The sequence below is a fragment of the Cimex lectularius genome, unplaced genomic scaffold, assembly GCF_000648675.2.
Source record: "Cimex lectularius strain Harlan isolate CLEC.00 unplaced genomic scaffold, Clec_2.1 scaffold160, whole genome shotgun sequence".
In the NCBI taxonomy this organism is placed as follows: Eukaryota; Metazoa; Arthropoda; class Insecta; order Hemiptera; family Cimicidae; genus Cimex; species Cimex lectularius.
This window is the reverse complement of record NW_019392776.1, coordinates 413220-557398: the sequence shown is the minus strand read 5'-3', so window position 1 is coordinate 557398 and position 144179 is coordinate 413220. Positions and strand designations below refer to the sequence as shown.

Genomic DNA, 144179 nt, shown 5'->3' with positions numbered 1-144179 from the left:
AGTGCGATAGCGACTTTTCGGTTCGTTCGTATAACAACATTTCAAGAACTGTTACAACATCGGTCTCGTTACGACTGGATCGTAACCGAAAATCCAACCTAGACCTTCTAAACGTTTTCTCTTGCTTTCACATTGTACAGGAAAAGATAAGGACTGTGCCCAACCAGTCTGACGAAATCGGTTTACAATTTATCAGTTGCGTATCCAATAGTTCCGTTCTTTCCTGAGCTACACCGGATGCGTACAATTTATCTTAAAATATAGCAAATTAGGTCAAACCTCAATTATCGGGAGAATTGAGCTGGCTTATCCCATGCAAATTAAATATTACTATTGAATAAATTTACTCTATTGTTTTAAGGATAATAAGCCAAACAGTATTATACGGTACATAATATTATGTATATATTTTTATTGATGGGAGAACACCATATAATTTTTAATTACTGTAATAGCAATTAATTTCTTTAATAGAGTATTAATAAAAGGCGAAAGATTTATTCGTTATGAAGGGAGATCAGATATAAATAAATAATTATCTAAATATAACCCAAGTTTTTAAGTACTTGTCCTACGCCTTCATATCTGTTACAACTCAATTCGAGGCTTCTTAGTCATAGTTCTTGGGTAATCATGCACCCAGTGAATAGTTTATCTCTGAAGTGATTAAAAGTTCTCATAGTCGAGTAAAATGTGTTTTATTTGTATCAGTCATTTTGTATGCGAGTAGTGACCTGTTAGGTTTGGCCAATAACGCTAACATAACCTAGAGTGTAAGATTCAAGTATGAATCCTTGAAGTTGAGGAGAAATCTAATGTACTACTAAATGGAAAAAACCCAGCGAGAATAGACGGACCCCCAAAAAAGTCGGTGTCAACATGAGTTAATACATTCGTAGACCAATCAATTTTAAATCTGATTCAACTAGAGTTGAATAGTCCAAAGTAAAAATTAAATAGTTAGTATGTTAATCGGGTCACTTTTGTTATTCTCGATCAATTTTCCCATAAGTAATGAACACTCAACATTTTAATTTTACTAAACTTGAGTACACCAGTTATATATTTTCCGTTATATTTAATTTGTCAGCATTGGCTTTAAAGTTGTATTTGACCTTTATGGATTAGCCTAGAAAGCCTAATTGTCAAGGAATGATTTTATTCGGCCATATATATTTTTTTTTAAACTGGAAATTCAACTATGGCATTGAGATATCCTCCACATGATGTATTGTTAAATATGTAAAACGAGATCGGAGCGTCATGCACCTGCTCACTTCGGCAGCTGGTTTATTCTTCGAGGGCACAAGCGCATCCTCAGCAGACGGAACGTTAAGTTTTTTGTTCTTCTCTGCCTCGAATTGGCGACTGGAACTTCCTAAGGTCAAATCTGTTTTGGAATTTGGTACAGGGAAAAAGTCTCATGTCCATCTTAAGAGATTTTCTTCCTCAAGAAATGTAACAAGTATATTTTCATTCGACCACAACCCACTTGTAGTTTGAAGAAAAACACTCCTCTACGAAAGGAAACACTATTTTATAGCTGATTGCTCTAATTTATTATTTAATATTCAGTTATATCACTGTTTAATAAATTTTCTTTCTTTTTATCTCCAAAGTATTACATGTGACGGAAAACACATCTGTACAGAATGCTGCTCCTAATTTCAAATTATCGTTAGTATTAGCATTAAAAGCACTTTAATTTCAAATTAACCCTTAATTTTCAGCATTAAAAACACGTAGGAGATGGTATGAAACATAAGTATGCAAAGGAAAATTTGTATCCTTCAAATTAACTTTTTTCGATTTGAAGTTAAACCTTTTTAACTTTGACTTAACCTTTTTTCATTTCAAATTAACTCGTTTTAACTTTAAATTAACCCTTTTTATGGTAACTTCGAATTAACTTTTTTTTTAAATTTCAAATTGACCCTTAATCTTAAGCATTAAAAACACCATGCCACACAGCTGGTATGAAATATAAGCATGCAAAGTAAAATTCCTGTATCCTTCAAATTAACTTTTTTCAATTTCAAATTAAACCTTTTTAACTTCAAATTAACCTTTTTTAATTTCAAATCGACCTTAAGATCGAGATTAAGGTTAATCTTAAGCATTAAAAACACGTAGGAGGTGGTATGAAATATAAGCATGCAAAGTAAAATTCCTGTATCCTTCAAATTAACTTTTTTCAATTTCAAGTTAAACCTTTTTAACTTCAAATTAACTCGTTTTAACTTTAAATTAACCCTTTTTCTGCTAACTTCTAATTAACCTTTTTTTTTAAATTTCAAATTAGCCCTTAATCTTAAGCATTAAAAGCACTTAGGAACAATCGGGTGAAATGAGGCAGGAGGTACGGGGCGCAGGCCATAGTCCGCCAACGGAGCATCACTTCTCTCTTCAGCCCGTAGCGGCATACTTTCAATTCAAATGTTGTACAAATAGTGGATGTCGGATTTAATCAAGTAAGAACTTACCTCAAACCATCATTTGAAATGGATATCCTGATGTCCAGCCTTGACAGTTAGGGCCTCGACGTAGGTTTCCCCACTTTTCAAAATTATACTTCCTGACAGAATATTTTATACGTCACGTATAAAATATTCTATATGTAATAAATAGTATGAAGTTTATTTCTCTTTTACCACCTATGCGGTTGGTTTGTCAGAAATAGGGGACACAGAGATGGGATAGGCAGACAAAAATGGATACGATAGGTTCTTGACACTGAAGATCTTAAGAAATGCCACTTCCTTAGTGATTTGGTACACTCACTCTCTCTCTCTCTCTCTCTCTCTCTCTCTCTCTCTCTCTCTCTCTCTCTCTCTCTCTCTNCTCTCTCTCTCTCTCTCTCCCTCACTTATTATCTTTCTCTCCCGTTCACTCTCTCTCTATCTTTCTATCTATCTCTAACTAACTCTATATCTCTCCCTCCCTGATATCACTTCATATTCCATCGTCCCTCAAAACAGGAGACCCCAAAACTTCTACAGTACAATTTTCATATCGGGTGGCATTCCTACTCGCTCTCTATGTGGAGCCAATGGCACCCTTCAATTTAGCCATCAAGCTTTCTCTACTTGACACTGACTTTTAAGCCAAAGCCCGCGAGTGTGCCCCTATCCTAACTGGGTCGGAGAAAGGGAAAACAGGCAGACAAAAATAAAAACCATCAGAGTATGAGTTCATTACTCAGATCTCAAGAAAAACTTTTTTAAATTGTAATTCGGTCGTTATCGATCATTTTCGCCTAGATTATCCTCGCTGGATTGGGTGTTACATATGGGTCAGACGCGTATCTCATCTTCAGTGTGCGATTTTTGTATCGTTTATAAGGTCGTGATAGATGAGTTTTTGTTATCTTTGTTATCGTCGCTCCTTTTCCTTTTTAATTGATATAGTGTTAGAATGGTATGTATGCGAACTGTTGTTAATTTGTGTTTTTGTGAGTTTTTTAATGGTTTGATGTGTTATTTATATTTGTATATTTCAAATGTTCGAGTATGTTCATTTTTCATCCCTTTTTCTATGTTGGTTTGTAGTTGCTTGTCTTTGATGAAGGTCCGTGACGGTTTTCTGCTTGGCGGTTTGATTTTTCACTTTTGTTCTTAACTTTTTATTTTTCATCCTGTCTGTCCTATGTATTTGTCTCCGCATTCGCATTTTTGTACCTTCCTTTCCCTATGTGAATGTGGTACATTTAGCCTATCGTCACGATTCAATTGAAAGATTTTTTTTTAGTTAAACACGTGGTCCCTTACATATGGGTAGTTTAGTTCTTTAGTGTGCTTTATAAATAGAAATATGGTTTTACCTCTGGATTAGTGGATCGTATTCCCCAGATTTCAAGTGGTGAAATACTGCTGACTAATTCATTCGCCGTTCAAAACATGTTTAAACCTTGGCGTGCGTTCGTGCTTTTTTTTTGTTGGGTTGTCCGATGTGGTGTGGCGAAGAATAACGTCCTTGAATGTCCAAATAACTAACTACTCGGCCTTCTGGAGGACAAAAAGTGTACTCATTCAGTCGGTTACAAAGTTCGAAATTAAGAGAAACAGCTGGTATTGATATCTAGTTCACCTTCTCATAGAAAACGGCACAGTTTGTTGGACATCTTCAAATTTGAACGAGTTTAATTTTATTTTCCTTCTTTCGACAGCATTCCACACTAATAAAATGCAGATATCTGAACGTTAAACGATCCCAGTTCAAATATAAAGTACACGGGGGAAGAATGGCCTCAGTCCACTCAAAACTAATTTCGTGTTTAAGGAAAATCGTGTAAAAATCATTATTTATTCAGAAAATTGTTTGTTAGAACTAAGAGAGGTGGCCACACGCCTTCTGCAGCTCGTCGACCTAAGTAGATCTATTGTGCTCAAGTTTTGTATAACAAAACTGGCCAGCGGGATGTTAATCAACCTCCATAGCGTTGCCAGCGGCTTCTTAGTGTAGGATCTTGCTTGCGGCTTCTCCTCTTCTACTTGCAAGAATCTTCTGTATAGACCTTCACAACATTAAATGTGTTCAGCGCTCACCTCTTCTTCCTGACATCTGAAGTGTTTCTTCTGCCTGTACTCTATTCGGTGCATGTGCCACCTTACGCGGCAGTGCCCTGCCCTGTCAGGAGTCCAGCCAGAATCCTAGTCTATTGCGGTTACCCTTCGTTACTTCCTTTGTAAGTCTTGCGGACGGCCATTTATGAATCTTTTCGCCTGCCTCATGCCTGGGGTGATTGTTCCACCAGGTTAGTTTTTATGCCAATTCTACTTTCCCATTTCCTCTGTCCCCAATGCCCAGGTCATTGGTGTCACTGACTTATGCCACCTCTTTCATACAATTCTATACGTTTTTGTCTTTATCTCGATGACGCTAAGACCATAAATGCCGCTTGTCTGTTTAAGAAATTGGCTGTCTTCCTGGATTCTTAGCCTATTTATTTTGAAATAGTTTTTATATCTTTAGCCTCTGGTCTTTTTGAGAAAGTTAGTGTTCGTCTTGGTTAGAATGTTTAAACATCAGTTGATGACTGGTGCAAAATTTGGACGACTGAATGCAGAAAAACGTACTCAGTGTACGTTCACATTGAAACAACAGTTTTGCCCTCCACTGTACATCAACAGCAAAGAAATACAGACTTCCTCCTGAGTCAAATACCTAGGGTAGTAGACTGACGTGCAATTGCACAAGACGTGAAAGACAACATTTAACAGAAGACTTGGACAACTACTAAGACTTCTAGGTCCGAAATTCGTCTTGACCGTCAACACTAAACTAACCTTATACAAGACTACCACTTTCAACATATGTTGTGAAACTGGGGTTCTGCCAGTCAATCCAACATACATTATCCACGCTTTCCGTTCAAAAGTAATCAGACAAATTGTCAAAGCTTCTTACCTCGTAACTAAGCTCACTATCCACGACCTCAACATTCCTTTTGTCAACGAACTGATTATCTGTTCCGGAATACAAAAGTTTCAAAACTTCTCGATTCATCCTAACTCTACTGATCGAGCCCTCTAAATATTCCCATCCCGAAAACAAGACCTCGTTGCCCCTCAATCCCCACACTGAGTGCCAGCATTGGCCGATTTCTCATAGCACGTGTCCTCCGGGTGTAGCGTTGTTATTAGTATCTAGTGCTGTACCGTGTGAGAAAAAACTTACTGTTATCACATTTGTAATATGTACAAATATGTATAGGACACAAATTTAAAAAAAAATCAGCGTTTTGCTTCTTCATTCATGAGCTGTTTGTAAACTTTCGGGTTATTTTCAAATTTTCATACCATCTTGAAAAGAACATCCTTCGTATAAAATCAATAAGCACTTTCTTATAAATACCTTTTAAGCCTTTAAATCTGCCCGTTATTATTAGAACAAGGCCAACATTAAGACAATGTGAGATCGGATACTTTTTTTATAATATTTATTACCATCATCTGTACAGTAGAATTACATTATGCAATGTTAAAAATGCATATTTGAAAAAAAAAATTAATATTGACCATGTCTTGAGGGGAGTTAACAACCTTTGTCTCTCCCAGCTTTAAGCCGGGAACACACCCTATGTAACGCCATGCGCTACCCGATGCCTTACCACGTTTTGGTAGGGTGTGCAACGCCTCTTTTTTTCTTTAACGCATTATTTTGAGCAAAACCATGTAATAAAATGTTAGTTAAATTTAATTGTTTGAAATAAAGTTATTCCGGTGTTTTGATAAATTTTCTGCCTAACCATCATAATTAAATAATTTGTAAAAAAACTCATGAATTTTTGATCTGGTTTAATTTGGTTTATATTAAAATAAGAATGTTGTAATTAATATAACTACAAAATTACATGTACATAGTTTAAAATAAACTACAAAAAATATGGATGTCCTGTTCTGACGCTACTCTACGAAAAGCAATTGTATGAGCAAAACCATAAAATAAATTGTTAGTTAAATTTTATGATCAAAACCGTGTAATAAATTGTTAGTTAAATTTATTCTATCAAAAAATGGTATTCCTGTGTTTTGATCAATTTTCTACCAAACCATTAAATTTTTTTTTTTTTTTTTTTTAAATAAAAACTAATGAATTTTTGATCTCGGTTAATTTGGTTTATATTAAAATAAGTATGTTGTAATTAATATAACGACAATAATACATGTAGTTTGAATAAAAATATGAGTGAGTGTCCGGTTCTTTTGGCTTCTGGACAGTGGGATCGCAGAGCGTAGAGTAGGTTAGCGTTGCACAGCATCGAGCAGATGTGCACGGGGGTGACTACCTTATGGAAAAAATGGACTTTGGATTTGCGTCGGGTAGCATCGCATGGCGTTGCATCGGGTAGGTGGGTTCCCGGCTTTACTCAAGGTCTAGTCCTTGGCGAGGAGGTCCCGGGGCGATATCCCACGACGGGATTGTATGGATGGGATTTTGGGCATGATTCTGGTCAATAGATGCAGAACCTGGAAAATTAGTTGGGGATTAATTTATTTTGAGGTCGTTGTGGAGGGTGGATTGACTATGGTTCTGAGATTTTTGTATTGGAAGGACTGAATTCGCTGGATAATGGTAGGTTATGAAGTGCCACACAGTTTCAGTTCATATGTCCAAATGGTGTTTGTAGTGTTAGTTTGTGTTGGTCGATTTTCGTCCAAGTGTCGTTAATAAGGTAGTCCGAAGCGCTGTTCAGTTCCTTCCTTGTCATTTGTGTTTGGTTCTAGTTTAAGCGTGAGTCAAGATAAAACGGTAGTGTACCCCAGTCGGTTTTAGAAATAGGAATGTCATTGAGGAATATTGTGCGAGGGGTTTTGCTTCGGAGGTACATGTAACGTGAGTATATCTGTTTTCATTGTTTAATCTATTACCACCAAGGCTATTGGTTGGAGCTTCATCGAAGCAATCGCAGGCTTGGGATCAGAGGAAACACGGCTGACTCGTCGGCAAAGGATGCGAGGAGGATAAAGGGTGTAGTTGGGATGTCTTCTGAGATGAAGAAGTACAGGATTGGTCCGAGCACACTACTCTGTGGTACTCCCTCTCCCACAGGGCAGCAGTCTGTAAGCCGACCCTTGGCGAACTTCTTAATATCGGCCCTGTGATGGATAATAAAAAAAAATGGAATTGCATAGACAACACGGAGTAAGCGGTTAGGCCACGAATATAAAATATTAGATTATTTAAAAAACAATGTTTATTAATTTCAAACAGACATTCAAATTGGTTGATCGTACATGCACTGATTTATAAAAAAAAATTCTTATTACTAAACAATCAATTATATTTTTGTCACAATATTTCAACTAATAAGTGAAATAAGAACACAAATACCTTAAATGCCATGCTGTTCACATGTACAGACAATTAAAAATTTTACTCGTTATTTACATTTGAAAAAAGTACCTTTTTATTTAAAAAAAAATTATGTTGAAATCTTGATTATAAAACTTGACTTAAGGCTTATTAAATCATTCCTTCATCCTTCTTATTTCTCAATGTCTGTTTAATCTTGTCCTTCCTCTTTTCTTCTGCCTGAAATAGCATTATAGTTGTTAATGCGAGATGTTAAACATTAAATGCCAAATTATTAAATGAGAACAATCCTCTCAGCTTAACTCAAACAAAGCAGAGATTGGAAAGCAGCTAAGTGACCAGTGACGCATCTTAGGGGCGTCTGGTTTAAAATAACCAATGACCTGACCAGTTTTTGTGCAAGCGTGTGGTTAACGAGTTTGGTGGAGTGAATCGTAATGAATATTTTTTTTAGTTCAAAATACAATGTAATAATAAATGTGTTTCAAAATACATTGACATGGTATTAGTCTTATGCTCAGGATTGCAAGCAGGAGTCCAAAGATGCCCATTGTTTAGCAAGATAGCAGAATATTTATAGGTTTGTGTGTATTTGTGTGTACACATTCCTAACCGTATCTTAAATCGGAATTTAAAAAAATGTAAAAACAGAAAACACAAATTTTCTTTCAATTGTTTACAAACTAAAAACGAACATTGTAGAACGAACGAATACTACGTAGAAATTGGTGTTTTATAAGTTTCTATAGAAAACATTTCAATATATGCACTGACAGGAAAGATTGAACAACCCAATTGATTCCCCCCCCCATTTTCTCGTTAAATGAAAATTCTTCCCTTTGCCTCATCGTTTTATCAACAAATATTTGTTTATGCTGTTTTAAATTGGGAATATCGATTAGAGGTGAAAACACTAAATCGTTAATCCAAAACAAGGATACAGCAATAAACTGTTTAATTTTCATCTTTGTTTTCTTAATTTAAATTTTTAAACTTAAAAATGCCACTTAATGCTGAGGATGTTGCGCGTGGTGTGGCACTTATTGATGATGGACGTTCCATCAGGTATGCGGCGGAGTTTCCTACGAAACTCTGCGAGACGCCGTTGGACGTTTTCGAGAAACTGGGTCGTACCTTAGAAGGCCATAGGGTGACAGCTACAGGATCGCCCTTTTTGGACTTCGAAAATTTTGCGAAACCACTCCTTACTGTTGCTCAAGCGATTCGTCAGCTCCAGGAAGTTCGAGGTGTCCAAATTTCTGAACTCACTGCTCGAAGAAGATTAAATCAGTATGGACTGATGGCTTTTCTCCCCGCAACAGGACCAGAATTGACCAGAACACACGGAGTTGCACGGCTCGCATTTGCTCGAGAACACAGCCATTGGTCTTTGGAAGATTGGTCTGCTGTACTTTCTACAGATGAGTGTAGATTTGCTCCAGACGGGCGTGAAAGAGTGTGGAGAAGGCGAAATGAAATGTATGCCTGTAACTTTTCTCAGAGCCAACCGTTTTCAGCGTAGCTCAGTGACGATGTGAGCGGAATTTCAATAGAGAGTCGTACAGAGTTGGATGTTGTTCGTGGAGGGTCTTTGACGGCCACTCGCTATGTGGATGAAATTTTGGAACATCATGCGTTGCCTATCCTCGAAGAAATCAGCGACAATCCTATTCTAATGCACGATAATAAACATATCGCTCTAAGAGTACAAACGTACCTTCAACAGCATAACATCAGTGTCTTTGTCTGGTAAGCATGTTCTCCACATTTGAACAACATCCATCGAGCATTTATGGGATAACCTCAAAAGACGAATAAGACCAAGTCCGTCACTTCCTGATACACTTCACGATCTTTGAAAGGTCTTCGTGAACAATGGGCTAACCTTAAGCAAAGGGACATTTCCAGACTAGTAAAAGTATGCCGATGCTTTTTCGAGATGTAATTAAGACAAGAAGAAAATGCACGATATTGAAATTTTAATTAAAAATCTAACACAACATTAAAACCAATTTTTTGTCTATTTTCCTTAGTAATATATATATATATATTTTTTTTTTTAACTTTTTAGACAAAGACTCAATTATTAAACGATAAAAAAAGTGAAACTTTGATTAATACATAAAAATATATATAATCAAGTTATATTACAATTGGGTGGAATTTTTTGCCTGTCAGTGTATATTCCTGCTTAATAGATTTTAAACCGGTCTGGCCGCCGAATAGTCATTAAAAAAATAATAATGTACTGGACGGTTCGTTCATTTGTTACTAGAATCTGTTGCACCAACTTGGTTTAAACTCAGTTCAGTACTGAACCGATTTCAACTCAAAAATTGCTTTTCAATTTATTTTAAACCAAGCGGCTACCACGGACTTAGTTGTAAGACTTCTCTCACATTGGAACAGACTTGTCGATGTGAATCACGAAATTTCAACAATTATTTCGTATCTGCAGGTTTTTTAAATATTTTAAAAAGAAATGTGTGGTGATTAGTGACCGTTAATCGATAATTATTCAGAAATCGTGAGATGCGGTCTAAGACAGACCGCATCCCACGATTTCTGAATAATTATTTTAAAAAGATGAATGGGCTAGTTGACAATAGTTTATCAATGAAGCTAAGACAAGTTCACGATGCGGGTTGATTTTTACTAAAGGAAATAAAACAGCGTATTCAATCAATACTAATTCATTCCCTTGTTCTTAGTTAGGTCACAAAACTAAATCGCTGGAAGTGTAATCATCACATACCTGGGTTTATTGATTCAAAGCTTAGATGCTCGGTGGATGCGAGGTCCTTAGGCGCGTTCTCAATATTCTACAAAATTCTACTAATTTATAGCACTACACTAAGGTTTACCTTGAAGTTCATTTTGTAACGAATTTAATTCAATTTTTAACGTAACTAATTTTTTTAAAGTTTTTTAAAAACTATTTTATCAGGAAACAGTCGAATGGAATTTTCACACGTTTAAGTCATGTTTCAACTTGAAAGGAACGACTTATAATTTCAACTACGAAAGTTCATCTTTAGTCGATCAACTCCGTTGAACCTAAAGGTGATTTCGTTCAACTTTAGACGATTCGTGAAAACGCGCCTTTAGGTTGTGTGCTAGGAACGCAAATATTCCAACTTGCTGGTGATCGTACATAGTCGCACGATTAAGTCCGTTCCAGTGTGAGAGGGCTGCACTCTCTTTTGGGAAAATTTATTCTTAGTTGTGGTTAAAATAGTGACGACCAAATTTTCTATCGTTATTTTTAAGAAACGAGAAAAGTGCTGTTGGCCGCCGAACTTTCATCATGTATGTTGGCATTGAACAACTTAAATTAACAAAAAAGCAAATAAGACTTACCTCTTTTTCTAGTTGAACAAATAGCACATATGCAGGGTCGTTCAGCAACTTTTCCTCTTCCATCCAAGTGTCATACTCGTCGGATAGATGTTTCCATCTCACCAACAGATTTCTTCCGCCAGTTTTCAATGTTTGGATAGCCACTATCTCTTGTACCTGAAAAAGGTTGATAACTTTTTAAAATGGCTGATATCAGACTCCTCCTAGACAATGCTTTTTAATTTGCGTTTTTCTACAAAAATTCATCGAAATAGTCTTACTTTTCATATGTGCCAGCTTAAAAAATGAATGTGTAATAACCTTTTTCCGTCAAATTAATCCAAACAGCAGAATTCACAGTGTATGTTTTTGAAGAAAAAAAAAGCCCATTTGTTAATACATAAATCGCGTTTGCGAACGCAGGGCCGCTGGATTCGAACCCCGGGAACTTTACCCTATATCGATGTCTTAACCATTGCGGCCATCGACGCCCCCAACCAATTTTAATTTCAAATTAATATTTTTTTACTTTGAATTACTACTTTTTAACTTCAAATTTTTTTAAAATCATAATGTATCTACAGAAGAATAAACTGCTGCTCCATTATCGCTTTTTTCCGTCAAATTAACCCTTCTATATATGATTAAAAACGTAGGAGTTGGTATGAAACATAAGCAATTAAAGTAAAATTCTTGTATGCTTAAAAAAAAAAAAAATACTTGCGTTCTTAGACCATTTGAACATTAATTAAAATTAAATTACATATCATTAAATTAATTATTAATTTTATGACTTAATTTTAATTTTGATTATTTTTCAAGCGGTATTTTAGAAAAAGACGCATTTTATTTTTTTTCTTGTTTCATTTGAAAATAACCCATTTCAAATTCAATTAACCTTTTTTGAATGTCAAATTAACCCAGTTTAACTTTCTATTAAACCATTTAACTTCAAATTAACCTTTTATTTGTCTAATTTTTTAAAATATAAAATAATTTAAATTACAATTACAATTGAAAGTTGTATAAAATTAACTATAAAACCAAATAAATGGGTCTTATATTAATTTATTTTTATTACTTTTAATTTTATATGAGATCAATTTTTAAGCAGTATTTTAGATGAAGACGGAATTTTATAATAGTTTTAAAATTATTTTTGTTTCATTTCTAATTATTTTTTTTAAACTTCAATTAACCTTTGTATTTCAAATTAACCTTTTATTTGAGTATTTTTTTAAAAAGAGAAAATCATTTAAATTACAATTAAAAGTTATATAAAATTAAATGTAAAACTAAATAAATAGGTTTTCTTTTAATTTATTATTCTTAATTTTATGTCTTTTAATTTTATTTGAGATTAATTTGCTAGACATGTTTTAGATAAAGAAGGGTGTTTATAATATAGTTTTATAACAATTTTTTTGTTTAATTCCAAATTAATCCTTTTTAACTTGAAGTTAACCTTTTTGTAATTTAAAATTTAACCTTTTTAACTTCGAATTAACCCTGTTTTAACACTTAATTTACCCTTTTTCATTCAAAATTAACCCCTTTTAATTTCAAATTAACCCTTTTTAATTTGAAAGTTACCCTTTCTTTAAAGCAATAAAAAGAAGTTAAAAACCCTATGAAAATATAACCATCCATAAAGCTGTTTGTACTTTATTCTGAAATTATTGTTAAGTAGTCCTAGAACTTTAGAACTTGTGTAATTTCGACGAGCCTTACCTCTGCGTTAGCGTGTATGTTCGATCGTCGTTTAACAGGCCCCGTAGTTTTGTCTTTCGAGTCGAGGATCGCCATATCATCTTGCGTACGCTTAACGCCGCGTCTATGAAGGATAATAATATCACCAGACTGATTCTGTTTAGACGCGGCAATTGAGCAACGGTTTAACGCCCTGTACTCGTCAATCTTGAGCTTCTTTGACGTCGGCTCCTTCTGTTTATGTTCTTTGAATGATTCGGCAACGGTTTGACACAACTCGTCGACACAGTCAGAGATGTTAACCTCGCCGGCCTTTCCCTTGTTAATCGGGGTTTCCTTACCCGCCTTTTCGAGGTTAGCTGCATCACCCGCCGCCTTTAAATAAACGATTTAAACGAAAAATTAAAAACCAATCGAAGAATTAAGTTACATTCATTACATTGTTTGTGATAATGTTAATATTATTACATCTTTGAGGATTAGATTCTTAAATTGAAATCTGACTCATAGAAAGAAGAAGGGTACATCCTCACCCGATTAAGGATAAGCCGTGACACTTTTGGACCAAAGCAATTGAAAGGTGCCGTATCCTTTGGCTGCATATAGAGTGCGCGTAGGAATAACACCCGATATGAGAATTGAGTTTAGCACGGCAGCAAGTATCTTCGTCCCCTGTTCTTGTTGTACTCAGGGTTGTTTTATTACATAGTATACAGTACTGATAGTTTTGTGTCCCTAGCATGTGTTGGCACAATATTGAGTACTCCAATCGTCCTTCAATTAGGTTAGTTATTAGGTAATCGAGGAATATCGAGAACTCCACCACTCTAATTGAATGGTATGTAGATAAGAAAGGATGTCTTTAAGAATGGGTAAGAGTGTGATGGATTTGGAATGAGGAACTAAATGCGTGGGGTGCTGAACCTGCTAAGGTGGTTGGACCGATAAGACCGAAGACTGGTCCCTGACAGCCAACACTCGAGGTCTGCCGGTAATTTACTTTAAATTACTTATTATTATTAATAAGTGCCGGTAGACTGAGAGAAGGGATAGGCTCAACCATGGACACGTGTGTGACTTCCAACACAGAAATCGGCCATTAAATGCCCAAGTCCGGAAATCTCATGCGAAGGTCGTAATCGATTGCTCCCATGAGACATATAAAAAATAGTCTTGTAAGGTACAGCGTTGGCTCAAATCAGAAATGCTGTGGGAAATTTGACAATAACATATTACTAGATAGCGGATCCCGGAGTCTATTATCACGTCTTACTAATTGTTTCGGTCTGAAATTTGAACGTAACCCACGTCGTTAGCATCTCTATTCATGGTGGCAGGCATCGGGTCGAATGTTGTTTGTTCCTATGCAAAAGAGCTCAGTATTCACACTTGGCAGTTTGAAATGGGTTTGATTCACAGAACAACTGCTACGAGTTTTGTGATATTACTAGTTTACAACGACCATCCATTACACTAGTTACACATTACGTAAAAAATGGTGATGAAGAAATACCAAGTACTCACCACGATCATTGAGTAAATGAGAGCGTCTAGCTTTAAAAAACAACTTGCGTTGGGGGTGTAGAGATAGAGAGAAGAAGGAGAGGGAAGGAGAGAGAGAGTGTGAAAGATGAGAAAGACAGAGGGAGGGGAGAGAAAAAGGAGGGAGGGGGAGAGAAAGAGAGAGGAGTACCTGAGAGAAATCAGGAGTAGTGCGGGAGGGAGTGAATCGAGGAGTATCTGAGATAAATTCACGAGTGTTTGGGGGGGGATGATGATAAACGCTTTATTTATCAATTACACAAGATTTAGTCTCAATGACCATTCTTACATCTAACATAGAGGATTGAGAGGGGGAGGGGGGAGTGAATGAGTGTATCGAGGAGTATGTGAGAGAAAATCAGGAGTATTTGGGGAGGGTCGGATGGAGGGAGAGAGTAAGATATTGAGGGAGTAGAGAGTGAAAGATGAGAAAGAGAGAGGGAGGTAGAGAGTGAAAGATGGGAGGGAGAGAGAGAGTGAAAGATGAGTGACAATTGGCGGAGGGGGAGGGAGGGAGAGTGAGAGAAAGATATTGAGGGAGTAGAGAGAGTGAAAGATGAGCAAGAGAGAGGGGAAGGGGGAGAGGGAGGTAGAAAGTGAAAGATGAGAGGGAGAGAGAGTGAAAGATGAGAAAGATAGATGGAGGGAGGGGGAGAGAAAGATGAGAAAGAGCGAGAGAAAGAGAAATGGAGGGAGGGGAGAGAGAGAGTAAAAGATGAGAAAGAGTGCAAGATGAGAGAGGGAGAGAGAGTGAGAGAAAAATATTGAGGGAGTAGAGAGCGTGAAAGATGAGAAAGAGAGAGGGGAAGGGGGAGAGGGAGGTAGAAAGTGAAAGATGAGAGGGAGAGAGAGAGTGAATGATGAGAAAGAGAGATGGAGGGAGCGGGAGGGAAAGTGAGATGGAGGGAGGGGGAGAGAAAGAGAAATGGAGGGAGGGAAGAGAGAGAATAAAAGATGAGAAAGAGTGCGAGAGAGAGGGAGAGAGAGAGTGAGAGAAAGATATTGAGGTAGTAGAGAGAGTGGAAGGGGGAGAGGGAGGTAGAAAGTGAAAGATGAGAGGGAGAGAGTGTGAAAGATGAGAGGGAGAGAGGGTGAAAGATGAGAGGGATAGAGAGTGAAAGATGAGAGGGAGAGAGAGTGAAAGATGAGAAAGAGAAAGATAGATGGAGGGAGAGGGGGAGAGAAAGAGAGCGAGAGAAAGAGAAATGGAGGGCGGGGAGGGAGAGTAAAAGATGAGAAAGAGTGCGAGAGAGAGAGTAAAGATGAGAGAGGGAGAGAGAGTGAGAGAAAGATATTGAGGGAGTAGAGAGAGTGGAAGGGGGAGAGGGAGTTAGAAAGTGAAAGATGAAAGGGAGAGAGAGTGAAAGATGAGAAAGAGAGAGGGTATGGGGAGAGGGAGGTAGAAAGTGAAAGATGAGAGGGAGAGAGTGAAAGATGAGAGGGAGAGAGAGTGAAAGATGAGAGGGAGAGAGTGAAAGATGAGAAAGAGAAAGATAGATGGAGGGAGAGGGGGAGAGAAAGAGAGGGAGAGAAAGAGAAATGAAGGGCGGGGAGGGAGAGTAAAAGATGAGAAAGAGTGCGAGAGAGAGTGAAAGATGAGAGAGGGAGATAGTGAAAGATGAGAAAGAGAAAATGAGAGAAAGAGAGATGGAGGGTGGGGCGAGAAAGTGAGATGGAGGGACGGGGATAGAAAGATGAGAAAGAGAGCGAGAGAAAGAGAAATGGAAGGAGGGGAGAGAGAGAATAAAAGATGAGAAAGAGTGCGATAGAGAGAAAAAGATGAGAGAGGGAGAGAAAGATATTGAGGGAGCAGAGAGAGTGAAAGATGAGTGACAATTGGCGGGAGAGAGAGCGAGTGAGTGAAGCGTCCGCAAGCCTTTCCCATGGCGCCAAAAACTCGTGGATTGTCCAATCTCGAACGGCCACTAATCACCCATTGCGTAATTTTCTTTTTTAATGAAGTCAGTTTTGTTTAAAGATCATCGCTAGGACAGTGTTCTATTAACATGACATATACATGTTGCAAAATGAATTTATTAGATCAGAATAAACGGGTACAAGTTCAACAAACCAAAACAGATCGTGGGAACGGGAGCTTGAGCCATAACGAGGTTTGTTATCCGTCTAGGCCCAAATCTTCTACGTCGGAATACTCGCCGATAACACACGGCAAAGGCCGAGCCACCTCGAGCAATAACGAGTCTAGGTTACCACGGCGTGAGGTATGACAAAATCCAACCCGCCCGCCATGGGAACAAGGCTTGAGAGAGAAAAACCAGAAAGTTTTTGGGAGAGAAGGAATCTAGTAGTTGAGAGAGAAAATACGAGAGTAATTGAGTGTGTGTGTGTGTGTGTGAGAGAGAGAGAGAGAGAGAGAGAGAGAGAGAGAGAGAGAGAGAGAGGGGGGAGTGTGTATGAGTGAGGGTGAGAAAACTTAAAATTGCACGGCAGGATTTTTCCTTTTAACCCGAACGTATTAATCTACAAAAGGTAGTTTAGTCATGGCCAAAACATAGAAATAATTTAATAAATGAAAACAATCATATAATGCTTATGGGCAAGGAGTACAGCTTGAAAAAAGGCGTTATCGCTATTTGATCCTTCGACGACCCTTCGTCCAATTTTGACTATTTTTTTCACTTATAAAAATATAGGATGTATTAAAAAGAAGGAAGTTAAAGTAATTATAATTAATTTGAAGTACAATTAGAGAAAAGGACAAAAAGTAGTGTGAAAAGTTAAAATATTGATTTGAAAAGTTTTTTTTTTATATGGACAAGTTCAAATTCAGTCAGTCCGCGGAAAAAAATGGCGAGGGCCACGTGGTCATAAACTCAAAAAACTAACCCATTAAACCCTTTTTTGAAAATAAAGGGTGGATGAAAATTAAAACAAAATAGAAAAAACTTTTTGTAAATTGATTTGAAAGGGGATTTTGTTTGAAAAAAAAATAGCATTCTTCAAAATGAAAACTTTACTGTCTTACAAGGTGGTGGCCCTTTGTTCCGCGCACGTGGCGGACCCTCAAAACGAATTGTTCCATCATAAATTTATAATAATTATATTATATACTAACTGTCGAAATATATAAAGTAAAGATTATTAGTTAAAAAGGAAGAACATTATTATAGAGAAGAAAAATAGTGTATAGAGGTAAAGAAGAATTAAATAAATTGATTCACCTTGATAACATCTCCACATTTCTGGTCCATTTCTTTGCTTTGAGTTGTTTTATTTTTAAAGTTCAATTGTGACACGAAGATTCGATACGTTAGGTGTGTACACGAGGAGGGCTGGAAGTCGTCTGACCGGCAAAGAAGTAGGAACAAAATCGTCCGTGGTCAGGGATGCCTTGATTGGACCAAAAACGACGAAATCTTGGTTTCTACTTAAACTTAAATTCTCAGTTGAAATTTCCAGACCGGCTAAGGTCAATTTATTAAATTCATAGAGCCGAAATTTGATCTTTAATTTTTTCTCAATTATCTTGTTAAAAATCGACAACGTTGGATCGGTTGTATATTTTTTGTTGTTTGTTTTTGAGTTTCAACCCTTTCCCAATACGTAAGAGGCGCTAAATTTAAAACGTCGGTTTGACATCCACTATTCTAAATTCCATTTAACACGACACAAATAATCAAATTTATTTTTTAACACGAACTATGTAATGGAGTATATGTAAAAAGAAGTCTTCCAGCACACACAGCAGCAGCACACAAAACTGGCAAACCTATGTGTCACAGCGGCAACAAAAACAACCCCGTCAATTGCACCAGTAACGCTGCAAAACTTACCATGGAAGTCCATAGAAACAACATGACAATTAAATTTGAATTTAATTAATTCAAATTTTAAATTAAAAATGGTTAATTTGTAGTAAAAAAAGGTTAATTTGAACTTACAAAGGGTTAATTTGAAATTTAAAAGGTTTAATTTGAAGTTACAAACGGTTGGTTGATTGAAAAAAATTATTTAAAATTAAAAAAGGTCGATTTGAATTTCTAAAGGGTTAATTTGTAATTTAAAAAATAAGAATGTGGAGAAAAAAGGGTTAGTTTTAAATTAAATAAGGTTAATTTGAAGTTAAAAAAGGTTAAGGCGGACAAGCTATACTCGACTTTAAAGTAAAACAGAAATCCATTATATTTAGTGGTTTATTCACCAAATAGCCGAAGGTCGTGGATTCGTCGCTAAATACGCCGCTGCTCTAACCACTTGAGTTCGTGAGTTCGAATTCCGCTTGTGACACTAGCTTTTTCATTTCAACCAAAACCTTACATAAAAAGATTAAGTAATTAACAGAAGTAATTTGGTGAATAAACCACTAAATATAATGGTTTTAATAACTAAAACAGCTTCACTAACAGCTCCCCGTGACCACTTCATATGTCGCCGAGAATCGAATCCTGATTACACGGCATTCGAAAAATGGCAAAAAGAGGGAAAATTCGAAAGGTTGAGATGGGAGTTGGTGTCCGAATGGATGGAAGTCACGATAGCTCAAGTGGTAGAGCAGCGGCGTATTTCGCCAAAGATAGTGGGTTCGAATCCCGCTCGTGGCACTAGCTTTTTCATTTCAACCAAAACCTTACAGAAAAGGAATAAGTTAAAATGAAAATTAAAAAAGGTTAATTTGCAGTTTAAAAGTGTAAAATTGACTGAAAAAGCTTTAACTCGAAGTCACGATAGCTCAAGTGGTAGAGCAGCGGCGTATTTCGCCAAAGATAGTGGGTTCGAATCCCGCTCGTGGCACTAGCTTTTTCATTTCAACCAAAACCTTACAGAAAAAGAATAAGTTAAAATGAAAATTAAAAAAGGTTAATTTGCAGTTTAAAAGTGTAAAATTGACTGAAAAAGCTTTAACTCGATTTCACGATTGGAAGGAAAATGAAAAAAGATTAATTTAAAATTAAAAATCTTAGTAACCTGTTGTTTCATAATTTGTTGAAGTCGTGAGGAGCGGTCAAGAAGGAGGTAGTTTAGAAGAACGCCTTTTTAATTTTTTGCCAACATTCCTACGTAATTATAAATATAAAATTTGAATGAAAAAACGTAAATATAAATTATGAACGAAATATTTCTTACTCATATAAAGTGTGGTGCTATTCTTGAGGTGTCATACTGGCAATCACTTTATATGTGTGTGAAATACTTGGTTCAAAATTTATATTTACATCTTAAATTGCATTTTTTTTTTCAATCAACATATGTGTTGTATTTTACCCAGGCCCTGAATATAACCCATATAAAGGTCCTAACGTCGGCAACAAAAAAAACGAAAGAGTTTAGAAAAACACCTAAACTACCTCATTTTTGATGCTACTCACGACTGCAACAAATTAAAGAAATTAATTTGACCGACAAAGCTATAACTCGACTTAACAGGCCACTTCACGGCCTTGCGATCCGCGACCAATATTGGTCTATTGTCAAGAAACAGCAATTGTTGCGTAGGCCTCTTCGTTAAGCTCAAGGCTTTTTTTACCAGATTCAAAGCTTTGTTATTCTTCATGCTTTGACTTTTCCCTTCTCCAGATGAATCTCTTGCAACTGGGGATATTTTTCACTGTTTCCTCTAATGTGCACCGGCTTGTTTCTGCTACGCCGAGACATGCCTCCCAAGTCAGCAGTGTCCCGTAAATAGTCTCTTTATCATTCAAATCCTAACACGTCCTTGGTTTAATCCTAAGTTCTGCGATTAATGAACTTTTAATTAACTTTAATGAACTTTTTAATGAACCGAGGACGTATTCTGAGCCCATTGTTTGATGTATGGATCTAAGTTTTTGGTAATTTGGTATGCCGCAAAAGGTCTCAGGGTTGAAAGCTGGCTTTATGGAACTTTCCTCGGCCAATTTATCAGCATACTCGTTGCCCCTCTGTCGTGTATGCCCTGGTACCCAACCAAGGTTAATTTTTGTTGTTCAAATAGCTTAGCGTATTATATATGAGATCGATCTATATAAAATAATTGCAATATATATCATCCAAAAATGTTCGATAAAAATTACTCGTCTGTGCTGCTTGATTCTGGTACAAAATGCCTCTCACGTTTAATCATTTCCAATGATCAAATAGCGCATTTGTTGATCCGAGAGGAGACAGCAAGCTTTCATTATCTGTTGTTTCGATGGATGACAATGATGGAATGGTTATTATTTAAATTGCAGACGTCCTTGGCGTTAAATAATGGCGACGGATGTTGATTTTTTCCATCTGGACGGACATTTCCATCTGTAAATTAGTTTTCAATAGCCTGCTGAAAATAAATCGAATCAATACTTATACGCGATGAAGGGTATCCTCCTGACTATGTACTCCTCTGTGTCACATACCTCAACCTTCCATATGCAGCCTTTATTTATTTATTTATTCCAATTGTTAATTAATGTATTGCATCACTTTCCTCGAGTCGGTAGCAAACGGAAGTTTAATTAAAGATGGATATAAAATATGCTGATTAAAAATTGCTTAATGAGAGGTACAGAATTATTTTTTAAAAATCAGTATGTACGATGTCAGTATTCAAGTTCAAATCAAGCATTTTTGTTTCCGATGTTGAAATCTCAGTAAAGGATGGATTTTCAATTTTAGGGATGACTTTTTCCAATCCCAGGTACCCGAGGGGTGAAAAATAGGTAAACTATGACCTCAGTTCCAGAATAGGTTGCAAGGGCCCGTAGTAATTGTCGTTAAAGGTATGTGGAACGCGGTTCGGACTTCGATTAAGTATTGGTCTATTTCATAAAATTATTATGTTTTTTAACATAATGGACTTTTAGACATTTAGTCGTCGAAAAAAGAAACTCCAAACGTATGTCGAGTTGATTCATCTATATAAAGTTAATCATCGTTTTATTAATATCAAACCTATAAAAAAATTACATCATGGCTTGCTTCAAAAATCTCAGCCTCAACCCCTTTAGAATTGGTTGGTGCCTTAAAATGCGGTACGTGTCCACTAGTGGTAGGACACTCAGAAGGGCAACGAACTGGGCGATAAACTAGCCAAGGAAAGTTCGATGAGGACACCTACGCCTCGAACCCTTAGCCACCCTTGCCAAAAACGTAGATCCATAAGACAATGGGTTAAGAATAAGTACTGATTTCAATCAGTCTGATGTGCAGGGCTGAAATATGCGCTTAACTAAAGGCAGAATTAAATCTAAGACGTGTTAGGACTAGTATGATAGTAGGAATAGAAGCAGCAGACCACCGAGGCATATGTCCAGTCTGGTTTATTTAAAGATTGCTATTACTGGGCTGAAAGGCCAAGGCCTGAAGGATACACACAAACCTTAACAAAGGTTTGGGATCAGCCAAAACAACCCTTTGTAGTTCATTAAAGGACCAAAGCAGAAAATAAAGGCAAAACTATTAAACCTAAGACGTGTTAGGACTAATTTGATAGTAGGACTGGACACAGCAGACTGCGAGGCATACGTATAGTCTCGGAGCAGCAGAAACAAGCCTGAGCAGTTTATTAAAGGACCAAAGCAGAAAATAAAGGCAAAACTATTAAACCTAAGACGTGTTAGGACTAATTTGATAGTAGGACTGGACACAGCAGACTGCGAGGAATACGTATAGTCTCGGAGGAGCAGAAACAAGCCTGAGCAGTTCATTAAAGGACCAAAGCAATAAAGGCAAAACTATTAACGCTAAGACGTGTTAGGACTAATATGATAGTAGGATTGGACTCAGCACACGCCAGAGGCATATGTCTTGTCTGTCCTATTCAGAGATTTCTACTTTTAAGCTGAAAAGCCAATGCCTGAAGGATACTAACACCCTAAACAAAACTTCGGGATTTGTTAAAAAGTCTTAAGCTTAATGAAAAGCTCTCGATAGTAATGGAGATTGCACAAACCAATATCGGTCGCGAGGATACCCTTACCTTTAACCTTACCCAGAGGTAAAATAGTCAGCAATTAAAATTCATTGTTGTATACTGTATGAAATTTGTTATTCATAACAAGAGTTTTTAGTAGTCAATTTTTTAAAAGGTTATTTACATTTTTTATTGCCTTGTGTTCCTTTCTTGATGAGTTCACTGCTCCCAGACAATTGTTCCATTCAGTTCAGGTCAGCACGTTACCGGAGACCAGTCTTCTTGAGTATCCAAGGTAGTAGTAAGTATTCTATTGATAGCGATAGAACGACCCTTCGGATAGTTGTGCTGGTAATGTTAAGTCACCCTGTTCTAATTAGTAAGTTAAAAAGAATGAAGATTCTTTATGTGTCTTATTTCTAATATTTTATAACTGTACTTGTTAACTTCTTTGTACAACGCTCATTGAGTTGAGGGTGGCCACCCACCTTTTTTGAGCCTTATATTGCCAGAACGTAGGGCACCAGGCAAAATTACAAAAACGCCTCCTCCTTTCTAGGGGTTACTTTCAATGTTAACTGTACTTTCAGGACGGGCTCAACTATTGTCCATTTGCTTCTACCCAGGCTTCGTAATAAGTCAAACAGCTGACTTTAAAAACATGTTTCCTATCAAGATCCTTCCGATGTGTCCGAGGCCAATTAAAATAAGCCGGTACCGTTTGGACACCGGGTGTGCACCTCTAGGCGTTTCACACATGTTGGAAAAGTTCGAGAAAGAAATTTAACATAAAAATTATATTGTTTTCAAAATGAATTTTTGTGAGTAATTTCCCTTGATTAGGATATACAGGGTGAATGGCGATAAGTGTCGAAAATTTCAGAAAGTGTTTCTATTCACCATATAGAATACAAAAAACTTCCTATAAACCCCTGTCCAAATCTCAATGGTAAAGAAGTAATTTCAGGGTTTTTTTTCGACTTAGGTCCACTAAATTGGGTATAATTATAATTTTCAGAAATTCTGACTGTAGAAAAATCTGGTTTGTGCCTCCTGAAAGAACGTTAAATGTGCTGTAAGGAAACCTATTTACATTGCAGCATTGAGGAAAAAATCTGCACGAAAAATTCAGAAAAAACAAAAATGTTGAAATTTGGATTTTTGGAAAATATTGGATTGGTAACTGTTAATAACTACAAACTCCTGGAGCTTTTTGCTAAATCCCTCAGAAGTTCTCCATTCAATTGGCTTCCAGCGGTATACCAAGCTTTATGGATTGCGCTAATGGAAGGCCCAAAAATTTTGTGTTTTTTTTAAGAAAACTGGTGCCGATGAAGGGTGGCACGCTCAATTTTTCTAGGAAATCCGTTGTCTGTTGATTTTCATGTCAGTTTGCTTCATGTTATCGGCTGACAACATCCTCAGGTTAGTGATTTAAATTATGTCTTTGTTTCCCAATGAACAACTTGCTGATATGCATTTCATACTGCAACGGTAATGCTACTGCTGCAGGGAGAGAATACCTAGCTGGTTTTCCACATCGAGACGATCTAGCAGATCGCATCTTCCAATACTTCATCAGAGGCTGAGGGAAAATGGTTTCACCCCAAAGAACGAGGGAAGACAATCAGTGAATTGATGTAGATAAGGAAATTTTGCATTCTGTTAATTGTCAAATCAGTATATTTGCGTTATGTATAGACCTTAGAGTTTCACAATGGAGAGTTTGGGATACCTTCCGTCGGGAAGGGTTGTTGCCCTTACCATTTTACCAGGGTTCAAAGTTTGGAACGAAATGACCACCTTTTCGTCATTTCGTTCCATAACCATAAATGAAATGCATATCAGCAAGATGTTCATTAGGAAACAAAGACATATTATAAATCACCAACCTGAGGATGTTGCCAGATGACAACATAAAGCAAACTGATTGAATCGAACAATAAAAAAAAGAAATCATATATATCCAATATATATAATTTTTTTTTGAAATTTTCGACACTTATCGCCAGTCACCATGTATAGGATTGAATTCTTTGGAGATTGACAGGACTTTGGACTTTACTTTTCTCACGGAATCGACTTTCTTTTACGTTCTCTTATATTGGATTAAATTTGTTTGTTGACACTGAATGTCGAGAATATTTTGATGTTTACTTTTAAAAAGTGGATGCAAGAGTGCGGCATGCAGTATACATTGAAGGCGGCTTCTTTTATGTTGCTTCTACGAAATCATTGTATTTCACTAAGGTTTTCATTCTCGTACCAGTCGTAATAAAACCGATACAAAGTACCTTGCGCTTGGTTGTAAGTTGAGATAAATTGTAATGTTATGTTAATGACTATGTTATTTTAATGACTGATGACTAAACAACACACTTGTGCTTTATTTGTTTCTTCTGATTGTTTTGGAACATAATCAGTATCCAATACAGAGGCTTCTTCCTTTACAAGATCAGATTCCATTCTCCAATGTTCAAGTTCCTTTCCAGCGATATCTTAATATGACGAGAATTTCATAAAAAACAATCTTCTCTTTTTCGACATGATTAATAAAACAAATAATAAATGGAATGAAGGTTACGTTGGGCCTGAGGGATGCTTAGCTTGATAAACTTCAAGAGCTCTTCAAGAGGGTATTAATAAACATTAAATAGAATTAATGTATTTACAGTCCTTAGAAATCGTGAATTTATAATACGTCTTCCGTCAGGCGTGTTTCGGTTTCTAGACATCTTCAGTGGTCGGTCTTGTGTAATTTAAGAGGATGAGAGCTGTAAAAACTTTTTAAGTTAAAACATCCCTTCAACTATTTCATGAATCGACTGCTGACACGGCAAAGTTGAAATTGGAAAAAAAATGAAATATAATTAATTTATTTTGCAGCCTTGGAATTCCTTGAATTTGATCTCACAGTTTCTTTTTTAAACTTAAAAAAAAATTTATGTTTGGTCTGTAAATAAAATTTTGGTAAAATTTATGTTCGGCATAGTGCATTGGCTATGAATCTTGGTCCGCCTATCCTCGCTCTTTTTTTTTCTGCCAGACGTGTTTCAGTTTCTCGACATCTTCGGTGGTAGGTCTTGTGTAATTTATGAGGATGAGACCTGTAAAAACTTTTTAAGTGAAAATATCTCTTCAACTATTTGATGATTAGACTGGTGACAAGACAAAGTTGAAATTCAAAAAATGAAATATAATTAATTTATTTCGCTGCCTTGGAATTCCTTGAATTTGATCACACGGTTTTTGTTTTAAACATCACAGAAAATTTATGTTTGGTCTGTAGGTAAAATTTATGTTCGTCATATGCATCGGCTATGAAAATTTAGTCTTTCAATTTCATCATTTTGGTCCGTCTATCCTCGCTCTTTTTTCTGTCAGAACTGTTTTGGTTTTTCGACATCCTCGGTGGTAGGTATTGTGTAATTTATGCGGATAACAGCTGTAAAAACATTTTAAGTTAAACCATCATTTATTCAACTACTTGATGAATCGTAGTTGATAATTGACCACTTTTTTCTTAACATTGGTGATGTAAATCATCCGCAGTTTGAATTATAAGACGCGAAGCGAACATACACACACACGCGCGCACACACACGCACACACACGCACACACACACACACACACACACACACACACACACACACACACACACACACACACACACACACGATATTTAAACCCCCCTTTTAAATGGTAGACTAATTTATTGGTTTTGCTTTATTTTCCAGGTAAGCAGCTGAAACCGGAGGGATTAGCGGAACTCTGTGTAATTGGAAAGTCTGTAGGGGTTGGAAGGCCGACTCAAGGGGAAGTGGGAGATAGGGTGCGCCAAAGAGAAAGAGACCCGTCAGAAAGTTTATAGGCTTAAAAAATGAAATACACTACAAAAAGAGGTCTGAAGGGTAGGGAGGAATTGTAGATAGGGTGTACCTACCTGGGGGCTTTGCCGTCCCCCCGACCTAACAACACCTGCCTCCAGTTCTTTAGTTATTTCCCTCCACGCGAGCAGTGAGCCAGCCAGTCGAATTCAGTCCCTCAATGCAAGATGAAGCAGGCCTGATGGCTTTTGACCGCTTTGTGGATAACACGTCTATTAACTGGGAGTTGCTTGCAGAAAAGTAAGTCATCACTATTATTTTTCATCGTAAGTCCAGGAGCTTCTATTAATACCAAAAAAGAAATTGAACATGTTTTGACGGTATCACCTCAGAATTGACACGGTATCAGTTGGCACGGTACCTTCCAAAATTTGACCTGCTAAAAAACCTCACAATGATGCTAGGTCTTTCATTCATTCGAGTGTCCTTAAAAATCGAGAGGAACTAAATTTGCTCTAGTTTACAAAAAGAGGATGATTAACTTCTTCGAAACGGCTTAGACTTCAAATACCGTGTGTTCAGCCTTCAAAACAAACCAGCCCCATGTTATCTATTAGATTGTCTAGCATTTTCACAATGGTTTTTCGCGCTGTGAGAGTTGTCGGGTGTTGCCGGCAGATGTTGTGCCACCACACCTGCCTCCCATATGGTGTCCTCTTCATTACAACGCCACTTTCTTGAGCCCTGGCAAAGGTCCCGATCGCAGGAAACAATCATTTCAAGCAATACGGGGGGGCCGTAATTAGAAACATTTTCTACTATTGAACTCGACAACAACAGTATACCTAAAACATTTCACTGTTGTTGAAATTGAAATTCTGATGAAATGTAATTTTATATTTGGGTACATATCAAACTTTTTTTGAACTATTATGAACCGATGTGTACGTTTTTCAAGCCATTGTAAACGTCTGTCATTAAACATGGTAATAATTAAACAAAACTTACTCATGTTGGTAGTATAAAATATAACCAATTATGTATACTCTACTACGAATCTTCTAAGCTTTATACATTTACTTCACCTGAACTTGCATTTAAAAGTAACCTCAATTTTCTCGCTTTTGTTGCAACAAATGTTTTAAACTGTGGTAAACTCCAGGATAAACACTTTAAATACTTTTTTTTCAATCACCACACACTTTAAATACTACCATAAACGCGTTACTCTTTTATTTACTATGCTCCTTTTGAAATGGAAGATTTTGTGGCATTTGCAATGTCTCCAGACTCGGGGACTTACATGTCACTAGTATCGTGTAAAATTAAAAATAATTCTCAATACTTAAAAAGTAAAATTCAAATAATAAAATAAAACTTTTTACATTATTTATTAGTTGCCTATACATATATAATTGGTACGTATTACAAATGTGATCACAGTGTTTTTCACACGGTCACAGCACTAGCACTAATGCCAGCGCTGCACCCGGAGGATACAAGCTATGGGAACCAGTCAGTGATGGCCCTCAGTGTGAGGGATTGAGGGGCAAGGAGGTCGAGGCCATCGTCGTTTAGGGCAATAGGTTAGGATGGATCGAGAGTTTGGTATGAAACTTTTGGAATCAGGAACGGATCAGGTCGTCGACAAAGGAATGCTGAGGTAGTTGTGCATAGTGAGGTTATTGAAGTACTTTGACGATTTGCTTGGGGACTTTTAATTGAAAGTATTGAATGCATTAGATGTCGGCAGTTCCACTATGTATGTCCAAAATGGTCGTAAGATCTTGTATAAAGTTAGTTTAGTGTTGACGGTCAAGACAGATCTCGGTCCTAGAAGTAAGTCGTCGTAGTTGTCCAAGTCTTGTGGGGTTCCAAGTCTGCTGTCTAGGTCAAGTCGTAAGTTTGTGACTTGAATTTAAGTCGGTTTCTCTTTGTTGTTGACGTAAAATTGAGCCAACTTGGTGATAGGAAATTGTTTTATGAGAATCTAGGATGGGGATTAATAGCTTTAAAAGGATTTTAGACATTGCGGGAAGAAGACTGATGGGCCTGTAGGAGGATTGTGAGCTCTGGCAATAAGAATAACGACGGATATCCATATATAACAGAGGATAGCAGTGGTTCTCGTAGGATGGCATTACATATTGTGGTTAGGAAAACTTTTAAGGTTTAGAAGTATGATTGACCTAATTATATCAGATATATGAATGTGGTACTTTACTTCAGAAGGATGGAAAAGTTTGAGGGGTGATGAAGAGGAAGTGGTAAAATAAAAATAATCACGTCAATATCAAATTTAAAAAAAACACATGTAACATGCAGATTGATTAAGTACTGCTTAGTATACATAAAAATGTGTACATACAAACTATATATTTAATGTACATAGAGAGGCAAAAAAATGCCACCCTTAATAAATATAGTTTTAATTATCTCTTAGACAATCCTAGGTAGAGTAAATACTATAGAATTTTGTAAATAAATCTTTGAGTATTCAATCTCTTTGTTGATTTTTTTGTAAAACTTTTCAGTTTAAAGTTTGTTTGAACGATGATTTTAAGTGATAAAGATTCGGCTGGATCGATAGCAATGTTGGAAGATGGAAGAAGCCAAGCTTATGTGGCCAGGGTGCTTAACATTCCCAGAACCACTGTCCGAAGGATTTTCCATCGCTACCAAGATACTGGAGATTATTAAGGAGGCATGGATCAGGTCACGACCATCGTTGTATTGTTTCGAATGTACTCCGTAATCGGCATCCTACCACTCTTGAGATCAAGCAATGACTTCAACAAGTTAGATATGTTTATTTAAATTTCGCTGTAAGAGGAAGATTTTCAGAAACTGGATGACATGCGAGAACTCCTTCCACTGAACTTCTGACAAGGCACATATATAAGTTTCATAAGTTTCGCAAGAAATCACATCAATTGGTCTGAGCAAAATTGGTCTAAAATCTTGTTTTCGGATCAGTCAAGTTTTCTTTGAGGTCTTCTCACTGCTGAGAGACGGTTTGTATAAGAACAGGGGAGCGATGTATCCCCGGAACGTTTTCACTCCTGAGAAGCTCTTAAGTCGTGCTCTTATGGTTTGGGCAGGCATTTCTATGGAAGGCCGCACAAATTTGATCTTCGTCGAGGGTTCCCTAAAAGCTGCACGATAAATTGAAGATGTATTATCGGAATAAGTTGTTCGTTATTTGATTGGTTTTAATTGTAAGAATGATAGATTCAGTGTTTGGAGTGGCGTGTAGTCCCGACTTAAACCACATCGAACCACCTTTGTATGAAAATAATCCACAGCACAACTTCAAACTTCATAAAATCGATGCCACGTTAATGCAAGCAGCGTTCAAAGCAAGAGGAGGAAATACTCCGTACTGAATTGAATATTTTCTTCGTTGTTTCCATAGCAACATTTTTGGTGAAATTGTTGTAGTCATTTTAATTTTTTTACTTAGATAAATCTTACATTTTTCTTTAAAAATATGCAGTAAACAACAAGAAACAAAAATTAGGACGATTGCACGTACATATTTACTAAAAAAAAGAATGGTGGCTACTTTTTGCCTCTCAGTGTATTTAGGTGGTCGATAGCGTTTTGTTTATGATCATTTTCCATTTTTTCCAGCAAAAATTCAATACCATACATTCTACGATTATTTCATTAAATAAAGATATTCCTTAAATTAATATTTAAAATAGTACTGCAAAAAAACTACTAAATTTTTATTTACCCTTTTTACCAGCTTTTAAGTAGATTGATTAAGAAACGTTTAACTAATTTGATTTTATTTTTTTAAATTTAACCTCGTATAATCCATTGTAAACAAACTTATGTGGCTGTGTGTAAAATGGCGTAAAAACTTTCTTAGGTGTCCCTATTGAAATTAATTTTTCTTCTATGTCGACATAAGTGTCATAAACAATTGTCAAAGAGCAACTCTTCTGATAAAACATTTGTGCAATGTCAGTGCAACGCTAGCCGATTGAATAATTTATGCGCTATCTCATGTGATGCTACTGTGAATGAGAAAAAGATCTGCCCAAAGGTCGATTCACTCGCAACTAGTACAAAACCATTGTGTTTACCATAAATACAATTATATGTCAAAATGAATTAACAAGTTTCAAAAGTCAGTTATTTTATCTTCTGTCCCTTATGCTTTACTTTCTGTCAAAACGATGGAATTTTTTTTTAACTTTGGGCCAAATTGAAAAAATTTCTGCCGCCCTTTATAATTGGAAATAGAAGGACGTGATCAAATACTCCGACTGTTTTAACCGGTGAAACGGCGATAAATCTAAAAACAAAAAGCTTGGAAATGGCAAAGCTGCTGTTATAATTTAGAGGTTCCCTATAAGAATCTAAAACGGGGCGGTGACGTCTTTTTCCGTAAACGACTATTTATCTCTAATAGTACAACATTTGATGCGATGTATTGAAGAGAGAATAAAATTGCTTGTAGCCCTCCTAATTCCTCGCGGCTGAGAGAAAGAGAAAGAAAGAAAGGGAGAGAGAGAGAGAGAGAGAGAGAGAGAGAGAGAGAGAGAGAGAGAGAAGGAGAGAGAGAGAGAGAAGGAGAGAGAGAGAGAAGGAGAGAGAGAGAAAATATAAAATTGCTTCTCTCAATCTCATAGAATGTTTGAGAAAGAATATAAAATGGCTTCTTTCAATCTCGAAGGTTTGAGAAAGAAAATCATTCATTCTCTCAGGCGCAGGAGAGAAGAAGAGAGAGAGAGAAGGAGAAGAAAATTGCTTATCAGCCACGAGCCTTTAGAGAGAATAAAACAGCTTATCTCAGTCGCGAGGATGAGGAAAAGAGAAATAAATAGAAAGAGGGCGAGAGAGAGAGAGAGAGAGGGAGAAGAAAATTGCTTATCAGCCACGAGCCTTTTGAGAGAATAAAACAGCTTCTCTCAGCCGCGAGGGTAAGAGAAGAGCCGCTGTGCTTTTAGAGAGAATAAAACAATGAAAGAAAGAAAGAGAAAGAGAGAATATAAAATCGTTTTTCTCAGCTACCAGGGTTTGTGAAAGAATCAATTGCAATTTTAAAATTGTCTCTTTCGACAACCGGCGACTTGTTTAGCGGTTCATCCCTAAATAAATTGCAAAACCCCGTTACCTCGTACCTTCTCATGCCTTATTCCCCGGCTTATTTTCAGTTTCTTAAATCCAGCTTTAATTTTTTAATTTGTCCTTTGTATACCTGTGCACGCTGACATTTTTATATATACAATTTTTTCTTCTAATCTTATTTTTATATCTCCCAGTTCAAGGTTGTAAAACTTGTGTTCTTTTTATTTATTGTTTCTTTCTTTCTGTATGCTTTAAATTATTGCATCGGTCTGATGACTTGTAAGTTTAATATGGCTAGGTAAAGTACAAGAGTTCCTATGGTCTGTCTAATTGTAGGAAACGCAACGGACCCGGACCACACTTCCGTCGGACGTAATTAATTCAGAAATTTTCTCCGCTTTTTCAAGAAAGATTATGGAAGTGTCGTTTATATTTTCTACTTTCCGTTTGAGATTGGGTGAATTATAATTTCTTTACGCTTGAAATGCAGTTCTACGTGCATTTCAGACAATAATAGGGAATTTATTCATGGCCATGTTCATTATTCCATCAAGAGGAGAATTTTGTGCAAATTTAATTGAAAAGATTCAGTAAAGAAAAGTTGTTATATGAGGAGTTCTAAGAGAAGCCAAAACAAATTCTAGAAGGGAGGAAAGGTCGTAGACGACACCTCGTTTGGAGGACGGCCCGTTGCACCAATCAAGCTTTAACCTGGGTTCACTCGAACCTCGTACATGATTTCAACCAACTTCATAGAAAGGAGCGTTGCACCAATCACGTTTAAGCTGGGTTCTGGGTTCAATAGTCTCGTTCATAATTTGAACCAAGTTTAAGGCTTAAGCTGGGATCACTGGAACCTCGTTCGTAATTTGAATCAACTTCATAGAAAGCGTTCACCAATTACGGTGTAAGCTGGGTTCAGTGGTCTCGTTCATAATATTAAACGAACCAGTTCGTCATCAGAAGTTCATGTACATTTATTTGGTGCAACGCTCCTTTCTATGAAGTTGACCAATCATGTTTAAGCTGGGTTCTGGGTTCAGAAGTCTCGTTCATAATTTGCACCAAGTTTAAGGCTTAAGCTGGAATCACTGGAACCTCGTTCATAATTTGAACCAAGATCAAGGCTTAAGCTGGGTTCACTGGAACCTCGTTCTTGATTTGAACTGAGTTCAGAGAGAAGCACATCGCACCAATCACGGTTTAAGCAGGGTTCTGGATTGTTCATAGAAAGGAACGTTGCACCAATCATGTTTAAGCTGGGTTCAGTGGTCTCGTTCATAATTTGAACCAAGTGCAAGGCTTAAGCTGGATTCACTGGAACCTCGTTCATGATTTGAACTGAGTTCAGAGAGAAGCACATCGCACCAGTCACGGTTTAAGCTGGGTTCAGTGGTCTCGTTCATAATTTGAACCAAGTGCAAGGCTTAAGCTGGTTTCACTGGAACCTCGTTCATGATTTGAACTGAGTTCAGAGAGAAGCACATCGCACCAATCACGGTTTAAGCAGGGTTCTGGATTGTTCATAGAAAGGAACGTTGCACCAGTCACGTTTAAGCTGGGTTCAGTAGTCTCGTTCATAATTTGAACCAAGTTTACGGATTAAGCTGGAATCACTGAAACCTCGTTCATAGTTTGAACCAACTTCATAGAAAGCGTTCACCAATTACGGTGTAAGCTGGGTTCAGTGGTCTCTCGTTCATAATATTAAACGAACCAGTTCGTCATCAGAAGTTCATGTACATTTATTTGGAAAAATTCAACCATTTGAGCACCTATTAAATCTATCTATAATAGAAAAGAAATATGTTTTACTATCAGGTTTGAGGCGAGTTCTCAAATTATAACTTTTTTGTTCAAATTTAGTACAAAAAGAAACAACAAAGCAGTACTCATTATTGAACTGAGTTAAACCAAGTTTGTGCAAAGGGCCCTTAGCGTGTGTTTTTTATATCTGTAGGCGAGATCGTTATGGACATGTTGTTAGTGCTTCCTCTTAAATGGCCAGGAGAAAGAAAAGACCGTGACGACGACAGACGGTTTCGTTTTAACTCACTTCCCTTTGAGGAAACGAGGGTGGAGCCCTGACCATTGGAGTCGAACCCCCAGCCGGAGCCCTTCCCATCCATTCCCATCCCCTTCCTTCTAATAAGCGAGGGCCCTTTTGTCTGCACATCCACCCCCCTCGCTCTTGCGATGACTGTAGTGTAGTCAAATCAGTGAAAAACATTCCTGAAAGTTCTCATTACGTAACACTTACCCCTTTTATTCTTCATAAATAAAGTCGTTTGACTTGTTCCTTCATGAGAAGTCGCTGTCTCGTATTCGATTTTCATGTGGATTTGTTATTCCTTTTTTTTATTTTTAGAATGTTCAGATGACAATGACTAACGAATTTGCTCCACACCAACATCATAAAACGGGGGAAAACAATACGTTCTAGGATAAGAGTTATCTTTATTTAATGTTTAGTCGTTTACGAACATTGGTTAGCGTGTCACTGCTGTTTGGTCTGTCAGACGCTTTGGTGTTTGGCCTATGTGTTATTTTGCCGGTCGTACGGGTTTCTTTTCGGCCTTAACAAATGGGCTGAAAATGACGAGAAACCGATATGGTTCCTATGAGCGAAACAGTAGTGATTATAGGCAACTAGGACCGAACAAGAGGTCACCCCCCCCCAGCCATCAAGACGAAATCTCACTATACGAAACCTCCTATTACAATTTTTAACGCAGAGTTAGCTATTGACCAGGTCCATCTATTAAGGTATATGCAGCCTGCTAGCCGATTGACTAGATTCATCTATTAAGATCTATACGGACAGGTAGCCTATTGACCAGGTTCATATATCAAGGTATTGCAGTGGGAACCTACGGTTACCGCGGTACTCGTTAGGTGCCACTACTATCAGTTATGGAATGGTCTCGCCCTCCACTCTGCAGCGAATCAGAGCAGAGCCAGTGCGTATATAAGCAGGGACACTGCCCCACTGGTTTCAGACTCGTCAACCCGACGACGAGTCACCATATTTTCATACTCGTCTACCCGACGAGCTCTCATTAATCGACAACGACATCAGACTCGTCAACCCGATGAGTTCTCACTTATCACTAATGAAGCACCTATGACGATGGCAAGGGTTAACCTTGAACTCGCCTTCTCAGTATAGCCGACTCGGCTACAGGCAAACCTCTGCACACGGTCAACTGCTGCACTACAGTCCCTTCAACCGATGAAGTCAGCCGACTCACGTCCCCGGACATCAGCCAACTGCTCTCTTTCTCTCTCTACCAACAGGCACACACACTCGATTCCGGCCTCGATACATCGTCTCAACACTACGCACCAAAAAACTCCTAGTCACTAAAGTATATACTGACAGGTAGCCTATTGTCCAGATCCATGTATTAAGGTATATACCGACAGGTAGCGTATTGACCAAATACACATATTAAGATCTATATGGGCAGGGTGCTTATTGACTAGGTTTATGTATTAAGTTATATACTGACAGGCTGCGTATCAACCAGATATTACAGAAGTTTTGATAGATCGTTAGTTGTTTGAAAGACTGTAGATAAAGAGTAAATCAGTCCCATTTCTTCTTTCAGGGAGAGGATCTAATTTTTTCCGAATTTGCGTAGTTACAATTGTGTGTGTGTTATTTTAAGAATTTTGTTTCTTATTTAACATTTGAATGTTATTATATAATTACGTCCCAAATTTTCCAACTACGCCCTCAAAAAGCTATGATAATCCTCTCATTCCTCTACAATTGTATATTCTGCACTACTTATTTTCCCTTACTCTGGAAATTTTATTGGAACGTCATCCTCTTCTTGGCTGAAACTTGGCAAACCAGTTCAAGAAGCGTCATCATATCGTACTACTAGTTTACTTATCCCATCATGTCAAAAGTATTTGAAAAACCCTCTGAATATGAACTGTACCTAAAATTAAACAGCTCTGACTTTCTCCCAGATCATCAGTTTGACTTTGCTCCCACCATTCCACAGTCCAGCAAGTGTTTCGCGTTGTTCGACCGTATATCCTCCTCCCATGAGCATAAAGAATATTGTATTGGAGCATTTCTTGATGTGGCACACGTGTTTGACCGCGAGTGGCACAAGGGTATGTCGTGCAAATTAAAGCGTACCTTCCAAAACCCTCTACTTAATTCTTGCTTCTTTCCCGACAAGGATCAGACTACTCCAAGTACTGGTACCAGCTCTGGCCGCGAGAGTACCGCAGAGCAGTGACCTTCTGAATATCATTTATACTGCAGATATTCCCCAAACTACCACCTTACTTGCATCCTTTGCTGCAACACAGCTGTACTATCCTCTGACCCCGATCCTACGGTTTCTTCGAAAGATCTCATTATTGACCAGATCCATCTAAAATATTTACTGCCTTTTAAAAAATTGCATACCTTTGTTCAGAATATCCGCGCTGTTTTGGTCTGTCGGCATCCCCAATAGTGGGTTTGTCCGTTACTATTCCTTACCGCTGAATATGAATCAACAGGTCGGCCAAAAATATAAAACAATGAAAGTGACGGACCAGGATGATAAGAAACTATTTGGCTCATCCTATAGACTTCTGGAAAAAATCGCACAATAAACATAGCCCTAAGCAAACTTTTATTATTCTAGATCTTAAAAGACATTGACCAAGAAAATATGACACTGCTTGGTGCGTAGTTTTCCACGTTCGCGGTGGCATCTTGGTCCTTTCTTTGCGAATAATTTTGAAAAAAGTATTGTAAAGTGGATCTGACCCTTAGCCCGAGACAACCAACCTTGGACGTTGCCCTTCTGTACGACAGGACTTATTTGCAGTGTTCGAACCAATCTTGAAACAGAAAAAAAAATCAAATAAGGGATTTCATTTTACTTCCGGGTACTTGTTTTATTGCCCGCTTTATTTCATCATTTCCGTGAAAGCCATTTTCTGGGATATCGGATAGACCGTTAAGTAAATTCAATAGTAGTTTGGTCTGCACATCCGAGCTGTTCAGTCTGAAGACGCGTTTCGGCATTTCGCCATCTTCAGTGTTGACTCTCGGGTTCTTTCATAACGCCGCATGACAGACAAAGAACAGTATCACTGCCAAACGAGAAGAAATCGAACTAGAAACAATAAAAACCATAGCGCACAAGGACACAGCACAAAAACTCTCAACAAAACAGCACACACACGAAAAAAGACACTAAATGAACTACACGGAAAAACGTAGTATATATTTAACAAATGAAGCATTAAAACAGCACTAAAAGCCACAAATACAATCGGATAATTCGTAAGACAATAAATTGGCAAAAATAGAAGGACTATACACCATAACATGCGAACGTGGAAACAGATACATCAGAAAGACAGGAAAAACATAAAACACAGGTACAAAGAACATCAAACTACTCCAAGAAACCCTCAACAATGCTCCACGCCTTACAGAAAGGGCAGTTAAGTACAGTACAGAAGAATAGTACTCGGACAGCCAGAGGTGGTAGTAAAGTCCAGATTCGTTTGGTATTGCTTTAGGACTCTGCCAATAGTTAAAAGTTGGACTTATAACTGAAACTATAACTGACACTGCAGAAACCGAACTAAATATATAGATCCGGAGTGGCAGAAACGAGCCTGTGCAGATATTGCCAGAAATAAAAAGAGAGAGCAGAACATGTCCTCTGTTGGTGCGAAGGTTGCAGGCTAACATCTTTTTTATTTGGTAATTTAGTGAATTAGTTAAATCTACTAGTGAAGATGGCGAGAAACCCAAACGCGTCTGACAAGACACAGCGAGGACAGGCAGACCAAAATGATCGATTACTACCAAATTTCATGTTCAATCACATCGCAGACAACATGGAAAAATCAAACAACTTACTTTTTTATTTGATACTTAAGTGGATTATTTTAACATTCCACTGAAGATGGCAGGAAGCCGAAAAGCGTCTGACAGGCACAGTGGGAACTAACACCAACCATGGCGACGGCCAAATTACAGTTACTGTACACCGCAGGGTTGAAATCTCACAATTCGATGGAAAAACGGTTTTTCATCCTAGCTTACAATCTTTCCTAGTAGAAAATCTTTCTGACATACTTTTGCATGCAAAAAATAGGCGGCTTTCGAAAGTACCAACAACTCCAGAGATGCAAAGATATAAAGCCAGATCTAAATATAAACCATTGCAAAAGTTCTAGTGAGAACTAAAATAAATTTTACTGTACCCGATAAAATAATAGGGAAATTGTGGCAAACCCTTCCCAGTCATGACATGTTCTTCCCTCATTTCAGGAAAAAGGCGGAAACGCCGCGATTTTCCCTCCACGCAGTCTTCAAAAAGAAATCTCGAAAACGGAACTTTCATTATGGGTGCGGTCTTAAAATAAATAATTAAGGTATTCTCACTGAAGCGATTTAGCAAATAAGAAAATATAAAATGAACTAAAACATTTTTGCCTGGCTAACGTTTAAAAAGCCTGGTTCAGCATTGCCTCAATATTAAGTTGATTTTTTCCTCCTTTTGAATAGGAAATTTAAAAAGTCAGTGTTTTTGAGAAAAAAAGTCTGTTTAAGTTGGGTGTAAATCTCAGCGGATTTGAATGCAGTGATGAATTAACGTTGATGCCGCCGACGCCCCAAGATCATCAAGTTTATGAAATGTTATGTTGCGTACTCTCTCTTTTTTCTTCTTCTTCATTGGATTCACTTGAAGAGAAACAGTGTGTAACACATAGAGAAGGGGGTCTTTTCTAAGATGACGCCATCCCCTCAAGTGCTATAGATCTGGACGACCTTAGGGAACACCTGGTGGTAAATGATTGTTCATTTCACTCCCGTACAGACATGATAACTGGGGGGTGACTGGGGAATAGCACAAGGGGGTTGGATTAGGAGAGAAGAACAGAGCCTGTAGAGAAGGCTTTCTGAACTTTTGAATAGTACCCTCTGTACATGCTGTCCCCCCTTCGGTCTTCCTCCGACTTCAGCCTTTTTGTTCATTCCTGCTAAATAACTTATGGCTTTATTTTAATAGAGGTATTTTTCCAAGGTAGAATAAAACTTAAAAACTATAAACGAAGTCTAAGCGAAACTGTCTCAATCGTGATTTCACGCCTAATATTAAAATAGCTTCCATTTCAACAAATCTGTATGGTTTTTGTATAATATTTGTATCTGGCTTTCAACATAATCCATTAGCTAGTTTTTTGCTTTATGCTAAGTTGAAATTTATTATAACCGAATAAAGCCCATCAGCACTCTTGTCAAGCATAGTATCCATGCTTATTTTGTAAACTTCCACAACTTATGGAATCAGCTCATCACAAACTCTGTTAAAAAAATTTTACTTAAAGGTTGTTAATTTAAAAAAATTTAAGGTCGAATTTAAAAGTGTAGTACTTAGTTAGGTAACTGCTAACCTCGCGCCCAAGATAAATCGATTAACTGGTCAAATATTTACTTGTATAAAACATTTGCTCGTTGTGTTCAAAATTTCTGAACTCACTGTTAAAAAATTAAAAAAAAAGGCCGTAAAATATCGACCATTCTTTGACTTTGTACTTCGATAGAATATTGAAAACCTAAACTAAAGGTCTGTCGTAGAGGAGGACTTAACGACCAAAGTCTGGTGTCTCGGGTTAGATGTCAGAATCACTTTACAATATTTTTTCCCCCAAAATACTCACAAATATATGAAGGTAACTTTGTGAAATAACAAATATACATAAGTTGACTAAGTCTATTCTTGTTTGCATGTGGGCAGTTGTATGTTGTAAAGTTAAGTCCTGTCATACAGATGGCTTTGGGATCCAACGTTGGGTGTCTCGGTCTAAAGGCCAGAAGAGTCACATAATACTTCTTCCAAATCAATCTCAAATAAGACATCAAAACTTTTTAAAATGACAAATAAAACTTACGTTGGCTAAGTTCATCCCTGCTGACGTTGGATGTCGCGGACTAGGGGTCGGAATCACTTTACAATAAGTCCAAATTATTGTCAAATAAGGCTTCAAAACTTTTTAAAATGACAAATATAAACTTAAGTTGATTAAGTCCATCCTTGTTGGATTTTGGTCAGTTGTATGCTGTAAAGTTAAGTCCTGTCATACAAGAGATCTTAACATCCCAAGTTGGGTGTCTCGGACTTGAGGTCAGAGGAATTACTTTACAATACTTCGATAAATAAATCGATCTCAAGGCAAAAAACTTTTTAAATTGACAAATAAACTTAAGTTGTCTAAGTATATCCCTGTAAATCACATTACAATACTTTTTCCAAATTTTTGTAAGATCAGGCTTCAAAACGTTTTGAAAAGACAAAACTTTTAAGTTGACGAAGACCATCCCTGTCGGATTTTGGTCAGTTGCATATTGTAAACTTAAGTCCTGTTTTTTAACGTCCAAAGTTGGGTGTCTTACCTAGGGGGTCAGAATCACTTTACTATACTTTTTCCAATTTTTTCTAAAATCGGGCTTCAAAACGTTTTAAAATGACAAAACTTTTAAGTTGATTAAGTCCATCCTTGTTGGATTTTGGTCAGTTGTATATTGTATCCTGATATACAGGAGGGTTTAACACGTAAGAGGAGTCAGAATCACTTTACAGTACCTGCTTCATATTATTCACAATTAAAAATTCAAGGGCTCTGCCGGGATTCGAACCCAGTACAGTGCGTGGCAATACGAGTCGGGCTCCCAGCCACCCGGTCCTCAAGACTATTAAAACATTGTAAATAACCCAGAGTGGTTATACATTTGTGTATTTATTGCAATTTTAGATTCCACTTTTGTGTGAAAACTTATTTTAGCTGGGTAAAATCGTAGTGGTTCGAGGGAGGCAATGAAAATAAGCTCATTTTTATGGAATTAGTTCGTATAAAAATTTGTTTTCTTTTCCTTTTACAATTTGCATCTAACTCTTAATTCATTCACTTCGAGACAAATATGAGAAAGATCGAAACTATTTAACCACTCTTTAATTAAACTTACTAGATGAAACTTATAGATGGAAAATAAATTCGGGCAAAAATCGAAATAGGGTAGATTTTGTCTCTCTTCGCCCATTCCCTTTCTGCACATTTGATTTTTTAATTTTCAAAAATTTAGAAGCTAGTTTCGCAATGGTAGATGTGCCCAAGGGTTTTAGAAGGGGGAAATAAAAGAGGACAACCCTCCCCGTAGACCCCTTCTCCCGTCGTATGTAAATCTGTGAGGTTGACCTAATCGCAGTTCCCACGGATTTAAGCCCCTCCCTTTCGCCATCCTTTTCACCCCTACATCTATAGTCAGTCATTTATTCATTTATATCAATGAAATTATTAATGTTTTTTCTACCTCCGCGAATTATTTTCTACCTCGCGATTCTCGCTTATTTATACACTGTTTGAAGTTGAATTCACTGTTCTAGTCATTCGAGGTTGTGTAGTCAATTTCACCCCTTTTGAATTTTAATTGGTTTTCCATTTTTTATTCATTTTAATTTCTACTACATATAATAATTATTAATCTGAAGCTATTTCACCACGCTAAATAATTAAATCTTGAATAGAAGGATCTGTCTCATTCTTTTGTAACCTATTAAAACTAAACAAATGAAGAGTATTTAAATGATAAAATATATCAATTTTAACTTCAAAAATTTCTGAACTCTACGATAACATTTTCCTCGCTAAATTGATTTCGTAGTAATTGGTGTAATAGCAATTGGTTAAGGTAGAATCTTCTTCGTCTCATACTTGGATGCTTCTGGCGTGCCTCAAGGCTCCCACCTTGGTCCCTTTTTATTTCTTTCCGATTATTTGCCGATTTATTAATTTCTAATTCAAAACTAGTTGCCTATCGATTCCCCCTTGACTAATTAGTCCAAGGCAATAATAAACTTATTATAAAAATAAATTATCTCTTTAATTTTTCAAAATGCCTCGTTATGACTTTTGTCAACAAATGCGGGATTATTTTGAATCATATTAGAAATAATTTTTTCCTAATTTGAGGTTTTACACAGAAGTTTCTAATTTTTGAACATAAACTCAATAACCATAATATTGTTCCTTGGGTCTAGTCCTTCTATTGCTTAACTTTAATTTATTATATAGATACTTATATTTTAATCTTTAGGTTATAAGCATAAAGAATGATGAAAAAATAGTTAAATTGATAGATAAACAAGGGTACAACTAGGGATGAAGAGGAAGAATAAGAGAAAGAGAGGGGGAGAGGGAGAGGGAGAGAGAGAGAGAGAGAGAGAGAGAGAGAGAATAAAGTGAGATAGAAAAACAGAAAGAATGAGAGAGAGAGAGTGAAAGAATAAGAGAGAGAGAAAAATTGAATGAATAAGAGAGAGAGAAAAATTGAAAGAATAAGAGAAAGAGAAAACGAGGAAAAAGAGAATGAATGAATAGTGTGAATGACCTCCCTTACAATTAACGAGAAAAGAAAGAAAGAGAAAAAGAAAAAGGGAGAATGTATGAATATTGCGAACGACCTCTCTTACAGTTGAGAAAAGAAAGAGAGAGAAATAGAAAAAGAAAAAGGGAGAATGAATGAACATTGTGAAACAATCTCTCTTACAGTTAACTAGAGAGAGATAGGGAAGTTATTGATTAGGACATACTTATTTTAATAAAAGATATCTTAATTTGTGTGATTTCCATTTTAAGGGTGTTTGTTCCACCTAGCAAGGAAATTTGTCTGGCACACTTTTTCTCTTGCAGTTTCTACATTTGATTTACATTAATATACTGAAGATGGTGAAAAACCCATGTTCCAACATAGGACTGTAGTTTTATTGTGAGTGTGATGCTGGAGTCTCAGGACCTGTCAAAACTGCGAGCAGAGAAGTCAGGTTTTATAGGATGGTATGTACCTGTCCAGAAAGGTCCATCATGTGAAAAATATATCTGTCTGAATTCATTGATACTTATAGTACTTCTTTATTTGTCTTTACACTTAATTAAGTGATAAGATAAAAAAAAAGGAAATTTGTCTACATTCCACATTATCTGCTTCAAAGGCTTAAATATTCATTCAGAAAAAAATATAGATTGATTTCATACGTCACTTTGCTTCAAAACTCTTGTCAACACTTGTCCCTTAATTTTTCTGATTCTTTTCTGAAACCACCGGGAAAATAGAAATAAATATGATTTTTCAGACTGTGTGTGTTGTGTAGATACACATTCAACGGTATAGTCCTAAAGTTGGATCTTGTATATTATTAGAAAGACCAAAATGGCCGGAAAAGACCAAACGACAAAAAAGTGGTTAAGATTAAAATAATGCCAGAGATTGGAGAAATGTGATTTGGTTGTCGACCATCATCATACTAAGTGCATACGAAGTGCACTTGCTGATAAATTATTTGAATTGTCTATTATTCTTATACGATTTGTTTAAAAATGTTAGCACAATTTTGAAATTAGATTACATCACATTTTCTCAAGAAGATAAATCAATATTAAATGATTTTGCTTTTCTTACATTTCAAAACCTAAGGGTAAAACTACATCATAAAACAATTAGAAAATAATGAGGTTTCTCCTTAAAGTCTGGCGGTTGATGAATATGTTTGGGTGGATCTCTCAGATCATCCTGGTCTGACTATTCTTGTTTTTTGGTCTGCCTTGGGTGGATCAGATCGATTAAAAACGACCAACTACAAAACGAAAAATTGTTTGATCAGATAAAGTTAGCCATTTTTAAATCTTTTCAATCTCTAGCATTTTTTAATCCTCAAGAAATGTGATATCTGCCAGCAATATGCATAAGTTTATGTCAAACCAGAATTCATTGCAATACTCAAAAAGGAAACTAATAATCATTTAATAAACAATCAGAAAGGATTTAATTTATAGGAAATATTAGGAAAATGTAACAACTAAAAATTATGAAGGTTTTGTGTGATTTATATTTTAGTTCAGTAATGAGATTAAATTTTATTTATTCACCCATCTCAGCGCTGGGGCCCATCATTGGATTATAATAGAAAACATCTCAGTTAATAATTGAAGAAAGAAGCTCATAATTTTTAAAATTGTCAATGGTTAGTAATATTTTGCTTATTCTGACATGCTCATTTGAAATTAAAGAATTACAAAAGGCTGAGCCCTTAAACCTACTCCTCTCAATATGCTCAGAGTAAAACTGGACAGATGGTCTGAGAAAAAGAATTTCACTGGGTTAAAATACCTAAAATTGTTTTTAAAAAGCAAGGAGAAAAAAAATTAAAGATGACACTTTTTCTCTCTCACTCTACCAGTCTCTCACTCTTTCTCTCTCACCCTTTCTCTCTCTTTCCCACCTCTTGATCTCATTCTATCTTTCAGTATTTGACTCCTTTTTCTGACCCTCTACCCCTCTCTCCCTCAACCTCTACCACACACATTCACACTATTCCTCTCTTTCTCTCTCTCCTTCGCTCTCTCTCCCTCCATCTCACTTCTCCCTTCTCTCTTCCTTCTCCTCTACCACTCTCTCTCACTTCCTTCTCTCAGTATGTCACTCTTCTCATTCACTCTCTTTTTCTCTCCCTCTATCACTCCCCCCTGGTGCTCTCTCATTCTCTCTTTCAGTATTTGACTCTCTCTCTTCCTCTCTTTGTACCACTGTCTTACTCTCCCCTCTCTCTTCTTCCCCTCTTTCTCTATCCCTTTCTCTCTCTCTCNTCTCTCTCTCTCTCTCTCTCTCTCTCTCTCTCTCTCTCTCTCTCTCCTTCTCCCTCTCTCTCTCCTCTCCTTCTCACTCTCTCTCTCTATCTTTCTCTCTCATTCATTCATTCTCTCTCTTCTCTCCTCACTCCCATGCTCAAATTCTAAAAGGTAGGACTTTTCAACGAATAGGGCACAATAAATTTGGTAAGGTCACAATAAACCAGAGGCATTTTTTTAAATCACAAGAATAAAAAAAGGCCTGTCCTTTTTTAAATATACTTTTACGCGTGTTCATGTGTAAAAATTGTCTTATTTGTGAAACTATTCGCACTTTCTGTTGTGAAATCCTTGTTTCCTCAATGTAAAAATTGTATGCTTAGGTCCAAAGTTGGTGCTGACAGTAGTAGTGATGATAACGACTTATCGGATGAAAGGGAGGCAAACCCTAGGTCCAGAAAAAGTACACAAACTACTAAAACCCGTTGGACAAAAGAAGAGGTATGTTTTATTAAATCGGTTAAATAAACACATATTAAAGAAATTCTCATTTAGGATAACAAGTTGAAACAGTTGGTAGAAGAATATCAGGAAAATTGGTCTTTAATAGCACAGAAATTACCCCATAGGACTGACCTACAATGTCAACAGAGGTGGCATAAAGTTGTCAACCCAGAACTTGTCAAAGGGCCCTGGACAAAAGAGGTGAGATTTTGGTATACCCAACTCCAGGCGGATATTTCAACAAAATTATTTTTACAGGAGGATGAAACAGTGGTTAGTCTTGTTGAAAGGTATGGCCCTAAAAAGTGGACTCTTATTGCGTGCTACTTGAAGGGTCGAATAGGGAAACAATGCAGGGAAAGGTGGCACAACCACTTAAATCCAAACATCAAAAAGACAGCATGGACTGATGAGGAGGATAGAATTATATACCAGGCACACCAAAAGCTTGGTAACCAATGGGCAAAAATTGCCAAGCTACTGCCTGGAAGGTAAATGCCACATTATCAACATATGAGTTAAATCTATACTCACTTATTCTAAATGTAGAACTGACAATGCTATCAAAAATCATTGGAATTCAACCATGAGAAGAAAGTTTGAACACGAAGAGATGGCTACACAAAAGAAAACAAAAAATAAATCTCGTTCTTCGTTTGATGCGCCTGTGAAAGCAGAAAAGTATCTAAACGAACACCATTACAACTACCAGGTAAATTTTATATTAAAAACTCATAATTATAAAATCCAGTTGTTGAAAATTAATTTTTCAGGTGCTATCTCAGGAACAAGTGAGTCTTGATAGTTGGCAAAACAGAACTTTTGGCTTTTTTGAATCCCCACCAAGACCATTAACTGCCCCACCGAATTCAACTACAGCCAAGTAAGATAAATTAATTTTAAATCCGTTCACTACAGTCTTTTTAATAAAATGATATAGTTTAAGGGAAACTGAAGATTCGAAGCAAAGTTTGTCAAATGAGCTAGGTGAATTAGCCGTGGCGGAGTTTATGACAACAAGAGGAGGGAGTTTCCCACCTTCACCGATGAATTCTGCCTTTAAAGAACGTATCGCAGAATTAGGTAAATTTTCAGATTGTATAGTTTTTAAATAAAGTTATTCTAAATATTGTATTGTTTATTTTTAGGAGCTGATAAGGAAAGTCAAGAATCGATGATGGTAACACAGACTCGAACCAGTGAATCACCTCACATTCTAAGGAAAACTAGAAGAAGACGAACCCAATCTGATTCTTCTTGCTCTCCTGATAAAGTATACCAACAAGTAATTGTTTTATGAATTTAATTCACATTCAATTTCAACTTATTATTCATACTGTAAAATTATACTTCCAGGCTGTCACAGAAAATAGCAGGATTCATTTTATTCAGCATAAAACACCTGAAAAATCTCCTCCTTTAAAACAGCTGCTGTTTAGTCCATCACAGGTAACAAGATTTTATTTAAAGATTTGTAAATTTAAATATTTATTTATTTTGTATTTTTTTTTTTTTACAGTTCCTCAATAGCCCTAGTTTATCCTTTGATGTAAATTTATCATCGACACCTTTGAGAAATGGGTGTGTAACTCCAATAAAATCCCAACCTCCCGACTCTCCAGGGCCCTTAGTTACCCCTACACCTTTACCTCTTCATTCAGCCAACAACAGTCCGCATGTTGACATAAATGGAATGAAAAGATGTGACATCACGCCAGTCAAAATGAAACAGCCGTGCATCGGAACACCACGTACACCAACACCATTTAAGAAAGCACTTGCTGACATGGAAAAACGAATCGGCATGAAATATCAGGTTTGGTCGATTGTATGTTTTTGACATGTTGACTGCATATTTATGATAAGGCATTTTGGTTGCCCATGGTGGAACCCACGTATTATGTAAAATAGCTCTCTGTTACTTAAAAATAATGTAAAAGACTGTTTTTTAAATTTTCTTATGCTTATCTAAGTGATATAAATTTAAATTATTGCAACAATTGATTCCCCCCTCCTTTACTCCTATAAATAAAAAAATCACTTCCAGTTGAAGAGAAAATTAAACAATCGTAGCCAGAGACATTGCCCATTCTGAGGCGACCCTAGGAATTTTGAATGGAAATGGAGGGAGATGTGTCCACCGCACACAGTCAACGTGTTAATATTATGTTGTTTAGAAAATAGATTTGTCATACTCTCTTATTTTCAGCTCCAGTCACCTTCTCATCTTGTAAAAGACATTGAAGAAATTCTACAAAAAGAACAAGAAGATCAGTCCGATCATTCACAGTATGATATGGATTCAAGTGGTGTTCGTCAGGTAAAAGCATATTAACAATTGCACATATTTTTAAAGATAGGTTTTTGTAAACATTTTTCCTTCAATTTGTGACTTTCACTCACACGAAAAAGTTGATACCTTCAATGCTCACTAGAATTTTAATTTTCAATCTCCTGAACAACAATTAAAAAAAAAATTTATATATTATACATAATTAGTCTTTAATAATTACCTGCCTGTAATTATTAAGACCATTTAATACATTAAACATGTATACATATTTTGGCAAGAAATAAATGTACAATCTAAAGACTTTTATACAATGTACTGAAAACTAATTTTTACTCAAATAATTGATTGTTGTTGCGAATTTTGTAATTAAAAAACTTTTTTTTTTAAATTAGAGTGAAGATAGTGGTTACTCTAGTAAAAGGAAAGGTAGTATCCTGCATGCTGGCAAAGAAAATGCCCAACCTCATAAAAGGGCCAGAAAGGCATTAGCATCGTCCTGGACGAGCTTAGGATCACATCTGACAGTAAGTTTTATCAGTACTATTTTTTTTTTTTTTTAAATTTAAAAATAAAAAAATTGTCCTTTTTCAGAACAAAGATACAACAGAAGCTTCAGCCCACTCTTCCAATCACAGGCTCTTAGATGAAGAAAGTCTAGACGCTTTTGATAATAATGGTGAAGACAAGGTATTGTACTTGTTTTTTAATAATTTTTATTAGCGTTAATTAAATAGGGTAAAATAAAAGCTCTTTTTCCACTATAAATTTTTTTTGTGATGCATTTAATTTTGTGTTTAGTCCTCGAAATAGTGATTATTAGGAAAATCTAATGTATTTAAACTCCTATTTTTAAACCACATCTGACATACAGATTACACATTTTTTAAAATTCCTTTGCCTTATTTGAAATTTTTTGAGTTGAAGTAAACACTTCCCACACGCTGATTTTTTTTATTTTATTTTTTTTAACTTAGCATGGAGTGAAGTTAAAATTACAACTGACTGCTAGTTTGTTTTTCTTTTACCAACATTGGTTTAAAGTAGGTTTTATTTATTTCGCTTTATAATATCAAATTTATCTGTTATAACATAATAGCTAGATTTACAATTGGTAAAAAAATTATTCATACACTTAGTTTTTTGGGGAATAAACATGTTTAATAATTTATTGAACATACAATAACTCTTGGTTATTATAACATACAACCCTAATCGATATTTCGTACAAATAATGTTAATTAAAAGCTGTCTAAACAATCTAATTAACACAAAAAGGCCCCGGTGTAGAGGATTACTTACTAAGGTACTTCCTTGCAGTATTCCTGCATCTTTGCTATAGCTGGCTGATAGAGAGAGTCCACCGATGAGTTGAGGGTATCTGTCGGGTAGGTAGGATTTTATGATTAGGTAGTAGGTAAAACAGACGACTGACTCTCTTAACACATTCAATGCATGACGGAAATCCAAGACCATCACCCAGGTACGGAATTTTTTTTCCTGGATCTTGATAGGTAGATTGATTTCATTTAGCTTTTAATTAATAGCAAATAATGTTTTATGATGCTAAAGTGCATTTTTGTAGGGTTTTTTTACAGTGACTCCATAGTGGAGCAAAAGTCCGAGTATGCAAACCTGTAGCTCAATGCACAGATGATGGGTATTGGTCTGCGAGTCGGTGAACTCACGCTGAACCTGCATATGGCCACTTATTGGGTCTGTCTTCAGTGAGAAACTGTTTCTCACTGAAGATGGCGCAATGCCGAAACATTTGAATAACTCAAACAAAAAACCGCGAGTGAAGACAGACCCAATAAATGGCCAGGTGCCGGTTCAACGAGTTCAACTCACTTTGCCTAATTCTGTTGATTCACGAATTATTTAGGATTTTTGTATTCTAAACCATCTTAAAAACTTATTTTGATGACTTTTTCTTCACCAATGTGTGAATGAGAAAAAATGGTTTGTTGCTGTCATGGTCCTGGGGAAAATCCATTTTTTTTTTGTTGTAAATAAAGGGCTTTTGTTGTTTCTGCTTTTCCTCTGTACCCTGCTTTATGGATCCAATTCCTCATTTTTAAGGAATAACGGATTTTCTTTGTGACTTTTTGCACGATTCCATGAGATTCACTCACTGTCAGCGAGTGTTTTTTGTCCATATGTTTTTTATCATTTAAAGTTAACCCCACCATGCTTTTCGGTTTGCAAGCCTTTTTTTTGTCTCCATACAAATTTGCTTTCATTGGAAAACATACATTTTTTTTTCTTAGAAGGTAATCGGTTTTTTAACATGCTTTCAGACAAACTTTTTTTTGTTAATTATTTTATTTTATTTTTTTTGATAAATTGATTTCTCACAGTTTGGGAAGTAACTGTTTTCCCATGTCGTGATAGAATTTTTTGGACGCTCACGGCCAATTATTTTTGTATTATCTACAGCTTTCACGGGATTTACACACTGTCATGAACTGTGCATTTTCTTCCTGTGTGTTTATTTCTTAAACTTTTTTTATTGAACAGTCGAGTGGGACAATCCCAACTCTTTCCTGATATATCGGTAACTCAACCCTCGTTTAAAAATTGCAATATCTTTGCAGGCACTGCTCAATTCTTTACATTTGTGAACCCATTTTTAGTGGAATTGTCCATCAATACTGACTTAAACACATTTATCCCACTTTGTTGACTTAAGAAAAATAACTTTTTTAAAAGTTTTGGTGTTAATTAGATTTTGTGAATTTCTAACTTCTGTTATTTGTATTAATTAATGCGTAATGTTTGGTATAGTAATAATCAGTTATTTAATGTTCAATAAACTCTTAAAAATATTTATCCCCCCCCCAAAAAAAAAAAAGTGAACGAAATTTTTTTTACTCACTTTTTATATAAATATGAACATTGACCAGCATTTGTATTCAACCTCAGCTCTAAGGACTGATTGATAATTCATAGATACTTTAAAATTTTTAGTCTTCGGTGCATGTTTTCTCCTCTCTGAGAGATAAAAAATTGCACAGAAAATGTACATAGAAGAGAGGTATGATGGATGAAAATATGAGAAAAATAGTCCCATCACTTACCATTCACTTCTTGAACAGAACAGTTAGTTAAAATAATCAACAATTTTTTTTTGCATAAACATGTCATTACTTGAATTTTGAGTAATTGGTGTTGGGTTTTAATTTGAATTAGCGATATAACGAGCACGCTTGCATCTTTGTATTCATGTTTGTTTTGTTTTTTAAACACCAAGTACTAGTTTCATTTCAACAGCATTGTACAATTTCCCATAGAGACTAAATATCTGCTACGAAAAGGAAATTTTACTTCAAATACCACAATACTTTGTTGATAGTTATTTCTTATGCTAAAAGTATATCGTGTAATTATTCTGTTATAGCAAAGTATCATCTGTTTTACTTGTTGTACTTTCATGAAGAGACTATGAACGTGGCAACTCTTGGTTCAATGAAACTTTTTTTGGTGATGCTAAGTCAAAAAATATTAGACAAGTGTCAGCGTTCTTGCCAATGAGCCACATTCTACATGTATTTGTTAAATTTAAACAATGTTTGTAAATCCCAGGCCCTGAAGATGATCTCAATAAAGATCGAAACGTTGGCACGATAAAGAAAATGTTTTTCTGAAACCTATGTCACACCAGACCGCATCTCACGATTTCCGAATAATTTTCTGTAAAGATTCCTACTGACCTCTTGAGTCGTTTCAATGTTATCACTGTCACTGTGATTTTATTTAAAAAATTATAGGCATTTAGGTGGCAAAAAATTTGAGAAAAAATCTGTTTTCTTACTTTTTCTAAAATTTGTTTCTAGGGGGTTTTTAGGGTGAAAAAAGGTATATCAACTTTGTTTCTTTTTTTAAAAAAAAGAAAATTAAACTACTTACCTATGATCACAGATTAGTAGCTTATTTATGTCCTCAGCAAAATTGTTCTTGAGGCTATTTTTTTCTCAGCTGCTAGGGCCAATTGGCAAGAACACTCAGACACTTGCCTAATATTTTTTTGCCTACACTGTTATTGTGATCTTGAAGAGGGGTAAGGTGAATTGTAGGCATTTGGAAGGCGAAAAATTTGAAAAAAATCTATTTTCTAATTTTCCTCAAAATTTATATTTTGGGTGTTCTTAGATGCAAAAAGGATTATCAGCTTTATTTCTTTCTAAAAAATATTTTAACCTACTTAGCTATGGTCACAGATTAAATGCTTCAATAGGTAGCTTTTTATGACCCCAGTGAGATTTGTATTGTGGCCTTTTTTTAACTTGGCTCCTAGAGCCAATTGGCAAGTAAGCTGGGGCAGTTGTCTAATATTTTTCAACTTAGCATCACCAAAAATTGTTCATTAAAGTAAGTGTTGCCATGTTAAGCGTCCTCCTTGTTAGCCTACCTGTCCATAAACATTTTATGAAAATTTGTGAACGTTCATTAAAAACAAATAAATAAATAATAATAAAATTTATACACGTTTAAGAATTTCCTTGTAACAAGTGATTTTTATCGAAAGGATAAATGCAAGTTTAGCTTCTTCTGCCCTTTTTTTATTTCTTTTTATTAATCAAGACTCTGTGTAGTATGAAATTAACTACCAAATGATTGTTACTGGCAAAAGTGATAAGAATTTGTTTAGCCAAACAAAAAATATAAATAAATAAATAAAATAAAATGGTATACTGATACTACATATGAGAGAATCATCAAAAATTTTATATGTGCCCCCAGATTTAATTTTGGCATCATAAACTGGATCTTTTATCGAGGGGTAAAAAATGTTATATATTTGTAGATATAAATATGCTGCTCTGTTCATTATATAAGATTGTAAGTGATGTGGAATACTCTAGTTCAAATTTTGCTAATTTTTAACTTGTAATACTAATCTATTAATTCGGTAACTCATCAATTCACTACTGATTATATGCTATAGCCTATAATGATACTTTTTGTCATAGATAGTCATTAAATAATAATAAAAAATTCAGCTATTGGCAAAACCATTTATATCATGTAGATTATTATTTTTACAAATTTTATATTTTAAGGCCTTATTGATGGATTTATTGATCCATTTAATGGATACATTCATTACAAATTGTTAATATCTTTTTGAGGGTAAAGTGATTGGGCCCTATGAATTTCTCTGCAAGCAGTGCATATAAAGATTTAATTTTACATATATTAAGTTTTTGATTTATCACTTCATTTTTTAGTTTGTGAGAAAAATTATCGTACACTAAACCACAAAGTTCTGAATTAATTTGTAACGTAACATATTGAGAAGTTGTAAGATGCTGTATATGCGGTTTTTTTTGTGGGGGGAAGAGGTGCGTTCAGAAAAGGCCAGGGGGTGACTATGGGAATTGAACCCACGACTGCAGGTTCTATGAGTGCCTAGCCTAGCCACTCACAGTCCCCCCTTTAGAAAGTTTTTAATAATTATTTTTTAAATTTTTTTTAGTAGAAAACATCTATCCAACTCGGTTATTATTTTGGGATTCGTCGATGCTGAAGTCATAATGTTAGGGGGTAAAATCAGGAATGCCAATAAAATTGCAGTTTTTCTTCAAATAACAATTTCTTATTTAGGTACACACAATAAAAATTTAAATGATTAATATATTAATAATAATTAATTAATATATTTTCATCACATGGCCTACAAACTTGAACAAATATCGTTGAGCCCTAGGAGAGAATTTTTTTTGAAGAACTTAAAGATCCTGTCGTTTGGCAGCAGATATCGAAAGCTTTTCTTGGCATGTTAAGGAAATTTAATTCGCCTTCTTTAAGTGAATATGATGATAGTTTTGTCTGCTTTTCTGAGTTTCCTCAACATTTTAGAGGAAACCCAAGATCCGTTGTAGATCGGTGGAAAATCAATCCTTCATGGTCATGACATAGAAACTCTTCGACATGCTGGAACTCGAAGGGACAGGTTAGTGAAAACGGCAGGCTAGGGTTCTCGAATAATGTTTTCCAGCCTTTGATCATGCTTTGGGAGGATTTAATGACTAAATGGTTGAGGTTTTACTCTTGAATGTTGTACCAGTCAAAAGGTACCTACATTTTTATTTTGAGATTGATTAATCCTATTTTTTTGCACTCCACTTCTGTTTACTATGAATACAACTTTCACAGACTCAAAGCATTTTCTATAGTGAACTAGGTAGTAAATCTTATTTTGATTAATCTCTAGATTTCAAACTCCTTGATGGAGTTGTTAAAAATGAAATGATTCAAAAATGAAATAACTTAATTGCTTCTTTTTTTACCAATTTTTTGGGTGGAAGAATAAAAAAAGCTTTCACAATTACCAAGATTAAAACAGTACACTCAATTGTGAGCGGAAGTTCTCCGTCTAGCAGATTTTGGCCCTTCATGTTCACCTTGAATTGTTTTCTTCCCTCCTAGTGGTTTATTATCAGTAAGTACTCCAGATGGCACTTTATTCTCCATTTCAGTTTAAAGAAAAGATAGTATGTTTCTTTCCCCTCACCCCGTACTTGCTCCCTATATAGAACCATGGAATGACTTCTAATAAGTGGGACATATTGAGCAATCTTTCCCTGCACATCATATGCATACAACAGGTCGTGAAAAAGTCGTACATGGAATTCATCGAAGGATCGCAAACATGTCTGAGACCTCAAGAAAGCCAAAATCCATACTAAAAATTATAGGGATCTCTGCTAATTCTTGATCATGTTATTGGTGGGAAAATGACCACTGACATTCTTTCCTGAGAGAGAAAAGTGGCATGAATTGACGAGGATGATCAGAGATGATCACGTAATAAGGAAATACTGGGCTTTGTGTTAAGAATTAAGCAGCTAGCAAATTTTATTCACGTGTTTTTATATTATATATATAAACAAAAAATCGGAGTATTGTATCTTTATTCTCAAATTTTTCCTCATTAACGGAACAAACACTATCATTAAAAATTGAATTGTTTAATGTCAAATAGTTTTATTTATGAGATGTTCTGTTTAATTTTGATATAGTTTGACTTCTGTGCGCATTTTTCAAACATTAAAAAGTCCAGGCAAGGCTTTGAAAATAAAAACAAGTTTGACAATCTATTTTTTATTTTATTTTTTTTATTTCAGGGTTGTTCCAACAAACCGCTAATAATATTTTATAACATAATCTTCTAATTATTGTATTTAGATATTCAGTAAAGCTTGAACATCGAGAACTATGAAAAGAATCAAACAACATTTTTTATGTAAAACTCAGAGCTCATACATCACCATATTTATGCAACAGTGTTGGAACAAGCCTTTAGTTTAATTTTTAATTTATTTTCCTTATTGCTCTCTTAATTGAATAAATGTGTTTTATTTCCTAAATACTTAAACAAATTTATGTTTTATTTTATTTATATATTTGTCTGCTTCAGATTGTCATATTTAGTTCTCTTATCATTTTATTTTTTTTTATTTTTATTTTTTTATTATTTCAGATATGTTTTGGGTAAGTTCAGAAAAAGATTGAAAAATTGAACATAATGCAAAAAATCAAGAATATTCAAGATTAGACACCCATTGATGCATTGAGAAATGTAGTTGCACGATGAAGTAGAAGTTGTCCTTTATGTTTCTTACTTTTTTTGTTTATTTATTTTATATGCAGTAATAAAAAGTAGAACATGGTATATTCACGTATATTGCATGAGACATGAGAGCACTTTTTTTCTAGTTGAAATTCGACTGTAGTTCCGATGAGTAAGGTTGAAATTCAGTGGGTTCAAATTTGTATCTAGTATATTCGACCCTTAATACTACTCAGGTTAGTTACATGTTTATGAAAAATGTTGCTGTTCTGTATCAGATTGTGAAATTCAGTATTAGGGGATGATAAATTAAAAAAACACACACACATAAAAAGTGGGAAAATTATATTTGCCGTATCAAATTTTTAGAAAGGTAGTCGTTAAATTAAATTCAAGCTTTTTTCTCATTTTAAATTCAATTTCTAAAATTGCCTAAGCATATAAGTAAATTCGTTAATTTTTTAAGGGCGATTTCTATTAGGACGACCATAGGCGGGATTGTGCCATATAATTATTTTTTAATGACCTTCCAATTGGATTGATTGTTTTTATTGCTGATGGAACACTTTTTATACTGCCACACTTTCTGTATAGATCTCACTTAAGAGAAATTCTTTAATATTTTGTTATATCAGATTTAGGAATGCGCATTTTTTCTCAGTATACTTTAAATAACTTCAAAACTAGAAGAATAAGTAAATAAAATCACTGTCGGAAATAGCCGTCGGAATAAATATTACTTTTTTTGTGTACCTTTTTAAAGTGATTAAACTTCAATTGAAAAACAATACTTTTCACGTCCCATATTGAAAACTAGCGGAAAAAACTATCTATGTATTGTGTAGCCTACAGATCCTTTATATTTCTTGCCCAATGTGTCTTAGTATTTTGTGTTGTTTTGTGAATTATGTGATTAACAAAACATTCGTGTCACATTAATTTTGTGAAACGATTCTTATTATTTGTTTGTGATGCTTCATAAATAAATACTTTATTTTAAATACTGTGCAAGGGCATTGTCGCATATATTAAATAAGTAATGTAGGGATAAATAATATCTTTGAATTGAACAGAATTTTCTACATTGAATATTTTTAAATTGCCCTTAGACAGTGTTTATTCATTATTTTATGTAGCTTCTGGGTTTTATTGGTGCTTGGAATGTAGAAGTTGTATTTCACAGAAAGCGATCGCCAGAAAATTATTGCCTGCCACTAAATTATCAGTGGTAAAGCGAATTGACTTTGGACTACACACCAACGATCGCAGTCTTCCGAAGGTAATATATGAGTGATAAAATTTTAAATTTTACTTGCTCTTCTTCAGAAAGTATCGTAGTTTAATTTTATATATTAAGGCAAAATTGAATGATTTGCCATGTCAAATCCTAAGAACTAATATTTTTGTGAGATTCCTCTTAATATTTTTTAAAAATTTTCTAATGCAAATAAAACAAGTGCCCTCTATATCAAATTTTCCAAGTTGATACATTTAACATACTTACATATTGTTTTCTCATATATATCCATGTAGATTTTCAATTTAATCAGTATTAAATTTCCTAGGAGACACACGTCCAACAAATATCCTTTGAATGTGTCCTTAAAAAGCTATACTTTTCCTTACCACCATTTGCAATTCACATATCCAATCATCAAAAACCTCAGCACCTCCTAATCTCATCAGTTTGCTGTCATTACTTAGCAAAATACTTGAAAAACTTGAATGCACTAATTTCATTCCATTACATCAATTTGGGTTCAGACATCACTCAACCGTTCAACACAGCGTAAAACATCGTCAGATTGCTTTCTTGAAGGATTGGGTGCTTTGCTAGATGTGAGGCAAGCCTTCGATCGAGTGCGACACCGCTTGTTCTGTAAACTCAAGGACATCCATTTACCTATTACCTCATTTTTATTTGTCCAATACTTTCAAGTATGAGTTAGAACATCCTCCTTTCCAATTATATGCCTAAGTAGGTGTTCAGCAAGGCTCCATCCTTCACTTTACACTGCAGACATCAATCACAATATAGCCATCCTTTAAGCAAACCCAGACCAAGTGGCCTTCAGAAACTTCCAGGACCATTTTTGGAAGGATGGTGCAAGAAAGGACATCCAACAATCCACTCCAGTCGAAAATACTTCGAACCATTGCCTAGTCTGCCTATTTCCTATCCAAACTTACTATCCACACAGACCTTCAAATCCCATTTGTCATTGAAAAAGCAAAAAGTCGATATAGATGCCTCATACCACAACCAATTAGACAAAATCCACCTGTGCAGCAACAACCAAAGAATCCACTCAAGACCAAAATCATTTGAGCCAATGCCCAAGCTTCCTAGTTCATATCCTACCTCACTATCACAGACCTCAAAATTTTATTTGTCCTCCAAACCCTGAACCCTGTTCAACATTCTTCCAGTAAAGTGAATAGTGTAATAATAGAAATTATACACCCTAGCAATCTTACTATACAAAGTTGCTTGTATCGCTTTAACATTTATTTTAACATAATAATATTGGGGGTCCTGGAAAGTCGCTTTTGTACATTAAATTCAACCAGATAAATTTTTTAACAAGTTTTTATTTTTAATCAATTTTGTAATCATCCTCGTTATCAACCTTTTGTCATCTGGCGTGCAATTTTTCAATTCTGGATCGATAAAAATCAATTGGTTTTGGAGCAAAATATCTAGAGATAGTATTTTGGACATCATCCAAATTTTCAACTTTTTTGCCACTTAGAGAATGTTGTAGTGATCAGAATAAATGGAAATCACGAGGTGTGTGAGTCTGTACCTCCTACCCCTATTCATTAATTTTTCCAGAGTTTGTCTTGTGCAGTGCAGGTTTGCATTAACTTGTTGCAGAATAACGCTTTTCTATTGACAATCACTGGGCTTTCAATTAACGATTGATTTACTCAATCTAATTGTTCACTGTAAAGGTCTGCATTCACAGTTTGTCGGGTTTCAGCACTTCAAAATGAACGACCCTACGAATACTCCACCGAATACAAAAGCACCTTTTTGGGGTGTAAATGTGGCTAGCTGTATTTCATGGTGATCCATTTGAAGAGAGCCACTGCCTTTTGCTTTTAGGATCATCATAGAGGACCTATTTTTCATCTCCAGTGATGAAGCAATAAAAAAAGGCGCATCTGTATTGTGCTGCTGAAACAAACACCTTGGTCTGCTTACATTACCAACTGCTGCAAATGTTCATGGATGTTGACCAACCAAGAGTGTTTAACAGTTCCTCAATTGTCTAACATGAATTTGCTTCCACTTCTGCCCTTAACATGTCATTGTCTAAAGTTTTTGGTCTTCCTGATCGATAAAAGTTGAAAAGATTGAAATTATCGGATTTGGACTTAGAAAACCACCTTTGACATTTACAAACGTCTAATGCACTGGGATAAACATCACGAATGTTTTTGGTATCAACTGTCGAATTACTACCCTTGAGAAACTCATAAAGCATACAATGCCAGAAATGTACCTCTTCTTGACCAACCATTTCACTACAAATTGCACACAGAAAATTAAGATCTAATGATTTACGAGTAAACAAGTCATTCTAACCTTAAAATGTCTTTGGCACGACTTTGAAGTACACAAGCTAACAAATGACAAACGAATATTGACATTGGTAGAAATGACATTACTTTCCAGTACCTCCAATAAATATTTTTGTGCTAATGGTTTCATAGATGTAATAAATGTATTCTCTAATTTATGCTTTTTATTATTTTATTGTTCAATTTTTATGTGCGTATTTGTTATGTAGTGATCAATTTGTTGGAAGTAGAATTTCAATCATTCATACCAATTACATTTAAAACGACTGAAGACAGAATTAATTAGATAATTTTTAACTTTCCCAGTGTTCTCAGCTGTATTGGTTTCTTTTGTTTTTTAAAGGTGGCTTTAAGTTGGGAGACTGTCGCTTGCGGAAAAACCAAAGACCAACTTCATCTCACAAAACTTGCTCACCGATATCTCTCTACCTCACAAGAAAATGGTGATTTTTGAGACACCTAATTCTTTCTAGAGACTCTGTCCCTCTAGTCTGTAAAATTTTATCTTAAATTCCTATTTGGTGTTATGGCATCAATTTGTACCTATGAAATATATTTATTTATCGATTTTATTAATCAATTTTTTATTATATAATTATTATTAAGCGTGATAAGTCCCAAAAGACTTTAAAGATGTTTTCTGTAATTAACTTTTAGTTGCCAATTATGGTTAATTGTGATTGAAACTTTCAATTTTATGTTACTATTAATTAACTGAGCCAGCTCACAAATAATAAAGAGCCTGAGAGAAGTAAACACAATGCTGTTTGACTTATGACTTAAAGTGTAAATATATCTATGTATTTATTTTTTTTCTCGTAAGTGTGTATAAAATTTGTTCAATATTTTATTTATGTATAAATGTAGTGCTAGAAATTGTTAAAATATTTTCAGAGAATATAGATTTTTTTATCATTTATATTTAGTTTGCAATAACATGAATATATATTTGTTTTTGTCCATTGTAAATAGATAACACATGGATTGGAATATGTCATTTACCTTTTAGGCTATGATCACCTTGATTTTTTAACAACAACCAAAATAAAAATAATTGCTTTAATTGTTGTGATTAATCATAACCCAATTCTCTATTATCCTTTATGTTTTAAAAAAACACTAATTTTTTAATTAAAAAATTATTAATCAGGGTGGAATTTGGCAAAAGCATTAGAAATTGGTCAAATGAGTTTCGCCGCAGGATTCAGGGGCTCTTTGTACTCATTCAGCCCTTTAAGCTTTCTTTACTGTCATTATATAAAATGTGTGGTGATTAGTGACCGTTAATCGATAATTATTCAGAAATCGTGAGATGCGGTCTGGTGTGATGTAGGTTTCAGAAAAACATTTTCTTTATCGTGCCAACATTTCGATCTTTATTGATATCATCTTCAGGGCCTGGGATTTACAAACATTGTTTACATTTAACAAATACATTTAGGACGTGAAAAAGTGAGTTAATAACTTTTCTATACCAACTTCCTTCCCCACCCCTTCAAAATCCAACATATATAAACATAAAACAGCAATATCTCACTGGCACTCTCAACACGACACGCACGAATGGCACAATTACACAGAAGGCAAGCACTTTGAGTGAGTAGAAATACTTCGATTGAATATAAAAAAATATATATTTTTCATTGTATAAATTCACTTTTTCACATCCTAAATGTATTTGTTAAATGTAAACAATGTTTGTAAATCCCAGGCCCTGAAGATGACCTCAATAAAGATTGAAACGTTGGCACGATAAAGAAAATGTTTTTCTGAAACCTACATCACACCAGACCGCATCTCTCGATTTCTGAATAATTATATAAAATAATTTACACTTTATTTATGTATTCTGTTTACAATTTTACTTTGAAAATATAGAGAAGTTGATGGTCGGTGTTGGGGACCGTGATAGCCGAGTGGTTTGGGAGTCCGACTCGTATTTGATACGCTAGTGGTTCTAGGTTCAAATCCCGGCACAGTCCATGACTTTTTAATTGATAATATTATGAAAATGCATTGTAAAGTGGTTTCGTCACTCATGTGCAACACCTGATAGGTAGTAGTACAGGAATTATTTTGCATGATGGTGAACACACATTATTGTTTTTACAATAAAAAAATGAACCACTAGAGAGTCTGAATCCCCTACTGAGTCCTCTTAACTGGCCGATCCCCAAACTGAGTCTAGCTGACTGAGTCCTCAATCTCTAGCTTAAGAAGCCATCACAAAATTCTAGAGAGAATTATAAAAAAAAGTTATCTATTGAGATTCTCAGTTCTCATGAATAATAAAGCTCCTGGCACTGATGGCATTAGCTACAAATTTTATAAATTTGTGCCTGATTTAACTTCTTAAAGAATGGCCTTTTTTGTTTTCTAACTCGATCCAAAATATCTGTCCCTCTCATGCTGACAGTTGTCAGCTCAAGGTCGAAATTCCTCCAGATTTTTACTAAGAAAAAAGATATATAATAGATACTTAAAGATATTTTAATCAAAACTTATTCCAATATGTCTGTGAGTACTAAAATTTCCTCTATTCCTCATAGGTTTTTGAAAATTATACGTACCTGACAAAATGAGAGGAAAACTTAACTATGAATCTTCTGAGTAATCATAGATAAGAGAAACTAGTCCCAACCTTACAAGCTGAGGTTCAGTCCAACTCTCATCTACAGGAGTAAATCAAGAGGAAAATCAAAAGTGCACAGATACTTTCAGAAAAGCAGGCTACACAGCCACTTTAAGTTCCAAACTACTCTGGGAATGCTTAAATCATCTAATGGAACCAGGTTCAGGGTACACCCATGGTTGCCTTGAAATTGGTTCCAGGACATGGAGGTACAGAAAGAAACAAACTAACCAAAGGGGCAGGCTTCACACACATAGTACGAGTGCTACGACTATGCACACCAGAAAGTATGTTAATGGTAAAGCTGGATACCTTACCTATCCGGGGTAGGCTTCAGCTTCTTGAGAAAGATAAACTCCAGGACGAAAGCATCAAGTTTGAGGCAGGTTGAGATAAATCTTTCAAAAAGGAATCCCTTGGATTTGTAACTATATTCCATGCTGAGGTCCATGCGATATTCTCATCCACAGGAATTGGTCGAGAAGAAAATAAAGCTGAGATTTATAAATTTCTCAAAAAGGAAGGCAAAGAACTCTCTCTCGGCAGGTTTGAGGTAAATTATAAGCCTCTATACCAGCCACTGCCCTCTGAACTACCACCCGAAGAATATGGGCACTGACGAAAGTGGTTAGTTTCTTTTCCCCTTTCAAAAAAAGTTTTCACTCCGCTATAATTATTATTTGTACAATTATTTAATATTTCAAGAATAAAATTTGTTCACCTTTTTCCTTTATGTTCAGTCGCTCGGCAAAAATAACAAAGTATTCGTACCTCATGTCCAAGGGGATTAAGCGATTATTAGAGCAATTTGGCTTTAGAAAGAAAAGGACAAAAACACCAGGCATAGAGCAAGCTGAGATTAATAAATCTCTTAAAAAGGAAGCCTAAAGCAGACAGACTGCACAGGCAGTATGTATGGTCTTAATTGTATGTATTCCACACTAGGCTGCAGTGAAGAATTTTTCAGACAATTTAATCGAATTTTGTTTAATTTAATTGAGAATATTGTCGTAGGAACATGATAGTAATCTTTTGTACGCTGAAGGGTTGTATGACCTGCTGCCATTGTCCCTGAATGAATTGATCGGTACGTTAATTTTTTATTACAAAAGAATAGGAGAATTCAAAAAAGTATAAATGACAGCGATCTCTGTATAAGATTAATTTATTCTATGCCACATATTTTAAGTAAAAGAACTTTCTAATCAAAGATTTGAGCAATTTGGCTATAAATGGCCAATAAAAGGGTTAACTTTTTTTATACATATATATGTACAATTTATATTTTTTAAATTAAAATTTGTATTAAATGATATTCACTATTTTTTTTGTAGTGAAAATGCTTTGTGTTTTTATAATAGTTATGATTAAATCTGTACAGTATATTGAAAATTTTTTAAGGCTGTTGCTGCGACCATTCGAAAGCATTCTGGAAAAGCCTCATCCATGGTGAAACTTTCAGCGTCTCGAATTCCGGTGGAACATACGGCCATTGCCACATAACTGTGCAACGTTCCGGATGCGGCATCAGGGCTAAATGACGTCCGTCCGCTGAGCAAATTCCAGCGATTCCGTCTGAAAAGAAAATTTAAATTGTTAACTTTACTATTTACATTAATACATGTTTTAACAAATTGAATCAATTTTTTTTTAAATTATGAGAAGAAAATATTGATTTTTGTTTCTTACCTACGCTACCATTCGGATTCATCGGATAAGTTTCAGTTGGCACTCCGTTATCATCGACATATCTAAGCGATACGCATTTATTGTTGTCAATTTGTTTTTTGACTTTATCATTCTTAAAAGTGAATTGACCTAAAAATGTGAAAATAAATGGTTAGGGGTGGTAATAAATAAATTAATAATAATAAAAATAAGAATATATTTTGGGGCAATATATAAACTATGTATAATAGTCAAGCCTGAGAGAAAATCTTTTTGTCTATTAGTCGCAGTCCACTGGCAATTCCAGCTTTTGTTATTTACAATAAATTACTAGCGGGCCTTGAGAATCACCCACCCTGGGTGTTGACAGATCTGTGTCTATCAGTCCAGCTGAGGTTGGGTCCGGGGCCTGTCAAAAGCTAGGTCATTTCAGCCCCCAAATAATCAGTATCTTAGTCCTCCATCACCCCCTTACACCTTTTATAAACTAACCTTATTGAGGATTTATGACTCAATGTACCAATTGACTATTGGTACACTACATATTCATGCTAATAAATACACTCAACACACACTAGATGACCCAGATACTTGCTGCCTTGGTCAAGCACAATTCTCATATCAGGTAATATCACTACACGCTCTCTATATGGATCCAAGGAGTTGCACTGTTCAATTAAGTGGGGCATCAAGTAACAGCAGGCTTTGGCCCAAAATTCAACCTTGCATGGCCTATAATCGGGTGAGGATGACTCTTCTGCAACTCAAGATCTTTTGAGGGCCACCTATGGACAGGTATGCAGAAGAGCTTTCCTGCCGATTCAGCCCTTATCCCAGAAAAGGATTAAATTTTATATGACAAATTGTCAGTTAGTCATCATTAAGATCATACATAATGTGGATTATTTTTAAAAATTTACGGATTGTCCTGTTATGTTTTTCAAATTGTCTATTATACCTAATTTCATTTCATTTATTTTTTTAATAAAATGAGCTTTTTTTATGAAAATTTTATATTGTAAGAGTAAGAAGAATGGCTTACCTTCTCCATGAGCGACCCAAACTCCCAAAACGCTTCCTTCCATTCCTTTGCACATAATTGATGGACATTTTTCAATCCTAACAGACGTGAATCTACATTCGAATCGTTCTGATTTATTGTGATCTAGTACAATTTTTGGGCTAGTCCGATCTCCTATAAACAAAAAACAAAAAATTAACTGTGACTGAAAGGTATTATCATCTTGCATTCATACAAATGTTGACCCAAAGGTAAACTGGCTTCTACTGCATAATGCGAGTAAAAAAATTGTTCATACTTTTTTTTTGAGGGAATAATATGTTAAATAATTTATTGATTATTACAATAAACAAACATTCCTATTTAATTCTTACAAATGAAAGAAATAAGAAGTCTGTTCAGTCTAATAAACACCTACCTAAAATCTTGTGTGTAAAAAATTATTCATAGCCCTAATTAAAACACACATAAAACACTTTCTATTTTAGTACTGGGTTGTATTCTATTAGGCATTGATATTTCAAGCTTTTTGGTTTTAAAAGGGGCAACGTTCACCATCCAAGGTTTTTGAAGATTGTAAATGAAGGGCTTCTGAGAAAAACAGAGATATTTGACTATTTTTAGTTCAAGTTGTGCCCATAAATTTTCAATGAGGTTAACATCTGGTGATTTTGTTGTTAACATTTGACGAGCATTATAGAGTAGCATTCTGTGGTTTTTTTAAGGTGGTATGCTTGGGATTATCCTGGTTTAGTCTTGTTGGAATAATAATAGTAGGATTTTAAGACCAGGTTGTAGGGTAAAAGGGATGACTTAATTTTCCAGAGAAGCCTCAAGTGCCATACTAGATCCCATCTAGGAATACACCGGAGCAGTCTTTCTGACTCAAAATTTCCGCACCTGAACAAAAACCTTTATATTTGCTTTCATAGGAAAACAACACATTTTTCCAGGAGGAAAGCAGTTTCTTAACATGCTCCTGGGCAAACTCCAATCTTTTTGTTCTTTTGCTGGTTTGTGTGAATAAATGGCTTTTTTGTTACTGCTCATCCTCTGTATCCTGCTTCATGCCTCACAGTTTGGGGAGAAAATGTTTTTCCATGTTTTCTTTGCATTGTTCTGCAAGCTAATAAGCATTTATTTTTGGATTTTATTATGGCTTTTCGCACGATTTCACTGTGTGTTTTCCTTCTGCATTTATTTTTTACAGTTTTTTTGTTTACAATATATTGGATGGTCGAGTGGGACGATCCCAACTCTTGGATAAGACCCATCATTCTTCACAGACAGTTGCACAAAGTTTTTTTTTTAAGTTTGAAAGCGTTTTCTGGCCCCAAATAAATTTCCAGCTATCTGTATCAAAAATTTAAATTTGCTTACATCGGAAAACACATTTTTCCAGTGGGAAAGCAATTTTTTAACGTACTATGAAGCAAACGTCAATTTTTTTCTTCAATAAGGCAATTACTCACAATTTGGGAGTAACTATTTTTCCAAGTTGGGATGCAATGTTTTGCTAGCTCATGAGCACTTTTTTTTTTTTTTTTATTCGGTTTTTCGCATAATTTCACAATTCACTCATTGTCGTTTTTTCCTCTTTTCCAGTCGGTTGCAAAAAATTTTTTGGTTTAAAAACTTTTTCTATTACTAAACAAATTTCCTCCATCCAAACCAAAAATGTTAAATTTGCTTACATTGGGAAAAAAACATTATTCCAGAAGGAAAGCAGTGTCTTAACAAAATCTCGGACAAACTTCAATTTTTTCCCCTTTAAAAAGCCGATTCCTGACAGCATGGGATGTAACTGTTTTTCCAGGTAGTGACACATTAATTACGGTATTCACTAATTTCGTGATCCGCTTGACCAATTAATACTTTATAATTAATTAAGGTTTTTAGTTGAGATGAAAAAAAGTTAATGGCACGAGAGGGATTCGAACCCACGACCTTCGGCTAGATACGCCGCTTCTCTTCCACCTGAGCTATCGTGACCTCGATCCACTCGGACATCAACTAAAAACCTTAATTAATTGTAAATTAATTACGGTTTTTAGTTGAGATGAAAAAAAGTTAATGGCACGAGAGGGATTCGAACCCAGGACCTTCGGCTAGATACGCCGCTGCTCCACCACCTGAGCTATCATGACCTCATTGAGGTGGTGACCGTTTTTTTATTTCTTAAATTTTTTTTTACGTTATTTTGAATAGACGAGTCAGATTAGTCTAACTCCTTTCAGATATATCGGAACTCATGTCTTTTTAAAAAAATACAAAAATTTGATCTTTACAGGTACCACTAAATTCTTTAGATTTGTTCTTAGCGACCTCTTTTTAAACTAGTCCATGCATTAAAAACATATATTCACAAATACAATTACTTAAAAATCATCTTAAACTTACCATCGTCACAGCCTATCCAGCCGATCAAACCCATTAATTGGCATCCATTGCACACTCCTAAACTGAACGTATCCGGTCTGTCGGCGAAAGCATCAAATTGCCCTTTCAATAATGGGTTAAATTTAAGACAAGCCGCCCAACCTCTTGCAGAACCCAAAACGTCTGAAATAAAAATTAATTATTTGCGCCATTTATTTCAATTTGCCAATTAGTCTAATTTTACCTGCATAGCTGAAACCGCCAGGAAAGATTATTCCTTTGAACATTGCAGTTGTGACATTTCCATCTAACAAATCTTGCATTGTTACGTCCCATACTTCAAACCCTGCCATATGAAGAGATACTGCCATTTCCCTGTCACCATTTGATCCTTCTTCCCTGATAACTGCTACTCTTGGTTCTAGAATATTTTTTTAAAATAATATTTTATTATTAAAATTTATCTGTGTGTCTTGTTCAAGTTCTTACCAGGAGTCAAAATACTACTGGCAGGTGTTGGTAATTTTGCTGGATCAAAAGAAAGGGAAAATTTGCAACCCTTTCTTTTATGTAATGATGTAAACTCTTCTGCAGCATAAGTAGTGTTCATCTGTTTGCATTCCAACTTGTAACTTGTTTCTTCCCACATTTTGAAAAGCGTCGACAAAGGCTTGTTTAGAAGGACATCTCCTTTTTCATTTCTTACAGTCACCTTTAAAAAAAAATAATTTAAAAAAATTTTATCCCAACTCACTATGATGATAAAAGAAAAAAATCGAAAGGTATAGTAATCACCAAAGAATCCATTCCGTATCCAACTGCCTGTCCAATATTCACACAGTTGACCGACTCTTTGTTATATGCATTGCAGACGAATTCGACATTTTCAGGTGAAACTTCGAGAACCCAGCCGACTTCTTCGGCGAAAAATTGTTCCAAAGCTGATGCGGAACTTGTGTCGAATTGAAGCTGAAGGCCAGATAATCCGCCGAAAGCCATCTCAAGGACACATGTCAATAATCCACCATCGCTAACGTCATGCCCTGACAAAACCTTTTTATCTAAAAAAGACAAACGATATATCAAAATGTGGTGTGAACAAAACATAAATTGTTGGTCAGAAGTCAAATTACTTCTATAAATTCTGCTCTTATTAGAACCTTTTAGCTGGGGTTTTGCAGGTTTATAATTAAAAACGCAAAAATAATTAATAAATATACTAACCAGCTATTAATTTTTGGGTAACATTAAATGCTTTTTTAAACTTGTCAGGTGACTCGACGTCAGGAACGTTTTTACCAAGTTGATTAAAGCACTGTGCAAGAGCACTACCACCTAAGCGGTGGTAGTTTGAAAGTGAGACCCAGAGAAGAACTCCAACTTGGCCCATTAACGGGTTTTTCATGTCCGGAGTAACTTTACAATTCACATTTGGACATGGAGCATATGTCGACACGACCAATGTACCTGAAAATTTAAAAGTACAAGTTTAAAAGATCCTTCTATCAATTTTAGTAATTGTGATATTTGAGGAGGCCTGTTCACCTGGTGCTTTGACTGTTTTTCCACTGACTCTAGCGGCCATGCTAAGAGAATCTTTTCCTCCGTCGACAGCAACGCCAAGTTGTGACATAAAAGTACACATAGCTTCACACGCTCTGTATAATTTAGCGCCTTCCCCTGGCAATTTGGCAGCCCACATCCAATTACCAGAACATTTGACGTCCTAACAATTATAATTTTAAGTTGTAAATAAGTACTAAAAAACTGTTCAATTTATACCTCATGGCATAATTCATTTATTACATAGTTCAAACATGGAAGCAGCCTCAAAGTAACAGTCAAAATATAATAATAGTAATAATAATACATTGGGTAAAAACATTGTACAAAAAGTAAACAAACATGAAAACAGTCAAAAATATACATGTGACTAGAAATAAGGAAAATCAAAGATTAAAATTCATTCTTCAAGGGTAACATCCATATTATTCTAAATTTTTTTGTGGTCCGCTTGACCAATTAATATCATTCAATTAATTAAGGTTTTAAGTTGAGATAAAAAATAATAATAATTGAATGATATTAATTGGTCAAGCGGACCACGAAAAATAGTGAATTTAATGAATTAAAATGAAGTACATCTTCACTAAAGCTCTCCGTGGCCATTTCACTTGTCGCCGAGAATCAAATAGATTACACGACATTTGAAAAATGGCAAAAAGGTGAGAAAATTCAAAAGGTGCGGTTGAGATGGGAAGTTAAGTGTCCGAGAGGATCGAAGTCACGATAGCTCAAGTGGTAGAGCAGCAGCTTATCAAGCCGAAGATTGTGGGTTCGAATCCCGCTCATGACACTGACTTTTATCTCAACTTAAAACCTTAATTAATCCATATTATTCCTTAAAAACTCAAAAACCTTTCTTTTAAAGGCCACCTGACTGTCAATAAATGGATCAATGCATAACACATTCAAAGAACGGGCAATTCTATAAACACATTTCGTGGATGAGAGATTGGTTCTGCAAGAGGAAATGTAAAACAGTTCAGTCACTCACAAACTTCGGTTAGGCACGCTTAAGCTGATAGAATTTCTGGAGCATCAATAAAAGCATTTAAAATCTTCCATCCAAATAGCGAAAAAGCAGCACAATGACGAGTGACTAAGGAGTCCATATTCAATGCGTGTAGGGATGCAGAATACGTAGTGAAGTTAGGACCAGATTTAAACATTAGGTATTTGGTAGCTTTTCTCTGAATCTGAATCATTTGAATGTGCTTTATTATAAGTAGGCCAAATTAAATCACCGTATTCAAGAATACTCCTAACCAAAGAATGATTTAATGTTTTGAAAAATTACAATTAATTAAGGTTTTTAGTTGAGATAAAAAAGTCAATGGCACGGGCGGGATTCGAACCCACGATCTTCGGCTTGATACGCCGCTGCTCTACCACTTGAGCTATCGTGACCTCGATCCACTCGGACACTAACTTCCCATCTCAACCCCACCATTTTGTGTTTTCCCTCCTTTTTGCCATTTTTCAAAAATTCAAAAGGTGCAGTTGAGATGGGAAGTTGGTGTCTGAGTGGATCGAGGTCATGATAGCTCAAGTGGTAGAGCAGCGGCGTATCAAGCCGAAGATCGTGGGTTCGAATCCCGCTCGTGCCATTGATTTTTTTATCTCAACTAAAAACCTTAATTAATTGTAATATATCAATTGGTCAAGCAGACCATGAAATTAGTGAATTAAAAATTTTGAAAAATCAGACATATGTTTAATGAAACCTAAGTATGCTCTATTGAACATGTATGAATAATGATCCTCGAAGGTACACTTCTCGTTAAAGACCCCCCCCAATCAGTAACCACGAAGACCTTTCCAAGAGGGACACCACCCAAGTAATATGATACGGAATACTATTCCGAGAAAGGAACCATTTTGCAAAGAAATGTAATGGCATTTATATAGATTAATTGACTGTACCAGTCATGAAAAGCAGAAATATCTTTTTGTAACAACAAACAAACATTAAACATAAAGATGCATTTGTAGATTTTTAGGTCATCAGCCAGTAAAGACACTTTAGAAAATTTAATTGAATTAGCAGCATCATTAAAGAAAATATTGAACAAGATTGGCCCTGAATGTGATCCCTGAGGGACTCCTGATCCCATAGATACCTTGTCTGAAACAAAACCTCTAAAATTAGCCTGAAAAGATCTACCAATCGGGAAAAGACAGCTCCAACTCAACAGAGGTTAACCAACCCCCAAAGTGCAACTTGAGGATCAGCACAAAATGATCCACTGTGTCGAAGGCTTTTGAAAGGTCAGTATAAACGGAATGAACCTCGTAGCCATCATCGAAAGCAGACAATATAAAACCTTTATAAAGGATTAAATTAATTGAGGTCCATGTTGATCTATGTAGAGAAAGTTTTTAAACGGGGACCGCGGTAGCCGAGTGGTTAGCATGAGAGACTCTCACGCCGCGGTCGTGGGTTCGATTCCCACCGTCGCCTCTGGCCCTTTTTTCACNACATATACGAATTGTCACATGGCTAATATGCATAGTTCATAACGAAAAAAAAAAAAAAAAAAAAAAAAAAAGTTTTTAAACGTGGCTGTTAAACGCACACTACAATAGAATCCACGACTTTAGCAATGGGAGGATTTATATAGGAAAAAACTGTTGGATTTATACCTCAAGGCATGATACTTTGGCGAACATCAGATTAGTTAGAGATTCCGCTACAGTCATCCTAGCGCCGGCTGCAGGATTTACCATTCCCTTGATGGGCTGTTCACCGATGGCAGTCACCATACCCTCCTATGTAATATAAAATAACTTTTTAGCAATCTAATACATATGTATTATTTTCAGTTTAAAGGATACTTACTACATTGAACATTGAAATGGCAGTGACTGCGTAATCGGCCAATGGGGTATGAAGTGGACCTACGCATTGCTGTTGTGCTATTAGACCTGTTACACAACGGTCGACTTTGTTCGTTAAAAACCGCTTACTGCAAACTGTGGATAATCTGAGAACTCTATCGAGGGCAGCTTCAACGGTGAGCCCTCTTGGGAATTTTAATTCTTCGAGAGTTAGTTGCTCTTCAAAGAGATGGAACTCCTGCATATGAAATTATTTGTATTTCATCTGTGGTTATTTTCATTTTAACATAAATTAATACCTTTCTAGGCATTTTGCCTAAGACTAGCTCTAAATCTAAATTAAACGGATGTGTCACTTTATCTTTTGTGTACTTGTCTGTTAAATACTTATTTTCATCCATTACGTCTTCTTCACTGAGGATCATCTAGAAAATAAAAAAGTTCCTAATTCTCTTTATGTCCTTATTATAGCATTCTTCATTCAGCGTTTTTCTATCAAATTAACCCTTTTTAAACTTCAAATTAACCTTTTTAATTTCAATTTAACATTTTTTTTACTTTAAAATTAAGCTTTTTAATTAAAAATTAACTTTTCTCTTCAATTTAACCTTGTTAATTTAAAATTAACTTTTTTACTTCAATTTAACCTTTTAATTTCAAATTAACTTTTTTACTTCAAATTAAAAAGCAAGGAAAAAGCTATATATAGTAAAAATCAAATTTTAGTTTTTCATTTGTTTTCACCTTGCCATTTCCAGTTACGACACCAACTACATCAACTGGACACCTCTCTCTTCTTGATAATTTTTCCAGTTTGCTGACATTGTTGGGTAATAAGAGGACTGCGTCATTTTCTTGATACTCTGCTCCCCAAAGTTCCATTGTACTGACTGTGTCGTCTCCCAAGGTGAAAGCATTACAGAATACTACTGCTCCTTTAGGTTCGACCAGCTCTTTCAGAACATTTCCTGGGGGGAAAAAATGTATTCTTTGAAATTACTCCACAGTAAGCATTCAAGTTTTGAAGCACATTTCTATCAAATTTTAAAAGTCGCCTCATAGTCCAATTAGTTATATCTTATTTATTCATTTATTTATAGCACCGCACTTGGAGGACACTTTGAGGAATTAAGGGCAAGGAGGTCTCATCATCGTCGTTTAAAGTGATGTGGCCGATTCTCAGGATAGACACTTGGGGAGAGGACTTGGGCAGTAGGTTAAAATTAAAGCTTTCGGATGCAGGATCAGATCAGATTGTTTATAAAAGGGATGAGGTCCTTATGGATAGTAACACAGTAAGGAGCTTTGACAATTTTTTGTTTGTCAAGTAAGGATTCTAAGCCTTTTGTCCACTGCGACCTGCATAGTCTACTATGGAACCCCTATAAAATAAAGCCATACTTTGAAAAGTGCACTTTTTGCTATCACTTTCCAAATTCACAAAGGATATATGTCAATTTCTCTGGTTTCTCCTGACAAAGTCTCTGCTTTTCCCATCTTCTTTAGGTAGAATTTAAGAGGGCAGTAGCCAATATAAAAGCCTACAATTTTCTCAAATTCTTCTTTTTTGAGAGATTTATAAATTAGCTTGCCTGGTGTTTTTGTCCAGTGCTTACCGTATTCCCGTAATTCACTTGTATGCATCTTTCATTGGCATTTAGTTTAAAAAGAGAATTTGACATTGTTTACCTTGATAATTAGCTTCAGAGGAAAGGATCAAATGAATCTTTACAAAGAAGAATGAAGAGTAGAAATTGCCAATTATTTGCTGAATTAAGTGACTAAGATCACAGCTGGATTTTTCCAGGCCAATGTTCGAAAAGACTTTACAACAGCAACTTTCAAATAGTTTATCTTTTTACTTAATGAATTATTTTAAATAGTTTTAAAATCGCAATGCCAAAAAATGTATATTCTCTTCTAGAAATAAATCATTCAGAAAAAATAAATTACCATTTCCTCCAGCCCCTTGGTCGTGAATACTGCATATTGGATTTTCACTACTATCTTCTATACAGGCTCTAATTATTCTGTTTAATTTGTTTCCCATTTCTGCATCACCACGCTGTACAGCTCCAAAATCTAATTCAGATTGATTATCACCTTGCACCTGGAATCATGAAATTCAAGATGCAAAATTCTAAATAAAAAAACATACTAGTCTATTTACTTGAACAGAACTGGCTGAACCACCTCCAACACCGATACGGTAAACAGGTCCACCAATTTTTACAACTTTCATACCTACAATATTACAATCATGGTAGAATAGTCAACAAAAAGTTTATTTATTTATTTTTTAACTACTTACCCTTTTCTGGAACATATTTATCGACCATACTAGCCTCCATTGATCCAATTCCACCGCTGAACATTATAGGTTTGACCCATTCGTATCTTGTCCCGTTACTGTCATTCATACCAAACGCTCTAGTGTAACCGCAGATCAAAGGTTCACCAAATTTATTACCATAATCAGAAGCACCATTACTAGCTTCGACGAGGATTTTTAAAGGTGATGCCAGATTGTCTGGATATTCACAGCTTTTGTCCTCCCAAGGCTGTTCATAACCTGAAAGTGTTTTATTCAATAATTTTTCTTGTAACAAATCACAATTATTTTTTGAAACTGTTTATACATCAATAATTTAAGGCGTTGAAATCTCACATTAGAAATGCGGTTTGGGGGTTTGAATCCTAGCAATGCAATTGGAAATTTATACAGTAAATATTGTTGAAATAGTCACTACAAGAAGAGGGAGTGTACTTGGAAAATTCTAGTGTTAGGTGATCAGGACATATATATATTTTATCTGGGAGTTATTTTTACACTTTGTTTATCCATATCTGACAACCTGGACAGTAGAATTTCTGATGCAAAAACAGGCTTAAGTGCATTTGGGTAAATCTGGTACTCTCAGAGTAAGTCTCCTAGGCATATAGTAAATAAGCGATCAGATTTTGTTGTGTGAAACAGAATCCCATTTAACAAGAGCAGTTTGAAGCTGTTCAATGTTTGCTGGTGACAGCGAAAGATGTTAAATGACATCTCTTTATCATGTCCCATAAGTGTTCTATTGGTTTCATGTCAGGAGAGCATGCTGGTTAATTCATCATGGCAATCTCTACATCCTCAAATTAATAAGTGACAAGATTCTGAATGATAATCAGTTCAGTATGAGCATGGACATTGATTCCATCACATATTATAACTAAAGCATATGCTCTTCTCATCTTCTCCATACAATTCCAGTCATGTGCCACAAACCATACTGGCACTCTGTGATTGTTCCCCCCATTGTTCAACTGCCCAAGCAAGGTGCTGATTTGCGAATAGTTGCCTTTTTACTCGATGCCTCTCCAGTAGTAGAGAACCTGAATCGTCTTCTTAGGCTATTCTCACGAAGCTGTTTTAGAGCACAGACTTATATTACGGACCGTTTGGAGTTGATTACTTATCAAAGAAGCCGTTAAATAACGGCTCCTAGTGCGGTAAGAGCAATAAAACAATCGTCTCTAGTCACCGTACATCATGGCCAACCACATCTCTTCAATCAAAACTTCCGGTGACTCTAAACCACTGTATACCATCATGGATGATAGAGCATGGCAAACCAGCACTTCGGTTATGTAACGGATGCTAAGTTAACCATCAAAGTCTTAACCATTGTATCCACAAACAAAGAAAACTCAATCCAATGTAATACTAAAAAGTTTTGGAATTATGTGAATTCTGTCAACACTTCTAAGGCCATGCCCTCTTTCATGCGGAAATGAATCTTCATCTAATGGCCATGATATTGCTAATCTCTTTGCTAAATATTTCTCCCAAGTCTATGACCATAGTTCTGATCTTCCCACTTCCCTACCTGAAACAACCTCTCTCCTTATGCTATCTTCTTATTCTATCTCTAATTACTATATCTCACACAATGAAATACTAAATTCTATCTCATTACTCAACGTGAAAAAGTCTTCTGGTCCCGATTGCATACCCCCTACATTAGTTAAAAATTGTTCTGCGGCTCTTATTGCTCCTTTACACTATATTCTGTCGTTAAAAACAGGTATTTTCCCCAATGCTTGGAAAAGCACTTTTGTCATTCCTCTACATAAAGCTGGCGATAGATCTAATGTTTTCAATTACAGACNATAAATGAAGGTTCCTTCACTGTATTCTTCTTTGAGGGCCAGGAATTTAGCTTTGAATACATATGGGGGGGTCTCTTCTTTCTTCAATTCCGCCATATCTACCCGATTTATATTTACCATTTATATTATTACCATGTATATACGTCCTTATTCTTTTTATATATATTATTTATATTTTTACATATATCATTTATATTTTTTGTTATTGTAAAATGTCTTTTTTATAGTGGATTTCGATCTGTAAATAAATAAATAAATAAATCTAACCCTAACAGGGGGATGTTAAGCCCTCCTGTACGAAAGGAATTTCTTTACTTTCCTTTTTTTTGTTACATCATTAACTTTGATAGAAAGCACAACTTTTTATAGAAACTTTCAGAATAAAGTCAATGAAAAAGTTAAAACAGTTCAAGTTGAATTACCTGGCATCAATAGATTTCCAACCGAATATCCCGCAGTACCTGCGATGCAGTTACCTCCTCTTCCGACAGCTTGGACATCTCTAATTCTTCCTCCAGTTCCAGTTGTAGCTCCACTAAAAATGTTTAAAAAAAAACAGTTTATACCAATACGAATGGCGTTGATATGATCAACCCGTACCTAAAAGGGGCGACACCAGTTGGAAAATTGTGCGTTTCAGCAGTGAAAATGATATGAGTTATACTAATAAATTCATCAAAAGCACTCGGTTCCCCAACAACTTTTGGTCTAAGTTTTTTTATAATAAATCCTTTGATTGCACTGAAATTCAAAATAAATTACTTGATATGAAACAAAATGTATATATATCATTTAATCAAATAAATTATGCTGACTTAAAAGTTATAAAGATTTACTTTAAACAAAAATAATAATTAGTAGTAGTTTGCGTATGTTCTTACCTACTATTATCGCTGAATTTTATAACATTGTTCGGATTAGAATGTTTCTGAGTATCAATGATCATGTCGATGAGTGAATATTGCAGGGGTTGTTTATTCAATACCATTTTGCCCTAAATCATTAAGTTACTATTAATATTTTCATCAAGGCAAAAGTCTTCAAATAAAATATAAAATTTTCATAATAGTTTTTTTTTCTTACCTTAAAAAACCAATGTCTGCTATGTTCACTATTGGACTGGGCCATATCAAAGCATTCCACAGTTGTCGGATTTCTTTTCAAAGTATTTCGGAACATGTTGGTGTAGAAATCTAAATCCCAATCATCAAATGCCAGTCCTAAATTTAAAAACAAGTTTTATGTTCTGCTAACATTTACAAACATGTAGATCTTTTAAAGTAGATCTTTTTTAAAAAATAGAGCTCACATAGTCATGTAAGATTGTAGTTAAAAATAATGCCAAAAATTTTATCTTTAGGACAAAAATTAACAAGGGAGACATTGATATGAGAAGGGGATAGGCAATCTGCATTAATGGGTTGATTGGAAATTAATAAGGTCTGGGATTTGTTAAGGTTTAAAAGAATGCCATTTCTTGACTGTCGATTGACAGAGACAGCTTCAGATATGTTGCTTTAGGACATTGACTGTAAAGATAATTGACATCAGCATAAAGATGAAATTGGGAGAAAGAGAACTAATGGGAGATCATTTAGACACACGGAAAAGAGTATAGGTCTAAGAATAGAGCCTTGGGATATACCAGATGAAATTGAGAGAGAAGAGGAGATAGACTTTGAAGCTTTAACTCTCTGAATTCTGTCAAACAGATAGCAGGAGATTAGTAGCAGTAGTAGAAAAACAAAAAATATGCATGTTTCCAAATAAACAAATTATGATTTACGAAGGCAAAATCCATAGGAAAAATTAAATAGGACAATTATCATCAATGCCTAGGTGAATAACATTCGAGATTTTGAGAAGGGCTGTCTCACATGTGTGAAATTTTCTGAAGCCAGCTCGAAGAGGGGATATAAGGTAGTCTATAAATAAAGCAATTTGTTTAAATAAAATTTTCACAAATGCTTTAGTGATGGAAGAATACTAATCGGGCGGTAGTCACTAACAAGGGTGGGTTTAGGTTTCTTGGGTAAAACAGCTATTAGAGCTTCAAACAGGATAAGACGAGAGAGAAGTTCAAAATACGGGTTATGAATTTCAAAGTGACAGGAAGGGAAAAAATGTTACGTTTAGTAGAAGCAAGATCGGAATCTGTAGCATTAAATTTAATTGAAAGGTTGGCTTCTAAAACATTTTCGTGATTAATATTTGAAAAACTAAAGGACAATGGTGATCATGAGCAGGAAATGAAGTTTTAGTTTAGAGGGAAGAAGACATGGAAGCAAAAAACATGTTTAATTCATTAACGTCTGGGCATGAATGAGAACCGTCTTCTTTGTTTTTAAGACCCAAGTTTCCTAATGTTCCATAGTGACTTAAGCATGATCGAGCAGTTTATGAAAAGTCATTTTCTGTGATTACCAGACTAGATTTCTCACTTTATTTCTTAGAATTTTCAATCTAGTTACGTCCAATGGATCCCTGGTGGATTTCCATTTGTTGTATGTTCAACCACGAGATTTAAAAGCTAGATTAAATCTGTGAGAAAACCAAGGTATAGCAGGGTGAGAAATTTTAATCTTCATTAATGGAGCTACTAAGTTCAAAACAAAAAGGAAATGATTAATTATTTAGGATGGGTAACATTTCATTAACATTGAAAGTGGGATCCCAATTTAACTTTGAAATGACAATTGAGTTGAATTAGAGTGTAATTTACAACATTAAATTTACTGATGAGTAAATTTAAAGGATGGAATACAAACTGTTAACAAGTGCATCTTATGAGCAGAAACAGATGGGGTATCAAAGCATTGGAAATTGTTAATACATAAAGGATTATTAGTGACCCAGATTGATTAAGAACTGGGAATTAGGAAGCACATGTGTTGGACAGGAAGGCAGAATAGAATGTGAACGCAAATGAGATAAATTAACCTTTTTTAACTTCAATTAACCCCTTTTAATTTAAAATTAACACATTTTAATTTGAAATGAAGCCTTTTTAACTTCAAATTAGCCCTTTTTAATTTCAAATTAACCATTTTTAACTTCAAATTTGCACTTTTTAATATCAAATTAACCATTTTTAACTTCAAATTTACACTTTTTAATTTCAAATAAACCATTTTTAATTTCAAATTATCCCTTTTTAATTTCAAATTAGCCCTTTTTAATTTCAAATTGACCATTTTTAACTTCAACTTAGCCCTTTTTAATTTCAAATTAAACCTTTTTAACTTCAAATTATCCCTTTTTAATTTCAAATAAACCTTTTTAATTTCAAATAAACCTTTTTTAAGTTCAAATTAGTCCTTTTTAATTTCAAATTACCCATTTTAACTTTAAATTAGCACTTTTTAATTTCAAATTAACTCTTTTAAACTTCAAATTAACTCTTTTAAACTTCAAATGAGCCCTTTCCTAAAGCATGAAAAAACTTAGATGATATGAATATAAGAATATAAAGTGATATTCCTGTATATTTGCTAATTTTTAAAAATGTAAACTATGTGTAAGGTAGATTTAGTATAAAATGGGTGTAGTTATTAAATTATAAAAAGTAATTCCTCACCCAATTCGTCGTTCACTTCCTCGAGGGCTTTTCGTCCTTTTGACATCACATCCACAACAGACCACTTAGCTGGAACTATTCCATGATCAAAGTTTTTAATTGGCTCGTTATAACGACATTCAGTCATCCGATCATGCAAAACTTGGGTCAACTTGAAAAATAAAATTTAACAAAATCTAATAAGCTGATAAATCCTAATTTTATTAGATTTTTATGTAATGGATAGTTTTGTATATTGGTTCAAATGCTCACCTGTTCTTCTACGTTTGATGAAACAACTGAGTCTAAGTAAACCAGATATCTTATAGTTGTCTCAAATCGAACCACTTTATGCAATCCAATCGCATTGCACATAGATAAGGCATTACTTGAAAATGGTGTTGAGAAATTTAACCTAAAAATTTGAAATATGTAAAATGAATTAAATTCTACGAAATTCTGTGAACTGGGATTTTTAAAACGCCTTTACAAAGGAAAAAATGTTTTAGCTCTTTGTAAAAAAGTTTACCAACACACCTTGGTCCGATTTCAATAAGTAGTTGTTTCTTATTTGCAGGAGTCAGCGTCGGGCTGTTTTGAACTTTCCAATTTTCAAACGGCGAGCTAATAAGCCAACACAGTCTTTCTAGTTCGGCCTCTAACAGCCTCTCGGAGACTTCGACATTGTAGCAAATTTCAGTATTTAAGTTAGCAACCTGATCGGACACTTCCTTCAGCTCCTTCAGCTTTTCCAACCTATTTCCATTGCTTACTCCATTGCTGGAATAGAAGTGAAGTACCACCATCTGGAAAATACAAGAAAATGAAATCAAAATTACATTCAATTTTTACTGTTATCGTATTGTAAATTTCAAGAGATCAGGCACAATCAATAATAGTATAAATAAATCTTATCACAAAGGATCGAACATTGATAAATAATTCATTTCTTGAAATGAAAATCAAGCATGTTACACATGACACAAGTCGTCCAGCAACGACAGACACTCCTAGATTGAGTCACTCAATCTCTCAAGAGAAATTTTGACCATAACTTAGGGACAAGAAAGTTGTTAAATAAGTGGATTGGGACAAAAGTGTGAATTTTTATGGAAATTTTTGTATCGGGATTTAATAATATCAATTAAAAAGATGATAGATATGAAGGTCATTGTGGATTTTTTGGTCTGAAATGTATGATAGTTAAAGTTTAAAAAGTTCCTCCAAAAGTTAACCTTAAATTCGGTATGTCCATGTTAGTCACAGGTTTTTTCTTTCTTCAGGGTCACTGATGACGAAAGTTTTTCTTTCTTCCACTCCAATTTAAAGCAGTTTAAAATTTTAATTAACAATTTAAAAGTCAAGTTCTTCCACTCCAGTCAATTGTGGAATTGACATTAAGGTAGTTTAGCACTTTTCAGGTTCTACTTTGCTTTAGGTGTTTAATCTCCTATATATAATAATTCTATCAAAAGAGAATGGGGCATTTCCATTGTTCTAATTATGATTGAACTGAACTAACGAACTAGGACTTAACATAAATTAGCAACCTGTGTATTAGTTAGGGAAAGGAATTGTACCCATGACACAATGACTTATTCCTTCTTAACGAAAGTATTGAGTTGATTGAACTGAAATAAGTTACTACGAAAGGTAAAACCAGAAGGCTGCAGTGGTTTAGGATCATAAATCCCCCACTTCCTAGTCACCATCCATCATCAATAATGTATAAATTATGGTGATGCGCAGATGCACAAAAACTACAGACCTCCCGTAAGTAAATTAAATTTGCAACCTGTGTATTAGTAAAGGAAATGAATTGTACCAATGACTTAATTCTCATTAACAGAAGGATCGAGTTGATTGAACTGAAATGAGAAACTAGGAAAAGTAAAACCAGAAAGCTGCAGTGGTTTAGGATCAAAATCCCCCCCACTTCCTAGTCACCATCCATCATCAATGATTTATCCATTATCATGAGGCACAGATGCACGAAGAAACTGCAGACCACCCTTAAGAAAATTAAATTTGCAGCCTGTGTATTAGTAAAGGAAATGAATTGTACCAATGACTTAATTCTCATTAACAGAAGGATCAAGTTGATTGAACTGAAATGAGGAACTAGGAAAAGTAAAACCAGAAGGATGCAGCGCATCAGGATCATAACCCTTCCCATTTCCTAATCTCCCTTCATCATCAACGATTTAAACATTATGGTGATGCATAAGGATTCTTCGGAACTTTTCTGAGGTCAATTCACAACCTGTGTGAGTTATATAACTAACACTCTGTCAAGAACAAGAAAAATTCATTTGACTTTAAACAGATATATTTGATTTCCACTTATGAAAAGGTCAAGTATAGAGAGGTTAGTCTTACTGGTACAAAAATTGAGGTCTACAGTCTAACCTCTCTAGGTCAATTTTTTTTCATTTCTTTAGAAATTCAATTGCGGTAAAAATGCATTTGTTACATTCTTATAATATAATTTTAAGAATAGTGGAATCAAATTCTCAACGAATCATTTTATTATTATGGCATTTTTATCAAATATTATTTTTTTCTCGTTGGAAGACGAAAAAAAATCTTCCATTCGACACTGGACAAAAGGCTAGGTGTATAAATCGATCAAATTTCAATTAATTTTTTTTAAATTGACTATATATTGCAATACATTTAGCCGATTCCGCCGATATCAGGTTGAAGTGTGACAATTATTTATTACCGGTCGAAAAAAGATTTAAAAAAAAAAAAATTAAAAATCGTGTACTTGCCTCGGCTTGTTGTTCACGTTTGTTTATCTGTGAGAGATGCTCTCAGAAGCTCAAGGGCCAACGGAATGGTCTGACAATTTACATACGATCGAGTTTCTAATATCTAGGGGCTAAAAAGGTTATCGATTTAGCGTCATGTGAGATAAGGCGATAATTTTAAAAAATCACAGTCCTATCTGGCGATAATCCGACGTCGGAAAGGAATTCTCCCGGCGAGAACGAATAATAAATTATCCTCGATTTATCGGCTAGGTGAAAGACGTAGGAGAGAAAGAGACGAGATTAAACGTAACGGGGTTGGAAAGAAAAAATGACCAAAAAAAAAATGAAGAATGAAAAAAGACGAAAAGAGAAAATGGGCCAAACGGCAAACTCGAAGAGACATCGACAGGTGGTCAGGCGGCAAACGCGACTCTTATTACACGCTGACATTCTACAGTCCATTCTTTATTTTTCCCAAAAGAAAATGATTTTTCTGAAGAAAAAACAACAACAAAAAATCCCTACTTTCCAGACTTAAAAATAACATTCAAAAGATATCAAGTTAAATTGGCAATTTCAAGGCTGATCAGATATCAAATCCGATACCAGATAATTTTTATTTATCGTTACTCAACTGTGTACACACTACGAGAAATTAGGTTTAAAATTCCTTCTTTTTATACTAGAGGGTAAAAAATGAATAACGCCCAGTCGACAGGCAATAACGCGGTTTATTACCTCAGAGTTTGTATTATAAAATAAACCGACGACTGATAAAAATTCACAATAACTGGCTAAATTGGCCGAATTACAAAGATGTAACAATCAAAAGTGTGGCCAGAGGATCGGCAAGGCCATAAAATTACAGGGCCTGAATCTATAATTTTGCAAGTTGACAAAAATAGACATAGAATCCTCCAACTCAGAATGGATCCCAAGAAGAAAAACGTGGAACTCTAAAGATGCTAAACATAACAACCTTATGACTAGCAAGAGACAAAAAGTCACAGTGCCCAATGACACAGATATACCAATCAAAATTGTGGCCAGAGCATCTGCAAAACCGTAAAATTGTAGGCGCTGAGTGTATAATTTCACAAGTTGACAAAAACAGACATAGAATCCTCAATCTCAGAGTGGATCCCACAAAGACAAAAGTGGACAAACTCTAGAGGGGCTAAACATAACAACATTATAACTAACGACAGAAAAAAAGTCACACTAACTGGCTAACTTGGATGAATTACCATATATATCCCATTTCCATCCTCTCAAACCTGTCCAAGCCTCTAGAAAGATTAGTCCAAGCACAAGTCTCCAGGTACCTTGAACAGTCCCATCTTCTCAATCCCCTCCAATCTGGCTTCCGCCAAGGTTATTCCACCCAATCAGCACTAATAAAAATCACCAGTGATCTCCACTTAGCAATGGACCAACGGAAAGTTACTATACTTGTCCTTCTTGATTTTTCTAAAGCCTTCGATTCTGTCCCTCACTCTTTTCTTTTGTCTAGACTCGAATCTTTTTCCTTCTCCGCCAGCACCATCCGTTGGTTCCACTCCTACCTTACCAATCGCCACCAAGCAGTCTCCCTTCCCAATGGCCTTATCTCCTCCTTCCTCCCTCTAAAATCTGGGGTGCCCCAAGGCTCTAGCATCTCTCCTATCCTTTTTTACATTTATATCAATGGCCTGCCCGACTCCATCCAGTCCTGTAACTATCACCTATATGCCGATGACTCCCAAATATACATATCCTTCCACCCTTCCGATCTTCACTCGGCCACTCTCAAGATCCAAAAAGACCTAAACTCCATCAACGAATGGGCCCATAAAAATTCCCTAGTCCTCAATCCGTCCAAATCCACCGCCATAATTATCGGTCCAGGCAACTCCTCAATTCCCTCCTCAGCATCCCACCTCTCATGCTAAATAACCATCCCATCCCCTTCTGCTCTTCGGTTAAAAACCTAGGAGTAGTCTTTGACCAAAACCTTTCCTGGCATTCTCACATTTCCCAAATTTCCCGCCATTCCATTGCCTCCCTCAGCTTGTTTCGTCGATCCTGGTTTCTCTTACCTTTCTCCACCCGCAAACTCCTTGTATCTTCCCTTATACTTCCCTTCTTCGATTATAGCTGTTTGGCATTCAGTGGTCTCTCGGAGGGGGAGAACGCGCGATTGAAGCGTATTATGAATTGTTGCATAAGATTTGTGTACGGCACCCCACAGGGATCCTGGGTGTCGGGGTTGTATTCCCAACTTTCCTGGCTATTCCCCTCCTTCCGTGCACAGTATTTCCTAGGTTGCTTTCTCTTCCAGTCCATCAACACTCGTCGTCCTCCTTACATCATCCAATCCCTCCAATTCAACTCCTCACATCTCACTCGTAAGACCCACCATCCCCAATCGACCTTATCCTTCCGCAACATACAACCCATACCTTCGAAAGATCCTTTCTGATCCGAGCCCCTAAACTCTGAACTCCCTTCCCTTTTCTATTCGTCACACTGCCTCCTTTTCTTCCTTTAAAACCTGTATAATCACCTCCTCTCCCTCCAAGCAGAGACATTTGTTATTTTTGTTTAATATTCTCATAATTTTTTCTTCTGTCCTGCCTTATTGGTATACATTGTGCCAAGATTTCTATCTTTTTTTTTACTTTTAACTTCATAGAAGGAACTTCCTTTATTTATTTCATGTAAATTATTCTTAGGAGACACCAATCCCAGAATAAAGTTATTTTTCTTCTTCTTCTTCTTCACAGTTGTGGCCAGAGGATCTGCAAATCCATATAATTCTTTGTCCTGAATCTATACTTGGGATGACAAAAACAGACATATTATCCTCCATCTCAGAATGGATCCCAAAACGACAAAAGTGGACAAACTCTAGAGGTGCTAAACATAACAATCTTATAAGTGACAACAGACAAAAAGTCGCAGTGACCGGCTGAGTGCCCAGTTACACAAATATACCAATAAAAGGTGTGGCCAGAAGATCGACAAGGCCATAAAATTGTAGGGCCTGAATATATAATTTTACCAATTGACAAAAACAGACACGGAATCCTCCATCTCAGAGTAGATCCCATAAAGACAAAACTCTAGAGGTGCTAAACATTACAACTTATGTCTAAAGACAGACGTAAAGTCACAGTGACCGGCTGATTGCCCAATTACCCAGATATACTAATCAGTAGAAATTACAAGTAATTATACAACAATTCATCTTAAATTAACCTATTCTCAGTTACACTCTGTGTGCAACTACTACTCGATTAGTATTACAATGTTCTTTTGATTCGCAAGTCTTATTTAGTCTTCACTGTGTAGCGTCAGTATCCCTGATATTTCCGGGCAGCTTAGCTAGTTCTATTAGATAACTCCTCCACCCATAAATTGAGCTACCTTGAAAGCATGTGCAACACTGTGAGGTTGGCTGATGGTGATGAGGTAGAAGGCTGCTATGCTGAACCGAATGGCCAATAGTCCATAAAGGGTTAATATCCGTAAAGATGGCACTGCAATTCTGTCTCTTAACTTGAATCCTATCCAAGCAACCTTCTACATCTAAGAAGTTAAATTCATTGACGTGCAGCAACTAGTAGACATCATGGCCAGCATTCCACAAGAGTGCATTCTTGGTATACCAACTATACTGCTGACTTTCCTACATTTTTTTATAGGGTCACTTCATATCGTTCAATTAATGTATAAACTTTGATTTCAATTTCTTAAGTTACAATTTCAACAGACATTCAAATCATGACGCGTGGTTGATGGCAGAACAATTCATATGGAATCCGATCTGTTACTGGCTGTAAACCGTTTTCCTCTAAGATGTAATTACTATTATAATTCCTTCCAATTTCTAATTAATATATTAAAATCCTAAGTGCGGTATTTCTAATCACATTAGGAAATATTTAAAAACTTCCTGACAATTATTTTTTACCTATTTTCACATTTATGAAATTTAATTATTATTTCATTTATTAATTCAATAATATAACTAAGATAATTGATTAATTCATTAACCATGGCAACCTAACATTTATAAAAAAATATTTCAGTGATGATTTAGATGTAGGATAAATTTATGTGATATTTAAATTCAACATGGAGGCAAAAACTGTCGCTGACTTTTTTTATCGAAGGTGGAGAAGGCAAGGAGCAGTAGAAGTTCACTGGAGAACGCTCGATGACGCGTGTACTTTGCACGGGGAAGTTGACCAACTTAAAGTCGAAGACATCGGATTTCACAGGGATTCGGACGAAAGCGTCGATGAGGAAGAATGTCCAGACGAGAAGAAAAATTTCACGCTAGACAGCAGCGAGTCCGAGATGTCAGAACCTATACCGTTTATCCAATCGAAAAAACATACGTTAAAATATCTCCCTCAATTGGAAAATACAGACAATATATGGTATACGGAGAAAGACGAACTGGTTAAAAAGCCAGATATTGAAATTCAACATGAGTCCGAGGAGAAAAAAAAAATCAAGGCTCCACCAGCAGGTGCTAGTATAACATCTGCAGAAGAGGAACGAAAAAGCGAAGTAGAAAAGGTGATAGAGAAAAAAGAAAGATCAATGTGGGATGAATTTTTACAAGATGAATGGAAAGAATTAGAACCCTCAAGTGACCAACTAATTAGAGAAGTAAAACAAAGAAGAACTTCTCTTCCATTTAAGCCCACAGTGCATCCCAGAACTTACAAAAATTTTACTTCGAGATATGTGGATTGGATTCAAGCACCTGTGAGTATCACTTTCATCATCCTAAAATATAACAAACTACTATTAAGAATATTATTTTATAATAGTTTCCAAATGTACAAAACTCATTATTTAATATCCCTTCATTAGAAAAAATATTCATGATTACATTGACTACAATTAATCACAAAATGACTTAAAGTCTTGTGCATGTATAAATTCGAGGCTGTCTTTCAATTGTCATATAAAACAAGAAAGATGATGAAAGATAAGAATGAAGCGCTATAAAGAGCTTTGCAGCGAGCTCGACCACAGAATCTGTAGCTATATTGAAGAACAACCCATGCCGTTTTAGACTACGGCTCCATGATATGCAGCAAGGCAAAAGATAACCTAAAGGTTCTAAACACCTTACAACCACAATCAGAATAAGCTTACGTGCTCTGAGATCAACACTAGTTAATGTCTTCTCTCCAGCTTAAAGAAGAAACTGGTTGAACACCAAGTTCTCATTAAAAATACTAATAACATACAGCCACTTTATTATATTGTCAAAATCAACATGCTGCAAGAAATAGCAGATAGCATTTCCAATGACCTTCTATTCTTTAAAAGAAGGATTGAGTCATATGAACTGAACTAAGGAACCTGAAAGTACAATAAGCCAAAAGGCCGCAGTGCTTGGGGAATACCAAATTATCATCATCATCAAAGTCTCTCATCGTGGTTCAGGAAGACAGGGTTAAACAGAATAAATACTGAGTCTTAGGTACCAAATCTTGTCTGTAGTGGAAGGAGGATATTATTTAAGTGGAGGAGGGATCTTTTGCTGAGAGTGAAGCTTATGTGGGTTGAATTTTATTCTTTCCTTTTCACACCAAGATTCCAGTAGTGTGAAGTGTTGCTGAAGGTTTTGAATAAAAACAACAGGATCAGAGTTTCTGAAGAGTTTAGTGACTGAGCATGTGGGGGTTGGGGGAAGTTAGTGCCTTGGCAAATGGCAGCCTGGGCCACATCCAGACAATACAGTCTCAACTCAAGGGACGGCTGAAAAAAGCGTTTCTAGAACTTATACCTATAATCTGTGACAGATTGATGAAGTTGGTTGATTTTTTTTTTTGGGGGGGGAGGGGGAATTATATGGATATCGGATTGTTTCCAGGACATGTGAAATAGTACATTGAATAAAATTAAATACGTAGAAATGAATAGTATGGATTTCTTGGGGGCAATCAGGTCAAATCCAAGAGCTTTGTTAGGCTTGAGGTGGTGTATAGCATACTGACAGAGAAAACAGTTTGGAAGAAGAGATAAAAATGTAATTTAATAGTTAAATTCACTAATTTCGTGGTCCGCTTGACCAATTAATATATTACAATTAAGGTTTTTAGTTGAGATAAAAAAGTCGATGGAGCGGGATTTGAACCCACGATCTTTGGCTAGATACGCCGATGCTCTACCACTTGAGCTATCGTGACCTCGATCCACTCGGACATCAACTTCCTATCTCAACCCCACCTTTTGAGTTTTCCCTCCTTTTTGCCATTTTTCAAATGTCGTGTAATCATCATTCATTCATTAATGAATTAAAATGAAGTATACTTCACTAAAAGCTCTCCGTGGCCATTTCATTTGTCGCCGAGAATCCAATCCGATTACACGACATTTGAAAAATGGCAAAAAGGAGAGAAAATTCAAAAGGTGCGGTTGAGATGGGAAGTTGGTGTCCGAGTGGATCGAGGTCACGATAGCTCAAGTGGTAGAGCAGCGGTGTATCTAGCTGAAGATCGTGGGTTCGAATCCCGCTCGTGCCATTGACTTTTTTATCTCAACTAAAAACCTTAATTAATTGTAACAATTTAATACTATTCACATTAATACATGATAATTGCTACAAATCCAAACAAGTACAAACTTTCATTGGTGTTGTGCCTGAATAGTAATATTGTTTTATTTTTACTGCTTAACTTTATTTCCAGTTTTTATGTTGTTTTATTAAGATAGTTCAAGAATTTTCCTCGCATTTTGAGTGAATTCAAAATTGTTCCATTTCAGCTGGAATATTATGAGCCACTGTCAGTGTTACAAAAAATAGCCGAAGATTTTGAATATACAAAATTGTTAGATGCCGCAAGCAGAGTGCAAGACGAATTGAAACAAATATGCTATATTGGAGCATTTTCTGTAACTTCACTGGCCATGTCTCCTTTTAGGACAGCTTGGCAATTTATTCCACTTCTCGGTGAAACATATGAGCTCGATCGAACAGACGACTTAGGATGGTATCTGCTTTCAGAATGCGTCTCGATTAAACCTCCAATAATCGCTCAATTTTGTGTCTCAAAAGAGTGGATTTGTTTTCAACAATTTTACTATAAAGTTGTCTACTTAAGGGATGAATATGTTGTAGCAAAACAACTTTCTGTTTACAACTTACACTTCAAATCTACAGGTAATAATTTTATTATTTCAATTGACATCTTATAAATGGCCTTCCATTTACAAAAGCTTAACGAAAAAGGTTTATTTATTTATTTTTTCTTGCAGGGCGTCATTATACATGGAAGAAAAGAATATCATTTGTTTGCGATGCAATTGAAGGACATTACTGTGTTCATAATATTCAAAATATTGATATTGTTAATAATGATATAAATCATGTTTGTCATGTTTTGCTCACCCCATATGAAAACTGGTTAGAAAAACAAGAAACGGTATTCAATTTATATATGTACATTATTTTCATGCTAAACTTTTATTTAATCCAAATTTTCTTTTAGGTTAAAGGGGCAGTGGTGGATGACGAAAATACGGTTAGGTGGGTTTTTGACGGTTTATGGAATATGAAAATAGAAATGGCACAAGTCAAAATCCAGCCAGGTTGCTCATTTGATGTTATCCTGTCACGACCGCTACTATACCAAGGACCCCGGAAAGTCATCTGGCAGTTAAATCTTTTACCGTACGTTTCAAAAGTGGTTATTTACTTTATAATTTTTTTTCTTTAGCGTATTTTGTTGAAGAACGTTTTGTGGGGGGGGGAGCACTGGCTGAGTGGTTAGGGCATCTGATTTGTATAGCCATGCTAGTGGTTCTGGGTTTGAATCCCGGCAGAGCCCATGGTTTTTTAATGGATTATAGTGGGGGAAAATGTATTGTAAAGAGGTTTGACCCTTTGTCTGTGACGCCAACACAATAGTTGCATGTTGCAAGTCTTCCTGTATGACAGAGATTATTTTACATTCATTTTTTTAACTTTAAATTAACCTATTTAACCTTAAATTCACCTTTTTAACTTTGAATTAAATTTTTGAAACTACAAATTACCCTTTATTTGTTTTGACTGAGCTCCTTTTTTATTTCAAATTAACCCTTGTGTTTACTTCAAATTATCTTTTTCCCCTCAAATTATCCTTTTTTTTAAACTCAAAATTATCTCTTTCAATTTTCTTTTTTTCAATTTCAAATGATCCTTTCTTTCAATTTCAAATTATCCTTTTTTTTCAATTTCAAATTTTTCTTTTTTCAATTTCAAATTACGCTTTTTAATTTCAAATGATCCTTGTCCTTTTCAAATGATACTTCTTTTTTTAAAGTAAAATTAACCCTTTCTTTAAAGCACTAAACGAACTTAGGAGATGGTATGAAATATAAGCATGTAAAGCAAAAAAAAGAGTTAATTGAAAGTAAAAACAAGGATTAATTTTTACTTCAAATTGACTGTTTTAGTTCAACTTGTCCTTTTTTTACTTCAAATTTTTCCTTTTTTAACTGCAAGTTATCTTTTTTTAACTACAAATTATCCTCCTTTTCACTTCAAATTGCCCTCTTTTTTAACTTCAATTATATTTTTTTCCAATTTCANAGTAATATTTTAGTGCATTATAAATATAATAATATAATAAACTAAAAATTAAATATAAAAATAAATGATTCTTCTAATAATTTGATGGATTTTTAAAAACAATTTTGATCTATAAAATGATCAAATAAAATTGTTATATTAAAAAAAATTGAATCAATAGAACAATTGATTGTATGTTTAATTTTTAACTTTCAGTTTTAATTGTTGTTGCATAATTGTTAATTAATTAGCATATAGTTTTCTAAGAGGCTAATACAATTTTTTATAGTTTTATGTGTTTGTGTGTTATTGGTGTCTAATCATAAATTAGATTTACAGGTCATTAAATTTCAAGTTCCTTCAGGGGAATAAGGAGTTGTTTATTTTATTTTATTATTTTTTTTTTTTAATTCAGTGAAAATAATTGATGAAACTAATAATATTTTATAGGCCAGAATGTGAAAATTTCTACAACTTCAGTTACTTTGCTTGTAATCTAAATGAATTTGATGCTACAGTACCTCCGACAGATTCAAGAAGGAGATCAGACATAAGAACATTCGAAGATGGCAATTGGTCCTTATGTGAAAAATTAACGAAACATGTTCGACAAACTGACCCTTGTAGATGTGTCGACAGACGACCCGTCAAGGAGTTGCTGTTTGAAAAAACATTATGTAAGATAAATGCCTATAAAAAACTAATAAATTAAAACCAAAAAACATAGTATGACACACAGTTTACAGTTTTAGATCATGACCGTTTCCAGGAAGACTATCAACACTCTATTTGGTTTACGAAAACCATGGTGCCAGTAGAAAATACGTATGAAGTTGATGATTGTAGTGAAGTGGATGATTACGTATCACCTAAATGGCATAAAAGAAAGTATATTAAAAGAAAAAAAGAAGACATGAAATGTACTTATACTGGCAATTATTATTACCTAAAGTGGTTGCAAGAATGGGAATATTCTCCAATATTTTAAGCTCACCTTTTGATTTCAAAATAAATTGATTGAAGTAAAACAGGAAACACACTTTCATATTATTAATAATTAAAAAATTTAGAATTATTCTTATTAAAGGAAAAATATTAAATCATTTAAGAGTCAAGAGTTGAGGTTAAGGTTGAAAGTCAGCTCCATTATGACCTTGCACACCATTACTAACATGTGCAATCGCTATTAAAATTATTTAATTAGTGATCTGCTTATTATTAATTATTATTTCCAATTTTTATGCAAAGACAGTTCAGGAGAAAAATTGGAAATCTGTTATTTTATAAAGATCTTCATTAAGCTTAAGGCTTTTTATCAAATCCCAAAGCTTTGTTAAGGATCCTTCAGACCTTGGCTTTTTTTCTCCCAGGAGAATCTCAGCCTTCACGCCAACAGAGGACTGCTGTTATCGTAAGGAAAAGAATCATATTTAACAATACTAAACTAGTAGCGGAATTTCCAATGATATAAAAATTTTCTGCCTCATGATCTTTTAGCCAATCTTTTATTGGTTAAAATCATTCTCTTTAATCGAATGCCACCAGTTAAATTGTTTGTTCTATCACCTAGCCTTCTTGTTATACACGAAGTGCCACATGGTTATATTTTAAGCCCTATTCTCTTTCTATGCTAGATAACTAAACCGCCATCTCATCTATCTTCTGCCTTTACATACCTTTTGGTTGATTTTGTTTTTGTTCTGTGGATTCTAATGACTTATTAAAGAAAATTAAACATGGATATAGTCATCGATCTAGATTTAGTAGTTCTACCATTAGTTTCTGGGATTTTCTTCCAAGGACTTATTCTCAACTCATTGTATCATGGATCTAACGTTTTTAGCAATTTGGTATGTCACAAAATGGTTCAGGGCAGACCGATTGAATTTGCCTTGGCCAATTCATTGGTCTTCTCATTGCCCACGTACAAAAAACATCAACACCCTGAGGTTGTTGCAACCTCTACTATTGTGAACACCTATTAAATGAATAATTTAAAGCAGGGATAACTTTTGTTGAGGAAGAGTTTTTAGGTATAGAATTGTTCCTCTCCAAATCAAAAGGATTATAAAAGGGAATTAACTATGAACAAGTAATACACTAAGTTTTACATAAGTTTTGTTAATCAGAAACTAACTACATCCATTTTTCTTTTATATTTATCTTCATTTTGAAGTCTTCAGTTCTTATAAGAGTGTTTTTCCAGAATGCTTATTTTTTCAGCAACTGCAATGAAAGAAATATAATTATAATTTATGATATTAGTCAAGCATATTTATGTTTTTAAGGTGAAAATGACATTACCTCGGTTGCGTATTTCACAAATATAAGTTTTCTTATTTGTCTCAGCATTTGGACGTTTGTCATCATTAGATTTGGAATCTGAAACATAAAGAAAGAATATTACAAGTGAGCGTTATATAATAATAATATAATTAGGTTGTTCAAGAAGCTCTTGTTCACCAAAGCATGATCGAAACTGCAGAAGAAAGATCATCCTAACCCGACCGAAAATCGGCCCACAGCACAGGCACTTTTGAGTTAAAGCCAAAGTGTCCAGGATGCAGAGAAAGGTTGCATGATATGACTCACTAAATTGAAGGGTGTCATTCCAAGTATGTGTTAACTGTGTCATGAGAATGTATTTATAACCATGAATGCGTGTATAGTACATGAGCACCAATGGTGGAATATCAAGTACCCCTTTCTACTATTAGTGAAGTTGTTTATATGTCTAAGGGATGATGGTGTCACAAGCATTTGAGAAAGCACCTAATTACGGGTATATTCAATGATGACCATGTAGGTTATGCAATGAGGAGGAAGCAACCCTCGGTCTTTCTAGGTGAAATGCAATGCTATCATTCGTTACACCTTAGAAAATCTTAAAAGGGGCACTGACAAAAAAATTCTCAGCCTATCAGACCTCCAACTACATAAAAAAAGTAATGTTCAAAATAGTAGGTGAACACATCCAACATATCCAAAACCTGTGAAAAACATAGCAATCTGACAAGATTGCACAAAATAGTTCTGGGTAATGAACAAACAGGCAAACTGGCTAGAGGAGGATCAGCAAGGCAGTATAGAGTCAGAAACCTACAAGCTACATAAAAATATCTAACATTCCTCCATCTCCGAATGGGTCCACAAAAACAAAAGAAGTGGACAAACTCCAGATGTACCAGACACAATAAACCAGCAAACACTATAGTAAGATAGGGTGAAACTTAGGTACAGTGCTTACTGCCATCTGAGACTGTTAAAGGCATAATTAAAGGGGAAAATAATAAGGTTGATAAGACTGTTTTCAAGCGAAAGGGAGAAACGGTGATGACCGCTAGAAGATCTTTAGGACAGTGAGTAAAAGGCGTGCTTCAAATAAAGACAAAGAAATACACAAGTATAGTTGATTTAATAATATCCAATAACCCATACCATTTATCAGAGACAACACAACATGGTTACTTTCAATTATGACCCAAAGATATGTACCAGTCACTGGCATCAAGAATAAGACTCCCAAACAACTAGTGTGTAAAAAATGTAGTAATGACAGTCAATGACCTACGACTTCTTAAAAAAAGATCGATATACTGTGCTAAGGAACTTCGTGCTTGCAAACCAAGAAAACCCGGGAAAGGTATTGCTGTAATGAGAGCTAGTGACCTTCTACTTCTTGAAAGAGGTTGATTGACCTGAATTAAGGAACTATGTGCTTGCAAGGCAATAAAACCCGGGAAAAGTATTGCTGTAATGAGAGCTAGTGACCTCCTACTTCTTGAAAGAAGGTCGATTGACCTGAATTAAGGAACTATGTGCTTGCCCACCAAGAAAACCCGGGAAAAGTATTGCTGTAATGAGAGCCAATGACCTTCTACTTCTTGAAAGAAGGTCGATTAAACTGAACTAAGGAATTTCGTGTTTGCAAGGCAAGAAAACCCGGGAAAAGTATTGCTGTAATGAGAGTCAATAACTTACTACTTCTTGAAAGGTCGATTGAACTGAACTAAGGAACTTCAACAAAGGCATTAAGTATTCCTTTATTATTACCATCAAGGATTGATCAAGCATATAAACATTTCCCTTAAATTGAAGACTACATTTGATTAAACTATAAACTTTTCTAAAAACTTGTTCCTTCTGCAAGCACTAGAGTTTGTGACCCGCCATTGAAATGTTTTAACTTTAAATGAATCATTCCGGCAAATTTATTGTTTTATATCATTAATTAAAAATATGCTTCCAAAAAAATGACAAAACATTGCTTTATAAGAGGCACGTCGATATCTTTATTTGCATTAGGGAGATAAGGCGATGTCTTATCTGCTTTTCACCGGGAGGTGCAAAGCATTTTCAATTTTTATTAGTCATATGGGTGTCTTCCTAAAATTCACATCAGCCGATTTTTAAGGGAAACGCAAAAGGTGTAATAAGTGGATGAATTAAAGACACTCTCTCTTAAAATATGTTCACAGGTCCAGTGTTTGAAAGTGAATGAAAAAATAAAAATGCTTAGTTTTGTCATAATCTTAGTTTCCCTCGGTGAATTTGCCTTGGGTCAGAGCAGGGACGAATTGTGCACAAAATGTTCCTGCGACGGTGGCACGCTCAATTGTTCGTCGCGGGGGTTGAACAACCATTTTGCCGAAGAGAATTGGAAAGGGGCGAATTTCACAGTGGCAAATTTTGACAGGAATTCCATTTTACATTTGACGAGATTTCCGCCGGCGAGGATCGTCAAGCTCGTCTTGAGCCACAATGGAATGACCATCATCGACGACGCCGCTTTTCGTTTCCTCAAAGATTTAGAAGAACTCGATTTGAGTCACAACCACTTGACGACGGAAGTGTTGAAACCGAACGTATTCCAGGTAATTGTCCATGATTTTTACCATTTCTCATGCAAGAAGGACGTTCCTCTGCTAAACTTAAAATGCACGCAATAGGACAAAAAATTAAAATCTTCAAAATCTCTTCAGCTATTTTCAAAGAGATTCCATTACACTTTTTTAATTTTGTTTTTGATACCAACTTTTTTTTTCACTCGCTCTTTGATGACTTTGCTTGAGTTTATCAGACTGGGTAAATAATGCAGTACAATAATAAAAGAAGAGGCCAATCTTGTTGGTTTATTTTGGTTTCTTTTGTGTTGGCTCGTTTATAACGCATTTCAATTAAATCAACTCAAATTGTAAAATTGTTGAGGTAGCTAAAGACCCTGCTCAGGTAGTACTAGTGTGCCTTCACTAACGGATTACAGCGCACTATCTAGCATCAGGCTTTTTTTTTTTTTTTTAGTCGTTTCCAATCATTTTGGTCTGTCCATCTAGGATAAATTCATTATCCAGTAGACTCAGTGTAGAACCTCACAATTAAGGCTTTTTATCTATCTGCCCATCTAAAGGATAAATTTTGTGGCATACCAAACTGCCAAAAACGTAGATCCATGAGGCAATACATTAAGAATAAATCATAGGTTCAATGGTATTGTATTCAAGGACAGCTCACAAAGAAGGCATGTAGAAAGTTTATCAAGGAGCATCGCAGAAACTACAAGATTACATTGTATAGAAGACGGTCTCTGTACGACCTGTGCACTGCGAGCAGTATTATTCTATTGTGCATCTCCATTTTTTAAATCTAGAGCTCCTCATTAAGCTTGAGGCTTTTTAGCACACCCCAAATCTTTTTCAATGGCTTTTCCTCCCCCAGGATTAGGAATCTCAGCCTACTTAGGCCTTTGTACCAACAGAGGACATGTTCTGCATTTCTTCGTCTTCTTGGCAATATTTATACAGGCTTGTTGCTGCCAACCCAAGTCTATACATATGCCTTCCATAGTCTGCAGTGTCCAGGTAGCAGTCCAACTATTATTCTAGTCCTAGCACGTCCTAGATTTAGTAGTTATGCTGTTAGTTAGTGATTTTGTTATTTTCCCCAATGTCTGACAGGGTTCTAATGCAGTCCCAAATGACTCTGGACTTTACCGATGTGGAAATTACCTTCAGCGCAGAACTTCTAAATCTAGGATGTTTTAGGACTAAAAAAATAGTTGGACTCCTAACCAGATACTACATAGAGACTCTAGACTCTAGACTCTAGAGGCATATAGACTAAGAGTGCGGATATTGCCAGGAAGAAGAAATAGTAAAGTATGTCCTCTGTTGGTATGAAGTTTATGTAGGCTGAGATTCCACATAGATCCCATGTAAAACCTGACAATTCAGGTCTGTCCATTTAAGAGTTCAGGATCTTTACCAGCAGACCCCATGTAGAATATCACAGTTCGAGCTTTTTAGTACTCGTTTTTTTGTTATTTATTTGCTTGTTGTAGTTTTGTTGGACTGCCCATCTAAGAGGATAAGTTCATCACCACGCACCCTCACAATTGAGGCTTTTTTCTGTCCATCTTAGAGTTATGATCATGTCCTCAGATGCTAAAATGCAATTTAAAAAATGATTAAAAGGAAATGACAGTGTCAGCGAATTGGATCAGTATAATAAGCTCACAAGTGTCACAATCAGTTGGTAACCCTAGGAGAATCTGAATTGAAGAAGAGAAATCGTACGCACTTGACTAAGAATAGGCCATGGTTGGCACAAAGACACTTATTTTTGATCAAATGCCAGATGTGTACCATTTCTTGGCAGGACACAGCAAGTCTTTGGATCCTCTGTTCTGATTATGGCACATAGTATTTTGTGTTAACTTTTGTGTGTATTGAGAGTGAATGTATTTATTAAAGTGAATTTCTAGTGTGAGAGGGAAAATGGCAAAATATTGAATACCCCATTGACCCACAATTAGTTTAATTATAATTAAAATGTGATGGAGGAATATCACTCCCAGGCATGTAAATAGAATGTGCTTAGGATTAAAAACTGCATGGGTTGAAGGCTGAAATGACTGGTGACTGCCCCTGGATACTAACTTCAGACGGATAAGAGCAAGGTCTAACCTCAAACTGCCAACAACACCAGTATAGACGAGTGTTATGAAAAGTCAAATTCTAACAATCATACAATTTTATGCTGCATATTTAAACATAATTCCATCCTTTTTGCTATGCTAAAATAACATTTTAGGGGGTGTATTCAACTGAAGCATACGAGCCACTAATGAAATTGAGGAAGCTGTTGCTGAATGAAAATGCTCTTCATAGTTTGCATAGAGATTTTTTTGAGCATCTGCCTGCAATCGAAGAGCTCAACCTTTCAGGCAATCCCTTTATGGTCATCGATAATCCAACAATAACTGCCATTTCATCAATTTCTTATTTAAAAGTGAGTAAATCCTATGATACAATGAAATATGACAGATACTTGTGAAGAAATTTTTTTATACTCATCAAAATCTTAAATTTAGTTGCTTAACTTACTAAAAATTATAAATAGTACAATTACTAGTAGGTACTTTTAGTACTAAAAGTACTAAAATTATAAGTTATGTAAGTATCATAATGGTGCCAATTTTTCTAGACAATTATGTTTAATTTTTGTTGTTCAGTATTTAGACATGTCAAGTACGATGCTGAGTGATATTCCTGCAACGATGATGCATACACCTAAATATCTGCAGACACTGAACATTTCGTATAACAATTTTTTTCACGTTCCAACAGCCCTCGGAGAAGCTCATGTTTTGTCAACCCTTATAATGGATGTCAACCCGATAAAAGAGATAAAGTGAGTAGAGCAGTATCAAGAAATAAATAATCAACATGTTCATAAATTAATCGCTTTGTGGTTAAATTTCAGCAAAGTCCCCTTTATACCTTCTCTGAAAGTGTTGCACATCAACTACATGCCTCTTCTGACAAGAATTGATAAAGGCGGATTAAGCAATTTCACCCATTTGGAGGAGCTTTCTTGCAGTTTCAACAAACATTTGAAATTTATTGATGAAAATGCTTTCACCGTTTCTACTGGAGCGACAAAAATATGGCCACCAATGCGAAAGGTGCGATACAGTGATCATTAAAACTGGTTAGGTATATTGACTCCTCCCTAAGGGGAAGGAATGCAACTTGGGTGCTTTCCTAGACAAGAGGTTAGTTTACAAGTGTGGTACTCAGGCTTACTCTGGAAACACAATGGCATCTTTACAGTAATAATTATTACTTTCTTATTACCTCACCCTAAAATCATATCAAGCACAAATCTGAATATCTTTGTCACCCATCTAGTAAGCCAAAGCGGGTTTCAAGGCAGAATACTAGATTTCATTCAATATTCAGTATACACTCCAGACACTCCTATCAATCCCGATGCAGTACTCCTCACATATGCAGATAATACTCATCTTTTGAGCAAGCCCAGACCCAGTCATCAGAAACTTCCAGGACATCTCTCCAGTTTGGAAGAATGCTGCAAAAAAAGGATCAGACTCAACAAACCCAATTCCAGCAAATAACCATCTCTCTTATGACATCTCATATTCTCTCCCAGCAACCAATGTCTCCACTATTTAGACTACAACAAAAGTTTTATTTGGAACACCCACACAAAAGAATACAACTGAACATATAATATAAACTATTCAAAAGACTACTTGACAACAGATCAAAACTCTCACCACAAAACTTATCTGCACTTCAATGCAATCCGTATGGAATTCTGACAGACCCTTTAATCCCATTTGTTTCAAAACCACAAGAAATGAAAACAGATCCTTCTGTAAAACCCTGGACCCTCCATTCCAATACCTTTCATCTCCGTCCCTACCTGACAATCAAAAAGTAGTCTAACTTAAAAAAATATAAAAAACTTGTACAGTTTGAATTAATGTATTTTTCTCTTTGCAGATTTATTTAAATAATAACAATCTTCAATATTTAGAACAGTACTTGATTTTACACACCGAGAAGATAAAAAGTTGGAGTCTACATACAAATCCTTGGGTATGCGACTGTCAAAACCAATGGATGGTAAATTCACTTCTGCCACAGATCAACAAGACTAACCCAAATGAAGCAACAAGATTATTGTATGTATTTTACACCTTTTACAGATAATTTAAGTTCAATACCAAAATTGTTTATTCGCCCTATTAAATTACATGGACACTGCTCCAGAGTGCTCGATATTCTTCAGGGAGATTGGGGAGCAAGTCAGTTACCATAATAAATTTCATGCACACACCAGACTTCATTCACACTTCCCCAGAATATTCGATATTCTTCAGGGTGTTTGGTGAAGAAATCATTCACATTAATAAATTACTTTTCAATTAATTAATCTTTAAGTAAGGTATTGGTTGAGATAAAAATGGAAAACCTAATGGATTTAATAAATTACATTCACACACCAGATTTCATTCACACTGCCCCAGAATATTCGATATTCCTCAGGGTGTTTGGCGAAGAAATCATTCACACTAATAAATACATTCACATTACTCCAGAGTACTATTTTTCATCTTTTACAGATAATTTAGGTTCGATATCAAAATTGTTCATTGCCAAATATTTAACTAATTGACTCTAAAAATAAAATATACAGGATTAATTATTGGAAAATTAGGCAACATGCTTAATTACTGATGGCTGACCTATTAATTATTTATGCCTTCAGGATGAGATTCAAATGAATTATTGACAACAGACTTGATTAGCATCCGACTTAGTTCTGATCTAGCTCTTCAACATAGATTTTTTTGAGGAGGGAAAATTTTTTTTTACAAAAAATTGACCCTTGGCCAAATTTATGTGAAGATGTTAAAAATACTTAAACAGTGCTCGATTTAAAAAAACAGGAGGTGATTGGGAAGAAATCATTCACACTAACAAATAACATTCACATACCAAACTTCATTCACACTGCTCCAGTGTACTCAATATTATTTGGGGCGTTTGGAGAAGTCATTCACTCTAACAAATTATATTCATACCGCTACAGTGTTTGATATTCTCAGGGCGATTAGGGAGGATGTCATTTACACTAATAAAGTCTTTCACACACCAAATTTCATTCACACTGCCCCATAGTACTCAATATGCTTCAGGGTGTTTGGGGAATGTTTAGGTACTTTTTCTGCACACTCAGTTCTCTAAGATTCATCACTATGTGGCCTAAAATGACAATTTCACTATAGGAGGTTGCCATGTATGATCGTGATGTGACCTATGCGCAACCTAGCAAGTATGACCTTTTCCTTTTCTAGACCCAGCCTCTGCTGCAAGGGACCGATGTCTTTTTTGTAATTTTCAATCATTTTTATTCTTTATTTTCACCCTGGGGATTCTCCATTCATTTTTTATCACATCGGCTTTATTATTCTATAATTTCTGTACTTTCTCTAAGTAATGATAATAGATTTTTCTTTAAATTTACAATTAAAATTTTCTTTTTATTTGTTTTTATTTTAATAAATCTAAAAATCACTTTTCATTGTTTAGTTGCAGTAGTCCAAGTGAAATGGTAGGAATGAGATTTTTGGATTTGCACAGCAGCAAGACGAATATGCGTTGCCTCGACGCTTACGGAAATCATCCCGAAAAAGATTCACTTGTACTCGTCGTAATAATTTTAATGGTTATGATAAGCATTCCACTTATGGTATTTTCTATCACTTCGTATCTTCAAAAAACCAGGAGAAACATACAATTCTCAAGGTTCCTCTACCGACGAACTGAATCACTGGAAAGTTTACCTTAAAATTCAAATGATAATGATATCCAAGATGTAGAAGTAATGTTATTATTAATAAAGTAATATATAGTAAGAAAAGTATTATTTCTGAAAAGCTTAGCTTAACTTTACAAATGTAGTTGAAATGCATCAATTATACCAGTCTGAGCATTATTTTTGTTTATTTTGTACTATATGTTTATTTTTAAAGTATGTAGTTTGCAAGAGTCCAAATGGTCAGACTATTAAATAGTTAACTAGTTTGTTATTTTTTAATAAACTGTTTGCATTTATTTTCTTAATTTATAAACTTTTCTTTGTATCGTTGTATTGTTTGTTATACATTATTTAGTAATAAATTGGAAGTTACCAGAAAAAGTTGAGTATAAAATTTGTACATATGTACCCAATACCGATGGATAGGAATTTGAATTATAGATTTGAGTCCTGGATGTTACTGAAGGCCACTGTCTGGGCTTGGCCACAAAGGATGGCAGTATTATTTGTATATTTGCGTACTGTATTGGTATTGATAGTTAAATGTGCAGTATAGTGAATAGAGGATGGGACCAAGTATGCTTCCTTGTAGGACTCCACTTCAGCATAGTGCATGAGATGGAAGAATGTTCCCATTCGTACTTGAAAGACGATGTAGGTGGATGGCCTGGAGTTTTTGGGTAAGCATCTTGTTTACGAGCTGTATTCCTTCCACTTAAGGGAATATTCAATATTCTAATAAGTTTTATCTTTTAAGAAGTCTGAAACAGCTGATTTTCTTGTCTTGAGGTAAATACTATTACAGTAGATGGGAGCAGTGGTTGCTCTTAAAAAAGGTGAAAGTGACATGAACACATTTTTGTTTGTCATTTTCCGTGGATTGAACCACAGCTATCAAAGGTTTTTCAGTTTTTTAGATGAGATAAGGGTATAGTGGTTTCAGCAAAGGTTGGAATGTCTGCAGCGTATTTGGAGGATGGGTCCTAAGATACGTCCTTGGATGTTACATCCTCCCTTCTATCTACACGAGGGTCATCAGGAACCACTCATGACTGGTATCAGTCAGTTAGATAGGATTTTATAGGATTAAATCAGGTTATACGTAAAAGGTCTCTCTTTGCATCCGTGGAATACCTGGCTGATAGAGAGGCGTTACTGATGTCTTGTATTGGTTGGCTAAGTAGGATTTTTGGAGCAAATCGTAAGTAAAAGGTCTAAGAGGATGGGACCTAAGATACATCCTACGAGTACTGTATCCATGTGTTATCTGTGGGATCAGGAGGCCCTGATAACTTGTACCTGTAGATAGATTAAGCAGTGTATAGGTAAAAGGTAGGCCTTTCTTAAGCTTCCAGAACATAGGTTTCGTGAAGAGGATAGAACCTAAGGATACTTCCTAGTTCCTTGGGGTACCCCTGCATCCGTGGGATAGCCAGCTGATACAGAGGAGCCTGATTTGTATGATTTGTATCTATCGGTTAAATATGATTTTAGGACAAAGTGTATGTAAAATGGTTGTCTCTATTAAGCTTCCAGAGTAGCCCCAGATGCTCTACTACTTGTTCGAAGGCTTGCTTCTCACCTCGGTTAAGGTGGGAACAGCACTCCTTTCGTTCAAGATCATTACTGATGGTCTACAACGAATGTGGAACGAGAGCGTCCGACCCACAGTCAGGAATAAATTGTGGGAACGAAGAATGGGGAAAATGTGCTTAATATTTTTTGTAGGTTTTTGTCCATTATAGCCAATTGAATTGGATAGTAGGATTATGTTAGGCTATGACGTTTTTTAGGGTTTGGAATTCTAATTTTTGCCGATATATTGACTAAGATATTCGAGAGAATACAAAAACTGTGGGTTGCAAGAGAAATAAATCAATTAAAATCACACAAAGTATTTTTATTTCAAAAAAATATAATATCAAATTGAATACATTCCAATTTTTATATCTTTTTTTATATCACATTGCACACTAATATTTTATACTCGAAGGTTTGTTAATAAATTTTATTATAAAAATATAAATTGTTCCAGTTTATAAATTGACTCACATTATTAGTTAAAAATACTTCAAAAACTTTTACAAGTCTTTCAAATAGGCACATTATTTCTTGAGGGTGTTTAATACAAAATCATACTCAAAAACAAAAAACTAATAAAAGCCAAGATAAACTATAATTATTTTAAAAAACTCAAGTAATAAAATTATAAGCTAAAAAAAGCATATACGTATATTTTTGTTTGGCAATAAAAAAGAAACACAAAAAAAACACACAGACACACACACTGCTCAAGAACCAAGAGATTAGTCACAAAGATTAAAATTTAATTATATTTTTATAATATTGCTGGTTTTAAATAATTATTACAAAAATATTGCTTTCGGTTCGTGCTATACTGACTGTACACAAATCTTACGGATTAAGATTATTGAGCAGTGTTTAAGGAAGAGAAAAACTGCCTCTGACAATAATATGCTAGATGGCACAAAATATATATAAATAAATTCTACTGTTGGAGAACTATAAGAAGATAAAAAGCGAAGTCTCATCTAAACAAAAATTAGTATTATAAAACTAAATGTCCAACAATTAATTTTAACCTAAACATAAATTCTTTCTAAATCATTAGAAGCACAGAATATAAGAAGTATGATTGTTATGAAATAGTTCTCCAGCAATATTACAATTTAAATAAGGGGCGATAAAACAATAAATATCATTTATATTATACCCTATACATGCATAGCGGTACACTTAGAATACTTTTATAGAAAATCTTTTCTCTTACATTTACTCAAATTTCATTTTGTGGACAATTCCAACAAATAGATAACACAAAAATGGAATGTTCGTTTATTTATGATTTACATGAATCATGAACTCAATCGTTACATTTCGTGGTAACTTTTCAAGCTTTAACATTCGGTTCATAATCATATTTTATTTTATAATTTAACATTTTATGTAATAAGACCAAAATATTTCATTACTTTACTGCCTATAAATTGACTTTGTAAACCTACGTAAAGCAGGTATGTATTAAAAAAAATTGACATTATTATTAAGTTACTTTGGATTTTGGCACAATGTTTAATATAAAATAAAATAAAAAAACAGTGATTTTAAACCAATTTCTGTTTTGGCTTTATAGATTATTACAAAAATAAATTGAATGTACAAGACTTTTATACAAGAGTTCTTAATGTTTCATTCTTGAATTGTATTTACAATTGCATTTTTTATGTATAACAATTAATATATTAAATCCCATTAGCTGGTCATTGCATTTTTTTAATACTATTAGACTAGAAATATGTGATCAACCAAATTATTCAGTCAACACTAAGAATTTTAAGTAGTAATACCTTAAAAATAAATATTTAGATCAAAGTTAAAACATTCACAAACTGTATTTGGCGATTGATTTTACAGCCGTCGGGGCACACACTTTTTTAAAAAAATATTTGCGAATAGTAATTTAAAACGGTGAAATTGGGTCGTTAACGATTATTTTGGTCTGGCTGTGTTGGTCTAGAAATACAGTGGCTTACAGTGAAAACGATGCAGCACGATTTTCACATGAAATGGATAAAAATTGATTCCAATCGATTTTTTTTTTCCAGTTGACTTACATATTTCCACCTCATGTTGAAAATGATACGTTCAATGGTTCACTTTAATCATCTTTTTATCTTCCAGTTGAAATTAGATTTAGATATTGCAAGTCATTTCCTGCATTCAATACATAGTCAGTGATTTTTAAGTGATCTTGTGCGTATAAAAATGGTCGAGGGAGTTCATAAATTATCATAGAAAAAAAAGGTAAATTCATTTGGTAATTAGATGAAATCATTCATAGGGCCGATTTCAACTGTATGACATATTTTGGAAGTATTTAATAATGAAAATAGTATTGCTAGAAAATGGAGAAGTGAAAACAAATATTTTCACAGGCTGATGAAGATGGAGTTTAAGGATTGCAGCAGGGATATGGGAAAAGTTGCAAACAATTTTTAATGCTGATTGTGGGACTGAAAAAAATACTATAACGAAAGGAAAGCTAGACAAAAACTATTAGGTTAAAAAAAATTAAAGATGGCCCTTCCAAATGAGAACTTAAAAAAAGCCTAAAATTGCTGCAGAGGTAGAGAAAACATGCAATCATTGCTGATTGTGAGACTGAAAAAATTACTTAATGGAAGGGTTGATAAAAAAAAAAAAACCTTTCATAAGTTTGCAAAAAGATTAAAAACTAAAGATGGCTTTTCCAAATAAGAACTTAAAAAAATCCTAAAATTGCTGCAGAGGTGAGAAAAACTTGCAAAAAAAAGTGTTAATGCTGAGACTGAAAAAATTACTCTAATGGATGGGTTGCTAAAAAAAAACCTTAAGTTAAAGATGTCCTTTCCAATGAGAATTTAAAAAAAGCCTAAAAATGCTGCAGAGGTAGAGAAAACATGAAAAAAAATGTATGACTGAAACTAAAAAATTACTATAATATATAGATTGCTAAAAAATCCTTAAGTTAAAATAAAATTAAAGATGGCCTTTGCAAATAAGAACTTAAAAAATCCTAAAATTGCTGAAGAGGTGAGAAAAATATGCAAAAAAGCATTTAGTGCAGAGACTGAAAAAAATTACTCTAATGAATGGGTTGCTAAATAAATTCCTTAAATTAAACTAAAATTAAAAATGGCCTTTCCAAATGAGAATTTTAAAAACGCCTAAAATTGCTGCAGAGATGAGAAAACTTGCAAAAAAGTTTTAGTGCTGACACTGAAAAATTGCTATAACAGAAGGGTTGCTAGAAAAAAGCAATTCTGGGCTTTTAAAAATTCAACATCTGTTATAGAAAAAACAAAAAGGATACTTTGTTTTAAAAATCAGTTTTATTTACTGATGACAATTCCAAATCTTTGGTTCTGATGGTCGAAATTATGTCTGAAAAAACCTGGAGAGGAGTATGGGAACATTTCCAATCAGCAGGATCTAAAACAAACCTTCTTGAGTGGGAAAAAATTAGCCCTGAATTCTGTAAAAATATTAGTCAATGCGTAATCAGATTTAAATAGTTCTGGAAAAAAGCTTTGCCAACCAGATATGATTTTTTTGACCCAAATCAGTTATTTCAACATTAAAGGGACATTATGGTGTATCATTTTCATTCAGAGGTTAAATACTCAAGTTTTATTTCTTTACAATTTTTAATCAATCCAAGTGGATCATAGTGACTTAGTTTATATTTTATTTTAGCGAATTTTGTAAAATATGCATATAAGTTAATCGTGCAAACAAAGTGCTGTACGAGTAGTAGAGAATGCAATAAAAGAACGTTGGCATTGTCAGTGAGTCAGTCAAAGAACTTGACATGCAAGACGACTGAACGATGTCCCCCTCCCAAGGAATTGTGGCTAACAATTTATTTAGGCCATTCCTGATTAACACAGGGGCTCCTGTCTGTCGAGGAGTTGTAAGACCTTGGCCCTTTATAGGGAGCAAGTAGGCATGGTAGCCGATGTAAAAATAAAAAAAATAAAATAAAAAAATAAATAAAAAAACAGTCCTCAGGCTTGAGAGTTGTTACGTCCTCTGTTATGATTTGTAAAGGAAACAGGTGTGTTTCCCCATATTTAATAATATTGTAAGTAATAATTTATTGTGTGTATTTTTCAAGTAGTTGTGTGAATAAATTCGAGGACTGATGGTGGAATACCGAGTACACCATCAGCCCTGTGCTTTGGAATGAATGAAATAATTTAACATGTATATCATTTTCACTGTGAACCAATGACAGACCGATCGGTAACAACCGAATTTCAGTTCATCTATGCCGCAAAGCAAAGACATCTCACAACTAATTCAGAGCTCAACAATTTTAACTTATATTTTTAATTAATACTTCATAAAAGAATTAAATAGTAATGAAAAATTTACATTTATGCAAAGGTTTTTGGATTTGTTTTTAATTTATAATTAACTATTTATTAAATTAGCTTGCTTGGAATCCTCCCTTGAAAGAAAATTTGCAAATGAACAGTTTAAAAAATATAATCTAGAAAATTTCAACCTGATAGTCCTTTACGTTTATGTATTATTAAATAAAAAATATAAGGGTATTTATTTTCAAAGCACTTGGGACATCGGAAAAATTGACACACCAACCTCGGCTGTTTCATAGATATTTGATTCTCCCACCGGCTGATAAACAAGATTCACAATTTTTAACAAATATCGACTGAAATCCCTTGATGACTCATAAGAGAATTTCAATCGATAAAGACATCAAAAGATAAAAATCTGTCCATCAGTCAAGGTTTTAAAACATCCCGCTTGCTACTTATTATTGTTTAATATAACAAACTCTTTTATTTTTATTTATTTTTTTTTTATTACAAAGGGCCAGGTATTTTGTTAATACAATTAATCTGGGTGAAGTAGAAAAATATGAAAATTACACTTTATGACTTATTATCGTGCAATTTTTTTTTTTTTTTTATCAGGTCAACTTATTAAAATAAATGTAATTTTAAATGTTTATTTGTAGAAAGTCTTGTGGTTGGCAAACATCACAAGTGTCAATATTATCACTTCACCATAGAAAATTTTACCAAGCACTGTTTTGTATCTGGCTTTACACCTTTCTGCACAACCTAGATGCTTGGAATTGGAAAAAATTTGAACACTATTCAATTTTCTTCGCGTAATTTAAATGGTATCGATAAAATATAAATTAATTCTAATAAAGTTGTACTTTTTAATGTAATATATCATTTGGTAACGAGTATAAAAAAAAGCTTCTCGGCGGTTGTTACATGGATAGATTCAAATTAGAAGTGAATGAAAATTTGAAACATCAAATAGCGCCAAATACAATAAATGTTATTATTATTACAATTATAAAATAAAGAGAAAAAAAAGAAAAAGAGAAATAATGAAGACACTTCTAGTTTTTTTTTTATATAGAATGATGAATTTTTTAGATTGAAAGACACAAGTTCACAATTTATGAACCAGAAAATCTTGATTTTTGATGTTGTTAATCACTAGAAATGGTAACCCATAACATAATCCGAATGTTTCGACCATTATAGAATTCAAAATCAATTCCTTTTACTTAAAAAAAAAAGTTTTTCACAAATTGCACCAGTTAAAAGACATTTACGGTTGAGTAATTTTCATTTTTCCTGTTCTCATTCCGTTATGATTTACTACAGGAAAAAATAAATTCTTACTCTTACATATCTGGAATGTGAAATTTTAACTAATCCAGAAAATTTGACATAAATTTTTATCTGGTGTTATTTTTTGACTTTAGAGGCCACCCAAAAAATAACACCAGATTGTACAAATAAGGCGAAAGAAATAAAACTCCATTTTTATCATATTGTTTGAAAGCGAGATAAACTTTTCATAAAAGTTTATTTACCGACATGAATATTTAAATGGTGCAAAATGGAGAGAGTAAAATACTTAGGCTTGTTGTTGGTGGTGAGGGGCGAAGACGACGTTGCAGCCGCATTGGACGTGCTGCATGAGCTCCTGTTTGAGACGATATACGCGTTCCCTCAACGAGCTGACCGACTGGGACAACTCTGCATTTTCACTTTTCAACATTTTGACTTTCCCTTCGAGAAGGGCAATTCTTTCCAATTTCCTCTTCCTGCATTTAGAAGCGGCGACTCTGTTCCTGTACCTTTTCCTTTCGAGTTTGATCTTCTCTTGGCATTCCATGTCCAACGGAGAGACAGGGGGAGAATCCGGTACTGTCTGCGGCTCTTCTTTGATCGAAGAGCCGGGAGGAGAGACGGCGAAGGCGTAGTTGGGCCTGTAGTGGGTTTCGAGCGGGTGGTACGCCATCACAGAGGAATCGCTGGAGGCCTCGGCGTGCTGCATCCCGCTCTGGGAAGAATCGCTGTGGTGCAGCTCGTTGAGCGCTTCGACGAAACCTCGCGCGTAGATCTCCTGCTCTTCGGTGACGTTCTTCGGAAAGAGTATCTGAGTCGGTAGGCCGCTGTTCCCCCCGATGCCGTTCTGTTGGTCGATGATGAGCCTCTCCAGCTCGGGAGAGCCCAGTTTGAGCATGTTTAAGTCCGGAGAAGACAGTACGGGAGCTCCGGTCACGGCCGGATTCAATTTAAACATTTTCCCGTTCCTACCGTTCAGATCTAACGTCATGTTCCTTTTCAACGCCTCTCTCGGGTTGTTGCCGTCGTAAGAGTGCTCTTCGTAAAAAGTCGGCTCCATTTTCGTATCTGTCGAATAGCGGACCATCAATGGGCGAATAAACGGCAAAGTGCAACGGTCGTCGACTGGAACGGAACTTAAAAAGGCTTACAAATCGCCGGGCCTAACGCCTTCCCTCGGGGCGTCGGGCTCCATACGGGCTGGGGATGAGTCAGAGGCCGGGCGGAACTCCTTCCAACGACGACAATCCAACGTCGAACCCTCGCCACCTCCGTCCGACGAAAACGGCTCGATCTCAATGGGAAACGAAACCCCGAAACGACGACGTCACTCGCGAGCCCTCCTTCTTCCCTTCGTCGTAAGCAGTGCGATGACTGATGACTCCTGAGTCGGAATCCACGCCAGGCCGCCTTATCAACGAGGACCCGCCGCCGACACCGCTCCTCGCGGCACCCACCGCCCACCGCGCCACCACCACCATTTCAAACTTGACTTGACAAAGGGAAATTCTACTCAATAAATGACGAAATATTTTTGGATCACGACAAAAAAAATTTCTATTCAAATAAATACTAAAAAAAAAAGATAATTCAATCTCTGCTCTTTTTGTAAAAGTTATATACACGATATTTTATTTATATCGTAGAGAACTAGATGATCTAAAACAATTTCTCCGACTAATTACCTCCTTAACACCCAAAAAATAAATTTCTCATTAAAAAAAATTAAAGAGGGTTCTTTAACTTTTTACACATAAAATTGAAGTAGACATAGAAAACCCAGAACTACCACAGATGACTCTTCACATTCATGGACCCATAAGGCTGCTGGATTTATTGCTTAACACTTTTTTGGTTTAAAATTAACCCTTTCTTTAAAGCATTAAAAAACTTAGATGGTATAAAATGTAAGCATGTTAAGTAAAATTCCTGTGCAAACATTCATTCCCGTCAAATTAACTGTTTAAGTAAAAAAAGGGTTAAGTATTTTTTTTGCTTCAAATTATTCTTCTTTAATTTCAAATTAATCTTTGTTCAATTTCAACTACCTCTTTTTATAAAGAATCAATTGTTTTTAACTTAAAATTAATCTTTTTTTTAACTTCAAATGAATCTGAAATTTCAAACAAACATTTTGTAACTTCAAATTAATCTCTTTTTAATTTCAAATTGACCTTTTTTAATTACAAATCAACCCTTTTTAACTTCAAATGAATCTCTCAAATTCCAAATTAACCTTTTTTAACTTCTAATTAATCTCTTTTTAATTTCAAATTAACCTTTTTTTTATTACAAATCAACCCTTTTTAACTTCAAATTATTCTCTGAAATTTCAAATTAACCTTTTTAATTACAAATCAACCCTTTTTAACTTCCTTTTTTAACTTCAAATTATTCTCTTTTTAATTTCAAATAAACATTTTTTAACTTAAAATTAACCATTTTGTCTTCACATTAACCATTTTAATCTCAAATTAACACTTTTTAACTTTTTTAAAATTACAAATTAACCCTTTTTAACAGCAAATCTTTGTGGATTTCAAGGAAATTTGAAGTTAAATGAATCTTTGAAATTACAAATTAACCTTTTTTAACTTCAAATTATTCTCTTTTTAATTTCAAATTAACCTTTTTTATTATAAATCAACCATTTTTAATTCAAATTATTCTCTGAAATTTCAAATTACCCTTTTTAATTACAAATCAACTATTTTTAACTTCAAATTATTTTCTGAATTTCAAATTAACCTTTTTAATTACAAATCAATCCTTCTTAACTTCAAATGAATCTCTGAAATTCCAAATTAACCTTTTTTAACTTCAAATTAATCTTTTTAATTTCAAATTAACCTTTTTTATTACAAATCAACCATTTTTCACTCCAAATTATTCTCTGAAATTTCAAATTAACCTTTTTAATTACAAATCAACCCTTTTTAACTTCCTTTTTTAACTTCAAATTATTCTCTTTTTAATTTCAAATAAACATTTTTTAACTTAAAATTAACCATTTTGTCTTCACATTAACCATTTTTAATTGCAAATTAACTGTCATTAACTTTCAATTAACCATTTTAATCTCAAATTAACCCTTTTTAACTTTTTTAAAATTACAAATTAACCCTTTTTAACAGCAAATCTTTGTGGATTTCAAATTACTTTTCACGTTGAAATTATCCCTTTTTAGTTACAAATTACCCTTTACTTAAAATATTTTTTAAAAAACTTAGACGGTACAAAATTTTAAAAACTTCACAATAACCTTTTTTTTACTCCAAATCTCTTTTTACTTTCAAACAAGCATTTTTTAACTGCAAATTAATCTCTTTTTAATTTCAAATTAACCTTTTTTAATTATAATTTTTTTTAAATTTCAAACAAACCTTTTTTTACTTCAAATGAATCTTTCTAATTTCAAACAAATTTTTTTCTACTTCAAATGAATCTCTTTAATTTTAGATTAACCTTTTTTAATTTCAAATTAACCGTTTTTTCAAACTAACCCTTTCTGCAAAGCATTAAAAATAGAACTTAAAAGATGGTATGAAATATATAAGCGCGATTTTTTGGTTAAATATGGAATAATTGGACTCTTAAAAGACCACATGAAAAGTAATTACCATTAAAATTAAATATAAAAATGATTTTTCTGTTAATTCGAGATTTTTTAAATATAAAATAATTGGTGTATATTATAAGTAGTTTATATTTTTACAAAAATCTCGAAAAAAAGAAACATTAAATTTAATTTTATGGAATTTTTAATTTAAACGTAATTACTTTTCATGTGGCGTTTTAGATAAAAACCAATTTTATATTTTTTTTCAAATTCAAATTAAAAGACGAATCCTTTATTTTTATCTAATTTAATCTCATTTCATTTTCATATGGTATTTTATATAAGCACCGATTTTATATTTTAAAAAAATCTCCAATTAAAAGACGAATCCTTTATTTTTATATAATTCGTAATTTTATTTCATTTTCATATTGTATTCTATGTAAGTACCGATTTTATATATTTTTTTTTAATCTCCCATTTAAAGAAGAATCCTTTATTTTCCTATAATTTTTAATTGTAGTCTTATTTCATTTTCACGTGGTATTTTATATGAGAACCGATTGTATATTTAAAAAAATCTCAAATTAAAAGAAGAATCCTTTATGTTTATATCATTTTTTATTTTAATTAATTTTCATATTGTCTTCTACGAGCCCAATTATTTTATATTTAAAAAAGATCACATTTATACATGGATTTTAATTGACATGTTTATATCTATAAAAACAACATGAAAACAAAGTTTTGTTAAATTGTTGTAAAAATGGTTAATTTGAAATTAACAAAGAAATAATTTGAAATTTAAAAAAGTTAATTTGAAGTTCACAAAGAAAAATGGTTAATTTGAAATAAGAAATTGAATATGAAATTAAAAATTTTTAATCTGAAGTTAAGAAGAGTTAATTTGAAATTAAAAAGGGTTAATCTGAAGTTTAAAAAATGTTAATTTTAAGTTAAAAGAAGGTTAATTGAGAGAAAAAATGTTAATTTCAGTAAAAAAGTGCTAATCTGACGAAAAAAGCTATATTTGCAATTTTTGTTTATATTATTTTGTTTAACTTCGCAAATATCCAGGATTTTGTACATGTTTATATGCCATGTTTAATGCAATCTCCTAAGTTTTTTAATGCTTTAAAGAAAGGGTTTATCTGAAATTAAAAAGGGTTAATTTGAAGTAAAATTGGTTCATTTGAAGGTAAATGGTTCAATTTGAGGTTAACGTGGTTAATTTGAAGTTAAAAAAGTATAATTTGAAGTAAAAAGGGTTCATTTGACGGAGAAATGCTATATTTATTTGGAAGATAGACCTATGTTGAAACTCATCCTAAAACTCGTTAATTACAAGGATTTTTATGCTACGAACAATTAAAACATTAGGAAAAAGACAAGGGTATCCAAAAATATTTATCGACAGGTTAGTTAAAAGAACAAAAAAATTAACTTTAAAAGAAGGGAGAATTCGTCTGAGCCACTCCACCAAAAATAAAACGCTAGGTTTTCGTTGGTAGAAACTAAGCAAGTTTCTAATAAAGTAAGAAAAATACTTAAACTTTCTTCTTTCGAAGCAAGATGATGAGAGATTGTCAAAAAGCGGGTTGATGATTGTAGCATCAAATGCATTGGACAAAGTGGTTAAAGAAATTAAACGAGAGTCAAAAAACACCTGCCTACATAAAAAATCTGAATTCAAAAATAGTTCGAGTGTGGAGCTATCCTTTTCAACTATTAAACAATGATAAACATTTTTGTTTCAAACCTCTTCGCCTTATCTAAATCAATCGAAAACAGCCCATTGTTTCCACAAAGGAGATTATTATAAAAAACAAGCTTTTGGATAAATTATGAGTCAAAAATCGGAGGTGACTCGCTATCGGTTTTCTACGAGTGATAACGATGCGATTATAAAAAATCTATTCGACTTCACAGACAGCATTTGACACAGTAATTCGATATAGGTTAAAGTCCCGGTGCTAATCGATTAGTTTTCCCATAATAGGAGCTTGTCATGCCGTGGCTCTTTACAGAGAGCGTGTAGGCATGCCCTCGAACTTAAAAATGTTTCTCGAGCACAGTTGCGGGTTTCTATGTTCAATGATCCGCTTTTTGGAAGACGTTAGTTTTTATTTTATATAGATTTGTTATGTTTTATTTGGCTGCGAGTATTTATTAGTGTGAGTGGTGAGGGGCTGATGGTGAAATATAGCCATCGCACCTCCAAGTGTGTTCAGGGGTCGATGGCGGAATATCGAGTACTCCACAGACTATTCAGAATGAGTGCAATGGTCATAGGTGTGAATGTATTTATTTGTGCGACTGTGTTATAGAAGTTGGCTAGTTTTGGGCTATATTATATTTTGCACGCGTTGGGAGCTGAAAGTCCTAATCGTTTAGTCGGTACTTCAGAAAGTAACAAAGTTTCAAAATATCAGGCCTAAATTTTCAAAAAGGAGTAATTTTTATACTTTGACTTTGAATCCTCTTAGCCTTCATTAGACAGGCCTTAGACCTGGGGATATTTATATGTCTAATTATATCGACTATATGTTAGGGACGACAATGATTAGTAAGTTTAACAATTTACTCTGCAACTTCCATTAATTTTTGATTGTCGTCCTTTTTCTATGAAATTTTTCTTTTTCTGCCGGGTGTGCTACTGGTGAGGGATAAAAAAATCTCTTTGTACTGCCCTTTTATCCCTTTGGTTTTATAGTTCTCAGCCTTTCATTAAACTTTGCATAACATATGTGTTCTGTCGTTTTGACTTAATCTTTTTAATTGCCTCGGCGGTTTTTCGCCAAAATTCTCTTTCGTACTTCATAGTATGCTAGTTAGTAGTGTACACTTTGGCTTATTTAACTTTCCTTGGGTTCTTCTTCCTTTTAATTAGATCAGAACTGTCAACGTGGCATCCCCCCAAGACCGAAGTAGTTTACAAGGTTCAGATAGATACGAAGATCGACAACGGGGAACAGATGCCCAACCTTTTAAGCTTGAGAGTAAGATGCAACTAGAACAGCCAAATTGTCTATGGTTCAAAAACGTGAGTTTTACCAAAGCGGACGAGCAGATTTCGAAGAATTAAATTGAGTTTCCTGAGAAGAACCGTTTACCACATAAGGTCATTTGAATCAGGATGTCCGGAATGTCAGATGCTATGACCGGGACATGAAATGGAAGAGAAAAGTTGTTCCAAACTCCCAAGTCCCATGGGCAGCAAAGGGTTTATTAGGTCTGTGAAGTTGGGCTATAAACTCCAAGAAGTAATTCTTTTACTGAATTCCAGTTTCTAATTGATGTATCCCACCTATCTAGAGTCTCCCAGGACTATCGCTGCAGGTCGTGCAGAATAAGTTTCTTAGGCTTGTGGCAATACATGCAAATAGGAATTGCGGAAAAACTAGTTTCTGGAATACACCAGAGATTTTTTAAACAATGCGATCTGCTGCTAAATAGGTAAGTATAGTATGGACAAGGAGGACAACAGGAGAGTAAATAACCCTTTTATAACTTGGCCACGATAGCTCTGGTTCTTGGTCTAATATTTTCCCCCAAAAGAAGAATAATATGATGTAATTTATAATGTAACTTAACCAGCTTGACTGTCGCTTGATAGGAATTCCGTTAAAGTATTCGATGTTTATATGTGTAAAAAAAATTTGTTCTTCAGAAAATGCTTATTCATATTATATTTAAAAATATTTCTTTGTTTATAAAGACAGTCTGTGGGAAATCTTTAGGTAGATGTAAACAGTGCTCGATCTATAAACAAAAATATCTCGACGATCGCAGATCGTGGGAAAGAAAGGCGAAAAATATGAGACAGCATAAAAAAAAGGATAGGTGAATATAAACAAAAGGGGCGACGAATTTTCGAATATTCAAGAAATTCTCCTTTTTTAAAATGCGACCAGAGGAAAACCTGCAATTTCGAACAGGTTCACCAAAATACGGCTCGTCGATTCAGAAATACCATGGAACGTAGTCATTCATAAAAGGCACAGAGACACAATGAAAACGCCGACGCACCCGCCCGTACGGCTTTATCAAATAGAGACAAAGGCACACTGAAGATGGCGAAATGCGTTTTACAAACAAACCCAGAGGATGGGCAGACCAGGATGATCGGTTACGTTGAAATTACAGGTTGACCACCCTGTAGACCACAGGAGGAAAATACGCGTATAGAGATTAGCTTATAGGCTATCGCAGTCCACAAGCAAATCCAGTTTTTATAATTTACAATAAATTAACGCTATTCATTGAAAATCACCCTGGGTGTTGGTAATCAGGGGTCAGACCTCGATCCAATCACCGAGGTCATTTCAGCCCCCAACGTAATAAGTCTTCCATTCACACTCTTAAATACATTCTTTCCTATCTACATGCCATTCACTCAGGTTGGTACTTGATATTCCTCCCTCACCCTCTATGCATATTATATAACTAATCTAATTGAGGGGCGATGGGGAACTACACATTCACGCTAATAAATGCATTCACTCTCAACACACGTCAAGGTCACAAAACTATGTATTTCATTCAATAATACAACTTTGTTTTATCCAAGAATCGGAACAGGTGACCGAGCTCAAGCACAATTCTCATATTGGGTGGTATTACTACGCTCTCTATATGGAGCCAAGGAATGGCAATCAATCAAATGAGACACATCGAACAACTTTTCTTTACATGCCGGACACACACATACGCCACCTTTGGCCCAAAAGAGCCGTTTCATGGCCTATCCTTAACCGGGAGAGGATGACCTTTCTACGAGTTAGATCCTCCGAGGGTCACCTATCGACGGTGCTCTTGATACGAACGCTTCTCTTCCGATCTGGCCAACTGATGCTAACACTCTTAATCGTGTTTTATTTTTTCAGTTTTAGCGTCAGGGGCCCTGATCGACCTGTTTGTCCGGGATCAAGACAACAACAACCTTTTTACCGAGACGCTCCAAGTTCATGGTATCTCTCCAATAAAAGCTGTAAAATGAGTATTCTTATATTATTATCTATCTTATATGTATTATGATCTTTCATCGAGTGCAAGAGAAGACGTGGAATACTTCAGTTTGTATCGTCACCCTTACACAATGAGCCAGAGGGTAGACCACTTTTCAAAGAATGACGATTCTAGAAGTCATGCAAGATTTTGATATTATTGCTAAGCTCCATAAACTTGATAAATATGTCGCCTGAGGAAGTATCAGCGTTAGAGAACATTTTTAAAGGGAGGTGGATCTCCAAGAAGGACAAAGTGCTTGTTTACAAGACAGCAATGTGCAGATGTTAGGCTTGGGTCCTCACAGAAATAGATGAAACGCAGCTGCTCATTTGAGAAAGGCGAATGTTAAAAAAAAATATTTAGTCCTACCCTGGTAATCGGGATTTGGAAAGTAAGACAAGAGGAGCTGTCAAGTCTATATGGATCAAACAGAAATGAAAGCACGGAGACTGGAATGGATACGCATTTTTAGTATGGAGCGATATCACTGAAGTATTGGCCATCCAAGAAAAGATGGTCAGAAGATATAGAATCAGACATAGTTAGAATATGGCGGGATAAGGCTAGAGACAGAGATGCCAGGAAAAAAAATACCAAAGAAGCCCCCTGCAGTGGCTATAGCGCTCGAGGAAAAAATGCCATAAAACCAGTGGAGAAGCTTCTTTTGATACTCTGTTTTTATGCATCTGGGCAGGAGAGTTTACTAGGTATGAGAGCTCTGGACAACTATGATATTCAATTGCCCGTCTTCATCCTCAGTACATAAAAATGCTCCTAGAAAAGATTCTACAAGAAAACCAGTCTTCCTGAGGTAAATTGGGGAATTGGATGTACCTACGTGAAAATCCAGACTTCTCCTCCTCATGCAAAAAACTTCAGGAATAGGAAATTATATTTTTCTATAAATGTCCAATCTCAACTGCGTACCTCAACATTTTGGACATCAGACGGTGTCAGTCAGTCATATGCGGGGTACCAGCAGTTTGGCCATTTTCGATCATTTCGTCTATCCTCGTTGGTTTTGTTCCGTCAAACCCTTCAGTGATGGGTTTGACGGACAAAAAGCTCAGCGAGGCAAAGCGGACCGGTAAAATCTGGAAACGACCAAATTTACCGAAACACATAAAAAAAGACTTTCCGCTCAAAACATTTTTTTCTTGTCAAGGAATTACTTAAAGTCAGGCAGTTCCTACGATTTAAACGAACAAACAAACTTTCTCCCTTTATAATATTAGCGCACTAAATATAGCTGTTCGAGAACATCTATTTTTACAATGTACAAACAACAGAACCAAGAAAAAGTAAATCAAATTTCAAATTTTAAAAAAATTTCTCCTGTGCCAAATACAAATAAGAAAGGCGTCGGCTGAGATGGTCTATTGTTCACGTAGCGGAACCGAGTTCAATTCTCGTAGACGTAGGAAGCATTTTTAAGTTGTACGAACATCTTGACAAATTATTGTGAGATTTCAACTGGGAACCTGTAGCTTGGTCGTTCCGATAATTTTGGTCGGCATATCGACGCTGTTTTGCAAGTTTACCGAATAATCTGATCGTTAGATGAATGCCAGACCCTACCAAGTGCTTCAGTTATTGCATCCAAGCAACTCTGATCAAGCCTTGCTGGATCGTTTAATGATGAAGAAGGAACTGGTGAGAAGGATGAGAAATCTGTATGAACCTAATATGGGTGTTAAACGTCTTAAAAAGTCTTTCAAAGATTACATCCCAGAAGGCTGATGGGTCTGTAGAAGGATATCTGGTTTGGATGTTTGTGAGCTTTAAGAAGAAGTGTGTAGAGATTAGTGACCGTTAAAAGGCACTCTCAACACGACACGCAAGAATGGCACAATTACACAAAAGACAAACACTTTGAGCCCTGAAGATGATCTCAATAAAGATCGAAACGTTGGCACGATAAAGAAAATGTTTTTCTGAAACCTACACCACACCAGACCGCATCTCACGATTTCTGAATAATTTAAGAAGAAGAATGGCTACGGAATACTTCCAAAATGACGAAAAGCTTTCCTAAAACTATAATTGTAGATTTAGCCAGATTTACCGTCATTTTCATTGGTTACAAAAAGCTTCTTGATATTTCATTGATTATTGATTGATATTTCATTTTAGATTCTCGACCCTGTAACGATCATTATTATATCCTCTGCGTACAATAGAATTGTAATTAATACTCCCCCTATGTAAACGAAAATCATAAATGTAGCTTTTTGATGAACCCTTTTTAACTTAAACATTTTTTCATTTCAAATTAACCTCCTTTTAACTTAAAATTAACCCTTTTAAATTTCAAATTAATGATTTTTATTTTCAAATTAACCCTTTTTAATTTCGTGTGAACTATTATTAACATCAGATTCATCTTTTTTTAATTTCAAATTAACCTTTTTTAACTTCAAATTAACCCTTTTTAATTTCATGTTAACTCTTATTAACATCAGATTTATCTATTTTAATTTATTTTATAATTTAATAGTTAAATGTATTTATTTTTAATTTATTATTATACATATAATGATTAAATATAAATATGAAAGACAAAAAAGAAGAATTAATTAAAATTAAAAATCATAAAAATAAAGAATTGTTTAATCTATTAAGAATTAATTAATTTAATTTATTAAGAATTTTTAATTTTTATTTTCAAATTAACCCTTTTTAATTTCATGTTAACCCTTATTAACTTCACNAATTGTAATTAAAATTTAAAATTAAATATTAAAACAGTGTTCATAGATTTAAAAAAATACGACACATATTTTATAGGCAAAAATAATTTTTTTATATTTTTTTTATTTAACTTTAAATTTTAATTGTGATGAATTTTCTTATGGTCTTCCTTCTTCTAAGAGCCCAATTATTTCATATTTACAAAAATTTTATGTTACATGCTTCTATTTCATACCATTTCCAACGTCCAAAGTTTTTTTTTAATGCTTTAAAGAAAAGGTTATTCTGAAATTAAAACGGATTAATATGAAGTAAAAAAAGGTTAATTTGAAGTTAAAAAAAGCTTAATTTGAATTTAAAAAAAGATTAATTTGACGTGAAACCGAACCTAAAATTCAACTTTCTTGATGAATTGAGATTAAGACAAAAAACGTTTTTAAATTATTGATTTGAGCAATTTCGTTAATATCATAAATATAAAGGCAACTCGATGAAACCCTGTCACATATCATCCATAGATAATAAATATTTGTTCTATGCTCTACACAATTCGATGTTCATGTTCTCCTAATTTAAAAAATAATTAAAAATGCAAATATTTGATCGCCTAATAATTGGACAAGTAATCGGTAGGACTGGAGCTTTTTATTTAAATTTTCCTTTATAAGGGGCATTAATTGATAAATTAAGACAGGGTGGAGCTTTTTAATTGTTCACCGGCGAAATGCAATAAATGTCATCACTTTTTGACAATTTTGGTGAAAAAAGAATATCTTACCGTCGGAAAATTCTTCTTCAGAATCTTCATTTTTGTCTTCTTGCAGTGTATCGTTTGCGGAACCGGAGGATCTTTGAAACCACAGCATCGAGAGTTATTTAACTATAAAAGTGTTTACACTAGTCTGCGTACTATAGAAATCAGTTACTTGTAAAAATCGGATCTATTTTTGATTTATTACATATATGCTAAATGTTGTGTTATTTGGTCCTTTAAGAACGATAGATACAACTTTCAGTCGCCGTAGTAATTATAATGAAATGATGAGGGAGGGTTGAATCGGGAAAGCCAGTTTCATTCCGATTTCCAGGGTGCAAAGGCCGGGACTTAATAATCGGTTAAGTCATAGATGTCGTGCGCTTGCGCCCGCACAGTGCAGTCCATCCCTAAACATTCTCTGCAGAACCCGAGAGTCGAAATATTCGGAAATCAAGCCCCTCGAGGGTCTCCACTTTTGATTTTTCAGTTTGAATTAGAAGTTAAATGGTACATTGTATACTCGATTTGACAGGAGAGCTCTTTTCATAACTTCATCATGACCCTTTTCCTACGAAGAAGCAAACGCCAATCGAGCTTATAAATAAAATATCCAACTTCCGGCTTATATCTGCTGGAACAAACAGCAGACCTGTCGGACAAAGCAACATAAATATCATTGTAGGCAAGCCTACAATCAAAATCAACCCGGCAAAGTCTATGGTTTTTCAATGGAAGTAGCACGGGTGGGATGCCTCCAATAAGGGCAGACACGCCTAATGTAAAAAGGTGAAGATGGACATAAATGTCATGTCCCAGGTCCTTCCTTGACATGGTGATTTTGCTACTACTCCTGTATAACAGGAATTATTTTATTTTAAGGTTTTTAAGCCACTCCACAACAACCTAACCTAACCCGCTAACCAACATTTTACATGTAATCAGCTACAGTACAGTATTTTTCTTATATCATATTCTTATATCCTGAGATGAGGCAGCAACCACTGTTTTCTTCACAGTTTTTGTAACTATGTAGTTACATACTATTGAATGTCCCAGGGCCATCTATGCTTCAATTGGCTACCGGGTTAAGTTGGGCATACATTGGGCTAATGGGCTGTGATTGTTTTTTTGTGTAACTGTGTGATTAGGTTTTTAAAGAAGGGTATTTGAGGTCATTAATGAAGGATGGTGACTAGTGCTGACAATGGTTCTGAGGATTTTGTGTTTCATATTTATTATCCAGTAGTGTCTTGTACTACTATTTGAGTCGAAATGAACCTAAGGTAGCATATACAGTAAGTTTTAGGGGTAATGTGTGCTTGTAACTCCTCCAAAACAGATAGCGCAACTGTGTTGTCGGCAAAGGAAGCAAGGAGGGTGGAGGGTGTATATTAGGTCAAGATTGGTCCAGGCACACTGCCCTGCAGCACTCCTACTCCCAGAGGGCAATCAGAGTAGTCAGATTCCTGGACACAAGAACACTCACAAATATGAACTTTTGGTCTCAAACACAGTGAATTTCCAAGTTTATGCTGAAACGAGACAACCCATTGTATATCGGAATACCGCTTTTTAAAAGGACTTTCTAAATTGCTTATGCAGTTTATACTGAAAGTAGAGTATTAGAATATGTGAATGCATTGTAGGTGGAAGAATACTACACTACATTGGACATAGTTTAGGGTGAAACAATGTTTGTGTGTGAGGGCTGATGGAGAAACTTATAATAAATACTCCATTGACTGTGTCTGATTGTGAGTGTGTGAGAGTAAATCGGTGTTTTCCAAATGAGTTAATGTGTTGAGTGATAAAAATAATTGGCTGAAATGGCCAGTGAAGATAAAAGCTCCAGTAAAAAATAATATAGCTAAAATTGTGCATCCATAAATCATTAAATTGAAACTGCCTAATAAACTAAATAAAATGAAGAATGTTATGTTGCGAGTTTTTTTAAAATTTTATTTATAAAAGATGACATATCTTCGTTTACAATAGAAAAAAAAATGCAAAAACAACATTTTATATAAAAAAGCTATCCAGCTATCCACGAATATTAGTTGTGATACCAAGTGAGAACAATTTTGTTTATACAACACCATTTGTTATTTTCTTCCACAAACATTTCACTATCGGAAGAAAATTCCCATGCAGATCCTATTGTTATTGAAAAAGTTCCACTTAAATCATTTTTAAACAAACTGTTTTAAACAAAATATAAATAAGATGTGTAGAGAAAGAATGCCAATTCCACCTTTACATATTCCATTTCTTGCATCATTTCTTGAAAACAAATTTAACCAAATCAAAAGTAAAGTTATAAAATTGTACCATGAAGCTTGTTATCTAGTCCTCCAGGAAAACAGAGAAGTGACAGATTCAACTAATCCACTAAACTATCAAATAAAAAATGACGTGTTATTTCTCCATGTTGCCTCCGTTATGATGAAAATGAAATTTGATCACTACCGATATTTTAGTCTGTCTATCCTCATAGAGGTGGTCTGTCCAAACCATTTCGACTTCTCGCCATGTTCAGTGGTAGATTCAACTAATCCACTAAACTACCAAGTAAAAAAGGAAGTTGTGAAATTTCTCCAGGTTGCCTGGCTTGTGAAGAACATGAAATTTGATCGCAACCAATAATTTTCGTCTTCCTATCCTCGCTGAGTCAGTCTGTCAGATGCGTTTCAGCTTCTCGCCACCTTCAGTGCAGATTCAACTAATTCACTAAAATACCGATGAAAATTTTTCCAACTTATAACCTATAGAAACAAACCAATTTTTTTTCTTTTAGCTTTATTTAATTTGATTTATTTGCACGAGCTATTCTTAAATATTCCTACAATTACTCATTGTTGAAAATTCATACCTAACTGACATTCATCTTGTTTTATTTCATGGGAAGTTATTTTTGTTCTTAGTAGACAAAAACTTTGTAAACCCCATGAAACGGAAAAGTGTTCAGCAATTGCTAATTCTATTATCGTAGCTTAATTTGCTTATCTTGAAACGATAAGGTAACTATGACTATCCTCACAATGAATCACACTTTTCCAGTTTTCCTGGATTAAAATTGATTTTGATCGGTTCATTTTACTGATACTATTGATTAAATAACAAAAAAGATATCATCGTCTGGGTTGTACAAGAAGTGATATTATAATTTATGAAATAAATAGTTATATTCAAGAAGAAATGTTATAAATAGTTAATTTATAAGATTTCTATTCTCCTGTAACTCTGGATATCCCCCTCAAAGAGGTGGAGCAGTGTTATACTGGAAAAAAGGGGTTAATTGAATAAATGGTCGTTTGATGTATTGAGCTGTTATGGCAGATGCTGGAGTCTGACAGTAAATATTCAGAAATCCAAAATAATGTGGCTCATGGTCTCTCCATCTGACTTCATCTCAACTGGCACCGGCTCAGTTTCAGACTCTGATTTTGACCGCCACTAGCTAACAGCCTCTACATCTGACTCCCTCTCAACTGATGCTGGCTCAGGTCCTAACTCTGACTATCTGTCTTACTCTCAGACTGACCTCAGTAGGCCCGACTTACACCCTTGCTCAACCAGGAACTTCCTCAGGTGTTGTGTACACAAGAAACTAACACTATATCAAGCACTAATCCGAACAATTTGAACTTACGGAGCCAAGCTGTCCATCCAACACCAAGAGAAGTCAAGTCCTCCATTCTATCCTTACACTCCCTTCTACATAACTAACCAAACCATAAAGACCTAGCCATACCATTCTTGACAAACATGATCCAAACCACAACTTCTACACCAACCAACTAGCAAAAGTCAACTTTTCAACATCCCACCTAACAATTCTCCAACATTTCAACATTCCATTTCCAAGTGGCCTCGTAACGTCCTAACACAACCCATACTAACCCTCCTAAAACTGAGAGTTCCAACAATGGCCTGCTCTGCTCTACTACTACTACTACTATTATGTAATGCCTGTAGAAAACATTAAATAATGATACATATTGCAATAGATCTCAATAGTGTTTGTCTAGTTTGATGTTATTAATATAACATAATTGATGTTAATTCACCAAAATTTGTCAACCACAAGACTGGTGAAGGAAACCGTATATCTTATCAATAGGATCTCTTCCAGGTTTGAGAACAACGTATTTGGATACCAGCATGTAGACATCATGGCAATGAAAAGGTGGATAGCCCGGCCAAAGAAGGTCTAATACTGCGTTTGGCGGGCCACAACCAGTATTACCTCACTCTATGAGCACAGCAAAAGAGAGTATCAATAACTGGGGCATGAAACAATTCCTTAAGGAGAGAAATTTATCCCCTGGACACAGGCAATTGAAGAGTTTGTTAACGTGATCAAACTAGCAGAATCGAAATGGCTATTCTCTATCTCAAGGTAGGGAATTAGGAGGCTGATAGGTATTCTGACGGGCCACTGCCCACTGAGAAGACACCTCTCCATGGGTATTCTACCAGATCCCTTTTGCCGTTTTTGTGAAATAAAGAAGAAACGGCAAGGCACTACCTCACAGAGTGTGATAGGTATGCTAGGTCCAGATTTGAAATCTTTGAAGGAGCGGGCATCACCAAATCACTCCCGAGATAAAATGGTCCAAAATCTTGGGGGTTTGTGAACAAGTCCAAGAGATTTATGCAGGACACGTGAGCCGACCAAGTCCTGAACCTTTTAGGGATGGGGTATGAATCTACCCAGGCATTTAACCCCTCTGGTCTTGGTCGCCCACCCTGTGTAATATATACAATATATAATTCACCAATGAAAAGCTTTCACTTGTCCCACACTTTTTCCAAAGCCACAATGATCATCACATAATATCAACATCACACTGGAGAGAAATACTCAATATATAAATGATTTATGTGCAAAATCTAAAAAAGACAAGTATATGCATGACTCCATAGCCTTAGTACTGCTGTATCCACATGACTGTTCTCTCTCCTCTTACATACTTAATTGAAGGGTGTACATGGCTCCATATAGATAAAGTGTAAGAACCAATATGAGAACTGTGCTTAAGCAGAGCGACGAGTATTAATTATCAGGTTCTGATTTATAGAGGAAACAGAGCTATTTTATTGATATAACTCGTTTTCAAAGTGAACAAAATTTTCGATTAAATCATGCACTCTGCCATAAAACAGAAGTAGATTTTTATTGTAAGTGAAGTGCAGACCCCCCCCCTCACACGAGCTCTAGGTCTTCAATAGTCTTCATACTTTAGTAGCCATCGAAGTTCCTTAAAATAAGAAATCTTTCAACTTTTCCCTTTTAGTTATGTTAAAGATACCATGGACTCGAGAAACTCAGCAAAACAGTGGTTGATGTCTGGTTGTCATAAGCCAGTAGGGTAACAAAAAGGGGATGAGGCTGTTAAAAATCCAGATCTTACCACCTTGATCTGCCCCTCTGGTGCTAAAAATGCAAAAAATGCAATATAACACATGTTTAAAAGGAAGTAGCGGTGTTGACGGACTTTATCAGCACAGAAGCTTTCACGTAACAAAAGCACTGTCAATAGGTGGCCCTTGGAGGATCTGACTCGTAGAAGGGTCTTCCTCACCCGATTAAGGTTGCTCAATGTGGCCCACTTAATTGAAGCCATTCCTCGGCCCTGTATAGAGAGTGTGAGTGCGGAGAGAATGCCAACCGATATGAGAATTGTGCTTGAGCACAGCAGCCAGAACTGGGTTCCTGTTCTGATTCTCCGAGTTAACAGGGACATTTTATTGCATATAATACTGATAGTTTTGTAGCCTTGGTGTGTGGTGGGAGTGAATGTATTTATCGGCTTGAATATGTAGAGAAGGACAATCCTCCAAGAGGTTGACATATGGGGACTTACTTTTGGTGTTGCTCAATGTATCCCACTTAATTGCAGCCATTCCTTGGCTCCATATAGAGAGCATGTAGGAATGTCAGCCAATATATATTGTGATTGAGCAGGGCAGTGAGTATTTGGGTCTACAGTTCTGATTCTTGGAGAAAACAGGGTTGTTTTATTATGTATAGTACTGATATATGATTGTTTTGTGTCTACTAATGTGTTGAGAGTGAATGTATTTATTAGCATGAATGTATACTGTGAGAGGACTGATGACGGAATATATCTCCACCAACCTGAGTGAATGGCTGGTAAATAGGAAATAATGTATTTAAGAGTGAGTGGGTTTGGATCTAGAAACTGATTGCATTGGGGGCTGAAATGACGAAGCTGTTGATAGCCCCTGGACCACAACCTCGGCAGCTGGACGGATAAGACAGATATCTAATCCTTCTTGATGCCTACTGGTAATTTATTGTAAATTACAAAATCTGGAATTGCCAGTAGACTGAAACTGAGACTCAGCTTTGTGCACGTGTGTGTTATATACCGTCTGCGTCTTGTTCAAACATTCCAGATAGTGTGTGGTGATTAGTGACCGTTAATCGATAATTATTCAGAAATCGTGAGATGGGGTCTGGTGTGATGTAGGTTTCAGAAAAACATTTTCTTTATCGTGCCAACGTTTCGATCTTTATTGAGATCATCTTCAGGGCTCAAAGTGTTTGTCTTCTATGTAATTGTGCCAATCTTCTGGGCACTCTCAACACGACACGCAAGAATGGCACAATTACACAGAAGAAAAACACTTTGAGCCCTGAAGATGATCTCAATAAAGATCGAAACGTTGGCACGATAAAGAAAATGTTTTTCTGAAACCTACATCACACCAGACCGCATATCACGATTTCTGAATAATTCCAGATAGTTGTTAAGCTTTATTTAGCCGTATGGAAAAATATTCTGCCTGCTTTGATCCTCTTAAAAGTCAAATTGTGAGAAATTAATAATAAATTATAGTGAACTGATATACACTTTTCGAGTTCCATTTATTATCGGTTTTTACATTGCTCTTGTATGCGTTTGTGCTTCAGGCAATTTTCAGTGAAGAGAGTTTCTTATTGAAGATGCCATGAAGCGACTGACTGCACCAAGAATTTACAGACTAGGAAAGGTGATCAGTTCAAAATGAATTAATTAATCAAAATCATTATTGTATAAACCAACGTTAATATTTGGTAGCAGTAAACATGAAATCTGCTGTTTACATTTAGCTGACATCACTTCTGTTTTTTTCCTGATGCAGGTTTCGTCTTGGCTGTTGTTATTTAAAAAAAATTAAATCCATTCATCACAAACAATAATAAGAAATATATTAAAGTCATATACTTTGTATTAAATTGTTCAAATTTTACAAGCAGAAGATACTAGAAAAATTTTGTATTCTCCCAAAGTCAAATTGTATTCTCCCATGATCAAAAAAATTTACAATATTTTATCCATTTTTTTCAAAACTAAAATAAATATAATTCCAACACTCGACTAATCAATATGAAAGATTCGATAAATAAACTGGAACAAAATCAAATCCTAACAATTTTTTTCCTGAAAAATAAAAATAAAACTGAATAGAATAGAAGAAATGTTTACACAATTCCTCCAACTTGCTGACCCTTGATTATTATTGCCTGCCTTTTATAAATACCGGTAAATTTAAGATGAAAGCATCACTTTATTAAATGAATTTTAACTTGTATGCAAGAATTAACATTTATTTTAGTACTCTGCTTTCACAGTACTATTCCAATTTTTAAAATTATGAATGGATAATTACCTTTTATCTGCGATGCGTGGCCTTTCATGACTTCTCCTGGCAAGCTGCTGTTTAAGCCCATAGCAGTTAGGTTAGAAACTGATTGTGCTTTGCAGCAAGTCCACCTTTTCTATTCATCCCCACCCTATATGATTTAAAGAAAGAAAAAGGTGGGAGGTTTACTTAGATGAAATAGATGGTCGAAATGATTTGATTCGAATTATAAGCATTTAATTCGAGGAATTTTCTTTTTCTGATAGTGCAAATGAAAAAACCGTAATAACAGCTAAACTTTACAACTGTAGATACAATTCATAACTCTTTACCAGTCTTCATCAAACATCTGCATTCAGCACTTTATACAGAGCTAGCTGTATTATCTGGCATTGCCCAGGGGGATAATAAAAATTTTTTATTTTACACATTATTTTGAGTACATACACTCAAAAAAACACTCATATTTTGTTGTTTATTTCAATATTGTCTTTTTATCATTATTTGAATTACAACATACTCATTTTACTGTAAACCAAATTAAACAAGATGAGAAATACATGAGTTTTATTAAAAATAATTTAATTATGATGGTTTGGTGGTAAAGTAAATACACCAAAACACTAGAAAATCAGGGATTCATAACTGGAGAATATGCTGGCCAATTCATTCATCCCTACATCCTACAAGTAATGGGTGACATGCAATCGAGCATTATCATGCTTTAACATGAAATTGTCTCCAGTAAATGGAGCAAATGGCCCTCCCAGCTTTTAGAACTTCCTCCGTGCACCTTAGTACAGTCAAAGATTCTGTATGATAATCAGTCAGTATGGGCAGTTGATTCCACCCCATACCATAACTGATGCACGGCACAAAACTGGCATTCATCTGTGAAGAGAACAGTTCTTCATTTTTCAAGTGTCCAAGCAAGATGGTGATTTGCGAACAGTCGCCTTTCTACTCTATGCCTCTCCAGTAGTAGAGAACCTGATGCGGGACGTCAAGAGACTATGTTATTGTTTTAGAGTTCACCCATACATTATGGACCATTTGGAGTTAACTACCTATCAGGGAAGCCTTTAAATGACAGTTCCGTACTGCACTATGAGCAATAAACCATCTCTAGCCATCATACATTGCGGTTGGCAACTACCTTCTCTTTTATCAAGATTTCCAGTGGCCCTAAACTGCTGTAGACCATCGTGAATGGTAGAGTCCGGCACATCCAGGATTTATCAGCCCGTCTTTGACCAAAGCATCTGCTCAGGTGAGATCTCGACTTAAAACCATACTTTTAAGAATAATAATTAATGTTTTACTCAAATTTATTGTTTCATCAAAGAAAGATCATTGGCTGCACTGTGGAAGGTGAGACCATTATTATAGCAGTGGTGACACCTAGTGGATAAGTGCAGGTGGTTATCACACTAGCATGACATACATGCACTAAGCTAGTATCTGGTGTCGACATGTTGAGCGGATATGTGACGTACTAAGTATAGTGGAGACATGGAGACATTATTCCACCTCGGAGGGTAAAGGTTGTTTGTTGACTTTTGTCTACATTTATTTTGATTCTCCACATTTTCAGCCAAAATTCTAGGTTGATAATGTGCGTGTTGTGGGAGAACAAGATTTTTATTGATGGATAGGATGTCAGTATTATCTGCAAATTTGTGAATAGATGTGTCAGGTAGGGTAGGGACAAGAAAGGTACAAGTATTTTGAATACAAATGGGACACCAGCGTTAACAGGACAGTACTAAGGACGGATATTCCCTTGCTAACCTTAAAGAAGCGGTTAGTCAGGTATGAGCAGTTGATGAATTAGGTAAAGAGAAGGTCCTGTTGAGCTCCAGATGTCAGACTTATCAAAGACTTAAGCTACATCAAGGAAAATGCCCAATCAGTACTGTTTCAGCTCAAGGAGATTGCGTCTACACCACGGTAGCAGTGTTGGATTGTGGAGTGGTTTTACAGGTAGAAAGAAAAAGGTTTTCTTGTAGAAAGAAAAGGATTCTTTTCAGAAAGAGTTTCTCAAGGATTTTTCCTAGTATAGGTTAGGCTTATCGAGCGATAAGATTGAGGTGAATGGTTAAGTTTCTGGGGCTTTGGATCTTTACATCCATTGCAAAGATAAGGGAGTATACTACAGTACAGCATTATAAAGGTATGGAAGAGGGTTGGTTTTTTAGGGAGGAGACTAAGTATTTCAGAGGTTCTACAGCAAACCCGAATGCCAGGCCAAGGAATGCACCTGAACAGTAATGTTTCAGCTCAAGGAGATTGTGTCTATACAGCGGTAGCAGTGTTGGATTGTGGAGTACTTTTACAGAAATGTGTTAGACGGGGTTAGGTTTTCTTGTAGAAAGAGAAGTATTCTTTTCAGAAAGAGTTGAAGGATGTCAGAGGTTATAAGTTCGTACACAGCACCTTTCTTTTTGGGAAGGTTTTTGATAGGAAAAAGTCCGTCTGATTGTTAATTTTAAAAAACAATCAGCCTAAAATTTACTAAACCACTAAGAGCAGCGAGCACAGTTACAAGAAAAAACAACAGCAAAAACAACACTTGATGAAATTTCAGTATGAATGCTTGCATATGTTATGTCTGCCATCTTTAGCACATAAACATTTTAAGCCTTAATAACGCCCAATAGATATAGATGTAGATATATTAGTCGGGGTGTGTACTATACTGCGCCCTTTAAGACTATAATATCCCTGATTCTGTGCTTATAACACACCGGTGAATCTTAGCCCATCAAGGAAGTTGGCCCAGTTTCAGTGATTGAATTTCCTCTATGGTTACATTGTACATCCCAAAACATTTCATCCTGGCAACACAGTTTGTTAGTAGTTGTGTACTGTACATGTATTGGTGTTTTCTCTGCTTTCTTTGCAGAATCTGCATGTCCGTGTTGGGTTATATGAATCTTCTTCAGATGCCCATTCAGTCTGCACTGTCTTGTTAAGAATCCAATTAGAATTAGCATTTTTTCCTGCTTCATTTGATGTATTCTGTTGTTTCTTTCCTTCTAAAATTTGCTAGAATGTATTGGACCTTGGATTGTTTCTGTCCAATGAGTGAATTCCAGTGTTTCCTCATTTTCATCCTCTCTCTCTCTCTCCCATTCATTTTTTTAGTACTTATGTTTGCCACGAGTATCGGTTGTTCCTTTGTCATGTTGTTGTTTTCTCTCTGTTTTAGTTTTAGTCCTTTTGTAGGTTTCTCTTTGATGACGCTGACAATAGTTTTCTGTGCTGTCCTCATTATCATGTGGTGGACGGGGATTAAATCCCTATATTTTCTCCATACCTGCATGGGACATTTTTCATCATTCTCATTATACGTCATGCATGCGAGTCTGTATTTTCATGAGTTCCCTATTCTACTTTATCGACCCAGGCAATTGCACCATATGTGAGGATAGTTCTCATCATGATGGTGTACTCTAGAATAGTTTCTGGTCTGCATCCCCAGTTTTTTCATGATATTCTTCCGCACACCATTAAAGCTCATGTTGCTTTATTGATAGTGGTACTGATATGTTGCCTAGTATGACACCTAGATATTTGGCTTCTTTTTTCATTTCTATCATTATTCTATTATTGAGTTAGATGCCTCATGTGATCCTTTTTCATGTAAAAACAACTATGTTTGTTTTGTTAGGGTTAATCCCTAATTCTGTGGTTTTACAACATTCATCTGTGGTTTTACAACATTCATCTGTGATATTTAGTCCTTCTTGGATTGTCACAGAGGGTTTCTTTGAATTTTCCTTTGGCGGTCAGGGCAATATTGTCCGCATTGCCCTATAACATTTGCACTATCAAAGGCTCCTTCAATATCAAAAAAAGTGAAGATTGCTACTTTCTTTGTTTCTTGTGCCGTGAAGTGTTTTCTCCAGGAAAACGCACAATATGGTGCACACAAAATCCGCTCAAGTCCCATACAATCCAAAAATTAAGTTAAACACTAAATTATTCAGAAATCGTGAGATGCGGTCTGGTGTGATAGGTTTCAGAAAAACATTTTCTCTATCGTGCCAACGATTCGATCTTCAAGAAGATGATCTCAATAAAGATCGAAACGTTGGCACAATAAAGAAAATGTTTTTCTGAAACCTATCACACCAGACCGCATCTCACAATTTCTGAATAATTATCGATTAACTGTTACTAATCACCACACATTTAAACACTAAAAGTGTTAAAAATCAATGAAATTGGAGAATGGGTTAAAACAATAAAATTAACAGCAGTAAAATCAATACAATTCTTATTTATATTATAAATTTGAGTAAAAACTGTTGATCTCACCAGCCTGTTGATGAACCGAACACAGATCTGCAATGTCTGCTGCAGTTTTGAAGCCAGGGTCAATACCATCTTCAGTCGGAGGGTTATGATTTTTATGTCCTGATTGATTCACCACGAAAACTGTGCTGGTGCATTTTGTAAGAAACCACTATGAAAACAAAACGGTTAACATTAAAAAAACTACCGTAACAAATTTTTAGTAAGATTTGCACTCACTTCGTTGATGAACTTGACAGCTTGTTCACCGAGAGATTTCTGCTGTAGTTTGAAGATATTTCTTTTCAATAAAATCTTCAACAGGAGTTTCTACTATTCTAATTTATCGATGCCTTGTGATCCTTCATGCTAATCATGCTTCAACGTAGGGTAACATGTTGGAGGTGGGCACACTGCTGACTGGTTGGTGAAGATCCTGTTGTGCAGGAAAGAAAATCTGTTTTGGCAAAAACTTTTTTATATCTTTTTTTTTATGAAGGTATTTCAACTATGAAGTTATATGAATCCTCAGTATTTTAAAAAAGCCTATCAGCGGCCTGAGTGAGAATTATTAATTCCCTTGATCATTCTACTGCTTATGGGACTTGATAAATTTGGACAAATTAAAATTCATTATGTTCAGAAATAGGCCAGCAAGGAATGAGAAATGGTTTTTACAAAATGCTCAAATAGAAATAGTTAATGAGTTTGTCTACTTAAGAGTAATCTTACCCCTATATTATCTTTTTTTAAGCATATAAATAAACTAAATTTCTAAAGCTAAACAGGGTTTGAATAATCAATAGTGGCACTTTTTTATAAAATAAAGCTTTAATGAAAAACTAAGATTCAGATTACAGCCCAAGTTTGAGGTAGTGTAACATATGACAAAAGAAAGCAGGTCACAGAAGACAAAAGAAATTGCTTTTTTTTTCACGGTGGTGATATAGCGTGGCTGGATCATGTCAGAGGACCCCCATAAGAAAGCTGGGTGATCGATGACGGTTTGGGTCTAAAATGTTTGGGAAGAGTATGGAGAGGCGATGCAAACGTGGGAAAAGAAAAGTCAGTTTCCAAATATTTTTGTGGTTTTCATCAGGCTGCAAGACTCCCGAGGGCATTGAGGGAATTCAAGGGAATCAGAGGGAAGTGATCGCCCAGGGGCTCAAAAGGATCCTGAGGAGATTGTTGTTGTTCTTGATTCTTTAGTTCTCATTATTTTATTTTTTTTTTTTGCTAACAGAGAATTAGTTAAGTTTCAAACAATTTTCTTTTACATTTATTTAATTCTAGTTGATATTTATTTTATTTTGTTTTCTAAACTAAGCGTTTATATTTTAGTAGCCTATGTGCCATCCGCATTCATTTATGATGAAAGAAATTCACATCCTCTACACTATCACTATATTCCCCCCAATGGACACCTCTAGTAACTCGCAAGAAGCCCTCATTATTCTAATGCTAGACATACACTAAAAAATATTGTGCAATATTAACCCTACAAGGTAGAATAAAAAAATATGGTACAATAAAATAAAACGAGCATTTAAACAAAAAAACATGAATAAATTACTATGTTCATTAATCATTGTAGCTGCGTGATGAAAAAAACTCTCAAAGAAGTGGTAAGAAACATCCTAACGAACCTTAAATTGGTCAAAAATATTGTGAAATTCATAATATTGTACAATATAATTGATAGTCTAGAGCCCGGTTAAGCCCCTACAAGTCCATGAGAAATAGAAAATTAGCATATAAGCAGCACATAAATTGTAGTAGGATGTTACAAGGCTAGATCTCTTTCTCTAAGTTTCATTGGATTCATTCTGAAGGAGAAAAAGGATTGGTTTATCTTCCATTTTTATTAAACCGAGTTGTCTTTTGTTTTATTTATTTAAATTTATTGTTACAGTAATTCAAGATTAAAATAACATTTTTCTCAAAATATTCCTAGGCAATTATATAATAATTTGGAATTTTATGCAATAAGAATATGCTAAGGTACATAATCGTTTAACAAAACAAACGTTGAAGCCTATATAAATTTGTGATCTACATATATTGTGGTATTTAAATAAATGTAAGTCTTTCTTTTCTTTATTAACGAAATTTATTACAGGCATGTAATACAACTGCTGGAAATATTAATTACACAATATATAACAGTAGAGTTGTTGTTTACAGATTACTTAGTGATGAGCTACTATCGAGCGAGCCAATTGCAGGAATGAACTTTATAGAATATTCAATGTACATTTGCTGGGCTCGGCACGTTGTAAGACTTGTTTGAAACCATAAAAAAACTACCTTTTTTTGTGATTTAGGCAGTAAAGCCGCTCAAGAAAGATGTTACAATTCCTTTAAGTTTAGCGTCGGTCTCATCGGTAATTTTACCTTCTTTTGCAATCGAGGACAGCACATCTTGGTGGGAAGTCCTACAAAGAGTCATACGTTAAAAAATCAAAACCAATTTCGAATACAATCAAAGTAAGATTACTTACTTAACGTGTTGAAGGAATTCCTTTTCAAAAGAAGTGATCTTTGCAGGGTCAAGTTTGTCCAAGAAACCTCTGACACCACAATAAATTACAACTACTTGTTCTTCAATAGCCATCGGAACTGAAAACAAAATTTATTTTGTTATAATTATTTTTAACAAAACTGGCAAATAACAATCATATTTACAAAAAGGAGTTAAAAATTAAAATTGTAAAAAGGATGAGAGGTCTATTGTACACTGCAGATTGGTAAATGGCAAAAGCCCTAACAGAAAATGTGACAAGGTATTCTTGATATGACAAAAATTTTGAATTAAGGAGGTGTCAACAAATGAATGATATTGAGGTGTATGAAGGCCTACATTGAAATAGTGCTATTTGCTATTTCCAATAACCAACATTAACATACCATATTGCCCTTGTTTCAAAAGTTCTGTAAGACGGACTCCTCGGTTAAGCAGCTGTTGAGTTGCAGCATCTAAATCAGAACCGAACTGTGCAAAAGCAGCAACTTCTCGGTATTGGGCAAGTTCCAGTTTCATTGAACCGGCGACCTATGACATTAAATTTAATTTGTAACATAGAGCTTTATTAAACAAATTAAATTATAAAAATATATATAGCCGAACCTGTTTCATGGCCTTGGTCTGTGCAGCAGAACCTACTCTAGAGACGGACAATCCTACGTTAATGGCTGGCCTAATACCTTTGTAGAACAATTCAGTTTCAAGGAAAATTTGCCCGTCTGTGATAGAAATGACATTTGTCGGAATGTAAGCAGATACATCACCTGCCTGTATTCAACACAATAAAGTAAATTGCTTAAAATATTAAAATTAAGTGACTTTACAATTCAAAACAAAATCATAAAGTTCCTACCTGTGTTTCAATAACGGGTAAGGCAGTGAGGGAACCTCCACCATGAGTATCGTTCATCTTGGCTGCTCTTTCCAGCAGACGAGAGTGCAAGTAAAAGACGTCACCGGGATAAGCCTCACGACCTGGAGGTCTCCTCAAAAGAAGGGACATCTAAAATGTTAAAATGAAAATTTGAAATAACTTTCAGGAATTTAACAAATAAAATCTATTAAATGAATTAATAACTTGTCTATACCTGACGATAAGCTACAGCTTGCTTGGACAAATCGTCATAAATGATCAAAGCGTGTTTGCCATTATCTCTGAAAAATTCACCCATGGCGCATCCTGAATAAGGAGCGAGGTATTGCAATGGGGCAGCGTCAGAAGCAGTAGCAGCGACGATGATTGTGTACTTCATGGCTCCTAAAAAATTAACGCATAAAAAATTGTGATATGACAAGAAATATTAAATTTTACACCAACCAGTATCTGTGAGCCTCTTCACAATTTGAGCAACTGTAGATCTTTTCTGCCCGATAGCAACGTAAATGCAGTACAATTTTTTCTTTTCATCCTGAGCGTCGTTAAACCTCTTCTGGTTGATGATAGTATCAATAGCCAAAGCGGTTTTACTGCAAAATAATAAAAATATTAAGAGGTTAACTTGAGCATAAAGTACAGTACGAAAATGAATGAATATGTTACCCAGTCTGTCTGTCACCGATGATCAGTTCTCGCTGACCTCTACCAATGGGTACAAGTGAATCTACAGCTTTGATTCCGGTCTGCATGGGCTCCCGTACAGAAATACGAGGAATGATACCAGGGGCTTTGACACCTACTCTTGATCTAAAACAAAATATTACTAGCATGAATTCAACAATAATGTAGAATAGACAGATTATCAACTGATGAAATGAGTCTAGATGAAATTAACTTTCAGTGATATTCCAATTTTTATGCTGACATAGTTTGTTCATGTGGCTGGTAATTTAATAAAAAGCACGGTAATAAAACAATTTCTTGTTATCATCCCTTTTTTTAAATTTATAAGTAATTTATTACATACACACCTTAATTTTGATGTAAAAGGTCCTTTGCCATCAATCGGTGTACCCAAAGCATCAACAGCTCTTCCCAAAAGGTCTTCTCCCACAGGAACGTCAACAATGGCACCTGTTCGTTTGACAATATCACCTTCCTTAATAAGTTTGTCATTACCAAACACGACAACACCAACATTGTCAGGCTCCAAGTTCAAGGCCATGCCCTAAAAATTCAAAAATGAAACAAATTGAACATCCCTGAACTTGTTACGCTGTGGTAATCTCCGTACCTTGAGACCAGATGAAAATTCCACCATTTCATCGGCTTGAATGTTATTGAGACCGTAGACACGAGCAATACCATCACCAATGCTCAAAACACGTCCAGTTTCCTCCAAGTCGGTCTAGAAACACATCAACCACAATTTTATTTAGCATTTGTTCGTACAATCTTCCTTACAATAACTGTCAATATTTTAATAGAACTTGCATATAAAAATTCAGAGATAAGAATTTGAAAAAAAAAAATAGTAAGTTCTTTCAATTTTTATCGCAGAACAGAGTCTAGGCTGAGTATGAAAAATGCACTTACGCATCATAGAATAGATTCAACAGATAAGTTTTTTTTTATTTTTTATTTAATCAAGTTTTGCCCTGAGGGTGCAGATTTGTTAATCGGGTGAATCATAGATAGTTTCAAATTCCAAATAAAGAGATTCCTCAAAAGCTACATGAAGGAACTGAACGAATTTCTTTCTTTCAAATCTGCCTTATCCCTGATTTTTAATCAACAAGTTGACAATAATGTTATCCGCTAAATAGAAATTATTTATCAACATTTTACCAACTTTTTTTGTTTTAAAAGCTAACAAATTAAATAATAAAATATAAATACAACACTATTTTTTAAAGTTACCTTTGGGGCAGCTCCCAAAATACGTTCTTCGAGAATAGAGGAGAGCTCTGCTGCTCTTTTCGAACAGGATACATGTAAGGCTCGGCTAGCTATTTGTTTTGCTGGTCTAGAGATAGTAGCTACCTATATAAAAAACAAATTAAATCTATAATTAGAAGAACTGTGATACAAATCAAAAAGTACAGCAAATCTGCTTTTAATAACTACTTATTTACTGCAATTATTGAGTCTTAAAGGACTTTTTTTTAATACAAATTCACTATAAGACATGTTAAAAAAATTCAATTAAGAAAAGATAGCTTTTTGAAAAATTTAAATTGAGCGAGTACTTGATTCTATATATTTTATATTTATATTTTATCAGCTGACTTTCACTACCGAATCATTCATCATACAATGTTTATTCATTTCTAAAAATCATCTTTGTTCTTAATAGAGGGGCATTTTCGGGAAAAACGACCAAGACACAAAAATTCAAAATGGTTAACCATTATATAAAAGAATAATTCTTTATTTTAATCAATTAATTAAGGTTTTCAGTTGAGATAAAAAAGTCAATGGCACGAGCGGGATTCGAACCCATGACCTTCGGTTTGATACGCCGCTATCGTGACCTCGATCCACTCGGACACCAACCTCCCATTTTAACCACACCTTTTGAATTTTCCCTCCTTTTTGCCATTTTTCAAATGTCGTGTAATCAATTCGATTCTCGGCGACAAATGAAATGGCCACGGAGAGCTTTAGTGAAGTATACTTCATTTTAAACTTATTCAATGCACTAGTTTCGTGGTCCGCTTGATCAATTAATATTAACCAATTATTACAATTAATTAAGGTTTTTAGTTGAGATGAAAAGTTAATGGCACGAGAGGGATTCGAACCCACAACCTTCGGCTACTAGTGAATTGAGCTTTATTTTAATTCCTTAAATTCACTAATTTCGTGGTCCGCTTGACCAATTAATACTTTACAATTACAATTAATTAACCTTTATTTTAATGTTTAATTTTATGTAATTTTTAATTTTAATTGAAATTAATGTTCATACGGTATTTTATATTAGTGCCCAATATTCATATTTTTTTTTAAATCTCAAATTAATAATGGAAGGATCATTTGTTTTTATCTCTAACTAATATAATTTTTAATTTTAATCATAATTATTTTATTAAGAGACTTTTAAGTTCTTCAATTACTTTAAGGGTTAATTTGAAGTTAAAAAGGTTAATTTGATGGGGAAAAAACAGCTATATAAAAAGAAAGGTTTCTTTTTAAATAATATTCGAAAAATTCCTTAACAAAAACTGAAATATATCCAGTGTCCTGTTAATCGATGTTATTTGAGGAAATTTTTGAAAATTTTTCTTTCAGCACCATGAGCAATCAATTTACGATTAATTAAAATGACAAATGGAGATTTTGTTCTTCCAAAAAAAAAAAAAAACAATGTTCGCAAATAGTTTTCTTTTTTGACAATAACTTGAGTACATCTGGTCCGAATTAAAAACTGTTTGCATCATTGAATTTGGTGTCAAAAACAACTTTCAAAAATGGTACAATGATGAGAACCTTGCAGTTAGTACTAGTTAAAACTCTAATCGTATCCAATTATCCTGGAGAATTAAATCAAAACTTTTTGGTCATTAGAAACTAGACAAAAAAAATAAAAGTTTACGTGTCTCAGATAAAAAAATATTTAAGAGGGAAAGGAAGTTTAACTTTATATGTAATCCATTCATGTTTAGTGGTCAATTGACCAAGTTACTTTTTTCAATTAATTATTCTTTTTATGTAAGGGTTTGGTCGAGATAAAAAAGTCAGTGTCACGAGTGGGATTCGAACTCACGACCTTCTGTTAAATACGCTGCTGCTCTACGACTTGAGCTATCGTGTCTTCGATCCACTCGGACACCAACTCTCCATCTCAACCTCCTTTCGAATTTTCCCTCTTTTTGCTATTTTCAAATGTCGTGTAATCAGGGTTTGATTCTCAGCGACTTATGAAGTGGTCATGAGGAGCTGTTAGTGAAGCGATACTTCTTTTACTTATTAAATATTAATCCATTTATGTTTTAGTGGTCAATTGACAGAGTTACTTCTTTAAATTAATTATTCTTTTTATGTAAGGTTTCGGTTGAGATAAAATGTTATATGTAATTACCACTTAACTAAAAGTTCCCATTAATTGCTCTAAATCATACATCTGCAATTATGGGAATTGTTCCACAAACTATTAACTAATACAGCAACTCAACTATGTAAATATATTAAGTACATAAAAAAATCATGATTGAACTAAAGTTTTATCATTGATAAATTGTGCCTTATAACTGAATGCAGGCAAAGAAAATTTTTCTTTTCTAGAGAAATATTGAATTTTGGGTTGGACTTGAAATGAACATATCCTTAACCCTGTCATCAAGATTATTTAACTGTAATGCAAGATAAAACAGAAGATATGAAATCTGCAACTGAAAAATCAGCAAATTCATACATAGAGATTAAAAATCTACTTCGTTAAGTCTAAATCACATCACAATTATGACTTTTTTATTATTGTGTTAGTGTACATTACATGGTGCTGACAGCGCCACCAAGCAAGGTAGGACATCCTTTATTATTGTATTTTACTAAATAAATTAATAGTATTGTATATTACTAAAGTTTATTTTAACACATTCAACACGGTAACTTTCAGGGGAGCCAAAGTTTCGAACTGGTGGAATGGCTCACCTACTGATTTAATAACGAACAAAAAATCAATCAACAATTTACCTGACATCCGAGAGGGTGAAAATTGAAATCTGAACCGCCAATGAACGTGTTAAATGTACAATACAACAAATAAAATTTATATTGTAACTATTTTACTTTTAACGCGTTTAATTTTACTGACCTTCAGAGAAACCAAAGTATTCGAATTGGCAGATGGCTCACATAATGGCAGGTCACAATTGGCAAAAAATCATTTGACCCTCGGGAGGGTGAAAATTGAAGTTTTACTCACCAATGTTCGTATTATGTGTACAATAATAAAAAATCATTACATATATTGTATTACTTTTCACATGATCAATGTGGAAGAATTTCCAGGGAGTCGAAATATTCGAACTGGTGGAACGACTCACCTACTGGCAGGTCACAATGAACAAAAAATCAATCAAAAAATAATTTGACACTTGAGAAGGTGAAAAGTGAAATCTGAACTGCGAATTAACGTGTTAACTGTATAATTAAAAAATTAAATCATTATTTATATTGCAAGTATTTTACTTTTAACGCGTTCAATGTTGCTGACTTTCGAACGAGCCAAAGTATTCAAACTGGTAAAATGGCTCACCTACTTTGTCATAATAAAACAAAAAATGATTTGACACTCGGAGGTGTGAAAATGAAATGTGAACCGTCAATGAACATATTACATGTACAATAATTTAAAAAAATCATACTTATATTGTATTACCTTTAACACAATTTGAAGTGTCAGACTTTCCAGGGAGCCAAAGTATTCGAACTGGTGTAACGGCTCACCTACTAATGTCATAACGAACAAAAAATCAATCAACAATTTACCTAACATCCGAGAGGGTGAAAATTGAAATCTGAACCGCCTTTGAATGTGTTAAATGTACAATTCAACAAATAAAATTTGCAATGAAACTATTTAACTTTTAACACATTTAATGTTGCTGACCTTCAGAAGAGCCTAAGTATTCGAACTGGAACAGCTCACCTACTGACAGGTATATTGAACAAAAATGATTTGCCACTCTGGAGGGTGAAAATTGTTAAATGAAATGTGTTAAACGTAAAATGTAAAAAAATCAATACTTATACTGTAACATTTTATATACGTTCAATGTGTGAAACTTTCCAGGGAACCAAAGTATTCAAACCAACTGACTAGCTCACCTACCTGGCAGGTCATAATGAACAAAAAACATTCAAAAAATGAATTGACACTTAGAAGAGTGAAAATTGAAATCTCAGCAGTCGATGAACGTGTACAATAAAAAAAATCATTACTTATATTGTATTACTTTTAACATGTTCAATATGGAAGACTTTCCAGGGAGCTAAAGTATTCGAACTGGTAGAATGGCTCACCTACTAGCAGGTCACAATGAACAAAAAATAATCTGACATCCGAAGTGAAAATTGAAATCTGAACTGCCAATTAATGTATTAAGTGTACAGTTAAAAAATTAAATCATTATTTATATTGAAAGTATTTTAGTTTTAATGCGTTTAATGTTGCTGACTTTCAAATGAGCCAAAATACTCAAACTGCCAGAACAGCTCACCTGCTTGCAGGTCATAATGAACATAAAATAATCTTACATATGAGGTGAAAGTTGAAATCTGAACTGCCAATTAACGTATTAAGTGTACAGTTAAAAAATTAAATCATTATTTATATTGAAAGTATTAGTTTTAATGCGTTTAATGTTGCTGACTTTCAAATGAGCCAAAGTACTCAAACTGCCAGAACAGCTCACCTGCTTGCAGGTCATAATGAACATAAAATAATCAAAAAATAATCTTACATCTGAGGTGAAAATTGAAATCTGAACTGCCAATTAACGTAGTATTAAATGTACAGTTAAAAAATTAAATCATTATTTATATTGCAAGTATTTTACTTTTAATGCATTCAATGTTGCTGACCTTCGAACGAACCAAAGTATTCAAATTGGCAGAACAGCTCACCTGCTTGCAGGTCATAATGAACATAAAATAATCAAAAAATGATTGTTTTTAAATTTTAATTTTAGCAGCCAATGAACGTGTTAAATGTACACTTAAAAAAAAATCATTCCTTATATTGTATTACTTTCAACACGTTCAATGTGTGAGACTTTCTGTGGAGCTTAAGTATTCGAACTGGCAGAACGGCTCCCCTTCTCGCAGGTCATAATGCACAAAAAGTCAATAAAAATACGATTCATTTCAAATTCTTTTTATTAAATATGTATTACTCGGTAGAGAAATTAAGTTAGCTGTAAAAAAAAAAATAATTAACAGGGGGGAAAAATTTGTTATCTTATCAGACAATGGCCTGATTCAGAAAGAGAAAAATGCCTCTCGGAAAAGGTGCCAGAAGGACGAGGGGGATGGAAAACGAGGAATAAGAAAATAAAACATCTATAAATAGATGTACGGATAAGAGAAAAAATAATTTCTCACTGGCAAAAAATTACTAAATTCGACTTAAGGTGCTTTTTATCGATTGGTATATTTTTATCAAGATACGGTTAGAAAACCGTGGAGTTAAAATCGAGACGTTGAGATGATAAATTGAAAGAAAAATTTATATCTGACGTCTCGGGGTAGGTTGAAAAAAGGAAAAAAATAGTTTCAAAATAAATTTTCGGTTGAAAAATAGGGCAAAGGGTAAAAAAGTAGGTTAAATGTTTTTAAATGTCTGTAAAAATTCGCTGGTTTGGGGATTAGAATAAAATAAGATAAAAAATGTTCGTTGGAAAAAGGAAACCTCATGGAACGTGTGAAGATATCTTATCAGGGGGCGGTCGGAAAACCGAACGTGGAAAAGACGTCGGCGAGGGGGTGAAAAGCCGGAAAAATCGGAAAACCCGTCGGCGAGTTCGGCGGAAAATCCACGTCCAATTTATCAGAGGGCAAAAGGGCCGGGAGGAGAAAAAAAGAACCATATTCACCTCGGACACCCAGCGAGACGAGAAATGGCGGAGCGAAAAAAAAGTCCAGATTCTCACAGATTTCTAGGCGTAAAGGACGAAAACAATCGAAAATCGTGCCGTAAAAATACTTGCCTGAGGAACGGACGACGGAATCTGCCTGGCGAAAGCCGAGGCGAATCGTACGGAAAGCAGGGCCATTTCTTTTATCCTTCCTGAAAACCGAGAGAAGACAGAATATCCGAGAAGAGAGCCAACGAAGAGACGGACTGAACGGAAAAAGCCTCGAACCCAGTGGCCTTTTCATCGCCGGTGATAAAAATAACCAGATTCTCCTTTTAGCCTATTTTACAATATCGATCGAAACAATCGTTGAAGAATATTTTCATGGTTGTAATTACTCGTTTTTAAATATTTTCCTCTCTTCAAAATCCTGTTTTTGTCCAGTATAAAAAACCTCGACCGATTCTGATGGCGTGCACTGTACACACCCGGTTTCTTTCAAATTCACATCCCTGTTTAAATTTTTCCGACACCGATTGATTTAAAACAATAGGTTTAAACATTTCAACTAGCAATACGTAGAAGAAAATTGCAAGAAGAATGAATAATAATGTTTTATTTTGAAGGTCAGTAAATACTACACACTTGACACATATAATACAACTAACCTAATTGAGGGTAGATGTTATGACTTGATATTAACCCTCTCACACCACACATTCACGCTAATAAATTCATTCACTCAACACAAAAACTAGGTAAACACAACTATTATTACTATATACATTGACAGGCAAAAAATTCCACCCAACCGATTTTTTTCATTTTCTCGATAAAAGAAAATTCTATCCTTAATTTATATTTAAATTATACAAATACATGTATGATGTTAAAATGAATTTATACATACTCTCTTATCCAGATGCTGGGATGTAAATCCGACGTATGTAGCCGGACAATTTATACAATTGATTTTGTAAATTCCATCAGGCTTTTTAGTTACTGGTGTGGGATATTTAATTTTGGAAGAAAGGGTATGAATTTTATATTTGTTTTATAGTTTTTGAAGGCTATTTTAAAATTATCAGAAGAAAGAAATATGTTTAATTTGTGTGATAGGCCATTGTATATAGTAATAATAGTTGTATATACCTAGTTTGTGTTGAGAGTGAATGTATTTATTAGCATGAATGTGTGATGTGAGGAGGTCAAAGGCAGAATATCGAGTCGGAACATCAACCTTCAATTAAGTTAATTGTATATGTGTCAAGGTGTGTGTTTCTTAGTGGCTAGTTTCATAATTTTTTGAAGTCGTGAGGAGCAGTCAAGAATGAGGTAATTTGAAAAACACCTTTTTCGACCTTTATTCGCATCATCTTCAGGGCATAAAGTGTGGTGGTATTCTTGTGGCGTCATAATGGTTTTGTGTGAAAGTCTTTCTAAACTACCTCATTCTTGACTGCTCCCCACGACTTCAACAAAATATGTAAAGGTTGTATTGACAGTGCATATATTTATTAGCGTGATGAAGGTAGACACTTTTTATCTAAGGTCTTGGCCGAGATGAAAAAGCTAGTGTCATGAGTGGGATTCAAACCCATGACCTTTGGCTAATATGCCGCTGTTCTAACCGCTTGAGCTATGTGACTTCGATCCACTCGGATTCGATGGTGGTTAGAGCAGTAGTGTATTGAGCTGTAGGTTGTGGATTCGAATCCGAATTAACATATCACCTATATCAAATTTTAATGTATTTAGGTTTATTCATATTTTTCATATAAAGGTTTATTACCTAATACCTTATTAATTATTACAATTATTGAGTAGGACCTCTGTTTCGATTTTTGGAGGAAACGGGGTTGTTCTGATATAGGTAGTTGTTGATACCTAGTTTGTGTTGATAATGGGAATGTATTTATAAAAAACATCTTAAAAATCTAATCATAAAGAAAAAAGCAAAGAGGAACTCCAAAAAGCGCTAAACCTTAAGAGTAGTGCACTTTTCAGGTTTTGGAAAGAAAACAGGGTCAATTGAACCATAGATCTTTTAGGCCACTGTGGAAGAAACTAAGAAAGGAGACTATGGCCATCAGTGACACCAGGGAAAAATGTTTAAACTGATCAACAATGATCATGTAACTGGGATTTAAGTTGCACTCATACGCATTTAGTCTTCACAGCATTGAAGATGCCATGAAGCTGAAATTAAAAGTGGAATTGAACAAACGGATGGAGAATGAAACGACCACCCACTGGATGAAATCACCAGGTGCACAACCAAAGAAGTTCCTTAATATCTCGCCCAGGAGAACAAAAATTTAATCCTGAAGTAATAAGCAAAGGGGAACTCTAAAAAGTGCTAAACCTTAAAAGTAGTGTACTTTTCAGGTTTTGAAAAGAATAAGAAACCAGGGGTCAAGTGGACAATAGATCTTTTAGGTCGCAGTGAAAGAAACTAAGAAAGGGTCGATGTAAGTTCTAGTCTTCATAGCTCATAGTACTGAAGAGTGAAGATACCAT

The 144179-nt window shown here is 34.9% G+C and overlaps 8 protein-coding genes across 18 annotated transcripts in view; 3 read left to right on the top strand and 5 right to left on the bottom strand.

Annotated features, from left to right (window-relative positions):
* Positions 1-58825, top strand: part of LOC106671242 (myb protein) — a 70119-nt gene extending 11294 nt beyond the window's left edge. The window contains exons 1-17 of one of the 7 annotated variants that reach the window (XM_024227652.1): positions 24437-24544; positions 25976-26365; positions 44188-44305; positions 44360-44509; positions 44567-44799; positions 44858-45020; positions 45082-45191; positions 45249-45391; positions 45457-45593; positions 45665-45757; positions 45828-46124; positions 46518-46628; positions 46994-47125; positions 47193-47288; positions 54085-54095; positions 55358-55453; positions 58106-58186. In XM_024227652.1, coding sequence (XP_024083420.1) covers positions 26286-26365; positions 44188-44305; positions 44360-44509; positions 44567-44799; positions 44858-45020; positions 45082-45191; positions 45249-45391; positions 45457-45593; positions 45665-45757; positions 45828-46124; positions 46518-46628; positions 46994-47125; positions 47193-47288; positions 54085-54095; positions 55358-55406 — 1923 coding nt within the window. In that variant the 5' untranslated portion in view covers positions 24437-24544; positions 25976-26285 and the 3' untranslated portion in view covers positions 55407-55453; positions 58106-58186. Of the gene's footprint in view, positions 1-24435; positions 24545-25975; positions 26366-44187; positions 44306-44359; positions 44510-44566; positions 44800-44857; positions 45021-45081; positions 45192-45248; positions 45392-45456; positions 45594-45664; positions 45758-45827; positions 46125-46517; positions 46629-46993; positions 47126-47192; positions 47289-54084; positions 54096-54320; positions 54340-55357; positions 55454-58105 lie in introns of those variants that run through there. The other 6 variants (XM_024227649.1, XM_024227647.1, XM_024227653.1 and 3 more) reach the window with 6 other exon arrangements.
* Positions 7677-17779, bottom strand: LOC106671677. Its single transcript, XM_014402609.2, has 4 exons — positions 17589-17779; positions 12886-13239; positions 11176-11331; positions 7677-8034 (listed from the first exon to the last, which is right to left on the bottom strand). The coding sequence occupies exons 1-4, from the start codon at positions 17616-17618 to the stop codon at positions 7966-7968; spliced, it is 609 nt and encodes a 202-aa protein (XP_014258095.1). The 5' UTR covers positions 17619-17779; the 3' UTR covers positions 7677-7965.
* A 2891-nt stretch (positions 58826-61716) lies between the features above and the next one.
* On the bottom strand, positions 61717-80445 carry LOC106671231 (phosphoribosylformylglycinamidine synthase). The gene is made up of 24 exons (XM_024227646.1): positions 80346-80445; positions 78109-78377; positions 77845-77986; positions 77593-77743; positions 75099-75235; positions 74897-75009; positions 74616-74756; positions 74438-74550; positions 72175-72435; positions 72034-72107; positions 71817-71973; positions 70608-70831; positions 70163-70288; positions 69865-70101; positions 69669-69794; positions 67008-67188; positions 66687-66929; positions 66258-66523; positions 65952-66174; positions 65707-65883; positions 65484-65645; positions 63105-63257; positions 62084-62212; positions 61717-61969 (listed from the first exon to the last, which is right to left on the bottom strand). The coding sequence occupies exons 2-24, from the start codon at positions 78375-78377 to the stop codon at positions 61791-61793; spliced, it is 3984 nt and encodes a 1327-aa protein (XP_024083414.1). The 5' UTR covers positions 80346-80445; the 3' UTR covers positions 61717-61790.
* A 3928-nt stretch (positions 80446-84373) lies between these two features.
* On the top strand, positions 84374-89932 carry LOC106673141 (oxysterol-binding protein 1-like). Its single transcript, XM_014405146.2, has 6 exons — positions 84374-85088; positions 87102-87498; positions 87594-87760; positions 87827-88008; positions 89341-89567; positions 89637-89932. The coding sequence occupies exons 1-6, from the start codon at positions 84447-84449 to the stop codon at positions 89876-89878; spliced, it is 1857 nt and encodes a 618-aa protein (XP_014260632.1). The 5' UTR covers positions 84374-84446; the 3' UTR covers positions 89879-89932.
* Positions 89933-90991: 1059 nt separating this feature from the next.
* Positions 90992-126504, bottom strand: LOC106671823. Of its 5 annotated transcripts, none has more exons than XR_001341181.2 (3): positions 126404-126504; positions 91195-91272; positions 90992-91116 (listed from the first exon to the last, which is right to left on the bottom strand). XR_001341181.2 is itself a non-coding variant. In XM_024227645.1 (3 exons), exons 1-3 carry the CDS (start codon positions 91562-91564, stop codon positions 91070-91072), a joined length of 336 nt encoding a protein of 111 aa, XP_024083413.1. In that variant the 5' UTR covers positions 91565-91782; the 3' UTR covers positions 90992-91069. The 5 variants fall into 5 exon arrangements, 1 of the variants encoding a protein (XP_024083413.1); XR_002910444.1 differs by lacking the exon at positions 126404-126504 and adding an exon at positions 118745-119079; XR_001341182.2 differs by lacking the exon at positions 126404-126504 and adding an exon at positions 92872-93114.
* LOC106671806 (leucine-rich repeat neuronal protein 1-like) lies at positions 93241-99850 on the top strand. Its single transcript, XM_014402754.2, has 6 exons — positions 93241-93764; positions 95980-96177; positions 96401-96579; positions 96652-96853; positions 97698-97879; positions 99291-99850. Exons 1-6 carry the CDS (start codon positions 93402-93404, stop codon positions 99547-99549), a joined length of 1383 nt encoding a protein of 460 aa, XP_014258240.1. The 5' UTR covers positions 93241-93401; the 3' UTR covers positions 99550-99850.
* LOC106671812 (transcription factor AP-1-like) lies at positions 106632-108127 on the bottom strand. Its single transcript, XM_014402763.2, has one exon. It carries the CDS (start codon positions 107791-107793, stop codon positions 106993-106995), a length of 801 nt encoding a protein of 266 aa, XP_014258249.1. The 5' UTR covers positions 107794-108127; the 3' UTR covers positions 106632-106992.
* Positions 126505-132750: 6246 nt separating the features above from the next.
* On the bottom strand, positions 132751-141992 carry LOC106672593 (ATP synthase subunit alpha, mitochondrial). The gene is made up of 12 exons (XM_014404138.2): positions 141792-141992; positions 135997-136119; positions 135371-135484; positions 135108-135304; positions 134740-134883; positions 134518-134666; positions 134288-134457; positions 134053-134202; positions 133803-133967; positions 133583-133727; positions 133177-133294; positions 132751-133110 (listed from the first exon to the last, which is right to left on the bottom strand). The coding sequence occupies exons 1-12, from the start codon at positions 141855-141857 to the stop codon at positions 132996-132998; spliced, it is 1656 nt and encodes a 551-aa protein (XP_014259624.1). The 5' UTR covers positions 141858-141992; the 3' UTR covers positions 132751-132995.
* Positions 141993-144179: the final 2187 nt, after the last annotated feature.

Coding starts and splice junctions, on each gene's coding strand:
- LOC106672593 (XM_014404138.2), bottom strand. CDS start 141,857: ATGGCCCTGCTTTCCGTACGATTCGCCTCGGCTTTCGCCAGGCAGATT. Junction 134,884..135,107: donor CCTTTTACATCAAAATTAAG/GTGTGTATGTAA, acceptor ATTTTGTTTTAG/ATCAAGAGTAGGTGTCAAAG. Junction 134,458..134,517: donor GAAGAGGCTCACAGATACTG/GTTGGTGTAAAA, acceptor TTAATTTTTTAG/GAGCCATGAAGTACACAATC.
- LOC106671812 (XM_014402763.2), bottom strand. CDS start 107,793: ATGGTCCGCTATTCGACAGATACGAAAATGGAGCCGACTTTTTACGAA.
- LOC106671231 (XM_024227646.1), bottom strand. CDS start 78,377: ATGGTGGTACTTCACTTCTATTCCAGCAATGGAGTAAGCAATGGAAAT. Junction 67,189..69,668: donor CCAAAGTATCATGCCTTGAG/GTATAAATCCAA, acceptor TATAATTGTTAG/GACGTCAAATGTTCTGGTAA. Junction 65,884..65,951: donor CAGTAGTATTTTGACTCCTG/GTAAGAACTTGA, acceptor AAAATATTCTAG/AACCAAGAGTAGCAGTTATC.
- LOC106671677 (XM_014402609.2), bottom strand. CDS start 17,618: ATGGACCAGAAATGTGGAGATGTTATCAAG. Junction 13,240..17,588: donor AATGTGGAGATGTTATCAAG/GTGAATCAATTT, acceptor GTTTATTTAAAG/GCGGCGGGTGATGCAGCTAA. Junction 11,332..12,885: donor ACATACACGCTAACGCAGAG/GTAAGGCTCGTC, acceptor AACCTTTTTCAG/GTACAAGAGATAGTGGCTAT.
- LOC106673141 (XM_014405146.2), top strand. CDS start 84,447: ATGGAGGCAAAAACTGTCGCTGACTTTTTTTATCGAAGGTGGAGAAGG. Junction 85,089..87,101: donor TGGATTGGATTCAAGCACCT/GTGAGTATCACT, acceptor GTTCCATTTCAG/CTGGAATATTATGAGCCACT. Junction 87,499..87,593: donor CTTACACTTCAAATCTACAG/GTAATAATTTTA, acceptor TTTTTCTTGCAG/GGCGTCATTATACATGGAAG.
- LOC106671823 (XM_024227645.1), bottom strand. CDS start 91,564: ATGTACTATACACGCATTCATGGTTATAAATACATTCTCATGACACAG. Junction 91,273..91,353: donor GCAGTTTCGATCATGCTTTG/GTGAACAAGAGC, acceptor TTTATGTTTCAG/ATTCCAAATCTAATGATGAC. Junction 91,117..91,194: donor TTGTGAAATACGCAACCGAG/GTAATGTCATTT, acceptor CTTTCATTGCAG/TTGCTGAAAAAATAAGCATT.
- LOC106671806 (XM_014402754.2), top strand. CDS start 93,402: ATGCTTAGTTTTGTCATAATCTTAGTTTCCCTCGGTGAATTTGCCTTG. Junction 93,765..95,979: donor TGAAACCGAACGTATTCCAG/GTAATTGTCCAT, acceptor ATAACATTTTAG/GGGGTGTATTCAACTGAAGC. Junction 96,580..96,651: donor AACCCGATAAAAGAGATAAA/GTGAGTAGAGCA, acceptor GTTAAATTTCAG/CAAAGTCCCCTTTATACCTT.